Here is a 144179-nt window from a genome sequence, read left to right as displayed (position 1 = left end):
AACAGACATATAGATCAATGGAACAGAATAGAGAATCCAGATATCGACCCAAACCACTACGCTCAATTAATATTTGACAAAAGAGGCATGAACATACAATGGAATCAAGACAGTCTCTTCAATAAATGGTGTTGGGAAAATTGGACACACACATGCAAAAAATGAAACTAGATCACCAACTTACACCATACACAAAAATAAACTCAAAATGGATACAGGACTTAAACATAAGACGGGAAACCATAAAAATACTAGAGGAATCCACAGGCAACAAAATCTCAGACATATGCCAAAATAACTTTTTCACTGACACTGCCCCTAGGGCAATGGAAGCTAAAGAGAAAATTAACAAATGGGACTACATCAAAATAAAAAGCTTTTTTACAGCAAAAGAAACCATCAACAAAACAACAAGAAAGCCCACTGCATGGGAGAACATATTTGCAAATGCTAGCACTGATAAAGGTTTAATCTCCAACATCTACAGGCAGCTTATGCAACTTAATAAAAGGAAGATAAATGATCCAATAAAAAAATGGGCAACGGACCTAAACAGAATATTTTCAAAAGAAGACAGAAGGAAGGCCAAGAGACACATGAAAACATGCTCAAAGTCACTTATTATCCGAGAGATGCAAATCAAAACAACAATGAGGTACCATCTCACACCTGTCAGAATGGCTATCATCAACAAATCAACAAACGACAAGTGTTGGCGAGGATGTGGAGAAAAAGGAACCCTCGTGCACTGCTGGTGGGAATGCAGACTGGTGCAGCCACTGTGGAGAACAGTATGGAGTTGCCTCAAAAAACTGAAAATGGAACTCCCATTTGACCCAGTAATCCCACTCCTGGGAATATATCCGAAGAAACTAAAAACACAAATCAGAAAAGATATATGCACCCCCATGTTCATAGCAGCACAATTTACAATAGCTAAGATTTGGAAACAGCCTAGGTGCCCGTCAGCAGATGACTGGATCAGAAAACTGTGGTACATCTACACAATGGAATACTATGCTGCCATAAAAAAGAAGGAATTCTCATCATTTGCAGCAACCTGGATGGAATTGGAGAATATTATACTAAGTGAAATAAGCCAGTTAATGAAAGAAAAATACCACATGATCTCACTCATTTATGGATAATAAAGAACATTATAAACTGATGAACAAAAAGATAGTTACAGAGACATTAAAGCAACAAATAGACTTTCAAATTACAGGGGGAAAGTTAGGGAGAGGGGGGGGGTAGATAAGAAATCAAACGAAGGACTTGTATGCATGCATATAAGCATAAACAATGGACGCAAAACTCTGGGGGGTGAGGGCATGTGTGGGTGTGGGGTGGAGGGGGTAATGGTAAGATATGTACACATATAATACCTCAATAAAAAAAAATAAATTAAAAAAAAAAAGAATGTATTGAGAACACTATGAAATAAAAATGTTAGTTAGGCTAGGGTTCCAAGTAATGTTTTACTGTGTCTTTAAAAAGCCGGTATGACACCCGTGTTAAAATGAAAAGTCTCATTGCTCAAAACAACAGATCAGGGGAATGGCAGAGTGTCTCTAGAACTCCTGGAATACGTTTTAGAACCCGAACATCTCTACTGAATTTTGAAATACTGAGAATTTGTATCCAAAGCGCTGTGAAAGGTAGGATAGACTGTCAAGTGGTAATAATGTTGAAAGTGCTGGTATATTTGTAAAAAAGGTTGTTTTACCAAATTAGAATTCACAATGAAAAAGCTTGAGGCACTGGAAGACAGAGACTCCAACTCGGGAAATTCACAATGATAACCTAGGTTAATATCTAAGAAAGTGCTTCAAACACTAGGAATACGTGAATAAAGGGCCTTAATATCTATAACACATTGTTTCCTGACAAGGAAATCGTGTTCAAAGAACATAGAACCGAGTTGGATACTGGTTACATTTATTATTCCGGGACAATGAGTTGGCGATTTTGAAAGAAGCCTGTTTAGGCCATTAAACCGGATGTGATGACGTCACCAAGGGGGAGGGGCCACGTGGGCAGGCTTAATTGATCCCAGGTGATAATGATTTGGCCAGGGGACCAGCTGGGAGTGATGACGTCATCGAGATTAGTTCTGGTATTAGGGTTAGAGAATTGGGGCTCTGTTCATGATTAGGGTTAGGATAAGGTTTTGGGCTAGGTGGGGTTCAGGCTCAGGTGTGGGCTAGGTTTAAGGTTTAGGTTAGAGGGTTAGGGACAGGGTTACGGTCACAGTGTAGTAATGTTGGCTATTCACAATGAATGAGCTTCAATCACTGGATAATTTGGTGTGTAGCACTCTGAACTTACTACTCCAGACTAGGGAAATATTTAGAAATGTGCTTCACACAATAGGAATACATATTCCAGTAGACTGAATATCTGAACAGCACAATTTTGTCACTTGGAAATCTTGTTCAAACAGCTGAGAAGCCAGTGTGACACTGTTTACATTTATTATTCCGGTCAAAAGGAGTTGGCGTTTTCGGGAAAAGGATTTGGTGAAACACTGAAAAACTCATTTTCCTAGAGCTATCGAACAGTATGAAAGTATTGAGAACACTATGAAATAAAAATGTTAGTTAGGCTAGGGTTCCCAGTAATGTTTTACTGTGCCTTTAAAAAGCCGGTATGACACCCGTGTTAAAATGAAAAGTCTCATTGCTCAAAACAACAGACCAGGGGAATGGCAGAGTGTCTCTAGAACTCCTGGAATACGTTTTAGAACCCGAACATCTCTACTGAATTTTGAAATACTGAGAATTTGTATCCAAAGCGCTGTGAAAGGTAGGATAGAGGTTCAAGTGGTAATAATGTTGAAAGTGCTGGTATATTTGTAAAAAAGGTTGTTTTACCAAATTAGAATTCACAATGAAAAAGCTTGAGGCACTGGAAGACAGAGACTCCAACTCGGGAAATTCACAATGATAACCTAGGTTAATATCTAAGAATGTGCTTCAAACACTAGGAATACGTGAATAAAGGGCCTTAATATCTGTAACACATTGTTTCCTGACAAGGAAATCGTGTTCAAAGAACATAGAACCGAGTTGGATACTGGTTACATTTATTATTCCGGGACAATGAGTTGGCGATTTTGAAAGAAGCCTGGTTAGGCCATTAAACCGGATGTGAAGACGTCACCAAGGGGGAGGGGCCACGTGGGCAGGCTTAATTGATCCCAGGTGATAATGATTTGGCCAGGGGACCAGCTGGGAGTGATGACGTCATCGAGATTAGTTCTGGTATTAGGGTTAGAGAATTGGGGCTCTGTTCATGGTTAGGGTTAGGATAAGGTTTTGGGCTAGGTGGGGTTCAGGCTCAGGTGTGGGCTAGGTTTAAGGTTTGGGTTAGAGGGTTAGGGACAGGGTTACGGTCACAGTGTAGTAATGTTGGCTATTCACAATGAATGAGCTTCAATCACTGGACAATTTGGTGTGTAGCACTCAGAACTTACTACTCCAGACTAGGGAAATATTTAGAAATGTGCTTCACACAATAGGAATACATATTCCAGTAGACTGAATATCTGAACAGCACAATTTTGTCACTGGGAAATCTTGTTCAAACAGCTGAGAAGCTAGTGTGACACTGTTTACATTTATTTTTCCCGTCAAAAGTAGTTGGCGTTTTCGGGAAAAGGTTTTGGTGAAACACTGAAAAACTCATTTTCCTAGAGCTATCGAACAGTATGAAAGTATTGAGAACACTAAGAAATAAAAATGTTAGTTAGGCTAGGGTGCCAAGTAATGTTTTACTGTGCCTTTAAAAAGCCAGTATGACACCCGTTTTAAAATGAAAAGTCTCATTGCTCAAAACAACAGACCAGGGGAATGGCAGAGTGTCTCTAGAACTCCTGGAATACGTTTTAGAACCCGAACATCTCTACTGAATTTTGAAATACTGAGAATTTGTATCCAAAGCGCTGTGAAAGGTAGGATAGACTTTCAAGTGGTAATAATGTTGAAAGTGCTGGTATATTTGTAAAAAAGGTTGTTTTACCAAATTAGAATTCACAATGAAAAAGCTTGAGGCACTGGAAGACAGAGACTCCAACTCGGGAAATTCACAATGATAACCTAGGTTAATATCTAAGAATGTGCTTCAAACACTAGGAATACGTGAATAAAGGGCCTTAATGTCTGTAACACATTGTTTCCTGACAAGGAAATCGTGTTCAAAGAACATGGAACCGAGTTGGATACTGGTTACATTTATTATTCCGGGACAATGAGTTGGCGATTTTGAAAGAAGCCTGGTTAGGCCATTAAACCGGATGTGATGACGTCACCAAGGGGGAGGGGCCACGTGGGCAGGCTTAATTGATCCCAGGTGATAATGATTTGGCCAGGGGACCAGCTGGGAGTGATGACGTCATCGAGATTAGTTCTGGTATTAGGGTTAGAGAATTGGGGCTCTGTTCATGGTTAGGGTTAGGATAAGGTTTTGGGCTAGGTGGGGTTCAGGCTCAGGTGTGGGCTAGGTTTAAGGTTTGGGTTAGAGGGTTAGGGACAGGGTTACGGTCACAGTGTAGTAATGTTGGCTATTCACAATGAATGAGCTTCAATCACTGGACAATTTGGTGTGTAGCACTCAGAACTTACTACTCCAGACTAGGGAAATATTTAGAAATGTGCTTCACACAATAGGAATACATATTCCAGTAGACTGAATATCTGAACAGCACAATTTTGTCACTGGGAAATCTTGTTCAAACAGCTGAGAAGCTAGTGTGACACTGTTTACATTTATTTTTCCTGTCAAAAGTAGTTGGCGTTTTCGGGAAAAGGTTTTGGTGAAACACTGAAAAACTCATTTTCCTAGAGCTATCGAACAGTATGAAAGTATTGAGAACACTATGAAATAAAAATGTTAGTTAGGCTAGGGTGCCAAGTAATGTTTTACTGTGCCTTTAAAAAGCCAGTATGACACCCGTTTTAAAATGAAAAGTCTCATTGCTCATAACAACAGACCAGGGGAATGGCAGAGTGTCTCTAGAACTCCTGGAATACTTTTTAGAACCCGAACATCTCTACTGAATTTTGAAATACTGAGAATTTGTATCCAAAGCGCTGTGAAAGGTAGGATAGACTTTCAAGTGGTAATAATGTTGAAAGTGCTGGTATATTTGTAAAAAAGGTTGTTTTACCAAATTAGAATTCACAATGAAAAAGCTTGAGGCACTGGAAGACAGAGACTCCAACTCGGGAAATTCACAATGATAACCTAGGTTAATATCTAAGAATGTGCTTCAAACACTAGGAATACGTGAATAAAGGGCCTTAATGTCTGTAACACATTGTTTCCTGACAAGGAAATCGTGTTCAAAGAACATGGAACCGAGTTGGATACTGGTTACATTTATTATTCCGGGACAATGAGTTGGCGATTTTGAAAGAAGCCTGGTTAGGCCATTAAACCGGATGTGATGACGTCACCAAGGGGGAGGGGCCACGTGGGCAGGCTTAATTGATCCCAGGTGATAATGATTTGGCCAGGGGACCAGCTGGGAGTGATGACGTCATCGAGATTAGTTCTGGTATTAGGGTTAGAGAATTGGGGCTCTGTTCATGGTTAGGGTTAGGATAAGGTTTTGGGCTAGGTGGGGTTCAGGCTCAGGTGTGGGCTAGGTTTAGGGTTTGGGTTAGAGCGTTAGGGACAGGGTTACGGTCACAGTGTAGTAATGTTGGCTATTCACAATGAATGAGCTTCAATCACTGGACAATTTGGTGTGTAGCACTCAGAACTTACGACTCCAGACTAGGGAAATATTTAGAAATGTGCTTCTCACAATAGGAATACATATTCCAATAGACTGAATATCTGAACAGCACAATTTTGTCACTGGGAAATCTTGTTCAAACAGCTGAGAAGCGAGTGTGACACTGTTTACATTTATTTTTCCCGTCAAAAGTAGTTGGCGTTTTCGGGAAAAGGTTTTGGTGAAACACTGAAAAACTCATTTTCCTAGAGCTATCGAACAGTATGAAAGTATTGAGAACACTATGAAATAAAAATGTTAGTTAGGCTAGGGTGCCAAGTAATGTTTTACTGTGCCTTTAAAAAGCCGGTATGACACCCGTTTTAAAATGAAAAGTCTCATTGCTCAAAACAACAGACCAGGGGAATGGCAGAGTGTCTCTAGAACTCCTGGAATACGTTTTAGAACCCGAACATCTCTACTGAATTTTGAAATACTGAGAATTTGTATCCAAAGCGCTGTGAAAGGTAGGATAGACTGTCAAGTGGTAATAATGTTGAAAGTGCTGGTATATTTTAAAAAAAGGTTGTTTTACCAAATTAGAATTCACAATGAAAAAGCTTGAGGCACTGGAAGACAGAGACTCCAACTCGGGAAATTCACAATGATAACCTAGGTTAATATCTAAGAATGTGCTTCAAACACTAGGAATACGTGAATAAAGGGCCTTAATGTCTGTAACACATTGTTTCCTGACAAGGAAATCGTGTTCAAAGAACATGGAACCGAGTTGGATACTGGTTACATTTATTATTCCGGGACAATGAGTTGGCGATTTTGAAAGAAGCCTGGTTAGGCCATTAAACCGGATGTGATGACGTCACCAAGGGGGAGGGGCCACGTGGGCAGGCTTAATTGATCCCAGGTGATAATGATTTGGCCAGGGGACCAGCTGGGAGTGATGACGTCATCGAGATTAGTTCTGGTATTAGGGTTAGAGAATTGGGGCTCTGTTCATGGTTAGGGTTAGGATAAGGTTTTGGGCTAGGTGGGGTTCAGGCTCAGGTGTGGGCTAGGTTTAGGGTTTGGGTTAGAGCGTTAGGGACAGGGTTACGGTCACAGTGTAGTCATGTTGGCTATTCACAATGAATGAGCTTCAATCACTGGACAATTTGGTGTGTAGCACTCAGAACTTACGACTCCAGACTAGGGAAATATTTAGAAATGTGCTTCTCACAATAGGAATACATATTCCAATAGACTGAATATCTGAACAGCACAATTTTGTCACTGGGAAATCTTGTTCAAACAGCTGAGAAGCGAGTGTGACACTGTTTACATTTATTTTTCCCGTCAAAAGGAGTTGGCGTTTTCTGGAAAAGGTTTTGGTGAAACACTGAAAAACTCATTTTCCTAGAGCTATCGAACAGTATGAAAGTATTGAGAACACTATGAAATAAAAATGTTAGTTAGGCTAGGGTTCCAAGTAATGTTTACCGTGCCTTTAAAAAGCCGGTATGACACACGTGTTAAAATGAAAAGTCTCATTGCTCAAAACAACAGACCAGGGGAATGGCAGAGTGTCTCTAGAACTCCTGGAATACGTTTTAGAACCCGAACATCTCTACTGAATTTTGAAATACTGAGAATTTGTATCCAAAGCGCTGTGAAAGGTAGGATAGACTTTCAAGTGGTAATAATGTTGAAAGTGCTGGTATATTTGTAAAAAAGGTTGTTTTACCAAATTAGAATTCACAATGAAAAAGCTTGAGGCACTGGAAGACAGAGACTCCAACTCGGGAAATTCACAATGATAACCTAGGTTAATATCTAAGAATGTGCTTCAAACACTAGGAATACGTGAATAAAGGGCCTTAATGTCTGTAACACATTGTTTCCTGACAAGGAAATCGTGTTCAAAGAACATGGAACCGAGTTGGATACTGGTTACATTTATTATTCCGGGACAATGAGTTGGCGATTTTGAAAGAAGCCTGGTTAGGCCATTAAACCGGATGTGATGACGTCACCAAGGGGGAGGGGCCACGTGGGCAGGCTTAATTGATCCCAGGTGATAATGATTTGGCCAGGGGACCAGCTGGGAGTGATGACGTCATCGAGATTAGTTCTGGTATTAGGGTTAGAGAATTGGGGCTCTGTTCATGGTTAGGGTTAGGATAAGGTTTTGGGCTAGGTGGGGTTCAGGCTCAGGTGTGGGCTAGGTTTAGGGTTTGGGTTAGAGCGTTAGGGACAGGGTTACGGTCACAGTGTAGTAATGTTGGCTATTCACAATGAATGAGCTTCAATCACTGGACAATTTGGTGTGTAGCACTCAGAACTTACGACTCCAGACTAGGGAAATATTTAGAAATGTGCTTCTCACAATAGGAATACATATTCCAATAGACTGAATATCTGAACAGCACAATTTTGTCACTGGGAAATCTTGTTCAAACAGCTGAGAAGCGAGTGTGACACTGTTTACATTTATTTTTCCCGTCAAAAGGAGTTGGCGTTTTCTGGAAAAGGTTTTGGTGAAACACTGAAAAACTCATTTTCCTAGAGCTATCGAACAGTATGAAAGTATTGAGAACACTATGAAATAAAAATGTTAGTTAGGCTAGGGTTCCAAGTAATGTTTACCGTGCCTTTAAAAAGCCGGTATGACACCCGTGTTAAAATGAAAAGTCTCATTGCTCAAAACAACAGACCAGGGGAATGGCAGAGTGTCTCTAGAACTCCTGGAATACGTTTTAGAACCCGAACTGCTCTACTGAATTTTGAAATACTGAGAATTTGTATCCAAAGCGCTGTGAAAAGTAGGATAGACTGTCAAGTGGTAATAATGTTGAAAGTGCTGGTATATTTTAAAAAAAGGTTGTTTTACCAAATTAGAATTCACAATGAAAAAGCTTGAGGCACTGCAAGAGAGAGACTCCAACTCGGGAAATTCACAATGATAACCTAGGTTAATATCTAAGAAAGTGCTTCAAACACTAGGAATACGTGAATAAAGGGCCTTAATATCTGTAACACATTGTTTCCTGACAAGGAAATCGTGTTCAAAGAACATAGAACCGAGTTGGATACTGGTTACATTTATTATTCCGGGACAATGAGCTGGCGATTTTGAAAGAAGCCTGGTTAGGCCATTAAACCGGATGTGATGACGTCAACAAGGGGGGAGGGGCCACGTGGGCAGGCTTAATTGATCCCAGTTGATAATGATTTGGCCAGGGGACCAGCTGGGAGTGATGACGTCATCGAGATTAGTTCTGGTATTGGGGTTAGAGAATTGGGGCTCTGTTAATGGTTAGGGTTAGGATAAGGTTTTGGGCTAGGTGGGGTTCAGGCTCAGGTGTGGGCTAGGTTTAGGGTTTGGGTTAGAGGGTTAGGGACAGGGTAACGGTCACAGTGTAGTAATGTTGGCTATTCACAATGAATGAGCTTCAATCACTGGACAATTTGGTGTGTAGCACTCAGAACTTACGACTCCAGACTAGGGAAATATTTAGAAATGTGCTTCACACAATAGGAATACATATTCCAGTAGACTGAATATCTGAACAGCACAATTTTGTCACTGGGAAATCTTGTTCAAACAGCTGAGAAGCGAGTGTGACACTGTTTACATTTATTTTTCCCGTCAAAAGTAGTTGGCGTTTTCGGGAAAAGGTTTTGGTGAAACACTGAAAAACTCATTTTCCTAGAGCTATCGAACAGTATGAAAGTATTGAGAACACTATGAAATAAAAATGTTAGTTAGGCTAGGGTGCCAAGTAATGTTTTACTGTGCCTTTAAAAAGCCGGTATGACACCCGTTTTAAAATGAAAAGTCTCATTGCTCAAAACAACAGACCAGGGGAATGGCAGAGTGTCTCTAGAACTCCTGGAATACGTTTTAGAACCCGAACATCTCTACTGAATTTTGAAATACTGAGAATTTGTATCCAAAGCGCTGTGAAAGGTAGGATAGACTGTCAAGTGGTAATAATGTTGAAAGTGCTGGTATATTTTAAAAAAAGGTTGTTTTACCAAATTAGAATTCACAATGAAAAAGCTTGAGGCACTGGAAGACAGAGACTCCAACTCGGGAAATTCACAATGATAACCTAGGTTAATATCTAAGAATGTGCTTCAAACACTAGGAATACGTGAATAAAGGGCCTTAATGTCTGTAACACATTGTTTCCTGACAAGGAAATCGTGTTCAAAGAACATGGAACCGAGTTGGATACTGGTTACATTTATTATTCCAGGACAATGAGTTGGCGATTTTGAAAGAAGCCTGGTTAGGCCATTAAACCGGATGTGATGACGTCACCAAGGGGGAGGGGCCACGTGGGCAGGCTTAATTGATCCCAGGTGATAATGATTTGGCCAGGGGACCAGCTGGGAGTGATGACGTCATCGAGATTAGTTCTGGTATTAGGGTTAGAGAATTGGGGCTCTGTTCATGGTTAGGGTTAGGATAAGGTTTTGGGCTAGGTGGGGTTCAGGCTCAGGTGTGGGCTAGGTTTAGGGTTTGGGTTAGAGCGTTAGGGACAGGGTTACGGTCACAGTGTAGTCATGTTGGCTATTCACAATGAATGAGCTTCAATCACTGGACAATTTGGTGTGTAGCACTCAGAACTTACGACTCCAGACTAGGGAAATATTTAGAAATGTGCTTCTCACAATAGGAATACATATTCCAATAGACTGAATATCTGAACAGCACAATTTTGTCACTGGGAAATCTTGTTCAAACAGCTGAGAAGCGAGTGTGACACTGTTTACATTTATTTTTCCCGTCAAAAGGAGTTGGCGTTTTCTGGAAAAGGTTTTGGTGAAACACTGAAAAACTCATTTTCCTAGAGCTATCGAACAGTATGAAAGTATTGAGAACACTATGAAATAAAAATGTTAGTTAGGCTAGGGTTCCAAGTAATGTTTACCGTGCCTTTAAAAAGCCGGTATGACACCCGTGTTAAAATGAAAAGTCTCATTGCTCAAAACAACAGACCAGGGGAATGGCAGAGTGTCTCTAGAACTCCTGGAATACGTTTTAGAACCAGAACTGCTCTACTGAATTTTGAAATACTGAGAATTTGTATCCAAAGCGCTGTGAAAGGTAGGATAGTCTGTCAAGTGGTAATAATGTTGAAAGTGCTGGTATATTTTAAAAAAAAGTTGTTTTACCAAATTAGAATTCACAATGAAAAAGCTTGAGGCACTGCAAGAGAGAGACTCCAACTCGGGAAATTCACAATGATAACCAGGGTTAATATCTAAGAAAGTGCTTCAAACACTAGGAATACGGGAATAAAGGGCCTTAATATCTGTAACACATTGTTTCCTGAGAAGGAAATCGTGTTCAAAGAACATAGAACCGAGTTGGATACTGGTTACATTTATTATTCGGGACAATGAGTTGGCGATTTTGAAAGAAGCCTGGTTAGGCCATTAAACCGGATGTGATGGCGTCACCAAGGGGGAGGGGCCACGTGGGCAGGCTTAATTGATCCCAGGTGATAATGATTTGGCCAGGGGACCAGCTGGGAGTGATGACGTCATCGAGATTAGTTCTGGTATTAGGGTTAGAGAATTGGGGCTCTGTTCATGGTTAGGGTTAGGATAAGGTTTTGGGCTAGGTAGGGTTCAGGCTCAGGTATGGGCTAGGTTTAGGGTTTGAGTTAGAGGGTTAGGGACAGGCTGACGGTCACAGTGTAGTAATGTTGGCTATTCACAATGAATGAGCTTCAATCACTGGACAATTTGGTGTGTAGCACTCAGTACTTACGACTCCAGACTAGGGAAATATTTAGAAATGTGCTTCACACAATAGGAATACATATTCCAATAGACTGAATATCTGAACAGAACAATTTTGTCACTGGGAAATCTTGTTCAAACAGCTGAGAAGCCAGTGTGACACTGTTTACATTTATTTTTCCCGTCAAAAGGAGTTGGCGTTTTCGGGAAAAGGTTTTGGTGAAACACTGAAAAACTCATTTTCCTAGAGCTATCGAACAGTATGAAAGTATTGAGAACACTATGAAATAAAAATGTTAGTTAGGCTAGGGTTCCAAGTAATGTTTTACTGTGCCTTTAAAAAGCCGGTATGACACCCGTGTTCAAATGAAAGTTTCATTGCTCAAAACAACAGACCAGGGGAATGGCAGAGTGTCTCTAGAACTCCTGGAATACGTTTTAGAACCCGAACATCTCTACTGAATTTTGAAATACTGAGAATTTGTATCCAAAGCGCTGTGAAAGGTAGGATAGACTGTCAAGTGGTAATAATGTTGAAAGTGCTGGTATATTTGTAAAAAAGTTTGTTTTACCAAATTAGAATTCACAATGAAAAAGCTTGTGGCACTGGAAGAGAGAGAATCCAACTCGGGAAATACACAATGATAACCTAGGTTAATATCTAAGAAAGTGCTTCAAACACTAGGAATACGTGAATAAAGGGCCTTAATATCTGTAACAAATTGTTTCCTGACAAGGAAATCGTGTTCAAAGAACATAGAACCGAGTTGGATACTGGTTACATTTATTATTCCGGGACAATGAGTTGGCGATTTTGAAAGAAGCCTGTTTAGGCCATTAAACCGGATGTGATGACGTCACCAAGGGGGAGGGGCCACGTGGGCAGGCTTAATTGATCCCAGGTGATAATGATTTGGCCAGGGGACCAGCTGGGAGTGATGACGTCATCGAGATTAGTTCTGGTATTAGGGTTAGAGAATTGGGGCTCTGTTTATGGTTAGGGTTAGGATAAGGTTTTGGGCTAGGTGGGGTTCAGGCTCAGGTGTGGGCTAGGTTTAGGGTTTGGGTTAGAGGGTTAGGAACAGGGTTACGGTCACAGTGTAGTAATGTTGGCTATTCACAATGAATGAGCTTCAATCACTGGAGAATTTGGTGTGTAGCACTCAGAACTTACGACTCCAGACTAGGGAAATATTTAGAAATGTGCTTCACACAATAGGAATACATATTCCAATAGACTGAATATTTGAACAGCACAATTTTGTCACTGGGAAATCTTGTTCAAACAGCTGAGAAGCGAGTGTGACACTGTTTACATTTATTTTCCCGTCAAAAGGAGTTGGCGTTTTCTGGAAAAGGTTTTGGTGAAACACTGAAAAACTCATTTTCCTAGAGCTATCGAACAGTATGAAAGTATTGATAACACTATGAAATAAAAATGTTAGTTAGGCTAGGGTTCCAAGTAATGTTTTACTGTGCCTTTAAAAAGCCGGTATGACACCCGTGTTAAAATGAAAAGTCTCATTGCTCAAAACACCAGACCAGGGGAATGGCAGAGTGTCTCTAGAACTCCTGGAATACGTTTTAGAACCCGAACATCTCTACTGAATTTTGAAATCCTGAGAATTTGTATCCAAAGCGCTGTGAAAGGTAGGATAGACTGTCAAGTGGTAATAATGTTGAAAGTGCTGGTATATTTTTAAAAATGTTGTTTTACCAAATTAGAATTCACAATGAAAAAGCTTGAGGCACTGGAAGAGAGAGACTCCAACTCGGGAAATTCACAATGATAACCTAGGTTAATATCTTAGAAAGTGCTTCAAACACTAGGAATACGTGAATAAAGGGCCTTAATATCTGTAACACATTGTTTCCTGACAAGGAAATCGTGTTCAAAGAACATAGAACCAAGTTGGATACTGGTTACATTTATTATTCCGGGACAATGAGTTGGCGATTTTGAAAGAAGCCTAATTAGGCCATTAAACCGGATGTGATGACGTCACCAAGGGGGAGGGGCCACGTGGGCAGGCTTAATTGATCCCAGGTGATAATGATTTGGCCAGGGGACCAGCTGGGAGTGATGACGTCATCGAGATTAGTTCTGGTATTAGGGTTAGAGAATTGGGGCTCTGTTTATGGTTAGGGTTAGGATAAGGTTTTGGGCTAGGTGGGGTTCAGGCTCAGGTGTGGGCTAGGTTTAGGGTTTGGGTTAGAGGGTTAGGAACAGGGTTACGGTCACAGTGTAGTAATGTTGGCTATTCACAATGAATGAGCTTCAATCACTGGACAATTTGGTGTGTAGCACTCAGAACTTACGACTCCAGACTAGGGAAATATTTAGACATGTGCTTCACACAATAGGAATACATATTCCAATAGACTGAATATCTGAACAGCACAATTTTGTCACTGGGAAATCTTGTTCAAACAGCTGAGAAGCGAGTGTGACACTGTTTACATTTATTTTCCCGTCAAAAGGAGTTGGCGTTTTCGGGAAAAGGTTTTGGTGAAACACTGAAAAACTCATTTTCCTAGAGCTATCGAACAGTATGAAAGTATTGAGAACACTATGAAATAAAAATGTTAGTTAGGCTAGGGTTCCAAGTAATGTTTTACTGTGCCTTTAAAAAGCCGGTATGACACCCGTGTTCAAATGAAAGTCTCATTGCTCAAAACAACAGACCAGGGGAATGGCAGAGTGTCTCTAGAACTCCTGGAATACGTTTTAGAACCCGAACATCTCTACTGAATTTTGAAATACTGAGAATTTGTATCCAAAGCGCTGTGAAAGGTAGGATAGACTGTCAAGTAGTAATAATGTTGAAAGTGCTGGTATATTTGTAAAAAAGGTTGTTTTACCAAATTAGAATTCACAATGAAAAAGCTTGAGGCACTGGAAGAGAGAGACTCCAACTCGGGAAATTCACAATGATAACCTAGGTTAATATCTTAGAAAGTGCTTCAAACACTAGGAATACGTGAATAAAGGGCCTTAATATCTGTAACACATTGTTTCCTGACAAGGAAATCGTGTTCAAAGAACATAGAACCAAGTTGGATACTGGTTACATTTATTATTCCGGGACAATGAGTTGGCGATTTTGAAAGAAGCCTGGTTAGGCCATTAAACCGGATGTGATGACGTCACCAAGGGGGAGGGGCCACGTGGGCAGGCTTAATTGATTCCAGGTGATAATGATTTGGCCAGGGGACCAGCTGGGAGTGATGACGTCATCGAGATTAGTTCTGGTATTAGGGTTAGAGAATTGGGGCTCTGTTTATGGTTAGGGTTAGGATAAGGTTTTGGGCTAGGTGGGGTTCAGGCTCAGGTGTGGGCTAGGTTTAGGGTTTGGGTTAGAGGGTTAGGAACAGGGTTACGGTCACAGTGTAGTAATGTTGGCTATTCACAATGAATGAGCTTCAATCACTGGAGAATTTGGTGTGTAGCACTCAGAACTTACGACTCCAGACTAGGGAAATATTTAGAAATGTGCTTCACAAAATAGGAATACATATTCCAATAGACTGAATATCTGAACAGCACAATTTTGTCACTGGGAAATCTTGTTCAAACAGCTGAGAAGCGAGTGTGACACTGTTTACATTTATTTTCCCGTCAAAAGGAGTTGGCGTTTTCGGGAAAAGGTTTTGGTGAAACACTGAAAAACTCATTTTCCTAGAGCTATCGAACAGTATGAAAGTATTGAGAACACTATGAAATAAAAATGTTAGTTAGGCTAGGGTTCCAAGTAATGTTTTACTGTGCCTTTAAAAAGCCGGTATGACACCCGTGTTCAAATGAAAGTCTCATTGCTCAAAACAACAGACCAGGGGAATGGCAGAGTGTCTCTAGAACTCCTGGAATACGTTTTAGAACCCGAACATCTCTACTGAATTTTGAAATACTGAGAATTTGTATCCAAAGCGCTGTGAAAGGTAGGATAGACTGTCAAGTAGTAATAATGTTGAAAGTGCTGGTATATTTGTAAAAAAGGTTGTTTTACCAAATTAGAATTCACAATGAAAAAGCTTGAGGCACTGGAAGAGAGAGACTCCAACTCGGGAAATTCACAATGATAACCTAGGTTAATATCTTAGAAAGTGCTTCAAACACTAGGAATACGTGAATAAAGGGCCTTAATATCTGTAACACATTGTTTCCTGACAAGGAAATCGTGTTCAAAGAACATAGAACCAAGTTGGATACTGGTTACATTTATTATTCCGGGACAATGAGTTGGCGATTTTGAAAGAAGCCTGGTTAGGCCATTAAACCGGATGTGATGACGTCACCAAGGGGGAGGGGCCAAGTGGGCAGGCTTAATTGATCCCAGGTGATAATGATTTAGCCAGGGGACCAGCTGGGAGTGATGACGTCATCGAGATTAGTTCTGGTATTAGGGTTAGAGAATTGGGGCTCTGTTTATGGTTAGGGTTAGGATAAGGTTTTAGCTAGGTGGGGTTCAGGCTCAGGTGTGGGCTAGGTTTAGGGTTTGGGTTAGAGGGTTAGGAACAGGGTTACGGTCACAGTGTAGTAATGTTGGCTATTCACAATGAATGAGCTTCAATCACTGGACAATTTGGTGTGTAGCACTCAGAACTTACGACTCCAGACTAGGGAAATATTTAGAAATGTGCTTCACACAATAGGTATACATATTCCAATAGACTGAATATCTGAACAGCACAATTTTGTCACTGGGAAATCTTGTTCAAACAGCTGAGAAGCGAGTGTGACACTGTTTACATTTATTTTCCCGTCAAAAGGAGTTGGCGTTTTCGGGAAAAGGTTTTGGTGAAACACTGAAAAACTCATTTTCCTAGAGCTATCGAACAGTATGAAAGTATTGAGAACACTATGAAATAAAAATGTTAGTTAGGCTAGGGTTCCAAGTAATGTTTTACTGTGCCTTTAAAAAGCCGGTATGACACCCGTGTTAAAATGAAACGTCTCATTGCTCAAAACACCAGACCAGGGGAATGGCAGAGTGTCTCTAGAACTCCTGGAATACGTTTTAGAACCCGAACATCTCTACTGAATTTTGAAATCCTGAGAATTTGTATCCAAAGCGCTGTGAAAGGTAGGATAGACTGTCAAGTGGTAATAATGTTGAAAGTGCTGGTATATTTTTAAAAATGTTGTTTTACCAAATTAGAATTCACAATGAAAAAGCTTGAGACACTGGAAGAGAGAGACTCCAACTCGGGAAATTCACGATGATAACCTAGGTTAATATCTAAGAAAGTGCTTCAAACACTAGGAATACGTGAATAAAGGGCCTTAATATCTGTAACACATTGTTTCCTGAGAAGGAAATCGTGTTCAAAGAACATAGAACCGAGTTGGATACTGGTTACATTTATTATTCGGGAGAATGAGTTGGCGATTTTGAAAGAAGCCTGGTTAGGCCATTAAACCGGATGTGATGACGTCACCAAGGGGGAGGGGCCACGTGGGCAGGCTTAATTGATCCCAGGTGATAATGATTTGGCCAGGGGACCAGCTGGGAGTGATGACGTCATCGAGATTAGTTCTGGTATTAGGGTTAGAGAATTGGGGCTCTGTTCATTGTTAGAGTTAGGATAAGGTTTTGGGCTAGGTAGGGTTCAGGCTCAGGTATGGGCTAGGTTTAGGGTTTGGGTTAGAGGGTTAGGGACAGGCTGACGGTCACAGTGTAGTAATGTTGGCTATTCACAATGAATGAGCTTCAATCACTGGACAATTTGGTGTGTAGCACTCAGTACTTACGACTCCAGACTAGGGAAATATTTAGAAATGTGCTTCACACAATAGGAATACATATTCCAATAGACTGAATATCTGAACAGAACAATTTTGTCACTGGGAAATCATGTTCAAACAGGTGAGAAGCAAGTGTGACACTGTTTACATTTATTTTTCCCGTCAAAAGGAGTTGGCGTTTTTTGGAAAAGGTTTTGGTGAAACACTGAAAAACTCATTTTCTTAGAGCTATCGAACAGTATGAAAGTATTGAGAACACTATGAAATAAAAATGTTAGTTAGGCTAGGGTTCGAAGTAATGTTTTACTGTGCCTTTAAAAAGCCGGTATGACACCCGTGTTCAAATGAAAGTTTCATTGCTCAAAACAACAGACCAGGGGAATGGCAGAGTGTCTCTAGAACTCCTGGAATACGTTTTAGAACCCGAACATCTCTACTGAATTTTGAAATACTGAGAATTTGTATCCAAAGCGCTGTGAAAGGTAGGATAGACTGTCAAGTGGTAATAATGTTGAAAGTGCTGGTATATTTGTAAAAAAGTTTGTTTTACCAAATTAGAATTCACAATGAAAAAGCTTGTGGCACTGGAAGAGAGAGAATCCAACTCGGGAAATACACAATGATAACCTAGGTTAATATCTAAGAAAGTGCTTCAAACACTAGGAATACGTGAATAAAGGGCCTTAATATCTGTAACAAATTGTTTCCTGACAAGGAAATCGTGTTCAAAGAACATAGAACCGAGTTGGATACTGGTTACATTTATTATTCCGGGACAATGAGTTGGCGATTTTGAAAGAAGCCTGTTTAGGCCATTAAACCGGATGTGATGACGTCACCAAGGGGGAGGGGCCACGTGGGCAGGCTTAATTGATCCCAGGTGATAATGATTTGGCCAGGGGACCAGCTGGGAGTGATGACGTCATCGAGATTAGTTCTGGTATTAGGGTTAGAGAATTGGGGCTCTGTTTATGGTTAGGGTTAGGATAAGGTTTTGGGCTAGGTGGGGTTCAGGCTCAGGTGTGGGCTAGGTTTAGGGTTTGGGTTAGAGGGTTAGGAACAGGGTTACGGTCACAGTGTAGTAATGTTGGCTATTCACAATGAATGAGCTTCAATCACTGGAGAATTTGGTGTGTAGCACTCAGAACTTACGACTCCAGTCTAGGGAAATATTTAGAAATGTGCTTCACACAATAGGAATACATATTCCAATAGACTGAATATCTGAACAGCACAATTTTGTCACTGGGAAATCTTGTTCAAACAGCTGAGAAGCGAGTGTGACACTGTTTACATTTATTTTCCCGTCAAAAGGAGTTGGCGTTTTCGGGAAAAGGTTTTGGTGAAACACTGAAAAACTCATTTTCCTAGAGCTATCGAACAGTATGAAAGTATTGATAACACTATGAAATAAAAATGTTAGTTAGGCTAGGGTTCCAAGTAATGTTTTACTGTGCCTTTAAAAAGCCGGTATGACACCCGTGTTAAAATGAAACGTCTCATTGCTCAAAACACCAGACCAGGGGAATGGCAGAGTGTCTCTAGAACTCCTGGAATACGTTTTAGAACCCGAACATCTCTACTGAATTTTGAAATCCTGAGAATTTGTATCCAAAGCGCTGTGAAAGGTAGGATAGACTGTCAAGTGGTAATAATGTTGAAAGTGCTGGTATATTTTTAAAAATGTTGTTTTACCAAATTAGAATTCACAATGAAAAAGCTTGAGACACTGGAAGAGAGAGACTCCAACTCGGGAAATTCACGATGATAACCTAGGTTAATATCTAAGAAAGTGCTTCAAACACTAGGAATACGTGAATAAAGGGCCTTAATATCTGTAACACATTGTTTCCTGAGAAGGAAATCGTGTTCAAAGAACATAGAACCGAGTTGGATACTGGTTACATTTATTATTCGGGAGAATGAGTTGGCGATTTTGAAAGAAGCCTGGTTAGGCCATTAAACCGGATGTGATGACGTCACCAAGGGGGAGGGGCCACGTGGGCAGGCTTAATTGATCCCAGGTGATAATGATTTGGCCAGGGGACCAGCTGGGAGTGATGACGTCATCGAGATTAGTTCTGGTATTAGGGTTAGAGAATTGGGGCTCTGTTCATTGTTAGGGTTAGGATAAGGTTTTGGGCTAGGTAGGGTTCAGGCTCAGGTATGGGCTAGGTTTAGGGTTTGGGTTAGAGGGTTAGGGACAGGCTGACGGTCACAGTGTAGTAATGTTGGCTATTCACAATGAATGAGCTTCAATCACTGGACAATTTGGTGTGTAGCACTCAGTACTTACGACACCAGACTAGGGAAATATTTAGAAATGTGCTTCACACAATAGGAATACATATTCCAATAGACTGAATATCTGAACAGAACAATTTTGTCACTGGGAAATCATGTTCAAACAGGTGAGAAGCAAGTGTGACACTGTTTACATTTATTTTTCCCGTCAAAAGGAGTTGGCGTTTTTTGGAAAAGGTTTTGGTGAAACACTGAAAAACTCATTTTCTTAGAGCTATCGAACAGTATGAAAGTATTGAGAACACTATGAAATAAAAATGTTAGTTAGGCTAGGGTTCGAAGTAATGTTTTACTGTGCCTTTAAAAAGCCGGTATGACACCCGTGTTCAAATGAAAGTTTCATTGCTCAAAACAACAGACCAGGGGAATGGCAGAGTGTCTCTAGAACTCCTGGAATACGTTTTAGAACCCGAACATCTCTACTGAATTTTGAAATACTGAGAATTTGTATCTAAAGCGCTGTGAAAGGTAGGATAGACTGTCAAGTGGTAATAATGTTGAAAGTGCTGGTATATTTGTAAAAAAGTTTGTTTTACCAAATTAGAATTCACAATGAAAAAGCTTGTGGCACTGGAAGAGAGAGAATCCAACTCGGGAAATACACAATGATAACCTAGGTTAATATCTAAGAAAGTGCTTCAAACACTAGGAATACGTGAATAAAGGGCCTTAATATCTGTAACAAATTGTTTCCTGACAAGGAAATCGTGTTCAAAGAACATAGAACCGAGTTGGATACTGGTTACATTTATTATTCCGGGACAATGAGTTGGCGATTTTGAAAGAAGCCTGTTTAGGCCATTAAACCGGATGTGATGACGTCACCAAGGGGGAGGGGCCACGTGGGCAGGCTTAATTGATCCCAGGTGATAATGATTTGGCCAGGGGACCAGCTGGGAGTGATGACGTCATCGAGATTAGTTCTGGTATTAGGGTTAGAGAATTGGGGCTCTGTTTATGGTTAGGGTTAGGATAAGGTTTTGGGCTAGGTGGGGTTCAGGCTCAGGTGTGGGCTAGGTTTAGGGTTTGGGTTAGAGGGTTAGCAACAGGGTTACGGTCACAGTGTAGTAATGTTGGCTATTCACAATGAATGAGCTTCAATCACTGGAGAATTTGGTGTGTAGCACTCAGAACTTACGACTCCAGACTAGGGAAATATTTAGAAATGTGCTTCACACAATAGGAATACATATTCCAATAGACTGAATATTTGAACAGCACAATTTTGTCACTGGGAAATCTTGTTCAAACAGCTGAGAAGCGAGTGTGACACTGTTTACATTTATTTTCCCGTCAAAAGGAGTTGGCGTTTTCGGGAAAAGGTTTTGGTGAAACACTGAAAAACTCATTTTCCTAGAGCTATCGAACAGTATGAAAGTATTGAGAACACTATGAAATAAAAATGTTAGTTAGGCTAGGGTTCCAAGTAATGTTTTACTGTGCCTTTAAAAAGCCGGTATGACACCCGTGTTAAAATGAAAAGTCTCATTGCTCAAAACACCAGACCAGGGGAATGGCAGAGTGTCTCTAGAACTCCTGGAATACGTTTTAGAACCCGAACATCTCTACTGAATTTTGAAATCCTGAGAATTTGTATCCAAAGCGCTGTGAAAGGTAGGATAGACTGTCAAGTGGTAATAATGTTGAAAGTGCTGGTATATTTTTAAAAATGTTGTTTTACCAAATTAGAATTCACAATGAAAAAGCTTGAGGCACTGGAAGAGAGAGACTCCAACTCGGGAAATTCACAATGATAACCTAGGTTAATATCTTAGAAAGTGCTTCAAACACTAGGAATACGTGAATAAAGGGCCTTAATATCTGTAACACATTGTTTCCTGACAAGGAAATCGTGTTCAAAGAACATAGAACCAAGTTGGATACTGGTTACATTTATTATTCCGGGACAATGAGTTGGCGATTTTGAAAGAAGCCTGGTTAGGCCATTAAACCGGATGTGATGACGTCACCAAGGGGGAGGGGCCACGTGGGCAGGCTTAATTGATCCCAGGTGATAATGATTTGGCCAGGGGACCAGCTGGGAGTGATGACGTCATCGAGATTAGTTCTGGTATTAGGGTTAGAGAATTGGGGCTCTGTTTATGGTTAGGGTTAGGATAAGGTTTTGGGCTAGGTGGGGTTCAGGCTCAGGTGTGGGCTAGGTTTAGGGTTTGGGTTAGAGGGTTAGGAACAGGGTTACGGTCACAGTGTAGTAATGTTGGGTATTCACAATGAATGAGCTTCAATCACTGGACAATTTGGTGTGTAGCACTCAGAACTTACGACTCCAGACTAGGGAAATATTTAGAAATGTGCTTCACACAATAGGAATACATATTCCAATAGACTGAATATCTGAACAGCACAATTTTGTCACTGGGAAATCTTGTTCAAACAGCTGAGAAGCGAGTGTGACACTGTTTACATTTATTTTCCCGTCAAAAGGAGTTGGCGTTTTCGGGAAAAGGTTTTGGTGAAACACTGAAAAACTCATTTTCCTAGAGCTATCGAACAGTATGAAAGTATTGAGAACACTATGAAATAAAAATGTTAGTTAGGCTAGGGTTCCAAGTAATGTATTACTGTGCCTTTAAAAAGCCGGTATGACACCCGTGTTCAAATGAAAGTCTCATTGCTCAAAACAACAGACCAGGGGAATGGCAGAGTGTCTCTAGAACTCCTGGAATACGTTTTAGAACCCGAACATCTCTACTGAATTTTGAAATACTGAGAATTTGTATCCAAAGCGCTGTGAAAGGTAGGATAGACTGTCAAGTAGTAATAATGTTGAAAGTGCTGGTATATTTGTAAAAAAGGTTGTTTTACCAAATTAGAATTCACAATGAAAAAGCTTGAGGCACTGGAAGAGAGAGACTCCAACTCGGGAAATTCACAATGATAACCTAGGTTAATATCTTAGAAAGTGCTTCAAACACTAGGAATACGTGAATAAAGGGCCTTAATATCTGTAACACATTGTTTCCTGACAAGGAAATCGTGTTCAAAGAACATAGAACCAAGTTGGATACTGGTTACATTTATTATTCCGGGACAATGAGTTGGCGATTTTGAAAGAAGCCTGGTTAGGCCATTAAACCGGATGTGATGACGTCACCAAGGGGGAGGGGCCACGTGGGCAGGCTTAATTGATCCCAGGTGATAATGATTTGGCCAGGGGACCAGCTGGGAGTGATGACGTCATCGAGATTAGTTCTGGTATTAGGGTTAGAGAATTGGGGCTCTGTTTATGGTTAGGGTTAGGATAAGGTTTTGGGCTAGGTGGGGTTCAGGCTCAGGTGTGGGCTAGGTTTAGGGTTTGGGTTAGAGGGTTAGGAACAGGGTTACGGTCACAGTGTAGTAATGTTGGCTATTCACAATGAATGAGCTTCAATCATTGGACAATTTGGTGTGTAGCACTCAGAACTTACGACTCCAGACTAGGGAAATATTTAGAAATGTGCTTCACACAATAGGAATACATATTCCAATAGACTGAATATCTGAACAGCACAATTTTGTCACTGGGAAATCTTGTTCAAACAGCTGAGAAGCGAGTGTGACACTGTTTACATTTATTTTCCCGTCAAAAGGAGTTGGCGTTTTCGGGAAAAGGTTTTGGTGAAACACTGAAAAACTCATTTTCCTAGAGCTATCGAACAGTATGAAAGTATTGAGAACACTATGAAATAAAAATGTTAGTTAGGCTAGGGTTCCAAGTAATGTTTTACTGTGCCTTTAAAAAGCCGGTATGACACCCGTGTTCAAATGAAAGTCTCATTGCTCAAAACAACAGACCAGGGGAATGGCAGAGTGTCTCTAGAACTCCTGGAATACGTTTTAGAACCCGAACATCTCTACTGAATTTTGAAATACTGAGAATTTGTATCCAAAGCGCTGTGAAAGGTAGGATAGACTGTCAAGTAGTAATAATGTTGAAAGTGCTGGTATATTTGTAAAAAAGGTTGTTTTACCAAATTAGAATTCACAATGAAAAAGCTTGAGGCACTGGAAGAGAGAGACTCCAACTCGGGAAATTCACAATGATAACCTAGGTTAATATCTTAGAAAGTGCTTCAAACACTAGGAATACGTGAATAAAGGGCCTTAATATCTGTAACACATTGTTTCCTGACAAGGAAATCGTGTTCAAAGAACATAGAACCAAGTTGGATACTGGTTACATTTATTATTCCGGGACAATGAGTTGGCGATTTTGGAAGAAGCCTGGTTAGGCCATTAAACCGGATGTGATGATGTCACCAAGGGGGAGGGGCCAAGTGGGCAGGCTTAATTGATCCCAGGTGATAATGATTTAGCCAGGGGACCAGCTGGGAGTGATGACGTCATCGAGATTAGTTCTGGTATTAGGGTTAGAGAATTGGGGCTCTGTTTATGGTTAGGGTTAGGATAAGGTTTTAGCTAGGTGGGGTTCAGGCTCAGGTGTGGGCTAGGTTTAGGGTTTGGGTTAGAGGGTTAGGAACAGGGTTACGGTCACAGTGTAGTAATGTTGGCTATTCACAATGAATGAGCTTCAATCACTGGACAATTTGGTGTGTAGCACTCAGAACTTACGACTCCAGACTAGGGAAATATTTAGAAATGTGCTTCACACAATAGGTATACATATTCCAATAGACTGAATATCTGAACAGCACAATTTTGTCACTGGGAAATCTTGTTCAAACAGCTGAGAAGCGAGTGTGACACTGTTTACATTTATTTTCCCGTCAAAAGGAGTTGGCGTTTTCGGGAAAAGGTTTTGGTGAAACACTGAAAAACTCATTTTCCTAGAGCTATCGAACAGTATGAAAGTATTGAGAACACTATGAAATAAAAATGTTAGTTAGGCTAGGGTTCCAAGTAATGTTTTACTGTGCCTTTAAAAAGCCGGTATGACACCCGTGTTAAAATGAAACGTCTCATTGCTCAAAACACCAGACCAGGGGAATGGCAGAGTGTCTCTAGAACTCCTGGAATACGTTTTAGAACCCGAACATCTCTACTGAATTTTGAAATCCTGAGAATTTGTATCCAAAGCGCTGTGAAAGGTAGGATAGACTGTCAAGTGGTAATAATGTTGAAAGTGCTGGTATATTTTTAAAAATGTTGTTTTACCAAATTAGAATTCACAATGAAAAAGCTTGAGACACTGGAAGAGAGAGACTCCAACTCGGGAAATTCACAATGATAACCTAGGTTAATATCTAAGAAAGTGCTTCAAACACTAGGAATACGTGAATAAAGGGCCTTAATATCTGTAACACATTGTTTCCTGAGAAGGAAATCGTGTTCAAAGAACATAGAACCGAGTTGGATACTGGTTACATTTATTATTCGGGAGAATGAGTTGGCGATTTTGAAAGAAGCCTGGTTAGGCCATTAAACCGGATGTGATGACGTCACCAAGGGGGAGGGGCCACGTGGGCAGGCTTAATTGATCCCAGGTGATAATGATTTGGCCAGGGGACCAGCTGGGAGTGATGACGTCATCGAGATTAGTTCTGGTATTAGGGTTAGAGAATTGGGGCTCTGTTCATTGTTAGGGTTAGGATAAGGTTTTGGGCTAGGTAGGGTTCAGGCTCAGGTATGGGCTAGGTTTAGGGTTTGGGTTAGAGGGTTAGGGACAGGCTGACGGTCACAGTGTAGTAATGTTGGCTATTCACAATGAATGAGCTTCAATCACTGGACAATTTGGTGTGTAGCACTCAGTACTTACGACTCCAGACTAGGGAAATATTTAGAAATGTGCTTCACACAATAGGAATACATATTCCAATAGACTGAATATCTGAACAGAACAATTTTGTCACTGGGAAATCATGTTCAAACAGGTGAGAAGCAAGTGTGACACTGTTTACATTTATTTTTCCCGTCAAAAGGAGTTGGCGTTTTTTGGAAAAGGTTTTGGTGAAACACTGAAAAACTCATTTTCTTAGAGCTATCGAACAGTATGAAAGTATTGAGAACACTATGAAATAAAAATGTTAGTTAGGCTAGGGTTCGAAGTAATGTTTTACTGTGCCTTTAAAAAGCCGGTATGACACCCGTGTTAAAATGAAAAGTCTCATTGCTCAAAACAACAGACCAGGGGAATGGCAGTGTGTCTCTGGAACTCCTGGAATAATTTTTAGAACCCGAACATCTCTACTGAATTTTGAAATACTGAGAATTTGTATCCAAAGCGCTGTGAAAGGTAAGATAGACTGTCAAGTGGTAATAATGTTGAAAGTGCTGGTATATTTTTAAAAATGTTGTTTTACCAAATTAGAATTCACAATGAAAAAGCTAGAGACACTGGAAGAGAGAGACTCCAACTCGGGAAATTCACAATGATAACCTAGGTTAATATCTAAGAAAGTGCTTCAAACACTAGGAATACGTGAATAAAGGGCCTTAATATCTGTAACACATTGTTTCCTGAGAAGGAAATCGTGTTCAAAGAACATAGAACCGAGTTGGATACTGGTTACATTTATTATTCCGGGACAATGAGTTGGCGATTTTGAAAGAAGCCTGGTTAGGCCATTAAACCGGATGTGATGACGTCACCAAGGGTGAGGGGCCACGTGGGCAGGCTTAATTGATCCCAGGTGATAATGATTTGGCCAGGGGACCAGCTGGGAGTGATGACGTCATCGAGATTAGTTCTGGTATTCGGGTTAGAGAATTGGGGCTCTGTTCATGGTTAGGGTTAGGATAAGGTTTTGGGCTAGGTAGGGTTCAGGCTCAGGTGTGGGCTAGGTTTAGGGTTTGCGTTAGAGGGTTAGGGACAGGGTTACGGTCACAGTGTAGTAATGTTGGCTATTCACAATGAATGAGCTTCAATCACTAGACAATTTGGTGTGTAGCACTCAGAACTTATGACTCCAGACTAGGGAAATATTTAGAAATGTGCTTCATACAATAGGAATATATATTCCAGTAGAATGAATATCTCAACAGCACAATTTTGTCACTGGGAAATCTTGTTCAAACAGCTGAGAAGCCAGTGTGACACTGTTTACATTTATTTTTCCCGTCAAAAGGAGTTGGCGTTTTCGGGAAAAGGTTTTGGTGAAACACTGAAAAACTCATTTTCCTAGAGCTATCGAACAGTATGAAAGTATTGAGAACACTATGAAATAAAAATGTTAGTTAGGCTAGGGTTCCAAGTATTGTTTTACTGTGCCTTTAAAAAGCCGGTATGACACCCGTGTTCAAATGAAAGTCTCATTGCTCAAAACAACAGACCAGGGGAATGATAGAGTGTCTCTAGAACTCCTGGAATACGTTTTAGAACCCGAACATCTCTACTGAATTTTGAAATACTGAGAATTTGTATCCAAAGCGCTGTGAAAGGTAGGATAGACTGTCACGTGGTAATACTGTTGAAAGTGCTGGTATATTTGTAAAAAAGGTTGTTTTACCAAATTAGAATTCACAATGAAAAAGCTTGAGACACTGGAAGAGAGAGACTCCAACTCGGGAAATTCACGATGATAACCTAGGTTGATATATAAGAAAGTGCTTCAAACACTAGGAATACGTGAATAAAGGGCCTTAATATCTGTAACACATTGTTTCCTGACAAGGAAATCGTGTTCAAAGAACATAGAACCGAGTTAGATACTGGTTACATTTATTATTCTGGGACAATGAGTTGGCCATTTTGAAAGAAGCCTGGTTAGGCCATTAAACTGGATGTGATGACGTCACCAAGGGGGAGGGGCCACGTGGGCAGGCTTAATTGATCCCAGGTGATAATGATTTGGCCAGGGGACCAGCTGGGAGTGATGACGTCATCGAGATTAGTTCTGGTATTAGGGTTAGAGAATTGGGGCTCTGTTCATGGTTAGGGTTAGGATAAGGTTTTGGGCTAGGTAGGGTTCAGGCTCAAGTGTGGGCTAGGTTTAGGGTTTGGGTTAGAGGGTTAGGGACAGGGTTAAGGTCACAGTGTAGTAATGTTGGCTATTCACAATGAATGAGCTTCAATCACTGGACAATTTGGTGTGTAGCACTCAGAACTTACGACTCCAGACTAGGGAAATATTTAGAAATGTGCTTCACACAATAGGAATATATATTCCAGTAGACTGAATATCTGAACAGCACAATTTTGTCACTGGGAAATCTTGTTCAAACAGCTGAGAAGCCAGTGTGACACTGTTTACATTTATTTTTCCCGTCAAAAGGAGTTGGCGTTTTCGGGAAAAGGTTTTGGTGAAACACTGAAAAACTCATTTTCCTAGAGCTATCGAACAGTATGAAAGTATTGAGAACACTATGAAATAAAAATGTTAGTTAGGCTAGGGTTCCAAGTAATGTTTTACTGTGCCTTTAAAAAGCCGGTATGCCACCCGTGTTAAAATGAAAAGTCTCATTGCTCAAAACAACAGACCAGGGGAATGGCAGTGTGTCTCTAGAACTCCTGGAATACTTTTTAGAACCCGAACATCTCTACTGAATTTTGAAATACTGAGAATTTGTATCCAAAGCGCTGTGAAAGGTAAGATAGACTGTCAAGTGGTAATAATGTTGAAAGTGCTGGTATATTTGTAAAAAAGGTTGTTTTACCAAATTAGAATTCACAATGAAAAAGCTTGAGACACTGGAATTGAGAGACTCCAACTCGGGAAATTCTCAATGATAACCTAGGTTAATATCTAAGAAAGTGCTTCAAACACTAGGAATACGTGAATAAAGGGCCTTAATATCTGTAACACATTGTTTTCTGACAAGGAAATCGTGTTCAAAGAACATAGAACCGAATTGGATACTGGTTACATTTATTATTCCGGGACAATGTGTTGGCGATTTTGAAAGAAGACTGGTTAGGCCATTAAACCGGATGTGATGACGTCACCAAGGGGGAGGGGCCACGTGGGCAGGCTTAATTGATCCCAGGTGATAATGATTTGGCCAGGGGACCAGCTGGGAGTGATGACGTCATCGAGATTAGTTCTGGTATTAGCGTTAGAGAATTGGGGCTCTGTTCATGGTTAGGGTTAGGATAAGGTTTTGGGCTAGGTAGGGTTCAGGCTCAGTTGTGGGCTAGGTTTAGGGTTTGATTAGAGGGTTAGGGACAGGCTGACGGTCACAGTGTAGTAATGTTGGCTATTCACAATGAATGAGCTTCAATCACTCGACAATTTGGTGTGTAGCACTCAGAACTTACGACTCCAGACTAGGGAAATATTTAGAAATGTGCTTCACACAATAGGAATATATATTCCAGTAGACTGAATATCTGAACAGCACAATTTTGTCTCTGGGAAATCTTGTTCAAACAGCTGAGAAGCCAGTGTGACACTGTTTACATTTATTTTTCCCGTCAAAAGGAGTTGGCGTTTTCGGGAAAAGGTTTTGGTGAAACACTGAAAAACTCATTTTCCTAGAGCTATCGAACAGTATGAAAGTATTGAGAACACTATGAAATAAAAATGTTAGTTAGGCTAGGGTTCCAAGTAATGTTTTACTGTGCCTTTAAAAAGCCGGTATGCCACCCGTGTTAAAATGAAAAGTCTCATTGCTCAAAACAACAGACCAGGGGAATGGCAGAGTGTCTCTAGAACTCCTGGAATACGTTTTAGAACCCGATCATCTCTACTGAATTTTGAAATACTGAGAATTTGTATCCAAAGCGCTGTGAAAGGTAGGATAGACTGTCAAGTGGTAATAATGTTGAAAATGCTGGTATATTTATAAAAAAGGTTGTTTTACCAAATTAGAATTCACAATGAAAAAGCTTGAGACACTGGAAGAGAGAGACTCCAACTCGGGAAATTCACGATGATAACCTAGGTTAATATCTAAGAAAGTGCTTCAAACACTAGGAATACGTGAATAAAGGGCCTTAATATCTGTAACACATTGTTTCCTGACAAGGAAATCGTGTTCAAAGAACATAGAACCGAATTGGATACTGGTTACATTTATTATTCCGGGACAATGAGTTGGCCATTTTGAAAGAAGCCTGGTTAGGCCATTAAACTGGATGTGATGACGTCACCAAGGGGGAGGGGCCACGTGGGCAGGCTTAATTGATCCCAGGTGATAATGATTTGGCCAGGGGACCAGCTGGGAGTGATGACGTCACCGAGATTAGTTCTGGTATTAGGGTTAGAGAATGGGGGCTCTGTTCATGGTTAGGGTTAGGATAAGTTTTTGGGCTAGGTAGGGTTCAAGCTCAGGTGTGGGCTAGGTTTAGGGTTTGGGTTAGAGGGTTAGGGACAGGCTGACGGTCACAGTGTAGTAATGTTGGCTATTCACAATGAATGAGCTTCAATCACTCGACAATTTGGTGTGTAGCACTCAGAACTTACGACTCCAGACTAGGGAAATATTTAGAAATGTGCTTCACACAATAGGAATATATATTCCAGTAGACTGAATATCTGAACAGCACAATTTTGTCACTGGGAAATCTTGTTCAAACAGCTGAGAAGCCAGTGTGACACTGTTTACATTTATTTTTCCCGTCAAAATGAGTTGGCGTTTTCGGGAAAAGGTTTTGGTGAAACACTGAAAAACTCATTTTCCTAGAGCTATCGAACAGTATGAAAGTATTGAGAACACTATGAAATAAAAATGTTAGTTAGGCTAGGGTTCCAAGTAATGTTTTACTGTGCCTTTAAAAAGCCGGTATGCCACCCGTGTTAAAATGAAAAGTCTCATTGCTCAAAACAACAGACCAGGGGAATGGCAGAGTGTCTCTAGAACTCCTGGAATACGTTTTAGAACCCGAACATCTCTACTGAATTTTGAAATACTGAGAATTTGTATCCAAAGCGCTGTGAAAGGTAGGATAGACTGTCAAGTGGTAATAATGTTGAAAATGCTGGTATATTTATAAAAAAGGTTGTTTTACCAAATTAGAATTCACAATGAAAAAGCTTGAGACACTGGAAGAGAGAGACTCCAACTCGGGAAATTCACGATGATAACCTAGGTGAATATCTAAGAAAGTGCTTCAAACACTAGGAATACGTGAATAAAGGGCCTTAATATCTGTAACACATTGTTTCCTGACAAGGAAATCGTGTTCAAAGAGCATAGAACCGAGTTGGATACTGGTTACATTTATTATTCTGGGACAATGAGTTGGCCATTTTGAAAGAAGCCTGGTTAGGCCATTAAACCGGATGTGATGACGTCACCAACTGGAGGGGCCACGTGGGCAGGCTTAATTGATCCCAGGTGATAATGATTTGGCCAGGGGACCAGCTGGGAGTGATGACTTCATGGAGATTAGTTCTGGTATTAGCGTTAGAGAATTGGGGCTCTGTTCATGGTTAGGGTTAGGATAAGGTTTTGGGCTAGGTAGGGTTCAGGCTCAGTTGTGGGCTAGGTTTAGGGTTTGATTAGAGGGTTAGGGACAGGCTGATGGTCACAGTGTAGTAATGTTGGCTATTCACAATGAATGAGCTTCAATCACTCGACAATTTGGTGTGTAGCACTCAGAACTTACGACTCCAGACTAGGGAAATATTTAGAAATGTGCTTCACACAATAGGAATATATATTCCAGTAGACTGAATATCTGAACAGCACAATTTTGTCACTGGGAAATCTTGTTCAAACAGCTGAGAAGCCAGTGTGACACTGTTTACATTTATTTTTCCCGTCAAAAGGAGTTGGCGTTTTCGGGAAAAGGTTTTGGTGAAACACTGAAAAACTCATTTTCCTAGAGCTATCGAACAGTATGAAAGTATTGAGAACACTATGAAATAAAAATGTTAGTTAGGCTAGGGTTCCAAGTAATGTTTTACTGTGCCTTTAAAAAGCCGGTATGCCACCCGTGTTAAAATGAAAAGTCTCATTGCTCAAAACAACAGACCAGGGGAATGGCAGAGTGTCTCTAGAACTCCTGGAATACGTTTTAGAACCCGAACATCTCTACTGAATTTTGAAATACTGAGAATTTGTATCCAAAGCGCTGTGAAAGGTAGGATAGACTGTCAAGTGGTAATAATGTTGAAAATGCTGGTATATTTATAAAAAAGGTTGTTTTACCAAATTAGAATTCACAATGAAAAAGCTTGAGACACTGGAAGAGAGAGACTCCAACTCGGGAAATTCACGATGATAACCTAGGTATATATCTAAGAAAGTGCTTCAAACACTAGGAATACGTGAATAAAGGGCCTTAATATCTGTAACACATTGTTTCCTGACAAGGAAATCGTGTTCAAAGAACATAGAACCGAGTTGGATACTGGTTACATTTATTATTCCGGGACAATGAGTTGGCCATTTTGAAAGAAGCCTGGTTAGGCCATTAAACCGGATGTGATGACGTCACCAAGGGGGAGGGGCCACGTGGGCAGGCTTAATTGATCCCAGGTGATAATGATTTGGCCAGGGGACCAGCTGGGAGTGATGACGTCACCGAGATTAGTTCTGGTATTAGGGTTAGAGAATGGGGGCTCTGTTCATGGTTAGGGTTAGGATAAGTTTTTGGGCTAGGTAGGGTTCAAGCTCAGGTGTGGGCTAGGTTTAGGGTTTGGGTTAGAGGGTTAGGGACAGGCTGACGGTCACAGTGTAGTAATGTTGGCTATTCACAATGAATGAGCTTCAATCACTCGACAATTTGGTGTGTAGCACTCAGAACTTACGACTCCAGACTAGGGAAATATTTAGAAATGTGCTTCACACAATAGGAATATATATTCCAGTAGACTGAATATCTGAACAGCACAATTTTGTCACTGGGAAATCTTGTTCAAACAGCTGAGAAGCCAGTGTGACACTGTTTACATTTATTTTTCCCGTCAAAAGGAGTTGGCGTTTTCGGGAAAAGGTTTTGGTGAAACACTGAAAAACTCATTTTCCTAGAGCTATCGAACAGTATGAAAGTATTGAGAACACTATGAAATAAAAATGTTAGTTAGGCTAGGGTTCCAAGTAATGTTTTACTGTGCCTTTAAAAAGCCGGTATGCCACCCGTGTTAAAATGAAAAGTCTCATTGCTCAAAACAACAGACCAGGGGAATGGCAGAGTGTCTCTAGAACTCCTGGAATACGTTTTAGAACCCGAACATCTCTACTGAATTTTGAAATACTGAGAATTTGTATCCAAAGCGCTGTGAAAGGTAGGATAGACTGTCAAGTGGTAATAATGTTGAAAATGCTGGTATATTTATAAAAAAGGTTGTTTTACCAAATTAGAATTCACAATGAAAAAGCTTGAGACACTGGAAGAGAGAGACTCCAACTCGGGAAATTCACGATGATAACCTAGGTTAATATCTAAGAAAGTGCTTCAAACACTAGGAATACGTGAATAAAGGGCCTTAATATCTGTAACACATTGTTTCCTGACAAGGAAATCGTGTTCAAAGAGCATAGAACCGAGTTGGATACTGGTTACATTTATTATTCCGGGACAATGAGTTGGCCATTTTGAAAGAAGCCTGGTTAGGCCATTAAACCGGATGTGATGACGTCACCAAGCGGGAGGGGCCACGTGGGCAGGCTTAATTGATCCCAGGTGATAATGATTTGGCCAGGGGACCAGCTGGGAGTGATGACGTCATCGAGATTAGTTCTGGTATTAGCATTAGAGAATGGGGGCTCTGTTCATGGTTAGGGTTAGGATAAGGTTTTGGGCTAAGTAGGGTTCAGGCTCAGTTGTGGGCTAGGTTTAGGGTTTGATTAGAGGGTTAGGGACAGGCTGACGGTCACAGTGTAGTAATGTTGGCTATTCACAATGAATGAGCTTCAATCACTGGACAATTTGGTGTGTAGCACTCAGAACTTACGACTCCAGACTAGGGAAATATTTAGAAATGTGCTTCACACAATAGGAATATATATTCCAGTAGACTGAATATCTGAACAGCACAATTTTGTCACTGGGAAATCTTGTTCAAACAGCTGAGAAGCCAGTGTGACACTGTTTACATTTATTTTTCCCATCAAAAGGAGTTGGCGTTTTCGGGAAAAGGTTTTGGTGAAACACTGAAAAACTCATTTTCCTAGAGCTATCGAACAGTATGAAAGTATTGAGAACACTATGAAATAAAAATGTTAGTTAGGCTAGGGTTCCAAGTAATGTTTTACTGTGCCTTTAAAAAGCCGGTATGCCACCCGTGTTAAAATGAAAAGTCTCATTGCTCAAAACAACAGACCAGGGGAATGGCAGAGTGTCTCTAGAACTCCTGGAATACGTTTTAGAACCCGAACATCTCTACTGAATTTTGAAATACTGAGAATTTGTATCCAAAGCGCTGTGAAAGGTAGGATAGACTGTCAAGTGGTAATAATGTTGAAAATGCTGGTATATTTATAAAAAAGGTTGTTTTACCAAATTAGAATTCACAATGAAAAAGCTTGAGACACTGGAAGAGAGAGACTCCAACTCGGGAAATTCACGATGATAACCTAGGTGAATATCTAAGAAAGTGCTTCAAACACTAGGAATACGTGAATAAAGGGCCTTAATATCTGTAACACATTGTTTCCTGACAAGGAAATCGTGTTCAAAGAGCATAGAACCGAGTTGGATACTGGTTACATTTATTATTCTGGGACAATGAGTTGGCCATTTTGAAAGAAGCCTGGTTAGGCCATTAAACTGGATGTGATGACGTCACCAAGGGGGAGGGGCCACGTGGGCAGGCTTAATTGATCCCAGGTGATAATGATTTGGCCAGGGGACCAGCTGGGAGTGATGACGTCATCGAGATTAGTTCTGGTATTAGGGTTAGAGAATGGGGGCTCTGTTCATGGTTAGGGTTAGGATAAGGTTTTGGTCTAGGTAGGGTTCAAGCTCAGGTGTGGGCTAGGTTTAGGGTTTGGGTTAGAGGTTAGGGACAGGCTGAAGGTCACAGTGTAGTAATGTTGGCTATTCACAATGAATGAGCTTCAATCACTCGACAATTTGGTGTGTAGCACTCAGAACTTACGACTCCAGACTAGGGAAATATTTAGAAATGTGCTTCACACAATAGGAATATATATTCCAGTAGACTGAATATCTGAACAGCACAATTTTGTCACTGGGAAATCTTGTTCAAACTGCTGAGAAGCCAGTGTGACACTGTTTACATTTATTTCTCCCGTCAAAAGGAGTTGGCGTTTTCGGGAAAAGGTTTTGGTGAAACACTGAAAAACTCATTTTCCTAGAGCTATCGAACAGTGTGAAAGTATTGAGAACACTATGAAATAAAAATGTTAGTTAGGCTAGGGTTCCAAGTAATGTTTTACTTTGCCTTTAAAAAGCCGGTATGCCACCCGTGTTAAAATGAAAAGTCTCATTGCTCAAAACAACAGACCAGGGGAATGGCAGTGTGTCTCTAGAACTCCTGGAATACTTTTTAGAACCCGAACATCTCTACTGAATTTTGAAATACTGAGAATTTGTATCCAAAGCGCTGTGAAAGGTAAGATAGACTGTCAAGTGGTAATAATGTTGAAAGTGCTGGTATATTTGTAAAAAAGGTTGTTTTACCAAATTAGAATTCACAATGAAAAAGCTTGACACACTGGAAGAGAGAGACTCCAACTCGGGAAATTCTCAATGATAACCTAGGTTAATATCTAAGAAAGTGCTTCAAACACTAGGAATACGTGAATAAAGGGCCTTAATATCTGTAACACATTGTTTTCTGACAAGGAAATCGTGTTCAAAGAACATAGAACCGAGTTGGATACTGGTTACATTTATTATTCTGGGACAATGAGTTGGCCATTTTGAAAGAAGCCTGGTTAGGCCATTAAACTGGATGTGATGACGTCACCAAGGGGGAGGGGCCACGTGGGCAGGCTTAATTGATCCCAGGTGATAATGATTTGGCCAGGGGACCAGCTGGGAGTGATGACGTCATCGAGATTAGTTCTGGTATTAGGGTTAGAGAATGGGGGCTCTGTTCATGGTTAGGGTTAGGATAAGGTTTTGGTCTAGGTAGGGTTCAAGCTCAGGTGTGGGCTAGGTTTAGGGTTTGGGTTAGAGGTTAGGGACAGGCTGAAGGTCACAGTGTAGTAATGTTGGCTATTCACAATGAATGAGCTTCAATCACTCGACAATTTGGTGTGTAGCACTCAGAACTTACGACTCCAGAATAGGGAAATATTTAGAAATGTGCTTCACACAATAGGAATACATATTCCAATAGACTGAATATCTGAACAACACAATTTTGTCACTGGGAAATCTTGTTCAAACAGCTGAGAAGCCAGTGTGACACTGTTTACATTTATTTTTCCCGTCAAAATGAGTTGGCGTTTTCGGGAAAAGGTTTTGGCGAAACACTGAAAAACTCATTTGCCTAGAGCTATCGAACAGTATGAAAGTATTGAGAACACTATGAAATAAAAATGTTAGTTAGGCTAGGGTTCCAAGTAATGTTTTACTGTGCCTTTAAAAAGCCGGTATGACACCCGTGTTAAAATGAAAAGTCTCATTGCTCAAAAGAACAGACCAGGGGAATGGCAGAGTGTCTCTAGAACTCCTGGAATACGTTTTAGAACCCGAACATCTCTACTGAATTTTGAAATACTGAGAATTTGTATCCAAAGCGCTGTGAAAAGTAGGATAGACTGTCAAGTGGTAATAATGTTGAAAATGCTGGTATATTTGTAAAAAAGGTTGTTTTACCAAATTAGAATTCACAATGAAAAAGCTTGAGACACTGGAAGAGAGATTCCAACTCGGGAAATTCACGATGATAACCTAGGTTAATATCTAAGAAAGTGCTTCAAACACTAGGAATACGTGAATAAAGGGCCTTAATATCTGTAACACATTGTTTCCTGACAAGGAAATCGTGTTCAAAGAACATAGAACCGAGTTGGATACTGGTTACATTTATTATTCTGGGACAATGAGTTGGCCATTTTGAAAGAAGCCTGGTTAGGCCATTAAACTGGATGTGATGACGTCAGTAAGGGGGAGGGACCACGTGGGCAGGCTTAATTGATCCCAGGTGATAATGATTTGGCCAGGGGACCAGCTGGGAGTGATGACGTCATCGAGATTAGTTCTGGTATTAGGGTTAGAGAATTGCGGCTCTGTTCATGTTTAGGGTTAGGATAAGGTTTTGGGCTAGGTAGGGTTCAGGCTCAGGTGTGGGCTAGGTTTAGGGTTTGGGTTAGAGGGTTAGGGACAGGCTGACGGTCACAGTGTAATAATGTTGGCTATTCACAATGAATGAGCTTCAATCACTCGACAATTTGGTGTGTAGCACTCAGATCTTATGACTCCAGACTAGGGAAATATTTAGAAATGTGCTTCACACAATAGGAATATATATTCCAGTAGACTGAATATCTGAACAGCACAATTTTGTCACTGGGAAATCTGGTTCAAACAGCTGAGAAGCCAGTGTAACACTGTTTACATTTATTTTTCCCATCAAAAGGAGTTGGCGTTTTCGGGAAAAGGTTTTGGCGAAACACTGAAAAACTCATTTTCCTAGAGCTATCGAACAGTATGAAAGTATTGAGAACACTATGAAATAAAAATGTTAGTTAGGCTAGGGTTCCAAGTAATGTTTTACTGTGCCTTTAAAAAGCCGGTATGACACCCGTGTTAAAATGAAAAGTCTCATTGCTCAAAACAACAGACCAGGGGAATGGCAGAGTGTCTCTAGAACTCCTGGAATACGTTTCAGAACCCGAACATCTCTACTGAATTTTGAAATACTGAGAATTTGTATCGAAAGCGCTGTGAAAGGTAGGATAGACTGTCAAGTGGTAATAATGTTGAAAGTGCTGGTATATTTATAAAAAAGGTTGTTTTACCAAATTAGAATTCACAATGAAAAAGCTTGAGACACTGGAAGAGAGAGACTCCAACTCGGGAAATTCACGATGATAACCTAGGTTAATATCTAAGAAAGTGCTTCAAACACTAGGAATACGTGAATAAAGGGCCTTAATATCTGTAACACATTGTTTCCTGACAAGGAAATCGTGTTCAAAGAACATAGAACCGAGTTGGATACTGGTTACATTTATTATTCCGGGACAATGAGTTGGCGATTTTGAAAGAAGCCTGGTTAGGCCATTAAACCGGATGTGATGACGTCACCAAGGGGGAGGGGCCACGTGGGCAGGCTTAATTGATCCCAGGTGATAATGATTTGGCCAGGGGACCAGCTGGGAGTGATGACGTCATCGAGATTAGTTCTGGTATTAGGGTTAGAGAATTGGGGCTCTGTTCATGGTTAGGGTTAGGATAAGGTTTTGGGCTAGGTAGGGTTCAGGCTCAGTTGTGGGCTAGGTTTAGGGTTTGATTAGAGGGTTAGGGACAGGCTGATGGTCACAGTGTAGTAATGTTGGCTATTCACAATGAATGAGCTTCAATCACTCGACAATTTGGTGTGTAGCACTCAGAACTTACGACTCCAGACTAGGGAAATATTTAGAAATGTGCTTCACACAATAGGAATATATATTCCAGTAGACTGAATATCTGAACAGCACAATTTTGTCACTGGGAAATCTTGTTCAAACAGCTGAGAAGCCAGTGTGACACTGTTTACATTTATTTCTCCCGTCAAAAGGAGTTGGCGTTTTCGGGAAAAGGTTTTGGTGAAACACTGAAAAACTCATTTTCCTAGAGCTATCGAACAGTATGAAAGTATTGAGAACACTATGAAATAAAAATGTTAGTTAGGCTAGGGTTCCAAGTAATGTTTTACTTTGCCTTTAAAAAGCCGGTATGCCACCCGTGTTAAAATGAAAAGTCTCATTGCTCAAAACAACAGACCAGGGGAATGGCAGTGTGTCTCTAGAACTCCTGGAATACTTTTTAGAACCCGAACATCTCTACTGAATTTTGAAATACTGAGAATTTGTATCCAAAGCGCTGTGAAAGGTAAGATAGACTGTCAAGTGGTAATAATGTTGAAAGTGCTGGTATATTTGTAAAAAAGGTTGTTTTACCAAATTAGAATTCACAATGAAAAAGCTTGAGACACTGGAATTGAGAGACTCCAACTCGGGAAATTCTCAATGATAACCTAGGTTAATATCTAAGAAAGTGCTTCAAACACTAGGAATACGTGAATAAAGGGCCTTAATATCTGTAACACATTGTTTTCTGACAAGGAAATCGTGTTCAAAGAACATAGAACCGAATTGGATACTGGTTACATTTATTATTCCGGGACAATGTGTTGGCGATTTTGAAAGAAGACTGGTTAGGCCATTAAACCGGATGTGATGACGTCACCAAGGGGGAGGGGCCACGTGGGCAGGCTTAATTGATCCCAGGTGATAATGATTTGGCCAGAGGGCCAGCTGGGAGTGATGACGTCATCGAGATTAGTTCTGGTATTAGGGTTAGAGAATTGGGGCTCTGTTCATGGTTAGGGTTAGGATAAGGTTTTGGGCTAGGTAGGGTTCAGGCTCAGTTGTAGGCTAGGTTTAGGGTTTGATTAGAGGGTTAGGGACAGGCTGACAGTCACAGTGTAGTAATGTTGGCTATTCACAATGAATGAGCTTCAATCACTCGACAATATGGTGTGTAGCACTCAGAACTTACGACTCCAGAATAGGGAAATATTTAGAAATGTGCTTCACACAATAGGAATACATATTCCAATAGACTGAATATCTGAACAACACAATTTTGTCACTGGGAAATCTTGTTCAAACAGCTGAGAAGCCAGTGTGACACTGTTTACATTTATTTTTCCCGTCAAAATGAGTTGGCGTTTTCGGGAAAAGGTTTTGGCGAAACACTGAAAAACTCATTTGCCTAGAGCTATCGAACAGTATGAAAGTATTGAGAACACTATGAAATAAAAATGTTAGTTAGGCTAGGGTTCCAAGTAATGTTTTACTGTGCCTTTAAAAAGCCGGTATGACACCCGTGTTAAAATGAAAAGTCTCATTGCTCAAAAGAACAGACCAGGGGAATGGCAGAGTGTCTCTAGAACTCCTGGAATACGTTTTAGAACCCGAACATCTCTACTGAATTTTGAAATACTGAGAATTTGTATCCAAAGCGCTGTGAAAAGTAGGATAGACTGTCAAGTGGTAATAATGTTGAAAATGCTGGTATATTTGTAAAAAAGGTTGTTTTACCAAATTAGAATTCACAATGAAAAAGCTTGAGACACTGGAAGAGAGATTCCAACTCGGGAAATTCACGATGATAACCTAGGTTAATATCTAAGAAAGTGCTTCAAACACTAGGAATACGTGAATAAAGGGCCTTAATATCTGTAACACATTGTTTCCTGACAAGGAAATCGTGTTCAAAGAACATAGAACCGAGTTGGATACTGGTTACATTTATTATTCTGGGACAATGAGTTGGCCATTTTGAAAGAAGCCTGGTTAGGCCATTAAACTGGATGTGATGACGTCACTAAGGGGGAGGGACCACGTGGGCAGGCTTAATTGATCCCAGGTGATAATGATTTGGCCAGGGGACCAGCTGGGAGTGATGACGTCATCGAGATTAGTTCTGGTATTAGGGTTAGAGAATTGCGGCTCTGTTCATGTTTAGGGTTAGGATAAGGTTTTGGGCTAGGTAGGGTTCAGGCTCAGGTGTGGGCTAGGTTTAGGGTTTGGGTTAGAGGGTTAGGGACAGGCTGACGGTCACAGTGTAATAATGTTGGCTATTCACAATGAATGAGCTTCAATCACTCGACAATTTGGTGTGTAGCACTCAGATCTTATGACTCCAGACTAGGGAAATATTTAGAAATGTGCTTCACACAATAGGAATATATATTCCAGTAGACTGAATATCTGAACAGCACAATTTTGTCACTGGGAAATCTGGTTCAAACAGCTGAGAAGCCAGTGTAACACTGTTTACATTTATTTTTCCCATCAAAAGGAGTTGGCGTTTTCGGGAAAAGGTTTTGGCGAAACACTGAAAAACTCATTTTCCTAGAGCTATCGAACAGTATGAAAGTATTGAGAACACTATGAAATAAAAATGTTAGTTAGGCTAGGGTTCCAAGTAATGTTTTACTGTGCCTTTAAAAAGCCGGTATGACACCCGTGTTAAAATGAAAAGTCTCATTGCTCAAAACAACAGACCAGGGGAATGGCAGAGTGTCTCTAGAACTCCTGGAATACGTTTCAGAACCCGAACATCTCTACTGAATTTTGAAATACTGAGAATTTGTATCGAAAGCGCTGTGAAAGGTAGGATAGACTGTCAAGTGGTAATAATGTTGAAAGTGCTGGTATATTTATAAAAAAGGTTGTTTTACCAAATTAGAATTCACAATGAAAAAGCTTGAGACACTGGAAGAGAGAGACTCCAACTCGGGAAATTCACGATGATAACCTAGGTGAATATCTAAGAAAGTGCTTCAAACACTAGGAATACGTGAATAAAGGGCCTTAATATCTGTAACACATTGTTTCCTGACAAGGAAATCGTGTTCAAAGAGCATAGAACCGAGTTGGATACTGGTTACATTTATTATTCTGGGACAATGAGTTGGCCATTTTGAAAGAAGCCTGGTTAGGCCATTAAACCGGATGTGATGACGTCACCAAGCGGGAGGGGCCACGTGGGCAGGCTTAATTGATCCCAGGTGATAATGATTTGGCCAGGGGACCAGCTGGGAGTGATGACGTCATGGAGATTAGTTCTGGTATTAGCGTTAGAGAATTGGGGCTCTGTTCATGGTTAGGGTTAGGATAAGGTTTTGGGCTAGGTAGGGTTCAGGCTCAGTTGTGGGCTAGGTTTAGGGTTTGATTAGAGGGTTAGGGACAGGCTGATGGTCACAGTGTAGTAATGTTGGCTATTCACAATGAATGAGCTTCAATCACTCGACAATTTGGTGTGTAGCACTCAGAACTTACGACTCCAGACTAGGGAAATATTTAGAAATGTGCTTCACACAATAGGAATATATATTCCAGTAGACTGAATATCTGAACAGCACAATTTTGTCACTGGGAAATCTTGTTCAAACAGCTGAGAAGCCAGTGTGACACTGTTTACATTTATTTTTCCCGTCAAAAGGAGTTGGCGTTTTCGGGAAAAGGTTTTGGTGAAACACTGAAAAACTCATTTTCTTAGAGCTATCGAACAGTATGAAAGTATTGAGAACACTATGAAATAAAAATGTTAGTTAGGCTAGGGTTCCAAGTAATGTTTTACTGTGCCTTTAAAAAGCCGGTATGACACCCGTGTTAAAATGAAAAGTCTCATTGCTCAAAACAACAGACCAGGGGAATGGCAGTGTGTCTCTGGAACTCCTGGAATACTTTTTAGAACCCGAACATCTCTACTGAATTTTGAAATACTGAAAATTTGTTTCCAAAGCGCTGTGAAAGGTAAGATAGACTGTCAAGTGGTAATAATGTTGAAAGTGCTGGTATATTTGTAAAAAAGGTTGTTTTACCAAATTAGAATTCACAATGAAAAAGCTTGACACACTGGAAGAGAGAGACTCCAACTCGGGAAATTCCCAATGATAACCTAGGTTAATATCTAAGAAAGTGCTTCAAACACTAGGAATACGTGAATAAAGGGCCTTAATATCTGTAACACATTGTTTCCTGACAAGTAAATCGTGTTCAAAGAACATAGAACCGAGTTGGATACTGGTTACATTTATTATTCCGGGACAATGAGTTGGCGATTTTGAAAGAAGCCTGGTTAGGCCATTAAACCGGATGTGATGACGTCACCAAGGGGGAGGGGCCACGTGGGCAGGCTTAATTGATTCCAGGTGATAATGATTTGGCCAGGGGACCAGCTGGGAGTGATGACATCATCGAGATTAGTTCTGGTATTAGGGTTAGAGAATGGGGGCTCTGTTCATGGTTAGGGTTAGGATAAGGTTTTGGGCTAGGTAGGGTTCAGGCTCAGGTGTGGGCTAGGTTTAGGGTTTGGGTTAGAGGGTTAGGGACAGGCTGACGGTCACAGTGTAGTAATGTTGGCTATTCACAATGAATTTCAATCACTCGACAATTTGGTGTGTAGCACTCAGAACTTACGACTCCAGACTAGGGAAATATTTAGAAATGTGCTTCACACAATAGGAATATATATTCCAGTAGACTGAATATCTGAACAGCAAAATTTTGTCACTGGGAAATCTTGTTCAAACAGCTGAGAAGCCAGTGTGACACTGTTTACATTTATTTTTCCCGTCAAAAGGAGTTGGCGTTTTCGGGAAAAGGTTTTGGTGAAACACTGAAAAACTCATTTTCCTAGAGCTATCGAACAGTATGAAAGTATTGAGAACACTATGAAATAAAAATGTTTGTTAGGCTAGGGTTCCAAGTAATGTTTTACTGTGCCTTTAAAAAGCCGGTATGACACCCGTATTAAAATGAAAAGTCTCATTGCTCAAAACAACAGACCAGGGGAATGGCAGTGTGTCTCTAGAACTCCTGGAATACTTTTTAGAACCCAAACATCTCTACTGAATTTTGAAATACTGAGAATTTGTATCCAAAGCGCTGTGAAAGGTAAGATAGACTGTCAAGTGGTAATAATGTTGAAAGTGCTGGTATATTTGTAAAAAAGGTTGTTTTACCAAATTAGAATTCACAATGAAAAAGCTTGAGACACTGGAAGAGAGAGACTCCAACTCGGGAAATTCTCAATGATAACCTAGGTAAATATCTAAGAAAGTGCTTCAAACACTAGGAATACGTGAATAAAGGGCCTTAATATCTGTAACACTTTGTTTCCTGACAAGGAAATCGTGTTCAAAGAACATAGAACCGAGTTGGATACTGGTTACATTTATTATTCCGGGACAATGAGTTGGCGATTTTGAAAAAAGACTGGTTAGGCCATTAAACCGGATGTGATGACGTCACCAAGGGGGGAGGGGCCACGTGGGCAGGCTTAATTGATCCCAGGTGATAATGATTTGGCCAGGGGACCAGCTGGGAGTGATGACGTCATCGAGATTAGTTCTGGTATTAGGGTTAGAGAATTGGGGCTCTGTTCATGGTTAGGGTTAGGATAAGGTTTTGGGCTAGGTAGGGTTCAGGCTCAGTTGTGGGCTAGGTTTAGGGTTTGATTAGAGGGTTAGGGACAGGCTGACGGTCACAGTGTAGTAATGTTGGCTATTCACAATGAATGAGCTTCAATCACTGTACAATTTGATTTGTAGCACTCAGAACTCACGACTCCAGACTAGGGAAATATTTAGAAATGTGCTTCACACAATAGGAATACATATTCCAATAGACTCAATATCTGAACAGCAAAATTTTGTCACTGGGAAATCTTGTTCAAACAGCTGAGAAGCCAGTGTGACACTGTTTACATTTATTTTTCCCGTCAAAATGAGTTGGCGTTTTCGGGAAAAGGTTTTGGTGAAACACTGAAAAACTCATTTTCCTAGAGCTATCGAACAGTATGAAAGTATTGAGAACACTATGAATTAAAAATGTTAGTTAGGCTAGGGTTCCAAGTAATGTTTTACTGTGCCTTTAAAAAGCCGGTATGCCACCCGTGTTAAAATGAAAAGTCTCATTGCTCAAAACAACAGACCAGGGGAATGGCAGAGTGTCTCTAGAACTCCTGGAATACGTTTTAGAACCCGAACATCTCTACTGAATTTTGAAATACTGAGAATTTGTATCCAAAGCGCTGTGAAAGGTAGGATAGACTGTCAAGTGGTAATAATGTTGAAAATGCTGGTATATTTATAAAAAAGGTTGTTTTACCAAATTAGAATTCACAATGAAAAAGCTTGAGACACTGGAAGAGAGAGACTCCAACTCGGGAAATTCACGATGATAACCTAGGTTAATATCTAAGAAAGTGCTTCAAACACTAGGAATACGTGAATAAAGGGCCTTAATATCTGTAACCCATTGTTTCCTGACAAGGAAATCGTGTTCAAAGAGCATAGAACCGAGTTGGATACTGGTTACATTTATTATTCTGGGACAATGAGTTGGCCATTTTGAAAGAAGCCTGGTTAGGCCATTAAACCGGATGTGATGACGTCACCAAGCGGGAGGGGCCACGTGGGCAGGCTTAATTGATCCCAGGTGATAATGATTTGGCCAGGGGACCAGCTGGGAGTGATGACGTCATGGAGATTAGTTCTGGTATTAGGGTTAGAGAATGGGGGCTCTGTTCATGGTTAGGGTTAGTATAAGGTTTTGGGCTAGGTAGGGTTCAGGCTCAGGTGTGGGCTAGGTTTAGGGTTTGGGTTAGAGGGTTAGGGACAGGCTGACGGTCACAGTGTAGTAATGTTGGCTATTCACAATGAATGAGCTTCAATCACTCGACAATTTGGTGTGTAGCACTCAGAACTCACGACTCCAGACTAGGGAAATATTTAGAAATGTGCTTCACACAATAGGAATACATATTCCAATAGACTGAATATCTGAACAGCAAAATTTTGTCACTGGGAAATCTTGTTCAAACAGCTGAGAAGCCAGTGTGACACTGTTTACATTTATTTTTCCCGTCAAAATGAGTTGGCGTTTTCGGGAAAAGGTTTTGGTGAAACACTGAAAAACTCATTTTCCTAGAGCTATCGAACAGTATGAAAGTATTGAGAACACTATGAAATAAAAATGTTAGTTAGGCTAGGGTTCCAAGTAATGTTTTACTGTGCCATTAAAAAGCCGGTATGCCACCCGTGTTAAAATGAAAAGTCTCATTGCTCAAAACAACAGACCAGGGGAATGGCAGAGTGTCTCTAGAACTCCTGGAATACGTTTTAGAACCCGAACATCTCTACTGAATTTTGAAATACTGAGAATTTGTATCCAAAGCGCTGTGAAAGGTAGGATAGACTGTCAAGTGGTAATAATGTTGAAAGTGCTGGTATATTTGTAAAAAAGGTTGTTTTACCAAATTAGAATTCACAATGAAAAAGCTTGAGACACTGGAAGAGAGAGACTCCAACTCGGGAAATTCACGATGATAACCTAGGTTAATATCTAAGAAAGTGCTTCAAACACTAGGAATACGTGAATAAAGGGCCTTAATATCTGTAACACATTGTTTCCTGACAAGGAAATCGTGTTCAAAGAGCATAGAACCGAGTTGGATACTGGTTACATTTATTATTCTGGGACAATGAGTTGGCCATTTTGAAAGAAGCCTGGTTAGGCCATTAAACTGGATGTGATGACGTCACCAAGGGGGAGGGGCCACGTGGGCAGGCTTAATTGATTCCAGGTGATAATGATTTGGCCAGGGGACCAGCTGGGAGTGATGACGTCATCGAGATTAGTTCTGGTATTAGGGTTAGAGAATGGGGGCTCTGTTCATGGTTAGGGTTAGGATAAGGTTTTGGGCTAGGTAGGGTTCAGGCTCAGTTGTGGGCTAGGTTTAGGGTTTGATTAGAGGGTTAGGGACAGGCTGATGGTCACAGTGTAGTAATGTTGGCTATTCACAATGAATGAGCTTCAATCACTCGACAATTTGGTGTGTAGCACTCAGAACTTACGACTCCAGACTAGGGAAATATTTAGAAATGTGCTTCACACAATAGGAATATATATTCCAGTAGACTGAATATCTGAACAGCAAAATTTTGTCACTGGGAAATCTTGTTCAAACAGCTGAGAAGCCAGTGTGACACTGTTTACATTTATTTTTCCCGTCAAAAGGAGTTGGCGTTTTCGGGAAAAGGTTTTGGTGAAACACTGAAAAACTCATTTTCCTAGAGCTATCGAACAGTATGAAAGTATTGAGAACACTATGAAATAAAAATGTTAGTTAGGCTAGGGTTCCAAGTAATGTTTTACTGTGCCTTTAAAAAGCCGGTATGCCACCCGTGTTAAAATGAAAAGTCTCATTGCTCAAAACAACAGACCAGGGGAATGGCAGAGTGTCTCTAGAACTCCTGGAATACGTTTTAGAACCCGAACATCTCTACTGAATTTTGAAATACTGAGAATTTGTATCCAAAGCGCTGGGAAAGGTAGGATAGACTGTCAAGTGGTAATAATGTTGAAAATGCTGGTATATTTATAAAAAAGGTTGTTTTACCAAATTAGAATTCACAATGAAAAAGCTTGAGACACTGGAAGAGAGAGACTCCAACTCGGAAATTCACGATGATAACCTAGGTTAATATCTAAGAAAGTGCTTCAAACACTAGGAATACGTGAATAAAGGGCCTTAATATCTGTAACACATTGTTTCCTGACAAGGAAATCGTGTTCAAAGAGCATAGAACCGAGTTGGATACTGGTTACATTTATTATTCTGGGACAATGAGTTGGCCATTTTGAAAGAAGCCTGGTTAGGCCATTAAACTGGATGTGATGACGTCACCAAGGGGGAGGGGCCACGTGGGCAGGCTTAATTGATTCCAGGTGATAATGATTTGGCCAGGGGACCAGCTGGGAGTGATGACGTCATCGAGATTAGTTCTGGTATTAGGGTTAGAGAATGGGGGCTCTGTTCATGGTTAGGGTTAGGATAAGGTTTTGGGCTAGGTAGGGTTCAGGCTCAGTTGTGGGCTAGGTTTAGGGTTTGATTAGAGGGTTAGGGACAGGCTGATGGTCACAGTGTAGTAATGTTGGCTATTCACAATGAATGAGCTTCAATCACTCGACAATTTGGTGTGTAGCACTCAGAACTTACGACTCCAGACTAGGGAAATATTTAGAAATGTGCTTCACACAATAGGAATATATATTCCAGTAGACTGAATATCTGAACAGCAAAATTTTGTCACTGGGAAATCTTGTTCAAACAGCTGAGAAGCCAGTGTGACACTGTTTACATTTATTTTTCCCGTCAAAAGGAGTTGGCGTTTTCGGGAAAAGGTTTTGGTGAAACACTGAAAAACTCATTTTCCTAGAGCTATCGAACAGTATGAAAGTATTGAGAACACTATGAAATAAAAATGTTAGTTAGGCTAGGGTTCCAAGTAATGTTTTACTGTGCCTTTAAAAAGCCGGTATGCCACCCGTGTTAAAATGAAAAGTCTCATTGCTCAAAACAACAGACCAGGGGAATGGCAGAGTGTCTCTAGAACTCCTGGAATACGTTTTAGAACCCGAACATCTCTACTGAATTTTGAAATACTGAGAATTTGTATCCAAAGCGCTGGGAAAGGTAGGATAGACTGTCAAGTGGTAATAATGTTGAAAATGCTGGTATATTTATAAAAAAGGTTGTTTTACCAAATTAGAATTCACAATGAAAAAGCTTGAGACACTGGAAGAGAGAGACTCCAACTCGGAAATTCACGATGATAACCTAGGTTAATATCTAAGAAAGTGCTTCAAACACTAGGAATACGTGAATAAAGGGCCTTAATATCTGTAACACATTGTTTCCTGACAAGGAAATCGTGTTCAAAGAGCATAGAACCGAGTTGGATACTGGTTACATTTATTATTCTGGGACAATGAGTTGGCCATTTTGAAAGAAGCCTGGTTAGGCCATTAAACTGGATGTGATGACGTCACCAAGGGGGAGGGGCCACGTGGGCAGGCTTAATTGATTCCAGGTGATAATGATTTGGCCAGGGGACCAGCTGGGAGTGATGACGTCATCGAGATTAGTTCTGGTATTAGGGTTAGAGAATGGGGGCTCTGTTCATGGTTAGGGTTAGGATAAGGTTTTGGGCTAGGTAGGGTTCAGGCTCAGGTGTGGGCTAGGTTTAGGGTTTGGGTTAGAGGGTTAGGGACAGGCTGACGGTCACAGTGTAGTAATGTTGGCTATTCACAATGAATTTCAATCACTCGACAATTTGGTGTGTAGCACTCAGAACTTACGACTCCAGACTAGGGAAATATTTAGAAATGTGCTTCACACAATAGGAATATATATTCCAGTAGACTGAATATCTGAACAGCAAAATTTTGTCACTGGGAAATCTTGTTCAAACAGCTGAGAAGCCAGTGTGACACTGTTTACATTTATTTTTCCCGTCAAAAGGAGTTGGCGTTTTCGGGAAAAGGTTTTGGTGAAACACTGAAAAACTCATTTTCCTAGAGCTATCGAACAGTATGAAAGTATTGAGAACACTATGAAATAAAAATGTTAGTTAGGCTAGGGTTCCAAGTAATGTTTTACTGTGCCTTTAAAAAGCCGGTATGACACCCGTATTAAAATGAAAAGTCTCATTGCTCAAAACAACAGACCAGGGGAATGGCAGTGTGTCTCTAGAACTCCTGGAATACTTTTTAGAACCCAAAAATCTCTACTGAATTTTGAAATACTGAGAATTTGTATCCAAAGCGCTGTGAAAGGTAAGATAGACTGTCAAGTGGTAATAATGTTGAAAGTGCTGGTATATTTGTAAAAAAGGTTGTTTTACCAAATTAGAATTCACAATGAAAAAGCTTGAGACACTGGAAGAGAGAGACTCCAACTCGGGAAATTCTCAATGATAACCTAGGTTAATATCTAAGAAAGTGCTTCAAACACTAGGAATACGTGAATAAAGGGCCTTAATATCTGTAACACATTGTTTTCTGACAAGGAAATCGTGTTCAAAGAACATAGAACCGAGTTGGATACTGATTACATTTATTATTCCGGGACAATGAGTTGGCGATTTTGAAAGAAGCCTGGTTAGGCCATTAAACCGGATGTGATGACGTCACCAAGCGGGAGGGGCCACGTGGGCAGGCTTAATTGATCCCAGGTGATAATGATTTGGCCAGGGGACCAGCTGGGAGTGATGACGTCATCGAGATTAGTTCTGGTATTAGCGTTAGAGAATTGGGGCTCTGTTCATGGTTAGGGTTAGGATAAGGTTTTGGGCTAGGTAGGGTTCAGGCTCAGTTGTGGGCTAGGTTTAGGGTTTGATTAGAGGGTTAGGGACAGGCTGATGGTCACAGTGTAGTAATGTTGGCTATTCACAATGAATGAGCTTCAATCACTCGACAATTTGGTGTGTAGCACTCAGAACTTACGACTCCAGACTAGGGAAATATTTAGAAATGTGCTTCACACAATAGGAATATATATTCCAGTAGACTGAATATCTGAACAGCAAAATTTTGTCACTGGGAAATCTTGTTCAAACAGCTGAGAAGCCAGTGTGACACTGTTTACATTTATTTTTCCCGTCAAAAGGAGTTGGCGTTTTCGGGAAAAGGTTTTGGTGAAACACTGAAAAACTCATTTTCCTAGAGCTATCGAACAGTATGAAAGTATTGAGAACACTATGAAATAAAAATGTTAGTTAGGCTAGGGTTCCAAGTAATGTTTTACTGTGCCTTTAAAAAGCCGGTATGACACCCGTATTAAAATGAAAAGTCTCATTGCTCAAAACAACAGACCAGGGGAATGGCAGTGTGTCTCTAGAACTCCTGGAATACTTTTTAGAACCCAAACATCTCTACTGAATTTTGAAATACTGAGAATTTGTATCCAAAGCGCTGTGAAAGGTAAGATAGACTGTCAAGTGGTAATAATGTTGAAAGTGCTGGTATATTTGTAAAAAAGGTTGTTTTACCAAATTAGAATTCACAATGAAAAAGCTTGAGACACTGGAAGAGAGAGACTCCAACTCGGGAAATTCTCAATGATAACCTAGGTTAATATCTAAGAAAGTGCTTCAAACACTAGGAATACGTGAATAAAGGGCCTTAATATCTGTAACACATTGTTTTCTGACAAGGAAATCGTGTTCAAAGAACATAGAACCGAGTTGGATACTGGTTACATTTATTATTCCGGGACAATGAGTTGGCGATTTTGAAAGAAGCCTGGTTAGGCCATTAAACCGGATGTGATGACGTCACCAAGCGGGAGGGGCCACGTGGGCAGGCTTAATTGATCCCAGGTGATAATGATTTGGCCAGGGGACCAGCTGGGAGTGATGACGTCATCGAGATTAGTTCTGGTATTAGCGTTAGAGAATTGGGGCTCTGTTCATGGTTAGGGTTAGGATAAGGTTTTGGGCTAGGTAGGGTTCAGGCTCAGTTGTGGGCTAGGTTTAGGGTTTGATTAGAGGGTTAGGGACAGGCTGATGGTCACAGTGTAGTAATGTTGGCTATTCACAATGAATGAGCTTCAATCACTCGACAATTTGGTGTGTAGCACTCAGAACTTACGACTCCAGACTAGGGAAATATTTAGAAATGTGCTTCACACAATAGGAATATATATTCCAGTAGACTGAATATCTGAACAGCAAAATTTTGTCACTGGGAAATCTTGTTCAAACAGCTGAGAAGCCAGTGTGACACTGTTTACATTTATTTTTCCCGTCAAAAGGATTTGGCGTTTTCGGGAAAAGGTTTTGGTGAAACACTGAAAAACTCATTTTCCTAGAGCTATCGAACAGTATGAAAGTATTGAGAACACTATGAAATAAAAATGTTAGTTAGGCTAGGGTTCCAAGTAATGTTTTACTGTGCCTTTAAAAAGCCGGTATGACACCCGTATTAAAATGAAAAGTCTCATTGCTCAAAACAACAGACCAGGGGAATGGCAGTGTGTCTCTAGAACTCCTGGAATACTTTTTAGAACCCAAACATCTCTACTGAATTTTGAAATACTGAGAATTTGTATCCAAAGCGCTGTGAAAGGTAAGATAGACTGTCAAGTGGTAATAATGTTGAAAGTGCTGGTATATTTGTAAAAAAGGTTGTTTTACCAAATTAGAATTCACAATGAAAAAGCTTGAGACACTGGAAGAGAGAGACTCCAACTCGGGAAATTCTCAATGATAACCTAGGTTAATATCTAAGAAAGTGCTTCAAACACTAGGAATACGTGAATAAAGGGCCTTAATATCTGTAACACATTGTTTTCTGACAAGGAAATCGTGTTCAAAGAACATAGAACCGAGTTGGATACTGGTTACATTTATTATTCCGGGACAATGAGTTGGCGATTTTGAAAGAAGCCTGGTTAGGCCATTAAACTGGATGTGATGACGTCACCAAGCGGGAGGGGCCACGTGGGCAGGCTTAATTGATCCCAGGTGATAATGATTTGGCCAGGGGACCAGCTGGGAGTGATGACGTCATCGAGATTAGTTCTGGTATTAGTGTTAGAGAATTGGGGCTCTGTTCATGGTTAGGGTTAGGATAAGGTTTTGGGCTAGGTAGGGTTCAGGCTCAGTTGTGGGCTAGGTTTAGGGTTTGATTAGAGGGTTAGGGACAGGCTGATGGTCACAGTGTAGTAATGTTGGCTATTCACAATGAATGAGCTTCAATCACTCGACAATTTGGTGTGTAGCACTCAGAACTTACGACTCCAGACTAGGGAAATATTTAGAAATGTGCTTCACACAATAGGAATATATATTCCAGTAGACTGAATATCTGAACAGCAAAATTTTGTCACTGGGAAATCTTGTTCAAACAGCTGAGAAGCCAGTGTGACACTGTTTACATTTATTTTTCCCGTCAAAAGGAGTTGGCGTTTTCGGGAAAAGGTTTTGGTGAAACACTGAAAAACTCATTTTCCTAGAGCTATCGAACAGTATGAAAGTATTGAGAACACTATGAAATAAAAATGTTAGTTAGGCTAGGGTTCCAAGTAATGTTTTACTGTGCCTTTAAAAAGCCGGTATGCCACCCGTGTTAAAATGAAAAGTCTCATTGCTCAAAACAACAGACCAGGGGAATGGCAGAGTGTCTCTAGAACTCCTGGAATACGTTTTAGAACCCGAACATCTCTACTGAATTTTGAAATACTGAGAATTTGTATCCAAAGCGCTGGGAAAGGTAGGATAGACTGTCAAGTGGTAATAATGTTGAAAATGCTGGTATATTTATAAAAAAGTTTGTTTTACCAAATTAGAATTCACAATGAAAAAGCTTGAGACACTGGAAGAGAGATACTCCAACTCGGAAATTCACGATGATAACCTAGGTTAATATCTAAGAAAGTGCTTCAAACACTAGGAATACGTGAATAAAGGGCCTTAATATCTGTAACACATTGTTTCCTGACAAGGAAATCGTGTTCAAAGAGCATAGAACCGAGTTGGATACTGGTTACATTTATTATTCTGGGACAATGAGTTGGCCATTTTGAAAGAAGCCTGGTTAGGCCATTAAACTGGATGTGATGACGTCACCAAGGGGGAGGGGCCACGTGGGCAGGCTTAATTGACCCCAGGTGGTAATGATTTGGCCAGGGGACCAGCTGGGAGTGATGACGTCATCGAGATTAGTTCTGGTATTAGGGTTAGAGAATGGGGGCTCTGTTCATGGTTAGGGTTAGTATAAGGTTTTGGGCTAGGTAGGGTTCAGGCTCAGGTGTGGGCTAGGTTTAGGGTTTGGGTTAGAGGGTTAGGGACAGGCTGATGGTCACAGTGTAGTAATGTTGGCTATTCACAATGAATTTCAATCACTCGACAATTTGGTGTGTAGCACTCAGAACTTACGACTCCAGACTAGGGAAATATTTAGAAATGTGCTTCACACAATAGGAATATATATTCCAGTAGACTGAATATCTGAACAGCAAAATTTTGTCACTGGGAAATCTTGTTCAAACAGCTGAGAAGCCAGTGTGACACTGTTTACATTTATTTTTCCCGTCAAAAGGAGTTGGCGTTTTCGGGAAAAGGTTTTGGTGAAACACTGAAAAACTCATTTTCCTAGAGCTATCGAACAGTATGAAAGTATTGAGAACACTATGAAATAAAAATGTTAGTTAGGCTAGGGTTCCAAGTAATGTTTTACTGTGCCTTTAAAAAGCCGGTATGACACCCGTATTAAAATGAAAAGTCTCATTGCTCAAAACAACAGACCAGGGGAATGGCAGTGTGTCTCTAGAACTCCTGGAATACTTTTTAGAACCCAAACATCTCTACTGAATTTTGAAATACTGAGAATTTGTATCCAAAGCGCTGTGAAAGGTAAGATAGACTGTCAAGTGGTAATAATGTTGAAAGTGCTGGTATATTTGTAAAAAAGGTTGTTTTACCAAATTAGAATTCACAATGAAAAAGCTTGAGACACTGGAAGAGAGAGACTCCAACTCGGGAAATTCTCAATGATAACCTAGGTTAATATCTAAGAAAGTGCTTCAAACACTAGGAATACGTGAATAAAGGGCCTTAATATCTGTAACACATTGTTTTCTGACAAGGAAATCGTGTTCAAAGAACATAGAACCGAGTTGGATACTGGTTACATTTATTATTCCGGGACAATGAGTTGGCGATTTTGAAAGAAGCCTGGTTAGGCCATTAAACCGGATGTGATGACGTCACCAAGCGGGAGGGGCCACGTGGGCAGGCTTAATTGATCCCAGGTGATAATGATTTGGCCAGGGGACCAGCTGGGAGTGATGACGTCATCGAGATTAGTTCTGGTATTAGCGTTAGAGAATTGGGGCTCTGTTCATGGTTAGGGTTAGGATAAGGTTTTGGGCTAGGTAGGGTTCAGGCTCAGTTGTGGGCTAGGTTTAGGGTTTGGGTTAGAGGTTAGGGACAGGCTGATGGTCACAGTGTAGTAATGTTGGCTATTCACAATGAATGAGCTTCAATCACTCGACAATTTGGTGTGTAGCACTCAGAACTTACGACTCCAGACTAGGGAAATATTTAGAAATGTGCTTCACACAATAGGAATATATATTCCAGTAGACTGAATATCTGAACAGCAAAATTTTGTCACTGGGAAATCTTGTTCAAACAGCTGAGAAGCCAGTGTGACACTGTTTACATTTATTTTTCCCGTCAAAAGGAGTTGGCGTTTTCGGGAAAAGGTTTTGGTGAAACACTGAAAAACTCATTTTCCTAGAGCTATCGAACAGTATGAAAGTATTGAGAACACTATGAAATAAAAATGTTAGTTAGGCTAGGGTTCCAAGTAATGTTTTACTGTGCCTTTAAAAAGCCGGTATGCCACCCGTGTTAAAATGAAAAGTCTCATTGCTCAAAACAACAGACCAGGGGAATGGCAGAGTGTCTCTAGAACTCCTGGAATACGTTTTAGAACCCGAACATCTCTACTGAATTTTGAAATACTGAGAATTTGTATCCAAAGCGCTGGGAAAGGTAGGATAGACTGTCAAGTGGTAATAATGTTGAAAATGCTGGTATATTTATAAAAAAGGTTGTTTTACCAAATTAGAATTCACAATGAAAAAGCTTGAGACACTGGAAGAGAGAGACTCCAACTCGGAAATTCACGATGATAACCTAGGTTAATATCTAAGAAAGTGCTTCAAACACTAGGAATACGTGAATAAAGGGCCTTAATATCTGTAACACATTGTTTCCTGACAAGGAAATCGTGTTCAAAGAGCATAGAACCGAGTTGGATACTGGTTACATTTATTATTCTGGGACAATGAGTTGGCCATTTTGAAAGAAGCCTGGTTAGGCCATTAAACTGGATGTGATGACGTCACCAAGGGGGAGGGGCCACGTGGGCAGGCTTAATTGATTCCAGGTGATAATGATTTGGCCAGGGGACCAGCTGGGAGTGATGACGTCATCGAGATTAGTTCTGGTATTAGGGTTAGAGAATGGGGGCTCTGTTCATGGTTAGGGTTAGGATAAGGTTTTGGGCTAGGTAGGGTTCAGGCTCAGGTGTGGGCTAGGTTTAGGGTTTGGGTTAGAGGGTTAGGGACAGGCTGACGGTCACAGTGTAGTAATGTTGGCTATTCACAATGAATTTCAATCACTCGACAATTTGGTGTGTAGCACTCAGAACTTACGACTCCAGACTAGGGAAATATTTAGAAATGTGCTTCACACAATAGGAATATATATTCCAGTAGACTGAATATCTGAACAGCAAAATTTTGTCACTGGGAAATCTTGTTCAAACAGCTGAGAAGCCAGTGTGACACTGTTTACATTTATTTTTCCCGTCAAAAGGAGTTGGCGTTTTCGGGAAAAGGTTTTGGTGAAACACTGAAAAACTCATTTTCCTAGAGCTATCGAACAGTATGAAAGTATTGAGAACACTATGAAATAAAAATGTTAGTTAGGCTAGGGTTCCAAGTAATGTTTTACTGTGCCTTTAAAAAGCCGGTATGACACCCGTGTTAAAATGAAAAGTCACATTGCTCAAAACAACAGACCAGGGGAATGGCAGTGTGTCTCTAGAACTCCTGGAATACTTTTTAGAACCCAAACATCTCTACTGAGTTTTGAAATACTGAGAATTTGTATCCAAAGCGCTGTGAAAGGTAAGATAGACTGTCAAGTGGTAATAATGTTGAAAGTGCTGGTCTATTTGTAAAAAAGGTTGTTTTACCAAATTAGAATTCACAATGAAAAAGCTTGAGACACTGGAAGAGAGAGACTCCAACTCGGGAAATTCTCAATGATTACCTAGGTTAATATCTAGGAAAGTGCTTCAAACACTAGGAATACGTGAATAAAGGGCCTTAATATCTGTAACACATTGTTTTCTGAAAAGGAAATCGTGTTCAAAGAACATAGAACTGAGTTGGATACTGGTTACATTTATTATTCCGGGACAATGAGTTGGCGATTTTGAAAGAAGCCTGGTTAGGCCATTAAACCGGATGTGATGACGTCACCAAGGGGGAGGGGCCACGTGGGCAGGCTTAATTGATCCCAGGTGATAATGATTTGGCCAGGGGACCAGCTGGGAGTGATGACGTCATCGAGATTAGTTCTGGTATTAGGGTTAGAGAATTGGGGCTCTGTTCATGGTTAGGGTTAGGATAAGGTTTTGGGCTAGGTAGGGTTCAGGCTCAGTTGTGGGCTAGGTTTAGGGTTTGATTAGAGGGTTAGGGACAGGCTGACAATCACAGTGTAGTAATGTTGGCTATTCACAATGAATGAGCTTCAATCACTCGACAATTTGGTGTGTAGCACTCAGAACTTACGACTCCAGACTAGGGAAATATTTAGAAATGTGCTTCACACAATAGGAATACATATTCCAATAGACTGAATATCTGAACAACACAATTTTGTCACTGGGAAATCTTGTTCAAACAGCTGAGAAGCCAGTGTGACACTGTTTACATTTATTTTTCCCGTCAAAATGAGTTGGCGTTTTCGGGAAAAGGTTTTGGCGAAACACTGAAAAACTCATTTGCCTAGAGCTATCGAACAGTATGAAAGTATTGAGAACACTATGAAATAAAAATGTTAGTTAGGCTAGGGTTCCAAGTAATGTTTTACTGTGCCTTTAAAAAGCCGGTATGACACCCGTGTTAAAATGAAAAGTCTCATTGCTCAAAACAACAGACCAGGGGAATGGCAGTGTGTCTCTAGAACTCCTGGAATACTTTTTAGAACCCGAACATCTCTACTGAATTTTGAAATACTGAGAATTTGTATCCAAAGCGCTGTGAAAGGTAAGATAGACTGTCAAGTGGTAATAATGTTGAAAGTGCTGGTATATTTGTAAAAAAGGTTGTTTTACCAAATTAGAATTCACAATGAAAAAGCTTGCGACACTGGAAGAGAGAGACTCCAACTCGGGAAATTCTCAATGATAACCTAGGTAAATATCTAAGAAAGTGCTTCAAACACTAGGAATACGTGAATAAAGGGCCTTAATATCTGTAACACTTTGTTTCCTGACAAGGAAATCGTGTTCAAAGAACATAGAACCGAGTTGGATACTGGTTACATTTATTATTCCGGGACAATGAGTTGGCGATTTTGAAAGAAGACTGGTTAGGCCATTAAACCGGATGTGATGACGTCACCAAGGGGGAGGGGCCACGTGGGCAGGCTTAATTGATCCCAGGTGATAATGATTTGGCCAGGGGACCAGCTGGGAGTGATGACGTCATCGAGATTAGTTCTGGTATTAGGGTTAGAGGATTGGGGCTCTGTTCATGGTTAGGGTTAGGATAAGGTTTTGGGCTAGGTAGGGTTCAGGCTCAGTTGTGGGCTAGGTTTAGGGTTTGATTAGAGGGTTAGGGACAGGCTGACGGTCACAGTGTAGTAATGTTGGCTATTCACAATGAATGAGCTTCAATCACTCGACAATTTGGTGTGTAGCACTCAGAACTCACGACTCCAGACTAGGGAAATATTTAGAAATGTGCTTCACACAATAGGAATATATATTCCAGTAGACTGAATATCTGAACAGCAAAATTTTGTCACTGGGAAATCTTGTTCAAACAGCTGAGAAGCCAGTGTGACACTGTTTACATTTATTTTTCCCGTCAAAAGGAGTTGGCGTTTTCGGGAAAAGGTTTTGGTGAAACACTGAAAAACTCATTTTCCTAGAGCTATCGAACAGTATGAAAGTATTGAGAACACTATGAAATAAAAATGTTAGTTAGGCTAGGGTTCCAAGTAATGTTTTACTGTGCCTTTAAAAAGCCGGTATGACACCCGTATTAAAATGAAAAGTCTCATTGCTCAAAACAACAGACCAGGGGAATGGCAGTGTGTCTCTAGAACTCCTGGAATACTTTTTAGAACCCAAACATCTCTACTGAATTTTGAAATACTGAGAATTTGTATCCAAAGCGCTGTGAAAGGTAAGATAGACTGTCAAGTGGTAATAATGTTGAAAGTGCTGGTATATTTGTAAAAAAGGTTGTTTTACCAAATTAGAATTCACAATGAAAAACCTTGAGACACTGGAAGAGAGAGACTCCAACTCGGGAAATTCACAATGATAACCTAGGTTAATATCTAAGAAAGTGCTTCAAACACTAGGAATACGTGAATAAAGGGCCTTAATATCTGTAACACATTGTTTCCTGACAAGGAAATCGTGTTCAAAGAACATAGAACCGAGTTGGATACTGGTTACATTTATTATTCCGGGACAATGAGTTGGCGATTTTGAAAGAAGCCTGGTTAGGCCATTAAACCGGATGTGATGACGTCACCAAGGGGGAGGGGCCACGTGGGCAGGCTTAATTGATCCCAGGTGATAATGATTTGGCCAGGGCACCAGCTGGGAGAGATGACGTCATCGAGATTAATTCTGGTATTAGGGTTAGAGAATGGGGGCTCTGTTCATGGTTAGGGTTAGGATAAGGTTTTGGGCTAGGTGGGGTTCAGGCTCAGGTGTGGGCTAGGTTTAGGGTTTGGGTTAGAGGGTTAGGGACAGGCTGACGGTCACAGTGTAATAATGTTGGCTATTCACAATGAATGAGCTTCAATCACTCGACAATTTGGTGTGTAGCACTCAGATCTTACGACTCCAGACTAGGGAAATATTTAGAAATGTGCTTCACACAATAGGAATATATATTCCAGTAGACTGAATATCTGAACAGCACAATTTTGTCACTGGGAAATCTTGTTCAAACAGCTGAGAAGGCAGTGTGACACTGTTTACATTTATTTTTCCCGTCAAAAGGAGTTGGCGTTTTCGGGAAAAGGTTTTGGTGAAACACTGAAAAACTCATTTTCCTAGAGCTATCGAACAGTATGAAAGTATTGAGAACACTATGAAATAAAAATGTTAGTTAGGCTAGGGTTCCAAGTGATGTTTTACTGTGCCTTTAAAAAGCCGGTATGACACCCGTGTTAAAATGAAAAGTCTCATTGCTCAAAACAACAGACCAGGGGAATGGCAGTGTGTCTCTAGAACTCCTGGAATACTTTTTAGAACCCAAACATCTCTACTGAGTTTTGAAATACTGAGAATTTGTATCCAAAGCGCTGTGAAAGGTAAGATAGACTGTCAAGTGGTAATAATGTTGAAAGTGCTGGTATATTTGTAAAAAAGGTTGTTTTACCAAATTAGAATTCACAATGAAAAAGCTTGAGACACTGGAAGAGAGAGACTCCAACTCGGGAAATTCTCAATGATAACCTAGGTTAATATCTAGGAAAGTGCTTCAAACACTAGGAATACGTGAATAAAGGGCCTTAATATCTGTAACACATTGTTTTCTGACAAGGAAATCGTGTTCAAAGAACATAGAACTGAGTTGGATACTGGTTACATTTATTATTCCGGGACAATGAGTTGGCGATTTTGAAAGAAGCCTGGTTAGGCCATGAAACCGGATGTGATGACGTCACCAAGGGGGAGGGGCCACGTGGGCAGGCTTAATTGATCCCAGGTGATAATGATTTGGCCAGGGGACCAGCTGGGAGTGATGACGTCATCGAGATTAGTTCTGGTATTAGGGTTAGAGAATTGGTGCTCTGTTCATGGTTAGGGTTAGGATAAGGTTTTGGGCTAGGTAGGGTTCAGGCTCAGTTGTGGGCTAGGTTTAGGGTTTGATTAGAGGGTTAGGGACAGGCTGACGGTCACAGTGTAGTAATGTTGGCTATTCACAATGAATGAGCTTCAATCACTCGACAATTTGGTGTGTAGCACTCAGAACTCACGACTCCAGACTAGGGAAATATTTAGAAATGTGCTTCACACAATAGGAATATATATTCCAGTAGACTGAATATCTGAACAGCAAAATTTTGTCACTGGGAAATCTTGTTCAAACAGCTGAGAAGCCAGTGTGACACTGTTTACATTTATTTTTCCCGTCAAAAGGAGTTGGCGTTTTCGGGAAAAGGTTTTGGTGAAACACTGAAAAACTCATTTTCCTAGAGCTATCGAACAGTATGAAAGTATTGAGAACACTATGAAATAAAAATGTTAGTTAGGCTAGGGTTCCAAGTAATGTTTTACTGTGCCTTTAAAAAGCCGGTATGACACCCGTATTAAAATGAAAAGTCTCATTGCTCAAAACAACAGACCAGGGGAATGGCAGTGTGTCTCTAGAACTCCTGGAATACTTTTTAGAACCCGAACATCTCTACTGAATTTTGAAATACTGAGAATTTGTATCCAAAGCGCTGTGAAAGGTAAGATAGACTGTCAAGTGGTAATAATGTTGAAAGTGCTGGTATATTTGTAAAAAAGGTTGTTTTACCAAATTAGAATTCACAATGAAAAAGCTTGAGACACTGGAAGAGAGAGACTCCAACTCGGGAAATTCTCAATGATAACCTAGGTTAATATCTAAGAAAGTGCTTCAAACACTAGGAATATGTGAATAAAGGGCCTTAATATCTGTAACACATTGTTTTCTGACAAGGAAATCGTGTTCAAAGAACATAGAACCGAGTTGGATACTGGTTACATTTATTATTCCGGGACAATGAGTTGGCGATTTTGAAAGAAGCCTGGTTAGGCCATTAAACCGGATGTGATGACGTCACCAAGCGGGAGGGGCCACGTGGGCAGGCTTAATTGATCCCAGGTGATAATGATTTGGCCAGGGGACCAGCTGGGAGTGATGACGTCATCGAGATTAGTTCTGGTATTAGCGTTAGAGAATTGGGGCTCTGTTCATGGTTAGGGTTAGGATAAGGTTTTGGGCTAGGTAGGGTTCAGGCTCAGTTGTGGGCTAGGTTTAGGGTTTGATTAGAGGGTTAGGGACAGGCTGATGGTCACAGTGTAGTAATGTTGGCTATTCACAATGAATGAGCTTCAATCACTCGACAATTTGGTGTGTAGCACTCAGAACTTAAGACTCCAGACTAGGGAAATATTTAGAAATGTGCTTCACACAATAGGAATATATATTCCAGTAGACTGAATATCTGAACAGCACAATTTTGTCACTGAGAAATCTTGTTCAAACAGCTGAGAAGCCAGTGTGACACTGTTTACATTTATTTTTCCCATCAAAAGGAGTTGGCGTTTTCGGGAAAAGGTTTTGGTGAAACACTGAAAAACTCATTTTCCTAGAGCTATCGAACAGTATGAAAGTATTTGGAACACTATGAAATAAAAATGTTTGTTAGGCCAGGGTTCCAAGTAATGTTTTAATGTGCCTTTAAAATGCCGGTATGACACCCGTGCTAAAATGAAAAGTCTCATAGCTCAAAACAACAGACCAGGGGAATGGCAGAGTGTCTCTAGAACTCCTGGAATACGTTTTAGAACCCGAACATCTCTACTGAATTTTGAAATACTGAGAATTTGTATCCAAAGCGCTGTGAAAGGTAGGATACACTTTCAAGTGGTAATAATTTTGAAAGTGCTAATATATTTGTAAAAAAAGGTTGTTTTACCAAATTAGAACTCACAATGAAAAACCGTGAGACACTGGAAGAGAGAGACTCCAACTCGCGAAATTCACAATGATAACCTAGGTTAATATGTAAGAAAGTGCTTGAAACACTAGGAATACGTTAATAAAGGGCCTTAATATCTGTAGGACATTGTTTCCTGACAAGGAAATCATGTTCAAAGAACATAGAACCGAGTTGGATACTGGTTACATTTATTAATCCGGGACAATGAGTTGGCGATTTTGAAAGAAGCCTGGTTAGGCCATTAAACCGGAGGTGATGACGTCAACAAGGGGAGGGGCCACGTGGGCAGGCTTAATTGATCCCAGGTGATAATGATTTGGCCAGGGGACCAGCTGGGAGCGATGACGTCATCGAGATTAGTTCTGGTATTAGGGTTAGAGAATTGGGGCTCTGTTCAGGGTTAGGGTTAGGATAAGGTTTTGGGCTAGGTAGGGTTTAGGTTCAGGTTAGGGCTAGGTTTAGGGTTTGGGTTGGAGGGTTAGGGACAGGGTTATGGTCACAGTGTAGTAATGTTGGCTGTTCACAATGAATGACCTTCAATCACTGGACAATTTGATGTGTAGCACTCAGAACTTACGACTCCAGACTAGGGAAATATTTAGAAATGTGCTTCACACAATAGGAATACATATTCCAATAGACTAAATATCTGAACAGCACAATTTTGTCACTGGGAAATCTTGTTCAAACAGCTGAGAACCCAGTGTGACACTGTTTACATTTATTTTTCCCATGAAAAGAGTTGGCGTTTTCAGGAAAAGGTTTTGGTGAAACACTGAAAAACTCATTTCCCTAGAGCTATAGAATAGTATGAAAGTATTGAGAACACTATGAAATAAAAATGTTACTTAGGCTAGGGTTCCAAGTAATGTTTTAATATGCCTTTAAAAAACCGGTATGGCACCCATTTTAAAATGAAAAGTCTCATAGCTCAAAACAACAGAACAGGGGAATGTCAGAGTGCCTCTAGAACTCCTGGAATACGTTTCAGAACCCGAACGTCTCTACTGAATTTTGAAATACTGAGAATTTGTATCCAAAGCGCTTTGAAAGGTAGGATAGACTTTCAAGTGGTAATAATGTTGTAAGTGCTGGTATATTTGTAAAAAAGGTTGTTATACCAAATTAGAATTCGCAATGAAAGAGCTTGAGACACTGGAAGAGAGAGACTCCTACTCGGGAAATTCACAATGATAACCTAGGTTAATATCTAAGACAGTGCTTCAAACACTAAGAATACGTGAATAAAGGGCCTTAATATCTGTAACACATTGTTTCCTGACCAGGAAATCGTGTTCAAAGAACATAGAACCGAGTTGGATACTGGTTACATTTATTATTCAGGGACAATGAGTTGGCGATTTTGAAAGAAGCCTGGTTAGGCCATTAAACCGGAAATGATGACGTCACCAAGAGGGAGAGGCCATGTGGGCAGGCTTAATTGATCCCAGGTGATAATGATTTGGCCAGGGGACCAGTTGCGAGTGATGATGTCATCGAGATTAGTTCTGATATTAGGGTTAGAGAATTGGGGCTCTGTTCATGGTTAGTGTTAGGATAAGGTTTTGGGCTAGGTAGGGTTTAGGTTCAGGTTAGGGCTAGGTTTAGGGTTTGGGTTGGAGGGTTAGGGACAGGGTTATGGTCACAGTGTAGTAATGTTGGCTGTTCACAATGAATGACCTTCAATCACTGGACAATTTGATGTGTAGCACTCAGAACTTACGACTCCAGACTAGGGAAATATTTAGAAATGTGCTTCACACAATAGGAATACATATTCCAATAGACTAAATATCTGAACAGCACAATTTTGTCACTGGGAAATCTTGTTCAAACAGCTGAGAACCGAGTGAGACACTGTTTACATTTATTTTTCCCGTGAAAAGGAGTTGGCGTTTTCGGGAAAAGGTTTTGGTGAAACACTGAAAAACTCATTTCCCTAGAGCTATAGAATAGTATGAAAGTATTGAGAACACTATGAAATAAAAATGTTACTTAGGCTAGGGTTCCAAGTAATTTTTTAATGTGCCTTTAAAAAGCCGGTATGACACCTATGTTAAAATGAAAAGTCTCATAGCTCAAACAACAGACCAGGGGAATGGCAGAGTGTCTCTAGAACTCCTGGAATACGTTTTGGAACCCGAACATCTCTATTGAATTTTGAAATACTGAGAATTTGTATCCAAAGCGCTTTGAAAGGTAGGATAGACTTTCAAGTGGTAATAATGTTGAAAGTGCTGGTATATTTGTAAAAAAGGTTGTTTTACCAAATTAGAATTCACAATGAAAAAGCTTGAGACACTGGAAGAGAGAGTCCTACTCGGGAAATTCACAATGATAACCTAGGTTAATATCTAAGACAGTGCTTCAAACACTAGGAATACGTGAATAAAGGGCCTTATTCAAACACTAGGAATACCTGAATAAAGGGGGTAAAGGGGGAGATAAAACAAAGGACTTGCGTGCAGGCATATGAGCCTAACCAGCGGTTAAGGACAACAGGGGGGTGGGGGAATGTGTGGGGAGGGGTGTGGGATGGTAATGGGGGGACGAGGGCAAATATGTGATACCTTAATCAATAAAGAAATTTAAAAAAAGAAAGAATTGGGGCTCTGTTCAGGGTTAGGGTTAGGATAAGTTTTCGGGCTAGGTAGGGTTCAGCTCAGGTTAGGGCTAGGTTTACGGTTAGGGTTAGAGGGTTAGGGACAGGGTTTCGGTCACCATGTAGTAACCTTGGCTATTCTCAATGAATGAGATTCAATCACTAATGATTTCTAGCTGTGTCTTATAATGGGCCATCTGCTCTATTTGTGGGACTTCACCACATGTACAAACAACTTTATATACTCTTCTCTGAACTGGAGAAGCTATATAAACTTGTCTTTCAACTGTTTTACAGTTATATACTACTTTTCAGTGAATTAAGGTGGATTCAAACACTGGTTTCATGTGAACTAACTCTATTTCAAGGATTTCTGCAGTGTACGACATCCTTTATATTCTAGACACTTACATTTTGATGGTTTTCCAGTTGTTCTAACACAATTCTATGATATTTATTAGTATTTGCTCTGAATTACTATGCTTTCTTGCAGTGTCCTTTAATTGGCCTTCAGCTCTACTTGTGGGACTTCACCACTTGTAGCAACATCTTTATACATTCTTTTCTGAACTTGAGAAGCTATATACACTTGTTTCCCAACTCTTTTACATTTGAATACTACTTTTCAGTGAATTCTGGTGTTTCAAACACTGGTTTCATGTGATCTAACTCTATTTCAAGGATTTCTGCAGTGTACAACATCCTTTCTAGATGAGACACTTACATTTTGATGGTTTTCTACTTGTTCTTACACAATTAAATGATATTCATTAATATTTGCTTTGTGTTACTACAGATTTCTAGCTGTGTCCTATAATGGCACTTCTGCTCTACTTGTGGGACTTCACCACATGTAAAAACAACTTCATACACTCTTCTCTGAATTTGACAAACTATACACACTTGTCTCTCAAGTGTTGTACTGTTGAATGCTACTTTTCAGTGAATTCTAGTGGGTTGAATCACTGGTTTCTTGTGAACTAACTCTATTTCAAAGATTTCTGCAGTGTACAACATCCTTTCTAGACTAGACACTTACATTTTGATGGTTTTCTACTTGTTATCACACAATTCCAAGCTATTCATTAATATTTGCTCTGAATTACTAGTGATTTCTAGCTGTGTCTTATACTGGGCCTGCTGCTCAATTTGTGGGACTTCACCAAATGTACAAACAATTTTATACACTCTTCTCTGAACTAGAGAAGCTATATACACTTGTCTTTCAATAGTTTTACAGTTGAATGCTAATTTTCAGTGAATTCTGGTGGTTTCAAAAACTGGTTTCATGTGAACTAACTCTATTTCAAGGATTTCCGCAGTGTACAACATCCTTTCTAGACTAGACACTTACATTTTGATGGTTTTCTACTTGTTATCACACAATTCCAAGCTATTCATTAGTATTTGCTCTGAATTACTGCTGATTTCTAGCTGTGTCCTATAATGGGACTTCTGCTCTACTTGGGGGACTTCACCACATGTAAAAACAACTTCATACACTCTTATCTGAACTTGGGAAGCAATATATACTTGTCTTTCAACGGTTTTACAGTTGAATGCTAATTTTCATTGTATTCTAGGGGTTTCAAACACTGGTTTCATGTAAACTAACTCTATTTCCACGATTTCTGCAGTGTACAACATCCTTTCTAGACTAGACACTTACATTTTGATGTCTTTTCCACTTGGTCTCTCACAATTCTGTGATACTCATTAGTATTTGCTCTGAATTACTACTGCTTTCTTGCAGTGTCATATAATGGGCCTTCTGCTCTACTTGTTGGACTTCTCCACAAGTACAAACAACATTATACACTCTTCTCTGAGATTGAGAATCTATATACACTTGTCTTTCAACTGTTTTACAGTTGAATACTATTATTCAGTGAATTCTGATGGTTTCAAACACTGGTTTCATGTGAACTAACTCTATTTCAAGGATTTCCGCAGTGTACAACATCCTTTCTACATTAGACACTTACATTTTGATGGTTTTCTACTTGTTCTCACACAATTCCATGCTATTCTTTAATATATGCTCTGAATTACTACAGATTTCTAGCTGTGTCCTATAATAGCCCTTCTGCTCTACTTGTGGGAAGTCACCACATGTGAAAACAAAGTCATACACTCTTCTCTGAACTTGAGAAGCTATATACACTTGTCTTTCAACAGTTTTACAGTTGAATGGTAATTTTCATTGTATTCTAGGGGTTTCAAACACTGTTTTCATGTGAATTAACTCTATTTCCAGGATTTCTGCAGTGTACAACATCCTTTCTAGACTAGACACTTACATTTTGATGTCTTTTTCACCTGGTCTCTCACAATTCTGTGATACTCATTAGTATTTGCTCTGAATTACTACTGCTTTCTTGCAGTGTCCTATAATGGACCTTCTGCTCTACTTGTGGGACTTCACCACTTGTAGAAACAACTTTATACACTCTTCTCTGAACTTGAGAAGCTATATATACTTGTTTCCCAACTGTTTTTCAGTTGAATACTACTTTTCAGTGAATTCTGATGGTTTCAAACACTGGTTTCATGTGAACTAACTCTATTTCAAGGATTTCCGCAGTGTACAACATCCTTTCTACACTAGACACTTACATTTTGATGGTTTTCTACTTGTTCTCACACAATTCCATGCTATTCATTAATATATGCTCTGAATTACTACAGATTTCTAGCTGTGTCCTGTAATGGGCCCTCTGCTCTACTTATAGGATATCACCACATGTAGAAACAACTTCATACACTCTTCTCTGACCTTGAGAAGCTATATACACTTGTCTTTCAACAGTTTTGCAGTTGAATGCTAATTTTCATTGTATTCTAGGGGTTTCAAGCACTAGTTTCATGTGAACTAACTCTATTTCCAGGATTTGTGCAGTGTACAAAATCCTTTCTAGACTAGACACTTACATTTTGATGTCTTTTCCACCTGGTCTCTCACAATTCTGTGATACTCATTAGTATTTGCTCTGAATTACTACTGCTTTCTTGCAGTGTCCTATAATGGACCTTCTGCTCTACTTGTGGGACTTCACCACTTGTAGAAACAACTTTATACATTCTTATTTGAATTAGAGAAGCTATATACACTTGTCCTTCAACTGTTTTCCTGTTGAATACTACTTTTCAGTGAATTCTGATGGTTTCAAACACTGGTTTCATGTGAACTAACTCTATTTCAAGGATTTCTGCAGTGTACAACATCCTTTCTAGACTAGACACTTACATTTTGATGTCTTTTCCACTTGGTCTCTCCCAATTCTGTGATACTCATTACTATTTGCTCTAAATTACTACTACTTACATGCAGTGTCCTATAATAGCCCTTCTGCTCTACTTGTGGGACATCACCACATGTAGAAACAACTTCAAACACTCTTCTCCGAACTTGAGAAGCTATATACACTTGTCTTTCAACTGTTTTACAGTTGAAAACTACTTTTCAGTGACTTCTGGTGGTTTCAAACACTGGTTTCATGTGAACTAACTCTATTTCAAGGATTTCTGCAGTGTACAACATCCCTTCTAGACTAGACACTTCCATTTTGATTGTTTTCCACTTGTACTCACACAATTCTATGATATTCATTAGTATTTGCTCTGAATTACTACTGATTTCTAGCTGTGTCCTATAATGGGACTTCTGCTCTACTTGTGGGACTTCACCACATGTAAAAACAACTTCATACACTCTTATCTGAACTTGAGAAGCAATATATACTTGTCTTTCAACAGTTTTACAGTTGAATGGTAATTTTCATTGTATTCTAGGGGTTTCAAACACTGTTTTCATGTGAACTAACTCTATTTCCAGGATTTCTGCAGTGTACAACATCCCTTCTAGACTAGACACTTACATTTTCATGTTTTTCCACTTGTTCTCACACAATTCTATGATATTCATTAGTATTTGCTCTGAATTAATACTGATTTCCAGCTGTGTCCTATAATAGCTCTTCTGCTCTACTTGTGGGACTTCACCACATGTAGAAACAACTTCATACACTCTACTCTGAACTTGAGAAGCTATATACACTTGTCTTTCAACTGTTTTACAGTTGAAAACTACTTTTCAGTGACTTCTGGTGGTTTCAAACACTGGTTTCATGTGGACTACCTCTATTTCAAGGATTTCTGCAGTGTACAACATCCCTTCTAGACTAAACACTTCCATTTTGATGGTTTTACACTTGTTCTCACACAATTCTATGATATTCATTAGTATTTGCTCTGAATTACTGCTGATTTTTAGCTGTGTCCTATAATGGGACTTCTGCTCTACATGTGGGACTTCACCACATGTAAAAACAACTTCATACACTCTTCTCTGAACTTGAGAAGCTATATACACTTGTCTTACAACAGTTTTACAGTTGAATGGTAATTTTCATTGTATTCTAGGGGTTTCAAACACTGTTTTCATGTGAATTAACTCTATTTCCAGGATTTCTGCAGTGTACAACATCCCTTCTAGACTAGACACTTACATTTTGATGGTTTTCCACTTTTTCTCACACAATTCCATGATATTCATTAGTATTTGCTCTGAATTACTACAGCTTTCTTGCTGTGTCCTTTAATGGGCCTTCTGCTCTACTTGTGGGACTTCACCACTTGTAGAAACAACTTTATACATTCTTCTCTGAATTAGAGAAGCTATATACACTTGTCTTTCAACTGTTTTACTGTTGAATACTACTTTTCAGTGAATTCTGATGGTTTCAGACACTGGTTTCATGTGAACTAACTCTATTTCAAGGATTTCTGCAGTGTACAACATCCTTTCTAGACTAGACACTTACATTTTGATGTCCTTTTTACTTGGTCTCTCACAATTCTGTGATACTCATTAGTATTTGCTCTGAATTACTACTGCTTTCATGCAGTGCCCTATAATAGCCCTTCTGCTCTACTTGTGGGACTTCACCACATGTAGAAACTACTTCATACACTCTTCTCTGAACTTGAGAAGCTATATACACTTATTTTTCAACTGTTTTACAGTTGAAAACTACTTTTCAGTGACTTCTGGTGGTTTCAAACACTGGTTTCATGTGAACTAACTCTATTTCAAGGACTTCTGTAGTGTACAACATCCCTTCTAGACTAGACACTTACATTTTTATAGTTTTCCACTTGTTCTCACACAATTCTATGATAGTCATTAGTATTTGCTCTGAGTTACTACTGATTTCTAGCTGTGTCCTATAATGGGACTTCTGCTCTACTTGTGGAACTTCACCACATGTAAAAACAACTTCATACAATCTTATCTGAACTTGAGAAGCTATATACATTTGTCTCTCAACTGTTTTACAGTTGAATACTACTTTTCAGTGGATTCTAGTCGGTTAATACACTGGTTTCTTGTGAACTAACTCTATTTCAAGGATTTCAGCAGTGTACAACATGCTTTCTAGACTAGAGACTTACATTTTGATGTCTTTTACACTTGTTCTCTCAATATTCTGTGATATTCATTAGTATTTGCTCTGAATTACTACTGATTTCTAGCTGTGTCCTCTAATGGGCCTTCTGCTCTACTTGTGGGACTTCACCACATGAAGAAACAACTTTATACACTCTTCTCTGAACTTTAGAAGCTATATACACTTCTCTTTCTACTGTTTTACAGTTGAATACTACTTTTCAGTGAATTCTGTTGTTTTCAAACACTGGTTTCATGTGAACTAACTCTATTTCAAGGATTTCCGCAGTGTACAACATCCTTTATAAACTAGACACTTACATTTTGATGGTTTTCCACTTGTTCTCACACAATTCTATGATATTCATTAGTATGTGCTCTGAAATACTACTGCTTTCTAGCTGTATCTTATAATCGGCCTTCTGCTCTATATGTGGGACTTCACCACATGTACAAACAACTTTATACACTGTTCTCTGAACTTGAGAAGCTATATACACTTGTCTTACAACAGTTTTACAGTTGAATGGTAATTTTCATTGTATTCTAGGGGTTTCAAACAATGTTTTCATGTGAATTAACTCTATTTCCAGGATTTCTGCAGTGTACAACATCCCTTCTAGACTAGACACTTACATTTTGATGTTTTTCCACTTGTTCTCAAACAATTCTATGATATTCATTAGTATTTGCTATGAATTACTACTGATTTCTAGCTGTGTCCTCTAATGGGCCTTCTGCTCTACTTGTGGGACTTCACCACATGTAGAAACAACTTTATACACTCTTCTCTGAACTGGAGAAGCTATATACACCTGTCTTTCAACTGTTATACAGTTGAATACTACTTTTCAGTGAATTCTGTTGGTTTCAAACACTGCTTTCATGTGATCTAACTCTATTTCCAGGATTTCTGCAGTGTACAACATCCTTTCTAGACTAGACACTTACATTTTGATGTCTTTTCCACTTGGTCTCACACAGTTCTGTGATACTCATTAGTATTTTCTCTGAATTACTACTGATTTCTAGCTGTGTCCTATAATGGGACTTCTGCTCTACTTGTGGGACTTCACCACATGTAGAAACAACTTTATACATTTTTCTCTGAATTAGAGAAGCTATATACACTTGTCTTTCAACTGTTTTACTGTTCAATACTACTTTTCAGTGAATTCTGATGGCTTCAAACACTGGTTTCATGTGAACTAACTCTATTTCAAGTATTTCTGCAGTGTACAACATCCTTTCTAGACTAGACATATTTTGATTTTTTTCCCCTTGTTCTCACACAATTCTATGATATTCATTAGTATTTGCTCTGAATTACTACTGATTTCTAGCTGTGTCCTCTAATGGGCCTTCTGCTCTACTTGTGGGACTTCACCACTTGTAGAAACATCTTTATACACTCTTCTCTGAACTTGAGAAGCTATATACACTTGTCTTTCTACTGTTTTACAGTTGAATACTACTTTTCAGTGAATTCTGTTGTTTTCAAACACTGGTTTCATGTGAACTAACTCTATTTCAAGGATTTCTGCAGTGTACAACATCATTTTAGACTAGACACTTACATTTTGATGTCTTTTTTACTTGGTCTCTCACAATTCTGTGATACTCATTAGTATTTGCTCTTAATTACTACTGCTTTCATGCATTGCCCTATAATAGCCCTTCTGCTCTACTTGTGGGACTTCACCACATGTAGAAACAACTTCATACACTCTTCTCTGAACTTGAGAAGCTATATACACTTGTCTTTCAACTGTTTTACAGTTGAATACTAGTTTTCAGTGACTTCTGGTGGTTTCAAACACTGGTTTCATGTGAAGTAACTATATTTCAAGGATTTCTGCAGTGTACAACATCCCTTCTAGACTAGACACTTACATTTTGATGGTTTTCCACTTTTTCTCACACAATTCCATGATATTCATTAGTATTTGCTCTGAATTACTACAGCTTTCTTGCTGTGTCCTTTAATGGGCCTTCTGCTCTACTTGTGGGACTTCACCACTTGTAGAAACAACTTTATACATTCTTCTCTGAATTAGAGAAGCTATATACACTTGTCTTTCAACTGTTTTACTGTTGAATACTACTTTTCAGTGAATTCTGATGGTTTCAGACACTGGTTTCATGTGAACTAACTCTATTTCAAGGATTTCTGCAGTGTACAACATCCTTTCTAGACTAGACACTTACATTTTGATGTCCTTTTTACTTGGTCTCTCACAATTCTGTGATACTCATTAGTATTTGCTCTGAATTACTACTGCTTTCATGTAGTGCCCTATAATAGCCCTTCTGCTCTACTTGTGGGACTTCACCACATGTAGAAACTACTTCATACACTCTTCTCTGAACTTGAGAAGCTATATACACTTATTTTTCAACTGTTTTACAGTTGAAAACTACTTTTCAGTGACTTCTGGTGGTTTCAAACACTGGTTTCATGTGAACTAACTCTATTTCAAGGACTTCTGTAGTGTACAACATCCCTTCTAGACTAGACACTTACATTTTTATAGTTTTCCACTTGTTCTCACACAATTCTATGATAGTCATTAGTATTTGCTCTGAGTTACTACTGATTTCTAGCTGTGTCCTATAATGGGACTTCTGCTCTACTTGTGGAACTTCACCACATGTAAAAACAACTTCATACAATCTTATCTGAACTTGAGAAGCTATATACATTTGTCTCTCAACTGTTTTACAGTTGAATACTACTTTTCAGTGGATTCTAGTCGGTTAATACACTGGTTTCTTGTGAACTAACTCTATTTCAAGGATTTCAGCAGTGTACAACATGCTTTCTAGACTAGAGACTTACATTTTGATGTCTTTTACACTTGTTCTCTCAATATTCTGTGATATTCATTAGTATTTGCTCTGAATTACTACTGATTTCTAGCTGTGTCCTCTAATGGGCCTTCTGCTCTACTTGTGGGACTTCACCACATGAAGAAACAACTTTATACACTCTTCTCTGAACTTTAGAAGCTATATACACTTGTCTTTCTACTGTTTTACAGTTGAATACTACTTTTCAGTGAATTCTGTTGTTTTCAAACACTGGTTTCATGTGAACTAACTCTATTTCAAGGATTTCCGCAGTGTACAACATCCTTTATAAACTAGACACTTACATTTTGATGGTTTTCCACTTGTTCTCACACAATTCTATGATATTCATTAGTATGTGCTCTGAAATACTACTGCTTTCTAGCTGTATCTTATAATCGGCCTTCTGCTCTATATGTGGGACTTCACCACATGTACAAAAAACTTTATACACTGTTCTCTGAACTTGAGAAGCTATATACACTTGTTTCCCAACTGTTTTACAGTTGAATGGTAATTTTCATTGTATTCTAGGGGTTTCAAACACTGTTTTCATGTGAACTAACTCTATTTCCAGGATTTCTGCAGTGTACAACATCCCTTCTAGACTAGACACTTACATTTTGATGTTTTTCCACTTGTTCTCAAACAATTCTATGATATTCATTAGTATTTGCTCTGAATTTCTACTGATTTCTAGCTGTGTCCTCTAATGGGCCTTCTGCTCTACTTGTGGGACTTCACCACATGTAGAAACAACTTTATACACTCTTCTCTGAACTTGAGAAGGTATATACACTTGTCTTTCAACTGTTTTACAGTTGAAAACTACTTTTCAGTGACTTCTGGTGGTTTCAAACACTGGTTTCATGTGAACTAACTCTATTTCAAGAATTTCCTCAGTGTACAACATCCTTTCTAGACAAGACACACTTACATTTTGATTGTTTTCCACTTGTTCTCACACAATTCTATGATATTTATTAGTATTTGCTCTGAATTACTACTGATTTCTAGCTGTGTCCTATTTTGGGCTTTCTACTCTACTTGTTGGACTTCTCCACAAGTACAAACTACATTATACACTCTTCTCTGAGCTTGAGAATCTATATACACTTGTCTTGCAACTGTTTTACAGTTGAATACTATTATTCAGTGAATTCTGGTTGTTTCAAACACTGGTTTCATGTGAACTAACTCTATTTCAAGGATTTCTGCAGTGTACAACATCCTTTCTAGACTAGACACTTACATTTTGATGTCTTTTTTACTTGGTCTCTCACAAATCTGTGATACTCATTAGTATTTGCTCTGAATTACTACTGCTTTCATGCAGTGCCCTATAATAGCCCTTCTGCTCTACTTGTGGGACTTCACCACATGTAGAAACAACTTCATACACTCTTCTCTGAACTTGAGAAGCTATATACACTTGTCTTTCAACTGTTTTACAGTTGAAAACTACTTTTCAGTGACTTCTGGTGGTTTCAAACACTGGTTTCATGTGAACTAACTCTATTTGAAGGATTTCTGCAGTGTACAACATCCCTTCTAGACTAGACACTTACATTTTGATGGTTTTCACTTGTTCTCACACAATTCTATGATATTCATTAGTATTTGCTCTGAATTACTACTGATTTCTAGCTGTGTCCTACTTTGGGCTTTCTACTCTACTTGTTGATCTTCTCCACAAGTACAAACTATATTATACACTCTTCTCTGAGCTTGAGAATCTATATACACTTGTCTTTCAACTGTTTTCCTGTGGAATACTACTTTTCAGTTAATTCTGATGGTTTCAAACACTGGTTTCATGTGAACTAACTCTATTTCAAGGATTTCTGCAGTGCACAACATCCTTTCTAGACTAGACACATTTTGATTATTTTCCACTAGTTCTCTCACAATTTTCTGATATTCATTAGTATTTTTCTGAATTACTACTGATTTCTAACTGTATCCTATAATGGGCCTTCTGCTCTACCTGTGGGACTTCACCACATGTAGAAACAACTTTAAACAGTCTTCTCTGAACTTGAGAAGCTATATTAACTTGTGTTTCAACTGTTTTACAGTTGAATACTACTTTTCAGTGACTTCTGGTGGTTTCAAACACTGGTTTCATGTGAACTAACTCTATTTCAAGGATTTCCTCAGTGTACAACATCCTTTCTAGACTAGACACACTTACATTTTGATTGTTTTCCACTTGTTCTCACACAATTCTATGATATTTATTAGTATTTGCTCTGAATTACTACTGATTTCTAGCTGTGTCCTATTTTGGGCTTTCTACTCTACTTGTTGGACTTCTCCACAAGTACAAACTACATTATACACTCTTCTCTGAGCTTGAGAATGTATACACACTTGTCTTTCAACTGTTTTACAGTTGAATACTATTATTCAGTGAATTCTGGTTGTTTCAAACACTGGTTTCATGTGAACTAACTCTATTTCAAGGATTTCTGCAGTGTACAACATACTTTCTAGACTAGACACTTACATTTTATGGTTTTCCACTTGTTCTCACACAATTCTATGACATTCATTAGTATTTGCTCTGAATTACTACTGCTTTCTAGCTGTTTCCTATAATGGACTTCTGCTCTACTTGTAGGACTTCACCACTTGTAGAAACAACTTTATACATTCTTCTCTGAATTAGAGAAGCTATATACACTTGTCTTTCAACTGTTTTATTGTTGAATACTACTTTACAGTGAATTCTGATGGTTTCAAACACTGGTTTCATGTGAACTAACTCTATTTCAAGGATTTCTGCAGTGAACAACATCCTTTCTATACTAGACACTTACATTTTGATGTCCTTTTTACTTGGTCTCTCACAATTCTGTGATACTCATTAGTATTTGCTCTAAATTACTACTGCTTTCATGCAGTTGCCCTATAATAGCCCTTCTGCTCTACTTGTGGGACTTCACCACATGTAGAAACAACTTCATACACTCTTCTCTGAACTTGAGAAGCTATATACACTTGTCTTTCAACTGTTTTACAGTTGAAAACTACTTTTCAGTGACTTCTGGTGGTTTCAAACACTGGTTTCATGTGAACTAACTCTATTTGAAGGATTTCTGCAGTGTACAACATCCCTTCTAGACTAGACACTTCCATTTTGATGGTTTTCCACTTGTTCTCACACAATTCTATGATATTCATTAGTATTTGCTCTGAATTACTACTGATTTCTAGCTGTGTCCTATTTTGGGCTTTCTACTCTACTTGTTGATCTTCTCCACAAGTACAAACTATATTATACACTCTTCTCTGAGCTTGAGAATCTATATACACTTGTCTTTCAACTGTTTTACTGTTGAATACTACTTTTCAGTGAATTCTGATGGTTTCAAACACTGGTTTCATATGAACTAACTCTATTTCAAGGATTTCTGCAGTGTACAACATCCTTTCTAGACTAGACACACTTACATTTTGATTGTTTTCCACTTGTTCTCACACAATTCTATGATATTTATTTGTATTTGCTCTGAATTACTACTGATTTCTAGCTGTGTCCTATTTTGGGCTTTCTACTCTACTTGTTGGACTTCTCCACAAGTACAAACTACATTATACACTCTTCTCTGAGCTTGAGAATGTATACACACTTGTCTTTCAACTGTTTTACAGTTGAATACTATTATTCAGTGAATTCTGGTTGTTTCAAACACTGGTTTCATGTGAACTAACTCTATTTCAAGGATTTCTGCAGTGTACAACATACTTTCTAGACTAGACACTTACATTTTATGGTTTTCCACTTGTTCTCACACAATTCTATGACATTCATTAGTATTTGCTCTGAATTACTACTGCTTTCTAGCTGTTTCCTATAATGGACTTCTGCTCTACTTGTGGGACTTCACCACGTGTAAAAACAACTTTATACATTCTTCTCTGAATTATAGAAGCTATATACACTTGTCTTTCAACTGTTTTATTGTTGAATACTACTTTTCAGTGAATTCTGATGGTTTCAAACACTGGTTTCATGTGAACTAACTCTATTTCAAGGATTTCTGCAGAGTACAACATCCTTTCTAGAGTAGACACATTTTGATTTTTTTCCACTTGTTCTCACACAATTCTATGACATTCATTAGTATTTGCTCTGAATTACTACAGATTTCTAGCTGTGTCCTGTATTGGGCCCTCTGCTCTACTTGTGGGACTTCACCACATGTAAAAACAACTTCATACACTCTTCTCTGAACTTGAGAAGCTATATACACTTGTCCTTCAACAGTTTTACAGTTGAATGCTAATTTTCATTGTATTCTAGGGGTTTCAAACACTGTTTTCATGTGAACTAACTCTATATCCAGGATTTCTGCCGTGTACTACATCCTTTCTAGACCAGACACTTACATTTTGATGTCTTTTCCACCTGGTCTCTCACAATTCTGTGATACTCATTAGTATTTGCTCTGAATTACAACTGCTTTCTTGCAGTGTCCTATAATGGACCTTCTGCTCTACTTGTGGGACTTCACCACTTGTAGAAACAACTTTATACATTCTTATCTGAATTAGAGAAGCTTTATACACTTGTCCTTCAACTGTTTTCCTGTTGAATACTACTTTTCAGTTAATTCTGATGGTTTCAAACACTGGTTTCATGTGAACTAACTCTATTTCAAGGATTTCTGCAGTGTACAACATCCTTTCTAGACTAGACACTTAAATTTTGATGTCTTTTTTACTTGATCTCTCACTAATCTGTGATACTCATTAGTATTTGCTCTGAATTACTACTGCTTTCATGCAGTGCCCTATAATAGCCCTTCTGCTCTACTTGTGGGACTTCACCACATGTAGAAACAACTTCATACACTCTTCTCTGAACTTGAGAAGCTATATACACTTGTCTTTCAAGTGTTTTACAGTTGAAAACTACTTTTCAGTGACTTCTGGTGGTTTCAAACACTGGTTTCATGTGAACTAACTCTATTTGAAGGATTTCTGCAGTGTACAACATCCCTTCTAGACTAGACACTTACATTTAGATGGTTTTCCACTTGTTCTCACACAATTCTATGATATTCATTAGTATTTGCTCTGAATTACTACTGATTTCTAGCTGTGTCCTACTTTGGGCTTTCTACTCTACTTGTTGATCTTCTCCACAAGTACAAACTATATTATACACTCTTCTCTGAGCTTGAGAATCTATATACACTTGTCTTTCAACTGTTTTACAGTTGAATACTACTTTTCAGTGACTTCTGGTGGTTTCAAACACTGGTTTCATGTGAAGTAACTCTATTTCAAGGATTTCTGCAGTGTACAACATCCCTTCTAGACTAGACACTTACATTTTGATGGTTTTCCACTTGTTCTCACACAATTCTATGATATTCATTAGTATTTGCTCTGAATTACTACTGCTTTCATGCAGTACCCTATAATAGCCCTTCTGCTCTACTTGTGGGACTTCATCACATGTAGAAACTACTTCATACACTCTTCTTTGAACTTGAGAAGCTATATACACTTGTCTTTCAACTGTTTTACATTTGAATACTACTTTTCAGTGACTTCTGGTGGTTTCAAACACTGGTTTCATGTGAAGTAACTATATTTCAAAGATTTCTGCAGTGTACAACATCCCTTGTAGTCTAGACACTTACATTTTGATGGTTTTCCACTTGTTCTCACACAATTCTATGATATTCTTTAGTATTTGCTCCGAATTACTACTGCTTTCTTGCAGTGTCCATTAATTGGCCTTCTGCTCTACTTGTGGGACTTCACCACTTGTAGAAACAATTTTACACATTCTTCTCTGAATTATAGAAGCTATATACACTTGTCTTTCAACTGTTTTTCTGTTGAATACCACTTTTCAGTGAATTCTGATGGTTTCAAACACTGGTTTCATGTGAACTAACTCTATTTCAAGGATTTCTACAGTGTACAACATCCTTTCTAGACTAGACACATTTTGATTTTTTTCCACTTGTTCTCACACAATTCTATGATATTCATTAGTATTTGCTCTGAATTACTACTGCTTTCATGCAGTACCCTATAATAGCCCTTCTGCTCTACTTTTGGGACTTAACCACATGTAGAAACTACTTCATACACTCTTCTCTGAACTTGAGAAGTTATATACACTTGTCTTTCAACAGTTTTACAGTTGAATGTTAATTTTTTTTTTATTCTAGGGGTTTCAAACACTGATTTCATGTGAACTAACTCTATTTCCAAGATTTCTGCAGTGTATAACATCCTTTATAGACTAGACACTTACATTTTGATGTCTTTTCCACCTGGTCTCTCACAATTCTGTGATACTCATTAGTCTTTGCTCTGAATTACTACTGCTTTCTTGCAGTGTCCTTTACTGGGCCTTCTGCTCTACTTGTGGGACTTCACCACTTGTAGAAACAACTTTACACATTCTTCTCTGAATTATATAAGCTATATACACTTGTCTTTCAACTGTTTTCCTGTTGAATACTACTTTTCAGTGAATTCTGATGGTTTCAAACACTGGTTTCATGTGAACTAACTCTATTTCAAGGATTTCTGCAGTGTACAACATCCTTTCTAGACTAGACACATTTTGATTTTTTTCCCCTTGTTCTCACACAATTCTATGATATTCATTAGTATTTGCTCTGAATTACTACTGATTTCTAGCTGTGTCCTCTAATGGGCCTTCTCCTCTACTTGTGGGACTTCACCACATGTAGAAACAACTTTATACACTCTTCTCTGAACTTGAGAAGCTATATACACTTGTCTTTCTACTGTTTTACAGTTGAATACTACTTTTCAGTGAATTCTTTTGTTTTCAAACACTGGTTTCATGTGAACTAACTCTATTTCAAGGATTTCTGCAGTGTACAACATCCTTTCTAGACTAGACACTTACATTTTGATGTCTTTTTTACTTGGTCTCTCGCAATTCTGTGATACTCATTAGTATTTGCTCTGAATTACTACTGCTTTCATGCAGTGCCCTATAATAGCCCTTCTGCTCTACTTGTGGGACTTCACCACATGTAAAAACAACTTCATACACTCTTATCTGAACTTGAGAAGCTATATGCACTTGTCTTTCAACAGTTTTACAGTTGTATGCGAAATTTCATTGTATTCTAGGGGTTTCAAACACGGGTTTCATGTGAACTAACTCAATTTCCAGGATTTCTGCCGTGTACTACATCCTTTCTAGACTAGACACTTACATTTTGATGTCTTTTTTACTTGGTCTCTCGCAATTCTGTGATACTCATTAGTATTTACTCTTAATTACTACTGCTTTTTTGCACTGTCCTGTAATGGGCCTTCTACTCTACTTGTGGGACTTCACCACTTGTAGAAACAACTTTACACATTCTTCTCTGAATTATAGAAGCTATATACACTTGTCTTTCAACTGTTTTACAGTTGAATACTACTTTTCAGTGAATTCTGATGGTTTCAAACACTGGTTTCATGTGAACTAACTCTATTTCCAGGATTTCTGCCGTGTACTACATCCTTTCTAGACTAGACACTTATATTTTGATGGTTTTCCACTTGTTCGCACATAATTCTATGATATTCATTAGTATTTGCTCTGAATTACTACAGCTTTCTTGCAGTGTCCTTTAATTGGCCTTCTGCTCTACTGGTGGGACTTCACCACATGTAGAAACTACTTCATACACTCTTCTCTGAACTTGAGAAGCTATATACACTTGTCGTTCAACTGTTTTACAGTTGAAAACTACTTTTCAGTGACTTCTGGTGGTTTCAAACACTGGTTTCATGTGAACTAACTCTATTTCAAGGATTTCTGCAGTGTACAACATCCTTTCTAGACTAGACACATTTTGATTTTTTTCCACTTGTTCTCACACAATTCTATGATATTCATTAGTATTTCCTCTGAATTACTACTGATTTCTAGCTGTGTCCTCTAATGGGCCTTCTGCTCTACTTGTGGGACTTCACCACATGTAGAAACAACTTTTTACACTCTTCTCTGAACTTGAGAAGCTATATACACTTGACTTTCTACTGTTTTACAGTTGAATACTACTTTTCAGTGAATTCTGTTGTTTTCAAACAATGGTTTCATGTGAACTAACTCTATTTCAAGGATTTCTGCAGTATACAACATCCATTCTAGACTAGACACTTACATTTTGATGTCTTTTTTACTTGGTCTCTCTCACAATTCTGTGATACTCATTAGTATTTGCTCTGAATTACTACTGCTTTCATGCAGTGCCCTATAATAGCCCTTCTGCTCTACTTGTGGGACTTCACCACATGTAGAACCTACTTCATACACTCTTCTCTGAACTTGAGAAGCTATATACTCTTGTCTTTCCACTGTTTTACAGTTGAAAACTACTTTTCAGTGACTTCTGGTGGTTTCAAACACTGGTTTCATGTGAACTAACTCTATTTCAAGGATTTCTGCAGTGTACAACATCCCTTCTAGACTAGACACTTACATTTTGATGGTTTTCCACTTGTTCTCACACAATTCTATGATATTCATTAGTATTTGCTCTGAATTACTACTGCTTTCTTGCAGTGTCCTTTAATGGGCCTTCTGCTCTACTTGTGGGAGTTCACCACTTGTAGAAACAACTTTATACATTCTTCTCTGAATTAGAGAAGCTATATACACTTGTTTTTCAACTGTTTTACTGTTGAATACTACTTTTCAGTGAATTCTGATGGTTTCAAACACTGGTTTCATGTGAACTAACTCTATTTCAAGGATTTCTGCAGTGTACAACATCCTTTCTAGACTAGACACATTTTGATTTTTTTCCACTTGTTCTCACACAATTCTATGATATTCATTAGTATTTGCTCTGAATTACTACTGATTTCTAGCTGTGTCCTCTAATGGGCCTTCTGCTCTACTTGTAGGACGTCACCACATATAGAAACAACTTTATACACTCTTCTCTGAACTTGAGAAGCTATATACACTTGTCTTTCTACTGTTTTACAGTTGAATACTACTTTTCAGTGAATTCTGTTGTTTTCAAACACTGGTTTCATGTGAACTAACTCTATTTCAAGGATTTCTGCAGTATACAACATCCTTTCTAGACTAGACACTTACATTTTGATGTCTTTTTTACTTGGTCTCTCACAATTCTGTGATACTCATTAGTATTTGCTCTGAATTACTACTGCTTTCTTGCAGTGTCCTATAATGGACCTTCTGCTCTACTTGTGGGACTTCACCACTTGTAGAAACAACTTTATACATTCTTATCTGAATTAGAGAAGCTTTATACACTTGTCCTTCAACTGTTTTCCTGTTGAATACTACTTTTCTGTGAATTCTGATGGTTTCAAACACTGGTTTCATGTGAACTAACTCTATTTCAAGGATTTCTGCAGTGTACAACATCCTTTCTAGACTAGACACTTACATTTTGATGTCTTTTCCACTTGGTCTCTCACAATCCTGTGATACTCATTAGTATTTGCTCTGAATTACTACTGCTTTCATGCAGTGCCCTGTAATAGCCCTTCTGCTCTACTTGTGGGACTTCACCACATGTAGAAACTACTTCATACACTCTTCGCTGAACTTGAGAAGCTATATACACATGTCTTTCAACAGTTTTACAGTTGAATGCTAATTTTTTTGTATTCTAGGGGTTTCAAACACTGGTTTCATGTGAACTAACTCTATTTCCAAGATTTCTGCAGTGTATAACATCATTTATAGACTAGACACTTACATTTTGATGTCTCTTCCCCCTGGTCTCTCACAATTCTGTGATACTCATTAGTATTTGCTCTGAATTACTACTGCTTTCTTGCAGTGTCCTTTAATGGGCCTTCTGCTCTACTTGTGGGACTTCACCACTTGTAGAAACAACTTTACACATTCTTCTCTGAATTATAGAAGCTATATACACTTGTCTTTCAACTGTTTTACAGTTGAATACTACTTTTCAGTGACTTCTGGTGGTTTCAAACACTGGTTTCATGTGAAGTAACTCTATTTCAAGGATTTCTGCAGTGTACAACATCCCTTCTAGACTAGACACTTACATTTTGATGGTTTTCCACTTGTTCTCACACAATTCTATGATATTCATTAGTATTTGCTCTGAATTACTACTGCTTTCATGCAGTACCCTATAAGAGCCCTTCTGCTCTACTTGTGGGACTTCACCACATGTAGAAACTACTTCATACACTCTTCTTTGAACTTGAGAAGCTATATACACTTGTCTTTCAACTGTTTTACATTTGAATACTACTTTTCAGTGACTTCTGGTGGTTTCAAACACTGGTTTCATGTGAAGTAACTATATTTCAAAGATTTCTGCAGTGTACAACATCCCTTCTAGACTAGACACTTACATTTTGATGGTTTTCCACTCGTTCTCACACAATTCTATGATATTCATTAGTATTTGCTCCGAATTACTACTGCTTTCTTGCAGTGTCCTTTAATTGGCCTTCTGCTCTACTTGTGGGACTTCACCACATGTAGAAACTACTTCATACACTCTTCTCTGAACTTGAGAAGCTATATACACTTGTCTTTCAACTGTTTTACAGTTGAAAACTACTTTTCAGTGACTTCTGGTGGTTTCAAACACTGGTTTCATGTGAACTAACTCTATTTCAAGGATTTCTGCAGTGTACAACATCCTTTCTAGACTAGACACATTTTGATTTTTTTCCACTTGTTCTCACACAATTCTATGATATTCATTAGTATTTGCTCTGAATTACTACTGATTTCTAGCTGTGTCCTCTAATGGGCCTTCTGCTCTACTTGTAGGACTTCACCACATATAGAAATAACTATATACACTCTTCTCTGAACTTGAGAAGCTATATACACTTGTCTTTCTACTGTTTTACAGTTGAATACTACTTTTCAGTGAATTATGTTGTTTTCAAACACTGGTTTCATGTGAACTAACTCTATTTCAAGGATTTCTGCAGTGTACGACATCCTTTCTAGACTAGACACATTTTGATTTTTTTCCACTTGTTCTCACACAATTCTATGATATTCATTAGTATTTGCTCTGAATTACTACTGATTTCTAGCTGTGTCCTCTAATGGGCCTTCTGCTCTACTTGTAGGACGTCACCACATATAGAAACAACTTTATACACTCTTCTCTGAACTTGAGAAGCTATATACTCTTGTCTTTCCACTGTTTTACAGTTGAAAACTACTTTTCAGTGACTTCTGGTGGTTTCAAACACTGGTTTCATGTGAACTAACTCTATTTCAAGGATTTCTGCAGTGTACAACATCCCTTCTAGACTAGACACTTACATTTTGATGGTTTTCCACTTGTTCTCACACAATTCTATGATATTCATTAGTATTTGCTCTGAATTACTACTGCTTTCTTGCAGTGTCCTTTAATGGGCCTTCTGCTCTACTTGTGGGAGTTCACCACTTGTAGAAACAACTTTATACATTCTTCTCTGAATTAGAGAAGCTATATACACTTGTTTTTCAACTGTTTTACTGTTGAATACTACTTTTCAGTGAATTCTGATGGTTTCAAACACTGGTTTCATGTGAACTAACTCTATTTCAAGGATTTCTGCAGTGTACAACATCCTTTCTAGACTAGACACATTTTGATTTTTTTCCACTTGTTCTCACACAATTCTATGATATTCATTAGTATTTGCTCTGAATTACTACTGATTGCTAGCTGTGTCCTCTAATGGGCCTTCTGCTCTACTTGTAGGACGTCACCACATATAGAAACAACTTTATACACTCTTCTCTGAACTTGAGAAGCTATATACACTTGTCTTTCTACTGTTTTACAGTTGAATACTACTTTTCAGTGAATTCTGTTGTTTTCAAACACTGGTTTCATGTGAACTAACTCTATTTCAAGGATTTCTGCAGTATACAACATCCTTTCTAGACTAGACACTTACATTTTGATGTCTTTTTTACTTGGTCTCTCACAATTCTGTGATACTCATTAGTATTTGCTCTGAATTACTACTGCTTTCTTGCAGTGTCCTATAATGGACCTTCTGCTCTACTTGTGGGACTTCACCACTTGTAGAAACAACTTTATACATTCTTATCTGAATTAGAGAAGCTTTATACACTTGTCCTTCAACTGTTTTCCTGTTGAATACTACTTTTCTGTGAATTCTGATGGTTTCAAACACTGGTTTCATGTGAACTAACTCTATTTCAAGGATTTCTGCAGTGTACAACATCCTTTCTAGACTAGACACTTACATTTTGATGTCTTTTCCACTTGGTCTCTCACAATCCTGTGATACTCATTAGTATTTGCTCTGAATTACTACTGCTTTCATGCAGTGCCCTGTAATAGCCCTTCTGCTCTACTTGTGGGACTTCACCACATGTAGAAACTACTTCATACACTCTTCGCTGAACTTGAGAAGCTATATACACATGTCTTTCAACAGTTTTACAGTTGAATGCTAATTTTTTTGTATTCTAGGGGTTTCAAACACTGGTTTCATGTGAACTAACTCTATTTCCAAGATTTCTGCAGTGTATAACATCATTTATAGACTAGACACTTACATTTTGATGTCTCTTCCCCCTGGTCTCTCACAATTCTGTGATACTCATTAGTATTTGCTCTGAATTACTACTGCTTTCTTGCAGTGTCCTTTAATGGGCCTTCTGCTCTACTTGTGGGACTTCACCACTTGTAGAAACAACTTTACACATTCTTCTCTGAATTATAGAAGCTATATACACTTGTCTTTCAACTGTTTTACAGTTGAATACTACTTTTCAGTGACTTCTGGTGGTTTCAAACACTGGTTTCATGTGAAGTAACTCTATTTCAAGGATTTCTGCAGTGTACAACATCCCTTCTAGACTAGACACTTACATTTTGATGGTTTTCCACTTGTTCTCACACAATTCTATGATATTCATTAGTATTTGCTCTGAATTACTACTGCTTTCATGCAGTACCCTATAAGAGCCCTTCTGCTCTACTTGTGGGACTTCACCACATGTAGAAACTACTTCATACACTCTTCTTTGAACTTGAGAAGCTATATACACTTGTCTTTCAACTGTTTTACATTTGAATACTACTTTTCAGTGACTTCTGGTGGTTTCAAACACTGGTTTCATGTGAAGTAACTATATTTCAAAGATTTCTGCAGTGTACAACATCCCTTCTAGACTAGACACTTACATTTTGATGGTTTTCCACTCGTTCTCACACAATTCTATGATATTCATTAGTATTTGCTCCGAATTACTACTGCTTTCTTGCAGTGTCCTTTAATTGGCCTTCTGCTCTACTTGTGGGACTTCACCACATGTAGAAACTACTTCATACACTCTTCTCTGAACTTGAGAAGCTATATACACTTGTCTTTCAACTGTTTTACAGTTGAAAACTACTTTTCAGTGACTTCTGGTGGTTTCAAACACTGGTTTCATGTGAACTAACTCTATTTCAAGGATTTCTGCAGTGTACAACATCCTTTCTAGACTAGACACATTTTGATTTTTTTCCACTTGTTCTCACACAATTCTATGATATTCATTAGTATTTGCTCTGAATTATTACTGATTTCTAGCTGTGTCCTCTAATGGGCCTTCTGCTCTACTTGTAGGACTTCACCACATATAGAAATAACTATATACACTCTTCTCTGAACTTGAGAAGCTATATACACTTGTCTTTCTACTGTTTTACAGTTGAATACTACTTTTCAGTGAATTATGTTGTTTTCAAACACTGGTTTCATGTGAACTAACTCTATTTCAAGGATTTCTGCAGTGTACGACATCCTTTCTAGACTAGACACATTTTGATTTTTTTCCACTTGTTCTCACACAATTCTATGATATTCATTAGTATTTGCTCTGAATTACTACTGATTTCTAGCTGTGTCCTCTAATGGGCCTTCTGCTCTACTTGTAGGACGTCACCACATATAGAAACAACTTTATACACTCTTCTCTGAACTTGAGAAGCTATATACACTTGTCTTTCTACTGTTTTACAGTTGAATACTACTTTTCAGTGAATTCTGTTGTTTTCAAACACTGGTTTCATGTGAACTAACTCTATTTCAAGGATTTCTGCAGTATACAACATCCTTTCTAGACTAGACACTTACATTTTGATGTCTTTTTTACTTGGTCTCTCACAATTCTGTGATACTCATTAGTATTTGCTCTGAATTACTACTGCTTTCTTGCAGTGTCCTATAATGGACCTTCTGCTCTACTTGTGGGACTTCACCACTTGTAGAAACAACTTTATACATTCTTATCTGAATTAGAGAAGCTTTATACACTTGTCCTTCAACTGTTTTCCTGTTGAATACTACTTTTCTGTGAATTCTGATGGTTTCAAACACTGGTTTCATGTGAACTAACTCTATTTCAAGGATTTCTGCAGTGTACAACATCCTTTCTAGACTAGACACATTTTGATTATTTTCCACTGGTTCTCACACAATTTTATGATATTCATTAGTATTTGCTCTGAATTACTACTGCTTTCATGCAGTGCCCTATAATAGCCCTTCTGCTCTACTTGTGGGACTTCACCACATGTAGAAACTACTTCATATACTCTTCTCTGAACTTGAGAAGCTATATACACTTGTCTTTCAACAGTTTTACAGTTGAATGCTAATTTTTTTTTTGTATTCTAGGGGTTTCAAACACGGGTTTCATGTGAACTAACTCAATTTCCAAGATTTCTGCAGTGTATAACATCCTTTATAGACTAGACACTTACATTTTGATGTCTTTTCCACCTGGTCTCTCACAATTCTGTGATACTCATTAGTATTTGCTCTGAATTACTACTGCTTTCATGCAGTGCCCTATAATAGCCCTTCTGCTCTACTTGTGGGACTTCACCACATGTAGAAACAACTTCATACACTCTTCTCTGAACTTGAGAAGCTATATACATTGGTCTTTCAACTGTTTTACAGTTGAAAACTACTTTTCAGTGACTTCTGGTGGTTTCAAACACTGGTTTCATGTGAACTAACTCTATTTGAAGGATTCCTGCAGTTTACAACATCCCTTCTAGACTAGACACTTACATTTTATGGTTTTCCACTTGTTCTCACACAATTCTATGATATTCATTAGTATTTGCTCTGAATTACTACTGATTTCTAGCTGTGTCCTATTTTGGGCTTTCTACTCTACTTGTTGATCTTCTCCACAAGTACAAACTATATTATACACTCTTCTCTGAGCTTGAGAATCTATATACACTTGTCTTTCAACTGTTTCACAGTATAATACTACTTTTCAGTGAATTCTGGTTGTTTCAAACTGGTTTCATGTGAACTAACTCTATTTCAAGGATTTCTGCAGTGAACAACATACTTTCTAGACTAGACACTTACATTTTATGGTTTTCCACTTGTTCTCAAACAATTCTATGATATTCATTAGTATTAGCTCTGAATTACTACTGCTTTCTTTCAGTGTCCTATAATAGCCCTTCTGCTCTACTTGTGGGACTTCACCACAGGTAGAAACAACTTTATACACTCTTCTCTGAAATTGAGTAGCTATATAAACTTGTCTTTCATCTGTTTTACAGTAGAATACTACTTTTCATTGAATTCTGTTGTTTTCAGACACTGGTTTCATGTGAACTAACTCTATTTCAAGGATTTCTGCAGTGTACAACATCCTTTATGAACTAGACACTTACATTTTGATGGTTTTCCACTTGTTCTCACCCAATTCTATGATATTCATTAGCATTTGCTCTGAATTACTACTGATTTCTAGCTGTGTCCTCTAATGGGCCTTCTGCTCTACTTGCGGGACTTCAGCACATGTAGAAACAACTTTATACACTCTTCTCTGAACTTGAGAAGCTATATACACCTGTTTTTCAAATGATTTACAGTTGAATATTACTTTTCAGTGAATTCTGTTGTTTTCAAACACTGGTTTCATGTGAACTAACTCTATTCCCAGGATTTCTGCAGTGTACAACATCCTTTCTAGACTAGACACTTACATTTTGATGGTTTTCCACTTGTTCTCACACAATTCTATGATATTCATTAATATTTGCTCTGAAATACTACTGATTTCTAGCTGTGTCTTATAATAGGCCTTCTGCTCTATTTGTGGGACTTCACCACATGTAGAAATAACTTTATACACTCTTCTCTGAACTTGAGAAGCTATATACACTTGTTTCCCAACTGTTTTACAGTTGAATGCTAATTTTCATTGTATTCTAGGGGTTTCAAACACTGGTTTCATGTGAACTAACTCTATTTCAAGGATTTCTGCAGTGTACAACATCCTTTCTAGACTAGACACTTACATTTTGATGTCTTTTCCACTTGGTCTCTCACAATTCTGTGATACTCATTAGTATTTGCTCTGAATTACTACTGCTTTCTTGCAGTGTCCTATAATGGGCCTTCTGCTCTACTTGTGGGACGTCACCACTTGTAGAAACAACTTTATACATTCTTATCTGAATTATAGAAGCTATATACACTTGTCCTTCAACTGCTTTCCGGTTGAATACTACTTTTCAGTGAATTCTGATGGTTCTAACACTGGTTTCATGTGAACTAACTCTATTTCAAGGATTTCTAAAGTGTACAACATCCCTTCTAGACTAGACACTTACATTTTGATGGTATTCTACTTGTTCTCACACAATTCCATGATATTCATTAATATTTGCTCTGAATTACTACTGATTTATAGCTGTGTCCTGTAATGGGCCTTCTGCTGTACTTGTGGGACTTCTCCACAAGTAAAAACAATATTATACACTCTTTTCTGAACTTGAGAAGCTATATACACTTGTCTTTCAACTGTTTTACAGTTGAAAACTACTTTTCAGTGACTTCTGGTGGTTTCAAACACTGGTTTCATGTGAGCTAACTCTATTTCAAGGATTTCCGCAGTGTAAAACATGCTTTCTACACTAGACACTTACATTTTGATGTCTTTTCCACTTGGTCTCTCACAATTCTGTGATACTCATTAGTATTTGCTCTGAATTTCTACTGCTTTCTTGCAGTGTCCTATAATAGCCCTTCTGCTCTACTTGTGGGACTTCACCACATGTAAAAACAACTTCATACACTCTTCTCAGAACTTGAGAAGGTATATACACTTGTCTTTCAACTGTTTTACAGTTGAATACTACTTTTCAGTGACTTCTGGTGGTTTCAAACACTGGTTTCCTGTGAAGTAACTCTATTTCAAGGATTTCTGCAGTGTACAATATCCCTTCTAGACTAGACACTTACATTTTGATGTCTTTTCCACCTGGTCTCTCACAATTCTGTGATACTCATTAATATTTGCTCTGAATTACTACTGCTTTCTTGCAGTGTCCTATAATGGACCTTCTGCTCTACTTGTGGGACTTTACCACTTGTAGAAACAACTTTATACATTCTTATCTGAATTAGAGAAGCTATATACACTTGTCCTTCAACTGTTTTCCTGTTGAATACTACTTTTCTGTGAATTCTGATGGTTTCAAACACTGGTTTCATGTGAACTAACTCTATTTCAAGGATTTCTGCAGTGTACAACATCCTTTCTAGACTAGACACATTTTGATTATTTTCCACTGGTTCTCACACAATTTTATGATATTCATTAGTATTTGCTCTGAATTACTACTGCTTTCATGCAGTGCCCTATAATAGCCCTTCTGCTCTACTTGTGGGACTTCACCACATGTAGAAACAACTTTAAACACTCTTCTCTGAACTTGAGAAGCTATATTAACTTGTGTTTCAACTGTTTTACAGTTGAATACTACTTTTCAGTGAATTCTGGTGGTTTCAAACACTGGTTTCATGTGAACTAACTCTATTTCAAGGATTTCCTCAGTGTACAACATCCTTTCTAGACTAGACACACTTACATTTTGATTGTTTTCCACTTGTTCTCACACAATTCTATGATATTTATTAGTATTTGCTCTGAATTACTACTGATTTCTAGCTGTGTCCTATTTTGGGCTTTCTACTGTACTTGTTGGACTTCTCCACAAGTACAAACTACATTATACACTCTTCTCTGAGCTTGAGAATCTATATACACTTGTCTTTCAACTGTTTTACAGTTGAATACTATTATTCAGTGATTTCTGGTTGTTTCAAACACTGGTTTCATGTGAACTAACTCTATTTTAAGGATTTCTGCATTGTACAACATACTTTCTAGACTAGACACTTACATTTTATGGTTTTCCACTTGTTCTCTCACTATTCTATGATATTCATTAGTGTTTGCTCTGAATTACTACTGCTTTCTTGCAGTGTCCTATAATAGCCCTTCTGCTCTATTGTGGGACTTCACCACATGTAGAAACAACTTTATACACTCTTCTCTGAACTTGAGTAGCTATATAAACTTGCCTTTCAACTGTTTTACAGTAGAATACTACTTTTCATTGAATTCTGTTGTTTTCAAACACTGGTTTCATGTGAACTAACTCTATTTCAAGGATTTCTGCAGTGTACAACATCCTTTATGAACTAGACACTTACATTTTGATGGTTTTCCACTTGTTCTCACACAATTCTATGATATTCATTAGTATTTGCTCTCAATTACTGCTAATTTCTATCTGTGTCCTCTAATGGGCCTTCTGCTCTACTTGTGGGACTTCTCCACAAGTACAAACAACATTATACACTCTTCTCTGAACTTGAGAAGCTATATAGACTTGTCTTTCAACTGTTTTACAGTTGAAAACTTTCTTTTCTGTTACTTCTGGTGGTTTTAAACACTGGTTTCATGAGAACTAACTCTATTTCAAGGATTTCTGCAGTGTACAACATCCCTTCTAGATTAGACACATTTTGATGGTTTTCCACTTGTTCTCACACAATTCTGTGATACTCATTAGTATTTGCTCTGAATTAATACTGCTTTCTTTTTTTAAAAAATTCTTTATTGATTAAGGTGTCACATATTTGTCCTCATCCCCCGATTCCCATCCCACACCCCTCCCCATGGATGCCCCAACCCCCTGTTGAACTTAACCATTGGTTAGGCTCATATGCATGCACACAAGACCTTTGGTTGATCTCTCCCCCCTCCCCCCACCCTCCCCTATCCTCCCTCTGAGGCCCGATAGTCCGATCGATGCCTCCTTGTTTCTGGTTCTTTTCTTGTTCATCAGTCTATGTTGTTCATAATTTCCCCTAGATGAGCGAAATCATGTGTCACTAGAGATATACTTATAAGAATTGAATGTGAGACGAGCAATAATAGTTATGCTGACAGGCAAATGAATCAGTCTGTAGTGAGTTTCTTTCTGGACCAATAGTTCTTTTGAGACCCAATATCAATGTCCACCAGTTCCTTATGAGTACATGTCGGCACTGACCCGTCAGCTCTGGATGGTGGAGAAATGGTGGTAATGCAGGTCCGACTTCCTCTGGTTTGGTCTCGGCCGGACCCAGGGGCACGGCTTCACCCGGATCCAGGGGCCCACGACCTCACCCAGACCCGGGACCCTGTCTCACCCGGATCCAGGTGCACACGGCCTCGCCCAAACCCAGGATTCAGCTTCACCTGGACCCAGGGGCGCATGGCCTCACCCGGAACCAGGGGCGCGTGGCTTCTCCCAGACCCAGGGTCGCGTGGCCTCACCCGGATCCAGGGGCCCACGGCCTCACGCGGACCTGGGACCCAGGCTCACCCGGATGCAGGGGCCCACGGCTTTACCCAGACCCGGGACCCAGCCTCACCCGGATCCAGGGGCCCACGGCCTCGCCCAGACCCAGGATTCAGTTTAACCTAGGTTAATATCTAAGAAAGTGTTTCAAACACTAGAAATACGTGAAAAAAGGGCCTTAATATCTGTCACACATTGTTTCCTGACAAGCAAATCGTGTTCAAAGAACATAGAACCGAATTGGATGCTGTTTACATTTATAATTAAGAGACAATGAGTTGGCGTTTTTGAAAGAGGCCTGGTTAGGCCATTAAACAGGAAGTGATGATGTCACCGAGGGGGAGGGGCCACGAGGGCAGGTTTAATTGTTACCAGGAGATAATGATTTAGCCGGGGGCCCAGCTGGGTGTGATGACGACATTGAAGTTAGTTCTGGTGTTAGGGTTAGAGAATTGGGGTTCTGGCTAGGGTTAGGGTTAGGATAAGGGTTCGGGCTAGGTAGGGTTCAGGCTCAGGATAGGGCTAGGTTTAGGCTTAGGGTTAGAGGGTTAGGGACAGGGTTATGGTCACAGTGTAGTAAGGTTTGGTATTCACGATGAATGAGCTTCAACCACTGGACAAATTGGAGTGTAGCACTGAGAATTTACAACTCCAGACTAGGGAAATATTTAGAAATGTGCTTCACACACTAGGAATACATATTCCAATAGACTGAAAATCTGAACAGCAAAATTTTGTCATTGGGAAATCTTGTTCAAACCGCTGAGAACCGAGTGTGACACTGTTTACATTTATTTTTCCCGTCAAAAGGAGTTGGCGTTTTCGGGAAAAGGAGTTGGTGAAACACTGAAAAATTCATTTTCCTAGAGCTATAGAATAGTATGAAAGTATTGAGAACACTATGAAATCAAAATATTAGTTAGGCTAGGGTTCCAAGTAGTGTTTTAAAGTACCTTTAAAAAGCCGGTATGACACCAGTGTTAAAATGAAAACTCTCAGAGCTCAAAACAACAGAACAGGGGGATGTCTCAGAGTGTCTCTAGAACTCTTTGAATACGTTTTAGAAAACGAACATCTCTACTGAATTTTGAAATACTGAGAATTTGTATCCAAAGCGCTATGAAAAGTAGGGTAGACTTTCAAGTGGTAATAATGGTTAAAGTATGGTATATTTGTAAAAAACGCTGTGTCACCAAATTGGAATTCACAATGAAGGAGCTTGAGACACTGGAAGAGAGAGACTCCAACTCGGGCAATTCACAATGAAAACCTAGGTTAATATCTAAAACAGTGTTTCAAACACTAGAAATACGTGAATAAAGGGCCTTAAAATCTGTCACACATTGTTTCCTGACAAGCAAATCGTGTTCAAGGAACATAGAACCGAGTTGGATGCTATTTACATTGGTAATTAAGCGACAATGAGTTGGCGTTTTGAAACAGGCCTGGTTAAGCCATTAAACAGGAAGTGATGATGTCACCAAGGGGGAGGGGCCATGAGGGCAGGTTTAATTGATCCCAGGAGATAATGATTTAGCAGGGGGCCCAGCTAGGAGTGATGATGTCATCAAGGTTAGTTCTGGTGTTAGGGTTAGAGAATTGGGGTTCTGGCTAGGGTTAGGGTTAGTATAAGGGTTCGGGCTAGGTAGGGTTCAGGCTCAGGTTAGGGCTAGGTTTAGCGTTAGGGTTAGAGCGTTAGGGACAGGGTTAAGGTCACGGTGCAGTAAGGTTAGGTATTCACAATGAATGAGCTTCAACCACTGGACAAATTGGAGTGTAGCACTGTTATAGTAATAGTGATAAGAATAATATAGAATAAGTATCAAATTGTGGAATTATAGTGTGATATTAAAATATGATGTTAAAAAATATTGAATGTAATGTAAAAAGGTTGATTAAACACCCCTGAGTGGCCTGTATGTAGAAAAAAAAAAAGTAAAGTGATCTGTTCCCCATATGTAAAACCAGATATGCAAGGCTCCTGGGATCCGCTGATAAGACACACTGAAGATGCCCATCTAGGCACATAAAAAGAGGAAGCACCAGAGGAAGATTAGAGAGGCCTGATCTGCTCCTCCACAGACGGTCACTCTCCACCTCCCTTTCTGCATCTGCCCAAGCTCTGCCTTGGACCGTGAGTCCAAACAGTGAGCCGGAAAGTGAGGCCTCAAGCAAGCCGCCGAGCCGCAGCTGCAATGTCCAAAGTCCAGTGTGTGTGTCTGTGGGCGCGGATCCCCGGGTGGCCTGCCGAGGTCTGGAAACCACCAGGACTCTGGTAAATAAACCGTGTGTGATTCGTGCATTGCATGTCTGTCTCCTGTGTAATTTATGCTAGGTCAATATTAAGTAAGTACCTTGGGTTGTACGTGTCAGTTTAGAGACTGGCTGAGGCACCCTTGGTCACCTGTGCTTACGTCCCTGAAGGAGAAATTGGGACAATTGGCGTAGTCGGCAGTTGCTAAATTAAAATTGGACATTAAGGGGGTAAGTGAAACCAAATTTCCTAAATTAATTTTTCTAAATTGCTCCGGGCACAGCGGAGATCAATTTGAATAAGAGAGAAAAGGGGAAGCTTCTAGCCAAATCTGACGTCAAGTTTTGGGCCTGCTAAGAGCAGATAATGTCGTCCACCCAAACCCGAAAGTAATCAGGCATAGAGAACCGATCGGTGTCACTTCTGAAAAACCTTGAGCTTGCTTCAAACTAAAAGTTGTCCACCGTAAGGGCACGCCCAGGAGAGGCTGACTCCCAAAGGCAAACGCCGGAGGGTCCTAGCAGTTTCTCTGCCCAAGCGGAGCCGTGCAGAAGGTTTATATCTGCCAACCGTTTACGCAAACAAGGGGCTGTGGAGGCAGCCAAGAGGAAGGACACGCTAAAGGGGAAACTAGGCTTGAGAAATCGGTGGAGGGACCCAAGTTGGCGGATTATACCAACCGACAGCTTACGTAGGCAGCACAACCGTGGCATAAACGGGACGGAGGAATTGTGGCTGGAAGGAATAATTCTCTCATTGCAAATTACGGAAAGAAAGAGGAATATATATATAAATATAGATTTTATAAATGAATGGCAGAGCATAAATTACAAAACAGGATCCTGAATTTCTTAAGAAAGGCTCACAATTATCTCTTTCTTTGCAATATATACCTGACTGAAGTCCAGAGGGAAACTTCCCCTTGTGCCATCTATCCCTTTGGGAGAGCAGGTCCTAAAATAATAATTTGTCCGGACTGCCTTCAAGATAGGAAGGAAGATTAAAATGGAATAACTCAGAAGCTTCTAGCAGAAACTAAGGAGGAATAAAGAACGACTAACTAACATACCGGCCGAAAGTAAATGGTGCACCCTAGAGGACAGCCTCAGGGAGAAATGCAAGGTCAGATACACTCCCAGATTGGGAGAGAAAGTAATCAATAACCCTGATACATTAATACCAGTAATTCAAAGGGCTTCACCTGAAGAGGTGATCCCAATACTTCTACATACAATTCATAATCTTCAGGAAGATAATGATAAAGGCAAAAGATTAGCACAAAAGGTGATAGGACAATATTCTAGCAAGCCAGCCATAGTAAGAAAAAAGGTGGTGAGGAAGGAAGGAACAGAAGGTGAAGGAGAGACAGTAGAATTTTCCTCCTTCACCACACAAGAAATGAATTAACTTAGAGGCCTATTAATAAAGGGAGAACTGACAGACATTGATTGGTTGCTACATCTGTATGAGAAGAGAGGCCACACCGTTATGATCAGTGCAGATGAATTATCACAAGTAATTGATGCAATAGAACACCCAAAACTAAGAGAACAACTACTAAAAGACATAGAACAGCAAGGAAGACAGGCACTGGCGTCTATATGGCACTGGGTGTCTAAGGCTTGGAAAAAGTCTTTTCCCCATATAGATTTCTCCTCATCACAATTTTCAAAACCATGGAATAATATAGGCCAGCTCCAACATCAATTGAGGAAATTAACTATCCTTAATGGAATATACCATGGAGATAATCCCTGGGAAGCCACTAATGTGGATGGCATCATAAGCTGTCTAATTAAAAATGCACCCGAGGGATATAAAATACAAATGCAAAATTTATTAGCAGGGTCAAGAACCCCAAATGAGATTAAGGAAAAAATCACCCTCCATCAGGACATGATTACAGATAAAAAAATTCACCTTTGTAGCAAAGGAGGAGAGAACACAAAATTACTCTTTAAAAAAAAAAAAAAAATAAATAAATAATAAAATAAAATAAAATAAGGAAGGAAATAAGGGGACCCCAGAATATGTATAGAAATAATAATAATTTACAGAACAAGGGAAGAAATTGGACACAACCAAAGCCATGCCTAGCACAGCAAAAACCTTACTGGAAGGTGAATAACCCTTTCTTTAAAAGGGGACCCCCACAAAACCCATTTACAAAAAATCAATCTGGAAATTCATTCAATAAAACCCAATCCAGAAACCCCTTCCCTACTTACCAATCTAAGAATAACCCATTTCAACAACAACCCAGAAATAATCCATTCAGACAACAGGGAAACTACCAAGGCCCCCGCCCCCAATGGAAGGGCAACCAAGGGGGCATAAGAAGAAACTAACCTCTCTTGCTCTAGCAGACGAGTTTTATAGGGAAAATGATAAGAGGCCATATATTACTTTGAATATAAAACCCCAAGATGATTTAATCTTACCTAAAACATTTTTAATATACACTGGATCCCAAATCTCTTTAATGGCCATAGATAATATACCCACAAAATCCTGTGAAAACACAGGATTTCTATTGAAAGAATCACAGGAAATATTATTAAGGCAAATCCAATACACTGTAAAATACTGTACAGAAATAGACAGATTAAAGAATACATTGGGATTCTACAGGAAGAACAGTACCAAATAAGGTCATCAATAAATTAGACTCACTTAAAAGCCCCACATCAAAAAAGGAAGCACAACAAGTTGTGGGATTATTTATGTTTTGGAAACAACACATACCATACCTGTCAGACATAGCAAAACCTATATACAAAGTAACTAGAAAAGCAGTAAACTTCCAATGGAATAAAGAACAGAAAGAAGCTTTCCAACAATTAAAACACTACATCCACCTCTTTTCTCAACTACAAAATATACAACCAGGTGACAAGGTAGTTCTAGATATTGCTTTTATATCAGAACATGGTAATTGGGGACTATATAAAAAAGGGAAAGATGACCATAAGCTAATGCCAGTAGGATTCTGGTCCAAGAAATTTCCATACTCTCATTTTAAATACTCATATTTTGAGAAATTGATTTGGACTTTATATGCAGCACTGCTACACACAGAACCTCTGACAGGACAACAGCCAATAACAGTCAGGAGCACCCTGCCTCTTAAGGCATGGTTAAATATGTCAGCGGAAGAGTTGGCAGGTAACCAAATTGAAGAAAAGGTACTCGCGTGGAAGTGGTACATAAACACGCGTTGTATCAGCGGCTCCGGAGAACCAGCCCTCCTCACCGAGGAGGTAAACAAACTTGAGGTGGAGCCACCCACCTGTGCCAACAAGTTTGAACCTATAGAGACATCTATAGGTGTACAGGGGCCAAAATACACCCCTGTCTTTAAAAATGCCTGGTTTACAGACGGATCAGCCCCCGTATCCGGTGACCGCAACACCTGGAGGGCAGCAGCCTTCATTCCCGCGACACAACAAGCTCTGACTGTGTCTGGTGAGTCCAATTCTGCACAACATGCAGAACTTATAGCCGCATATATGGCTATACAGGAAGCAGTGCGGACACAAAAACAAAATATATATATTTACAGACTCTTGGGCAGTATATAATGGCATTATATTATGGTCAGGAAAATGGAAACAAACTAATTGGCAAATTAATGGCAAAGATTTATGGTCTAGAGAATATTGGGAAGAGATATATATTTTATCACAAAAGATAAAAATATATGTAACACATGTCAATGCACATGCTAGTGACAGCTCTAAAACAACACTATACAACAAAATAGTAGATCAACTAGCAAAAGGACTAACACCAGGAAATAACCTCACTATCACTGACAAATCTAAATCTTTAGCAATAACATTAGCATTAAAAAAGGAAGATAACAATTCTTACTCCTTGCCACCAATTCCATCAATTAAATTAAAAAAGGAAGATGGAAAATACAAAATACAACCTCCAGAATTAGAAATGAAATTGACCATACCATTTATCACACAAATACATCAAACATTAGGACACATAGGACAATCAGCACTTATAAACTGGTTTCTAAAAAGAAACATAAAAGCCCCAATCAGAGACATTAAATCAGCCATAAATGCATGCACTGTTTGCAAAGGAACACACATGTTCCGCACACTTCAGCCACCTAGAATGAATAAACCATATATACCCAACCAACTCTTACAGATAGATTTTATTGGACCTTTAAAAGTACCATATTCACAAAAATATGCATGCACATTAGTGGATATAAATACAGGAATCCTTGCTGCCACAGCATCGTCACATCCAGATGCAAATACAACATTACGCTCCCTAAATACCTGGATGATGCATTTTGGCCCGCCACAAATCATAGATCAAGGATCACACTTTACTGCCACATCTGTACAAAAGTTGGCAGCAGAATATGACATAGATTGGAACTTTCACTTATCATACAACCCAACAGCAGCAGGAACAATTGAAAGGCACAATGGACTCCTCAAACATAAAATGCAAACATTATTGATGGATAATAAATATCCATCTTTACAAGTTCTTTTAAATGAAGCATGCCTTTTATTGAATTCTAGACCTAGACAGAACAGACCCTCCCCCCTAGAACAACTATATCTTCCACACATTGAAAATATCAATGAATACCAATTCATCCCTCCACCTAGAACAAATAGGAAAATTCTTTACAAAATCTTAACAAAAAACTCTAAAGATAACTCCTTGTCCTTGCAGGAAATCATAGCTGACAGCGGAGCCTCACTTTACTGGACAGTAAATGATAAGGGAGAACTACAACAAACCAAAATCCAAAACACACAACCAAGATTTTAAATGAACATTATATTATTTATTTATTGTCTTATCTCAGCCATAATCACTCTTACACTCCTCCTGCCACTCATATCATACATTGAACAGAATGTACACAAGAATATTTGCCAGGAGAAACAGCTGTACGTTTTCATGCTCTACTCAGAGACTATATTGCCATAGGAGAACAAGCAATCTATTCTGCTTACAGATACCCAAGCTCACTTCCACCATTAACAACCCCAAATGAATTATTCAATATAATTTGCATATGAGACTTAAATGCAGAATATTTGACACCACCTTGGAACTATATCCCTGCAATCTCTCAGAGAGAACTTGAAGACAGAGAAAGATGGGAACATATGATGGAACTAGATGGCCCAGAGGAATTTTCCACTGGACATTGATTTTACTCTTTACTAATATTCTTGTTAATGATGTTATTTCTAGTGCTTCTAGCACTACAACTACTTTTAGTACTTCTACTAATGCTGATATTACTCCTGAAGTGCCTGCTACTGCTTTACCTATTACTACTTTTCCTACTACTATTACTACTACTAATACTGGCAAGCCAGATACCATAAAACCAGCTATAGCCCATAAATTATCCATACAACTAACTAAACCAAACAAACATTATGTTTTCCACCACCCAGTCACACTTACAGCAAATAACTCAATCTTTTCACTAACTATAGGTGATTTTTCTTTCAATACTTCTTTACAATATTACTCCACATACAAGATGTGTCCATCATATTACCACCCAGATTTTTGCCAACTTAAAATATTGAATTATGTACAAAATTCTATGAGAACATATGGTCACACTCAATTGAAAGAATGCATTTCCCAACAATGGTTTCAGGACTCTCTGTCTCTGAGATCAGTTTCCATTATAGATGTCCAATCAAGAGATCCTCCCACAACAACTTATCATATAACTACTGATACCCTTATAACTCTCAATTCCAAATTTATAAACATAGTTCAAAATGTAGATCCATATTTAAATATAGAAAATAATTCATGCATTCAGAGAGCACTAATTAATGTAGTTCCATTTCAAGAACATCTCATGCATTTTTGGTATACAGGAGAACTAGGAGATGAATTTGAGGATTATGATGAATATGATAAATATGAGGAGATGATGAACACAACAGAGGCATCCATACCTACACTCACAACAGAAACACCCATATCAACCTATTTTAACAGACAACCATTCTTTTCACCACCCACCACAAACCCAACCCTACCAGAAGGCTTTCCTATCTCACCATATTATAACATGACACACATTGTAAAAGAAAATGACATAACTTATTATCAATATTATTTAACAGGCTTTCCAAATTTTCCAACATTTGGCAACTTTTGTGTAGGCATTAAATGTCACATGTCAAAGTCTGAATATGGCCCTGTGATGATAACCTTTTTAACTGATGCCATCACACCAGAAGAATATTTAGCTCATGATAACAACTACTGGCCATTTAGACACATAACCTCAGATGATGATAGACCTCATTAGTCCTGTCAATTTTGACTCTGGTGAAACTATGCATAAACTTTGGAATTCACCTATGTTTGGCACCATATATCAAATTTGCTTTCCAGCAGCTATATCTAATAATTCCCTTCATATTAATACCACTGGGACAAACTTTACTCATTTTTATACCAAACTAGAACCAGCTATATATTGTGTTGACCCCAACAAGAAATTGGCCAAATCTGTTCTAAATCTATTACAAAGACTAACCCCCAATATGCTATATCCAAATTCTTACAAACTAAGATCACAGCAATTTCTAGGATTCTGGAATATAAATTATACCACCCTTTACTACCCAGATATAACTACACATACCTTTACAGAAATCCCACAAGGAGAACAATTTGTCATGAATTCAACCCACATTTGTTCTAATACCATAGCCATTGGTAAAATTAACCCATCAATTATGCCCTCCTATAACTGCTCTATATTATCCACAAAAAATGACAATGTCTATAACGGATTGGTTGCAGTCTAAAAGATACATACTAGAACAAGCTAATTCCTTAGCAAATTTAACTATGTTTTTCTCTAACTACACACAGAAATTTTTTCCTTTATTCATGTTTAATTCCTCTACAACATCATATCTATTAGATTGCTCCCCAAGTGTCACAGAAATGCTCACCTATGCAATTATTCCTAAACATGATCAACAAGCACGACAACCTACATTTTTAAACCACCCATACTCATATGGACCATTCCCCATTATAAGCTATAGAAATTTTACTTTTAGCTACACCTCTACAAACATTCTTTCCAATCTTACCACAGGCCAACAACACCAAACAACCTATACAGTTCTTTATCCCAACTCAACATTAAGACCTACGCCTATACCACTAAATCACTCACATTTTGCTTGCAGAGGATATGACCCACTCATTAGTTTACATTATAATATTTCTTATGGACTAAAACCTACTTCTTGGTTTACAACCTTTGGAGCCTATATTAATCCCTCAAAAGCAAAACGTATAGCTGGATCCTTCACTACTGGTTTTCAATCATATATGCTACATTACTTAGACGGCGGATGGAAAAAATTATTCCTCCACCACCATTCACCCATGACTAATCATTCTCTTCTACTCTTCACTGATTTCTACTATATACCTAATATTGCTGATAAATGTTATAATAACCTATTAGAACCATGCAAAGAGGTTGCTACAATTCTACGACATGCTTAAGAACCTTACATTTCTCACCTGTCTATTCTTATGGCATTACAAAACCTGCACCTAAACTTCTTGAGGCCCAATCAGTAATTACACAAATCAATAACCCAGGTAGACTAATTTTCCAACCACAGATTCAGAGAACTACCATATACTTCTCACCAGATGATTTTCTAGCCTCCTCATTAGTCAAAGCTTGTGCAGATGTAGAACCCCCAATTCCAATCAGAAATGCACCATTCCCTCAAAAATTTAGACAACATTCAGGAAGGAAACTCTTACAACTAGACGCAGCTTCCTTTGCATTGGCATCAATCGCAGCATCTGTATCTATAGCAAATTCAGTTAAAATTAATCAATTAACTAATGCTTTAAATAAATACTTCCACCATACAACCGAATTTGAAACTAAAACATTAGAACTCATCTCTAAATCGTTTGACAGTGCCTATCAACTGGCAGCACAAACCCATCAGCAAGTTATGCTCTTATCAGACATAGTTAAGGAACAGGATCACTATATGCACACATTACATCAAGACATAGAGGACATTAATCAAAGATTCCAAAAATACCAATTTAGACAACAATGTCAACTTATACAAAATTCCCTAACACAAGCCCAACGAGACCTTTTGTCTCTCATTGTCAGGGGACAAGGACTGAACCCATTGTGGAATGATGCAATAGCTGCAATTGACTTTACAAAACCTATAGGATGCTCCTACTCAGACTGTGAACTTTCAATACTCACAGCAGTAGGAGGAGAAAACTTAGTGGCATATCCTACATTGAATATACCAATACACATGAACAATAATGAATATGCAATGCCTAATGGAGACATGCTATATGTGGAACCTTATTTCTTCTTAAAATCTTCACTAATACAATTCACTCCAAATATCTTCATTGCATTCCAACCACTATCTGTAGATACATTTCCTGTATCACTTCTTCCACATGACCCAAGACCACACATGTATAATATAGGCAGACACAACTTTGTCGCCTGCTTTACAAATATCTCTGTATATGATCACACAATAAGGAAGAACGTGAACAACTCCTTCCCTAATTCTTGTCACTTAATCACTAATGCTATGAACATCACCTTTAATAATAAAATATATTATTCATTCTTTGACACTAAAACCTCTCTATACTTCTCACCCTCTTTACCCTTATACCAACGCTTGCAAGAAAAACATTATACTGCACCTCCTACTCTTAATGAATCTTTTAACAAGCTTAGCTCTTTAGAACCCCTTGTAAAAGATACTATGAAGACCTTGAAGTCACAAGCTGAACAACTACATCACTTAGCCTACATCCCAAACGCCGAAACCATCACAACCTTGGAAGACTTGAAAAAACTACACCGTAATTGCAAGACAGCGGACACTCTCCTATCCTTATGGAGGACAGTCCCCTGCACTCCTGATTGGAATTTCATCAACCCCATCGCATGGATTCAGCATGGACTCTCTTCATTTGAAGCTACATGGACTTTAATTAAGGAGATATTATTTGCATTGGCTATTATTTTCCTCTTTTGTTTATTTGTTAAAATTGCTAAAATCATTATATGCCTTATCCCCAATAAAATAAAAAATAATTTATTCCCTTGGGGTAAACCCTTCAGGAATCACCGGGTGGAATGTTATAGTAATAGTGATAAGAATAATATAGAATAAGTATCAAAATGTGGAATTACAGTGTGATATTAAAATATGATGTTAAAAAGTATTGAATGTAATGAAAACAGGTTGATTAAACACCTCTGAGTGGCCTGTATGTAGAAAAAAAAGTAAAGTGATCTGTTCCCCATATGTAAAACCAGATATGCAAGGCTCCTGGCACCCGCTGATAAGACAAACACTGAAGACACCCATCTAGGCACATAAAAAGAGGAAGCACCAGAGGAAGATCAGAGAGGCCTGCTCTGCTCCTCCACAGACGGTCACTCTCCACCCCCCTTTCTGCATCTGCCCAAGCTCTGCCGTGGACCATGAGTACAAACAATGAGCCGGAAAGTGAGGCCTCAAGCAAGACTCTGAGCCGCAGCTGCAATGTCCAAAGTCCAGTGTGTGTGTCTGTGGGCGCGGATCCCCGGGTGGCCTGCCGAGGTCTGGAAACCACCAGGACTCTGGTAAATAAACCGTGTGTGATTCGTGCATTGCATGTCTGTCTCCTGTGTAATTTATGCTCGGTCAATATTAAGTAAGTACCTTGGGTCGTACATGGCAGTTTAGAGACTGGCTGAGGCACCCTTGGTCACCTGTGCTTACATCCCTGAAGGAGAAATTGGGACAAGCACTGAGAATTTACAACTCCAGACTAGGGAAATATTTAGAAATGTGCTTCACACACTAGGAATACATATTCCAATAGACTGAATATCTGAACAGCACAATTTTGTCACTGGGAAATCTTGTTCAAACAGCTGAGAAGCGAGTGTGACACTGTTTACATTCATTTTTCCCGTCAAAAGGAGTTGGCATTTTCGGGAAAAGGTTTTGGTGAAACACTGAAAAACTCATTTTCCTAGAGCTATCGAACAGTATGAAAGTATTGAGAACACTATGAAATCAATATGTTAGTTAGGCTAGGGTTCCAAGTAGTGTTTTAAAGTACCTTTAAAAAGCCGGAATGACACCCGTGTTAAAATGAAAACTCTCAGAGCTCAAAACAACAGAACAGGGGGATGGCAGAGTGTGTCTAGAACTCCTGGAATACGTTTTAGAACCCGAACATCACTACTGAATTTTGAAATACTGAGAATTTGTATCCAAAGCGCTGTGAAAGGTAGGATAGACTGTCAAGTGGTAATAATGTTGAAAGTCCTCGTATATTTGTAAAAAAGGTTGTTTTACCAAATTAGAATTCACAATGAAAAAGCTTGAGACACTGAAAGACACAGACTCCAACTTGGGAAATTCACAATGATAACCTAAGTTAATATCTAAGAAAGTGCTTCAAACACTAGGAATACGTGAATAAAGGTCCCTAATATCTGTAACACATTGTTTCCTGACAAGGAAATCGTGTTCAAAGAACATAGAACCGAGTTGGATTCTGGTTACATTTATTATTCCCGGACAATGAGTTGGCGATTTTGAAAGAAGCCTGGTTTGGCCATTAAACCGGATGTGGTGACGTCACCAAGGGGGAGGGGCCACGTGGGCAGGCTTAATTGATCCCAGGTGATAATGAATTGGCCAGGGGACCAGCTGGGAGTGATGACGTCATCGAGATTAGTTCTGGTATTAGGGTTAGAGAATTGGGGCTCTGTTCATGGTTAGGGTTAGGATAAGGTTTTGGGCTAGGTAGGGTTCAGGCTCAGGTGTGGGCTAGGTTTAGGGTTTGGGTTAGAGGGTTAGGGACAGGCTGATGGTCACAGTGTAGTAATGTTGGCTATTCACAATGAACGAGCTTCAATCACTGGGCAATTTGGTGTGTAGCACTCAGAACTTACAACTCCAGACTAGGGAAATATTTAGAAATGTGCTTCACACAATAGGAATACATATTCCAATAGACTGAATATCTGAATGCACAATTTTGTCACTGGGAAATCTTGTTCAAACAGCTGAGAAGCGAGTGTGACACTGTTTACATTTATTTTTCCCGTCAAAAGGAGTTGGCGTTTTCGGGAAAAGGTTTTAGTGAAACACTGAAAAACTCATTTTCCTAGAGCTATCGAACAGTATGAAAGTATTGAGAACACTATGAAATAAAAATGTTAGTTACACTAGGGTTCCAAGTAATGTTTTACTGTGCCTTTAAAAAGCCGGCATGACACCCCTGTTTAAATGAAAAGTCTCATTGCTCAAAACATCAAACCAGGGGAATGGCAGAGTGTCTCTAGAACTCCTGGAATACGTTTCAGAACCCGAACATCTCTACTGAATTTTGAAATATTGAGAATTTGTATCCAAAGCGCTGTGAAAGGTAGGATAGACTGTCAAGTGGTAATAATGTTGAAAGTGCTGGTATATTTGTAAAAAAGGTTGTTTTACCAAATTAGAATTTACAATGAAAAAGCTTGAGACACTGGAAGAGAGAGACTCCAACTCGGGAAATTCACAATGATAACCTAGGTTAATATCTAAGAAAGTGCTTCAAACACTAGGAATACGTGAATAAAGGGCCTTAATATCTGTAACACATTGTTTCCTGACAAGGAAATCGTGTTCAAAGAACATAGAACCGAGTTGGATACTGGTTACATTTATTATTCCCGGACAATGAGTTGGCGATTTTGAAAGAAGCCTGGTTTAGCCATTAAACCGGATGTGGTGACGTCACCAAGGGAGAGGGGCCACGTGGGCAGGCTTAATTGATCCCAGGTGATAATGATTTGGCCAGGGGACCAGCTGGGAGTGATGACGTCATCGAGATTAGTTCTGGTGTTAGGGTTAGAGAATTGGGGCTCTGTTCATGGTTAGGGTTAGGATAAGGTTTTGGGCTAGGTAGCGTTCAGGCTCAGGTGTGGGCTAGGTTTAGGGTGTGGGTTAGAGTGATAGGGACAGGGTTACGATCACAGTGTAGTAATATTGGCTATTCACAATGAATGAGCTTCAATCACTGGAAAATTTGGTGTGTAGCACTCAGAACTTACGACTCCAGACTAGGGAAATATTTAGAAATGTGCTGCACACAATAGGAATACATATTCCAATAGACTGAATATCTGAACAGCACTATTTTGTCACTGGGAAATCTTGTTCAAACAGCTGAGAAGCGAGTGTGACACTGTTTACATTTATTTTTCCCGTCAAAAGGAGTTGGCGTTTTCGGGAAAAGGTTTTGGTGAAACACTGAAAAACTCATTTTCCTAGAGCTATCGAACAGTATGAAAGTATTGAGAACACTATGAAATAAAAATGTTAGTTAGGCTAGGGTTCCAATTAATGATTTACTGTGCCTTTAAAAAGCCGGTATGACACCCGTGTTAAAATGAAAAGTCTCATTGCTCAAAACAACAGACCAGGGGAATGGCAGAGTGTCTCTAGAACTCATGGAATACGTTTTAGAACCCAAACATCTCTACTGAATTTTGAAATACTGAGAATGTGTATCCAAAGTGCTGTGAAAGGTAGGATAGCCTGTCAAGAGGTAATAATGTTGAAAGTGATGGTATATTTGTAAAAAAGGTTGTTTTCCCATATTAGAATTCACAATGAAAAAGCTTGAGACACTGGAAGAGAGAGACTCCAACTCGGGAAATTTACAATGATAACCTAGCTTAGTATCTAAGAAAGTGCTTCAAACACTAGGAATACGTGAATAAAGGGCCTTAATATCTGTAACACATTGTTTCCTAACAAGGAAATCGTGTTCAAAGAACATAGAACCGAGTTGGATACTGGTTACATTTATTATTCCGGGACAATGAGTTGGCGATTTTGAAAGAAGCCTGGTTAGGCCATTAAACCGGATGTGATGACGTCACCAAGGGGGAGGGGCCACGTGGGCAGGCTTAATTGATCCCAGGTGATAATGATTTGGCCAGGGGACCAGCTGGGAATGATGACGTCATTGAGATTAGTTCTGGTATTGGGGTTAGAGAATTGGGGCTCTGTTCATGGTTAGGGTTAGGATAAGGTTTTGGGCTAGGTAGGGTTCAGGCTCAGGTGTGGGCTAGGTTTAGGGTTTGGGTTAGAGGGTTAGGGACAGGCTGATGGTCACAGTGTAGTAATGTTGGCTATTCACAATGAATGAGCTTCAATCACTGGACAATTTGGTGTGTAGCACTCAGAACTTACGACTCCAGACTAGGGAAATATTTAGAAATGTGCTTCACACAATAGGAATACATATTCCAATAGACTGAATATCTGAACAGCACTATTTTGTCACTGGGAAATCTTCTTCAAACACCTGAGAAGCGAGTGTGACACTGTTTACATTTATTTTTCCCGTCAAAAGGAGTTGGCGTTTTCCGGAAAAGGTTTTGGTGAAACACTGAAAAACTCATTTTCCTAGAGCTATCGAACAGTAGGAAAGTATTGAGAACACTATGAAATAAAAATGTTAGTTAGGCTAGGGTTCCAATTAATGATTTACTGTGCCTTTAAAAAGCCGGTATGACACCCGTGTTAAAATGAAAAGTCTCATTGCTCAAAACAACAGACCAGGGGAATGGCAGAGTGTCTCTAGAACTCATGGAATACGTTTTAGAACCCAAACATCTCTACTGAATTTTGAAATACTGAGAATGTGTATCCAAAGCGCTGTGAAAGGTAGGATAGCCTGTCAAGTGGTAATAATGTTGAAAGTGCTGGTATATTTGTAAAAAAGGTTGTTTTCCCAAATTAGAATTCACAATGAAAAAGCTTGAGACACTGTAAGAGAGAGACTCCAACTCGGGAAATTTACAATGATAACCTAGCTTAGTATCTAAGAAAGTGCTTCAAACACTAGGAATACGTGAATAAAGGGCCTTAATATCTGTAACACATTGTTTCCTGACAAGGAAATCGTGTTCAAAGAACATAGAACCGAGTTGGATACTGGTTACATTTATTATTCCGGGACAATGAGTTGGCGATTTTGAAAGAAGCCTGGTTAGGCCATTAAACCGGATGTGATGACGTCACCAAGGGGGAGGGGCCACGTGGGCAGGCTTAATTGATCCCAGGTGATAATGATTTGGCCAGGGGACCAGCTGGGAGTGATGACGTCATCGAGATTAGTTCTGGTATTGGGGTTAGAGAATTGGGGCTCTGTTCATGGTAAGGGTTAGGATAAGGTTTTGGGCTAGGTAGGGTTCAGGCTCAGGTGTGGGCTTGGTTTAGGGTTTAGGTTAGAGGGTTAGGGACCGGGTTATGGTCACAGTGTAGTAATGTTGGCTATTCACAATGAATGAGCTTCAATCACTGGACAATTTGGTGTATAGCACTCAGAACATACGACTCCAGACTAGGGAAATATTTAGAAATGTGCTTCACACAATAGGAATACATATTCCAATAGACTGAATATCTGAACAGCACAATTTTGTCACTGGGAAATCTTGTTCAAACAGCTGAGAAGCGAGTGTGACACTGTTTACATTTATTTTTCCCTTCAAAAGGAGTTGGCGTTTTCGGGAAAAGGTTTTGGTGAAACACTGAAAAACTCATTTTCCTACAGCTATCGAACAGTATGAAAGTATTGAGAACACTATGAAATAAAAATGTTAGTTAGGCTAGGGTTCCAAGTAATGTTTTACTGTGCCTTTAAAAAGCCGGTATGACACCCGTGTTAAAATGAAAAGTCTCATAGCTCAAAACAAGAGACCAGGGGAATGGCAGATTGTCTGTAGAACTCCTGGAATACGTTTCAGAACCCGAACATCTCTACTGAATTTTAAAATACTGAGAATTTGTAACCAAAGCGCTGTGAAAGGTAGGATAGACTGTCAAGTGGTAATAATGTTGAAAGTGCTGGTATATTTGTAAAAAAGGTTGTTTTACCAAATTAGAATTCACAGTGAAAAAGCTTGAGACACTGGAAGACACAGACTCCAACTTGGGAAATTCACAATGATAACCTAGGTTAATATCTAAGAAAGTGCTTCAAACACTAGGAATACGTGAATAAAGGGCCTTAATATCTGTAACACATTGTTTCCTGACAAGGAAATCGTGTTCAAAGAACATAGAACCGAGTTGGATACTGGTTACATTTATTATTCCCGGACAATGAGTTGGCGATTTTGAAAGAAGCCTGGTTTGGCCATTAAACCGGATGTGGTGACGTCACCAAGGGGGAGGGGCCACGTGGGCAGGCTTAATTGATCCCAGGTGATAATGATTTGGCCAGGGGACCAGCTGGGAGTGATGACGTCATCGAGATTAGTTCTGGTGTTAGGGTTAGAGAATTGGGGCTCTGTTCATGGTTAGGGTTGGGTTAAGGTTTTGGGCTAGGTAGCGTTCAGGCTCAGGTGTGGGCTAGGTTTAGGGTTTGGGTTAGAGTGATAGGGACAGGGTTACGATCACAGTGTAGTAATATTGGCTATTCACAATGAATGAGCTTCAATCACTGGACAATTTGGTGTGTAGCACTCAGAACTTACGACTCCAGACTAGGGAAATATTTAGAAATGTGCTGCACACAATAGGAATACATATTCCAATAGACTGAATATCTGAACAGCACTATTTTGTCACTGGGCAATCTTGTTCAAACAGCTAGGAAGCGAGTGTGACACTGTTTACATTTATTTTTCCCGTCAAAAGGAGTTGGCGTTTTCGGGAAAAGGTTTTGGTGAAACACTGAAAAACTCATTTTCCTAGAGCTATCGAACAGTATGAAAGTATTGAGAACACTATGAAATAAAAATGTTAGTTAGGCTAGGGTTCCAATTAATGATTTACTGTGCCTTTAAAAAGCCGGTATGACACCCGTGTTAAAATGAAAAGTCTCATTGCTCAAAACAACAGACCAGGGGAATGGCAGAGTGTCTCTAGAACTCATGGAATACGTTTTAGAACCCAAACATCTCTACTGAATTTTGAAATACTGAGAATGTGTATCCAAAGTGCTGTGAAAGGTAGGATAGCCTGTCAAGAGGTAATAATGTTGAAAGTGATGGTATATTTGTAAAAAAGGTTGTTTTCCCATATTAGAATTCACAATGAAAAAGCTTGAGACACTGGAAGAGAGAGACTCCAACTCGGGAAATTTACAATGATAACCTAGCTTAGTATCTAAGAAAGTGCTTCAAACACTAGGAATACGTGAATAAAGGGCCTTAATATCTGTAACACATTGTTTCCTGACAAGGAAATCGTGTTCAAAGAACATAGAAGCGAGTTGGATACTGGTTACATTTATTATTCCGGGACAATGAGTTGGCGATTTTGAAAGAAGCCTGGTTAGGCCATTAAACCGGATGTGATGACGTCACCAAGGGGGAGGGGCCACGTGGGCAGGCTTAATTGATCCCAGGTGATAATGATTTGGCCAGGGGACCAGCTGGGAGTGATGACGTCATGGAGATAAGTTCTGGTATTACGGTTAGAGAATTGGGGCTCTGTTCATGGTTAGGGTTAGGATAAGGATTTGGGCTAGGTAGGGTTCAGGATCAGGTGTGGGCTAGGTTTAGGGTTTGGGTTAGAGGGTTAGGGACAGGCTGATGGTCACAGTGTAGTAATGTTGGCTATTCACAATGAATGAGCTTCAATCACTGGACAATTTGGTGTGTAGCACTCAGAACTTACGACTCCAGACTAGGGAAATATTTAGAAATGTGCTTCACACAATAGGAATACATATTCCAATAGACTGAATATCTGAACAGCACTATTTTGTCACTGGGAAATCAGGATCAAACAGCTGAGAACCGAGTGTGACACTGTTTACATTTATTTTTCCCGTCAAAAGGAGTTGGCGTTTTCGGGAAAAGGTTTTGGTGAAACACTGAAAAACTCATTTTCCTAGAGCTATCGAACAGTATGAAAGTATTCAGAACACTATGATATAAAAATGTTAGTTAGGCTATGGTTCCAAGTAATGTTTTACTGTGCCTTTAAAATGCCGGTATGACACCCATGTTAAAATGAAGAGTCTCATAGCTCAAAACAGCAGACCAGGGGAATGGCAGAGTGTCTCTAGAACTCCTGGAATACGTTTTAGAACCCGATCATCTCTACTGAATTTTGAAATACTGAGAATTTGTATCCAAAGCGCTGTGAAAGGTAGGATAGACTTTCAAGTGGTAATAATGTTGAAAGTGCTGGTATATTTGTAAAAAAGGTTGTTTTACCAAATTAGAATTCACAATGAAAAAGCTTGAGACACTGGAAGAGAGAGACTCCAACTCGGGAAATTCACAATGATAACCTAGGTTAATATCTAAGAAAGTGCTTCAAACACTAGGAATACGTGAGTAAAGGGCCTTAATATCTGTAACACATTGTTTCCTGACAAGGAAATCGTGTTCAAAGACCATAGAACCGAGTTGGATACTGGTTACATTTATTATTCTGGGACAATGAGTTGTAGATTTTGAAAGAAGCCTGCTTAGGCCATTAAACCGGATGTGTTGACGTCACCAAGGGGGAGGGGCCACGTGGGCAGGCTTAATTGATCCCAGGTGATAATGATTTGGCCAGGGGACCAGCTGGGAGTGATGACGTCATGGAGATAAGTTCTGGTATTACGGTTAGAGAATTGGGGCTCTGTTCATGGTTAGGGTTAGGATAAGGATTTGGGCTAGGTAGGGTTCAGGCTCAGTTATGGGCTAGGTTTAGGGTTTGGGTTAGAGAGCTAGGGACAGGGTTACGGTCACAGTGTAGGAATGTTGGCTATTCACAATGAATGAGCTTCAATCACTGGACAATTTGGTGTGTAGCACTCAGAACTTTCGACTCCAGACTAGGGAAATATTTAGAAATGTGCTTCACACAATAGGAATACATATTCCAATAGACTGAATATCTGAACAGCACAATTTTGTCACAGGGAAATCTTGTTCAAACAGCTGAGAACCGAGTGTGACACTGTTTACATTTATTTTTCCCTTCAAAAGTAGTTGGCGTTTTCGGGAAAAGGTTTTGGTGAAACACTGAAAAACTCATTTTCCTAGAGCTATAGAACAGTATGAAAGTATTGAGAACACTATGAAATAAAAATGTTAGTTAGGCTAGGGTTCCAAGTAATGTTTTACTGTGCCTTTAAAAAGCCGGTATGACACCCGTGTTAAAATGAAAAGTCTCATAGCTCTAAACAACAGACCAGGGGAATGGCAGAGTGTCTCTAGAACTCCTGGAATACGTTTTAGAACCCGAACATCTCTACTGAATTTTAAAATACTGAGAATTTGTATCCAAAGCGCTGTGAAAGGTAGGATACACTTTCAAGTGGTAATAATGTTGAAAGTGCTGGTATATTTGTAAAAAAGGTTGTTTTACCAAATTAGAATTCACAATGAAAAAGCTTGAGACACTGGAAGAGAGAGACTCCAACTCGGGAAATTCACAATGATAACCTAGGTTAATATCTAAGAAAGTACTTCAAACACTAGGAATACGTGAATAAAGGGCCTTAATATCTGTAACACATTGTTTCCTGACAAGGAAATCGTGTTCAAAGAAAATAGAACCGAGTTGGATACTGGTTACATTTATTAGTCCAGGACAATGAGTTGGCGATTTTAAAGAAGCCTGGTTAGGCCATTAAACCGGAAGTGATGACGTCACCAAGGGGGGAGGGGCCACGTGGGCAGGCTTAATTGATGCCAGGTGATAATGATTTGGCCAGGGGACCAGCTGGGAGTGATGACGTCATCGACATTAGTTCTGGTAATAGGGTTAGAGAATTGGGTATCTGTTCATGGTTAGGGTTAGGATAAGTATTTGGGCTAGGTAGGGTTCAGGCTCAGGTTAGGGCTTGGTTTAGGGTTTGGGTTAGAAGGGTAGGGGTAGGTTTACGGTCACAGTGTGGTAATATTGGCTATTCACAATGAATGAGCTTCAATCACTGGACAATTTGGTGTGTAGCACTCAGAACTTACGACTCCAGACTAGGGAAATATTTATAAATGTGCTTCACACAATAGGAATACATATTCCAATAGACTGAATATCTGAACAGCACAATTTTGTCACTGGGAAATCTTGTTCAAACAGCTGAGAACCGAGTGTGACACTGTTTACATTTATTTTTCCCGTCAAAAGGAGTTGGCGTTTTCGGGAAAAGGTTTTGGTGAAACACGGAAAAACTCATTTTCCTAGAGCTATCGAACAATATGAAAGTATTGAGAACACTATGAAATAGAAATGTTAGTTAGGCTAGGGTTCCAAGTAATATGTTAATGTGCCTTTAAAAAGCCGCTATGACACCCGTGTTAAAATGAAAACTCTCATAGCTCAAAACAACAGACCAGGGGAATGGCAGAGTGTCTCTAGAACTCCTGGAATACGTTTTAGAACCCGAACATCTCTACTGAATTTTAAAATACTGAGAATTTGTATCCAAAGCGCTGTGAAAGGTAGGATAGATTTTCAAGTGGTAATAATGTTGAAAGTGCTGGTATATTTGTAAAAAAGGTTGTTTTACCAAATTAGAATTCACAATGAAAAAGCTTGAGACACGGGAAGAGAGAGACTCCAACTCGGGAAATTCACAATGATAACCTAGCTTAATATCTAAGAAAGTGCTTGAAACACTAGGAATACGTGAATAAAGGGCCTTAATATCTGTAACACATTGTTTCCTGACAAGGAAATCGTGTTCAAAGAATATAGAACCGAGTTGGATACTGGTTACATTTATTATTCCAGGAAAATGAGTTGGCGATTTTGAAAGAAGCCTGCTTAGGCCATTAAACTGGAAGTGATGACGTCACCAAGGGGGAGGGGCTACGTGGGCAGACTTAATTGTTCCCAGGTGTAATGATTTGGCCAGGGGACCAGTTGCGAGTGATGACGTCATCGAGATTAGTTCTGGTATTAGGGTTAGAGAATTGGGGCTCTGTTCAGGGTTAGGGTTAGGATAAGGTTTCGGGCTAGGTAGGGTTCAGGCTCAGGTGTGGGCTAGGTTTAGGGTTTGGGTTAGAGGGCTAGGGACAAGGTTAGGGTAACAGTGTAGTAATGTTGGCTATTCATAATGAATGAGCTTCAATCACTGGACAATTTGGTGTGTAGCACTCAGAACTTACGACTCCAGACTAGGGAAATATTTAGAAATGTGCTTCACACAATAGGAATACATATTCCAATAGAATATGAGAAGCTATATACACTTGTCTTTCAACAGTTTTACAGTTGAATGCTAATTTTCATTGTATTCTAGGGGTTTCAAACACTGGTTTCATGTGAACTAAATATTTCAAGAATTTCTACAGTGTACAACATCCCATCTAGACTAGACACTTACATTTTGATGTCTTTTCCACCTGGTCTCTCACAATTCTGTGATACTCATTAGTATTTCCTCTGAATTACTACTGCTTTCTTGCAGTGTCCTTTAATGGGCCTTCTGCTCTACTTGTGGGACTTCACCACTTGTAAAAACAACTTTATACATTCTTCTCTGAATTATAGAAGCTATATACACTTGTCTTTCAACTGTTTTGCTGTTGAATACTACTTTTCAGTGAATTCTGATGGTTTCAAACACTGGTTTCATGTGAACTAACTCTATTTCAAGGATTTCTGCAGTGTACAACATCCTTTCTAGACTAGACACATTTTGATTTTTTTCCACTTTTTCTCACAGAACTCTATGATACTCATTAGTATTTGCTCTGAATTACTACTGATTTCTAGCTGTGTCCTCTAATGGGCCTTCTGCTCTACTTGTGGGACTTCACCACATGTAGAAACAACTTTATACACTCTTCTCTGAACTTGAGAAGCTATATACACTTGTCTTTCTACTGTTTTACAGTTGAATACTACTTTTCAGTGACTTCTGGTGGTTTCAAACACTGGTTTCATGTGAACTAACTCTATTTCAAGGATTTCCTCAGTGTACAACATCCTTTCTAGACTAGACACAATTACATTTTGATTGTTTTCCACTTGTTCTCACACAATTCTATGATATTCATTAGTATTTGCTCTGAATTACTACTGATTTCTAGCTGTGTCCTATTTTGGGCTTTCTACTCTACTTGTTGATCTTCTCCACAAGTACAAACTATATTATACACTCTTCTCTGAGCTTGAGAATCTATATACACTTGTCTTTCAACTGTTTTACAGTTGAATACTATTATTCAGTGAATTCTGGTTATTTCAAACACTGGTTTCATGTGAACTAACTCTATTTCAAGGATTTCTGCAGTGTACAACATCCTTTCTAGACTAGACACTTCCATTTTATGGTTTTCCTCTTGTTCTCACACAATTCTATGATATTCATTAGTATTTGCTCTGTATTACTACTGCTTTCTTGCAGTGTCCTATAATAGCCCTTCTGCTCTACTTGTGGGACCTCACCACATGTAGAAACAACTTTATACACTCTACTCTGAACTTGAGTAGCTATATAAACTTTTCTTTCAACTGTTTTACAGTAGAATACTACTTTAAATTGAATTCTGTTGTTTTCAAACACTGGTTTCATGTGAACTAACTCTATTTCAAGGATTTCTGCAGTGTACAACATCCTTTCTAGACTATACACTTACATTTTGATGGTTTTCCACTTGTTCTCACACAATTCTATGATATTCATTAATATTTGCTCTGAAATCCTACTGATTTCTAGCTGTGTCTTATAATAGGCCTTCTGCTCTATTTGTGGGACTTCACCACATGTAGAAACAACTTTATACACTCTTCTCTGAACTTGAGAAGCTATATACACTTGTTTCCCAACTGTTTTACAGTTGAATGCTAATTTTCATTGTATTCTAGGGGTTTCAAACACTGGTTTCATATAAACTAACTCTATTTCCACGATTTCTGCAGTGTACAACATCCTTTCTAGACTAGACACTTACATTTTGATTTCTTTTCCACTTGGTCTCTCACAATTCTGTGATACTCATTAATATTTGCTCTGAATTACTACTGCTTTCTTGCAGTGTGCTATAATTGGCCTTCTGCTCTACTTGTGGGACTTCACCACTTGTAGAAACAACTTTATACATTCTTATCTGAATTAGAGAAGCTATATACACTTGTCCTTCAACTGTTTTCCTGTTAAATACTACTTTTCAGTGAATTCTGATGGTTTCAAACACTGGTTTCATGTGAACTAACTCTATTTCAAGGATTTCTGCAGTGTACAACATCCTTTCTAGACTAGACACTTACATTTTGATGGTTTTCCACTTGTTCTCACACAATTCTATGATATTCATTAATATTTGCTCTGAAATCCTACTGATTTCTAGCTGTGTCTTATAATAGGCCTTCTGCTCTATTTGTGGGACTTCACCACATGTAGAAACAACTTTATACACTCTTCTCTGAACTTGAGAAGCTATATACACTTATTTCCCAACTGTTTTACAGTTGAATCCTAATTTTCATTGTATTCTAGGGGTTTCAAACACTGGTTTCATATAAACTAACTCTATTTCCACGATTTCTGCAGTGTACAACATCCTTTCTAGACTAGACACTTACATTTTGATGTCTTTTCCACTTGGTCTCTCACAATTCTGTGATACTCATTAGTATTTGCTCTGAATTACTACTGCTTTCTTGCAGTGTGCTATAATGGGCCTTCTGCTCTACTTGTGGGACTTCACCACTTGTAGAAACAACTTTATACATTCTTATATGAATTAGAGAAGCTATATACACTTGTCCTTCAACTGTTTTCCTGTTAAATACTACTTTTCAGTGAATTCTGATGGTTTCAAACACTGGTTTCATGTGAACTAACTCTATTTCAAGGATTTCTACAGTGTACAACATCCCTTCTATACTAGACACTTACATTTTGATGGTTTTCTACTTGTTCTCACACAATCCCATGATATTCATTAATATTTGCTCTGAATTTCTACTGATTTCTAGCTGTGTCCTGTAATGGGCCTTCTGCTCTACTTGTGGGACTTCTCCACAAGTACAAACAATATTATACACTTTTTTCTGAACTTGAGGAGCTATATACACTTGTCTTTCAACTGTTTAAAAGTTGAAAACTACTTTTCAGTGACTTCTGGTGGTTTCAAACACTGGTTTCATGTGAGCTAACTCTATTTCAAGGATTTCCGCAGTGTACAATATCCCTTCTAGACTAGACACTTACATTTTGATGTCTTTTCCACCTGGTCTCTCACAATTCTGTGATACTCATTAGTATTTGCTCTGAATTACTACTGCTTTCTTGCAGTGTCCTATAATGGACCTTCTGCTCTACTTGTGGGACTTCACCAATTGTATAAACAAATTTATACATTCTTATCTGAATTAGAGAAGTTATATACACTTGTCCTTCAACTGTTTTACTGTTGAATACTACTTTTCAGTGAATTCTGATGGTTTCAAACACTGGTTTCATGTGAACTAACTCTATTTCAAGGATTTCTGCAGTGTACAACATCCTTTCTAGACTAGACACATTTTGATTATTTTCCACTGGTTCTCACACAATTTTATGATATTCATTAGTATTTGCTCTGAATTACTACTGATTTCTAACTGTATCCTATAATGGGCCTTCTACTCTGCTTGTGGGACTTCAACACATGTAGAAACAACTTTAAACACTCTTCTCTGATCTTGAGAAGCTATATTAACTTGTGTTTCAACTGTTTTACAGTTGAATACTACTTTTCAGTGACTTCTGGTGGTTTCAAACACTGGTTTCATGTGAACTAACTCTATTTCAAGGATTTCCGCAGTGTACAACATCCCTTCTAGACTAGACACTTACATTTTGATGGTTTTCCACTTGTTCTCACACAATTCTATGATATTTATTAGTATTTGCTCTGAATTACTACTGATTTCTAGCTGTGTCCTATTTTGGGCTTTCTACTCTACTTGTTGGACTTCTCCAAAAGTACAAACTACATTATACACTCTTCTCTGAGCTTGAGAATCTATATACACTTGTCTTTCAACTGTTTTACAGGTGAATACTATTATTCAGTCAATTCTGGTTGTTTCAAACACTGGTTTCATGTGAACTAACTCTATTTCAAGGATTTCTGCAGTGTACAACATCCCTTCTAGACTAGACACTTACATTTTATGGTTTTCCACTTGTTCTCACACAATTCTATGATATTCATTAGTATTCGCTCTGAATTACTACTGCTTTCTTGCAGTGTCCTATAATAGCCCTTCTGCTCTATTGTGAGACTTCACCACATGTAGAAACAACTTTATACACTCTTCTCTGAACTTGAGTAGCTATATAAACTTGTCTTTCAACTGTTTTACAGTAGAATACTACTTTTCATTGAATTCTGTTGTTTTCAAACAATGGTCTCATGTGAACTATCTCTATTTCAAGGATTTCTGCAGTGTACAACATCCTTTATGAACTAGACACTTACATTTTGATGGTTTTCCACTTGTTCTCACACAATTCTATGATATTCATTAGTATTTGCTCTCAATTACTGCTAATTTCTATCTGTGTCCTCTAATGGGCCTTCTGCTCTACTTGTGGGACTTCTCCACAAGTACAAACAACATTACACACTCTTCTCTGAACTTGGTAAGCTATATAGACTTGTCTTTCAACTGTTTTACAGTTGAAAACTTTCTTTTCTGTGACTTCTGGTGGTTTTAAATCTGGTTTCATGTGAACTAACTCTATTTCAAGGATTTCTGCAGTGTACAACATCCCTTCTAGATTAGACACTTACATTTTGATGGTTTTCCACTTGTTCTCACACAATTCTGTGATACTCATTAGTATTTGCTCCGAATTAATACTGCTTTTTTTTTTAAATTCTTTATTGATTAAGGTGTCACATATTTGTCCTCATCCCCCCATTCCCATCCCACACCCCTCCCCATGGATGCCCCAACCCCCTGTTGAACTTAACCATTGGTTAGGCTCATATGCATGCACACAAGACCTTTGGTTGATCTCTCCCCCCTCCCCCCACCCTCCCCTATCCTCCCTCTGAGGCCCGATAGTCCGATCGATGCCTCCTTGTTTCTGGTTCTTTTCTTGTTCATCAGTCTATGTTGTTCATCTTTTCCCCTAGATGAGCGAAATCATGTGTCACTAGAGATATACTTATAAGAATTGAATTTGAGATGAGCAATAATAGTTATGCTGACAGGCAAATGAATCAGCCTGTAGTGAGTTTCTTTCTGGACCAATAGTTCTTTTGAGACCCAATATCAATGTCCACCAGTTCCTTATGAGTACATGTCGGCACTTACCCCTCAGCTCTGGATGGTGGAGAAATGGTGGTAATGCAGGTCCGACTCCCTCTGGTTTGGTCTCGGCCAGACCCAGGGGCACGCCTTCACCCGGATCCAGGGGCCCACGGCCTCACCCGGACCCGGGACCCAGTCTCACCCGGATCCAGGTGCACATGGCCTCGCCAAGACCCAGGATTCAGCTTCACCTGGACCCAGGGGCGCATGGCCTCACCCGGACCCAGGGGCGCGTGGCTTCTCCCCGGCCCGGGACTCAGCCTCACCCGGATCCAGGGGCACACGGCCTTGCCCAGACCCAGGATTCAGTTTAACCTAGGTTAATATCTAAGAAAGTGTTTCAAACACTAGAAATACGTGAAAAAAGGGCCTTAATATCTGTCACACATTGTTTCCTGACAAGCAAATCGTGTTAAAAGAACATAGAACCCAGTTGGATGCTGTTTACATTTATAATTAAGAGACAATGAGTTGGCGTTTTTGAAAGAGGCCTGGTTAGGCCATTAAACAGGAAGTGATGACGTCACCAAGAGGGAGGGGCCATGAGGGCAGGTTTAATTGATCCCAGGAGATAATGATTTAGCCTGGGGCCCAGCTGGGTTTGATGACATCATTCAGGTTAGTTCTGGTGTTAGGGTTAGAGAATTGGGGTTCTGGGTAGGGTTATGGTTAGGATAAGGGTTCGGGCTAGGTAGGGTTCAGGCTCAGGTTAGGGCTAGGTTTAGGGTTAGGGTTAGAGGGTTAGGGACAGGGTTAAGGTCACGGTGTAGTAAGGTTGTGTATTCACAATGAATGAGCTTCAACCACTGGACAAATTGGAGTGTAGCACTGAGAATTTACAACTCCAGACTAGGGAAATATTTAGAAATGTGCTTCACACACTAGGAATACATATTCCAATAGACTGAATATCTGAACAGCACAATTTTGTCACTGGGAAATCTTGTTCAAACCGCTGAGAACCCAGTGTGACACTGTTAACATTTATTTTTCCCGTTAAAAGGAGTTGGCGTTTTCGGTAAAAGGAGTTGGTGAAACACTGAAAAATACATTTTCCTAGAACTATAGAATAGTATGAAAGTATTGAGAACACTATGAAATCAAAATGTTAGTTAGGCTAGGGTTCCAAGTAGTGTTTTCAAGTACCTTTAAAAAGCCGGTATGACACCCGTGTTAAAATGAAAACTGTCAGATCTCAAAACAACAGAACAGGGGGATGTCTCAGAGTGTCTCTAGAACTCTTGGAATACATTTTAGAACACGAACATCTCTACTGAATTTTGAAATACTGAGAATTTGTATCCAAAGCACTGTGAAAAGTAGGGTACACTATCAAGTGGTAATAATGGTTAAAGTACTGGTATATTTGTAAAAAACGCTATTTCAGCAAATTGGAACTCACAATGAAGGAGCTTGAGACACTGGAAGAGAGAGACTCCAACTCGGACAATTCACAATGAAAACCCAGGTTAATATCTAAGACAGTGTTTCAAACACTAGAAATACGTGAATAAAGGGCCTTAATATCTGTCACACATTGTTTCCTGACAAGCAAATCGTGTTCAAAGAACATAGAACCGAGTTGGAAGCTGTTTACATTTATAATTAAGAGACAATGAGTTGGCCTTTTTGAAAGAGGCCTGGTTAGGCCATTAAACAGGAAGTGATGAGTTCACCAAAGCGGAGGGGCCACAAGGGCAGGTTTAATTGATCCCAGGAGATAATGATTTAGCAGGGGGCCCAGCTGGGAGTGATGACGTCATTGAGGTTAGTTCTGGTGTTAGGGTTAGAGAATTGGCGTTCTGGCTCTGGTTAGGGTTAGGATAAGGGTTCGGGCTAGGTAGGGTTCAGGCTCAGGTTATGGCTAGGTTTAGCGTTAGGGTTAGAGGGTTAGGGACAGGGTTAAGGTAAAGGTGCAGTAAGGTTGGGTATTCACAATGAATGAGCTTCAACCACTGGACAAATTGGAGTGTAGCACTGTTATAGTAATAGTGATAAGAATAATATAGAATAAGTATCAAAATGTGGAATTACAGTGTGATATTAAAATATGATGTTAAAAAATATTGAATGTAATGTAAACAGGTTGATTAAACACCCCTGAGTGGCCTGTATGTAGGAAAAAAAAAAGTAAAGTGATCTGTTCCCCATATGTAAAACCAGATATGCAAGGCTCCTGGGACCCGCTGATAAGACACACTGAAGACGCCCATCTAGGCACATAAAAAGAGGAAGCACCAGAGGAAGAATAGAGAGGCCTGCTCTGCTCCTCCACAGACGGTCACTCTCCACCACCCCTTTCTGCATCTGCCCAAGCTCTGCCGTGGACCGTGAGTCCAAACAGTGAGCCGGAAAGTGAGGCCTCAAGCAAGCCGCCGAGCCGCAGCTGCAATGTCCAAAGTCCAGTGTGTGTGTCTGTGGGCGCGGATCCCCGTGTGGCCTGCCGAGGTCTGGAAACCACCAGGACTCTGGTAAATAAACCGTGTGTGATTCGTGCATTGCATGTCTGTCTCCTGTGTAATTTATGCTAGGTCAATATTAAGTAAGTACCTTGGGTTGTACGTGTCAGTTTAGAGACTGGCTGAGGCACCCTTGGTCACCTGTGCTTACGTCCCTGAAGGAGAAATTGGGACAATTGGCGTAGTCGGCAGTTGCTAAATTAAAATTGGACATTAAGGGGGTAAGTGAAACCAAATTTCCTAAATTAATTTTTCTAAATTGCTCCGGGCACAGCGGAGATCAATTTGAATAAGAGAGAAAAGGGGAAGCTTCTAGCCAAATCTGACGTCAAGTGTTGGGCCTGCTAAGAGCAGATAATGTCGTCCACCCAAACCCGAAAGTAATCAGGCATAGAGAACCGATCGGTGTCACTTCTGAAAAACCTTGAGCTTGCTTCAAACTAAAAGTTGTCCACCGTAAGGGCACGCCCAGGAGAGGCTGACTCCCAAAGGCAAACGCCGGAGGGTCCTAGCAGTTTCTCTGCCCAAGCGGAGCCGTGCAGAAGGTTTATATCTGCCAACCGTTTACGCAAACAAGGGGCTGTGGAGGCAGCCAAGAGGAAGGACACGCTAAAGGGGAAACTAGGCTTGAGAAATCGGTGGAGGGACCCAAGTTGGCGGATTATACCAACCGACAGCTTACGTAGGCAGCACAACCGTGGCATAAACGGGACGGAGGAATTGTGGCTGGAAGGAATAATTCTCTCATTGCAAATTACGGAAAGAAAGAGGAATATATATATAAATATAGATTTTATAAATGAATGGCAGAGCATAAATTACAAAACAGGATCCTGAATTTCTTAAGAAAGGCTCACAATTATCTCTTTCTTTGCAATATATACCTGACTGAAGTCCAGAGGGAAACTTCCCCTTGTGCCATCTATCCCTTTGGGAGAGCAGGTCCTAAAATAATAATTTGTCCGGACTGCCTTCAAGATAGGAAGGAAGATTAAAATGGAATAACTCAGAAGCTTCTAGCAGAAACTAAGGAGGAATAAAGAACGACTAACTAACATACCGGCCGAAAGTAAATGGTGCACCCTAGAGGACAGCCTCAGGGAGAAATGCAAGGTCAGATACACTCCCAGATTGGGAGAGAAAGTAATCAATAACCCTGATACATTAATACCAGTAATTCAAAGGGCTTCACCTGAAGAGGTGATCCCAATACTTCTACATACAATTCATAATCTTCAGGAAGATAATGATAAAGGCAAAAGATTAGCACAAAAGGTGATAGGACAATATTCTAGCAAGCCAGCCATAGTAAGAAAAAAGGTGGTGAGGAAGGAAGGAACAGAAGGTGAAGGAGAGACAGTAGAATTTTCCTCCTTCACCACACAAGAAATGAATTAACTTAGAGGCCTATTAATAAAGGGAGAACTGACAGACATTGATTGGTTGCTACATCTGTATGAGAAGAGAGGCCACACCGTTATGATCAGTGCAGATGAATTATCACAAGTAATTGATGCAATAGAACACCCAAAACTAAGAGAACAACTACTAAAAGACATAGAACAGCAAGGAAGACAGGCACTGGCGTCTATATGGCACTGGGTGTCTAAGGCTTGGAAAAAGTCTTTTCCCCATATAGATTTCTCCTCATCACAATTTTCAAAACCATGGAATAATATAGGCCAGCTCCAACATCAATTGAGGAAATTAACTATCCTTAATGGAATATACCATGGAGATAATCCCTGGGAAGCCACTAATGTGGATGGCATCATAAGCTGTCTAATTAAAAATGCACCCGAGGGATATAAAATACAAATGCAAAATTTATTAGCAGGGTCAAGAACCCCAAATGAGATTAAGGAAAAAATCACCCTCCATCAGGACATGATTACAGATAAAAAAATTCACCTTTGTAGCAAAGGAGGAGAGAACACAAAATTACTCTTTAAAAAAAAAAAATAAATAAATAAATAATAAAATAAAATAAAATAAGGAAGGAAATAAGGGGACCCCAGAATATGTATAGAAATAATAATAATTTACAGAACAAGGGAAGAAATTGGACACAACCAAAGCCATGCCTAGCACAGCAAAAACCTTACTGGAAGGTGAATAACCCTTTCTTTAAAAGGGGACCCCCACAAAACCCATTTACAAAAAATCAATCTGGAAATTCATTCAATAAAACCCAATCCAGAAACCCCTTCCCTACTTACCAATCTAAGAATAACCCATTTCAACAACAACCCAGAAATAATCCATTCAGACAACAGGGAAACTACCAAGGCCCCCGCCCCCAATGGAAGGGCAACCAAGGGGGCATAAGAAGAAACTAACCTCTCTTGCTCTAGCAGACGAGTTTTATAGGGAAAATGATAAGAGGCCATATATTACTTTGAATATAAAACCCCAAGATGATTTAATCTTACCTAAAACATTTTTAATATACACTGGATCCCAAATCTCTTTAATGGCCATAGATAATATACCCACAAAATCCTGTGAAAACACAGGATTTCTATTGAAAGAATCACAGGAAATATTATTAAGGCAAATCCAATACACTGTAAAATACTGTACAGAAATAGACAGATTAAAGAATACATTGGGATTCTACAGGAAGAACAGTACCAAATAAGGTCATCAATAAATTAGACTCACTTAAAAGCCCCACATCAAAAAAGGAAGCACAACAAGTTGTGGGATTATTTATGTTTTGGAAACAACACATACCATACCTGTCAGACATAGCAAAACCTATATACAAAGTAACTAGAAAAGCAGTAAACTTCCAATGGAATAAAGAACAGAAAGAAGCTTTCCAACAATTAAAACACTACATCCACCTCTTTTCTCAACTACAAAATATACAACCAGGTGACAAGGTAGTTCTAGATATTGCTTTTATATCAGAACATGGTAATTGGGGACTATATAAAAAAGGGAAAGATGACCATAAGCTAATGCCAGTAGGATTCTGGTCCAAGAAATTTCCATACTCTCATTTTAAATACTCATATTTTGAGAAATTGATTTGGACTTTATATGCAGCACTGCTACACACAGAACCTCTGACAGGACAACAGCCAATAACAGTCAGGAGCACCCTGCCTCTTAAGGCATGGTTAAATATGTCAGCGGAAGAGTTGGCAGGTAACCAAATTGAAGAAAAGGTACTCGCGTGGAAGTGGTACATAAACACGCGTTGTATCAGCGGCTCCGGAGAACCAGCCCTCCTCACCGAGGAGGTAAACAAACTTGAGGTGGAGCCACCCACCTGTGCCAACAAGTTTGAACCTATAGAGACATCTATAGGTGTACAGGGGCCAAAATACACCCCTGTCTTTAAAAATGCCTGGTTTACAGACGGATCAGCCCCCGTATCCGGTGACCGCAACACCTGGAGGGCAGCAGCCTTCATTCCCGCGACACAACAAGCTCTGACTGTGTCTGGTGAGTCCAATTCTGCACAACATGCAGAACTTATAGCCGCATATATGGCTATACAGGAAGCAGTGCGGACACAAAAACAAAATATATGTATTTACAGACTCTTGGGCAGTATATAATGGCATTATATTATGGTCAGGAAAATGGAAACAAACTAATTGGCAAATTAATGGCAAAGATTTATGGTCTAGAGAATATTGGGAAGAGATATATATTTTATCACAAAAGATAAAAATATATGTAACACATGTCAATGCACATGCTAGTGACAGCTCTAAAACAACACTATACAACAAAATAGTAGATCAACTAGCAAAAGGACTAACACCAGGAAATAACCTCACTATCACTGACAAATCTAAATCTTTAGCAATAACATTAGCATTAAAAAAGGAAGATAACAATTCTTACTCCTTGCCACCAATTCCATCAATTAAATTAAAAAAGGAAGATGGAAAATACAAAATACAACCTCCAGAATTAGAAATGAAATTGACCATACCATTTATCACACAAATACATCAAACATTAGGACACATAGGACAATCAGCACTTATAAACTGGTTTCTAAAAAGAAACATAAAAGCCCCAATCAGAGACATTAAATCAGCCATAAATGCATGCACTGTTTGCAAAGGAACACACATGTTCCGCACACTTCAGCCACCTAGAATGAATAAACCATATATACCCAACCAACTCTTACAGATAGATTTTATTGGACCTTTAAAAGTACCATATTCACAAAAATATGCATGCACATTAGTGGATGTAAATACAGGAATCCTTGCTGCCACAGCATCGTCACATCCAGATGCAAATACAACATTACGCTCCCTAAATACCTGGATGATGCATTTTGGCCCGCCACAAATCATAGATCAAGGATCACACTTTACTGCCACATCTGTACAAAAGTTGGCAGCAGAATATGACATAGATTGGAACTTTCACTTATCATACAACCCAACAGCAGCAGGAACAATTGAAAGGCACAATGGACTCCTCAAACATAAAATGCAAACATTATTGATGGATAATAAATATCCATCTTTACAAGTTCTTTTAAATGAAGCATGCCTTTTATTGAATTCTAGACCTAGACAGAACAGACCCTCCCCCCTAGAACAACTATATCTTCCACACATTGAAAATATCAATGAATACCAATTCATCCCTCCACCTAGAACAAATAGGAAAATTCTTTACAAAATCTTAACAAAAAACTCTAAAGATAACTCCTTGTCCTTGCAGGAAATCATAGCTGACAGCGGAGCCTCACTTTACTGGACAGTAAATGATAAGGGAGAACTACAACAAACCAAAATCCAAAACACACAACCAAGATTTTAAATGAACATTATATTATTTATTTATTGTCTTATCTCAGCCATAATCACTCTTACACTCCTCCTGCCACTCATATCATACATTGAACAGAATGTACACAAGAATATTTGCCAGGAGAAACAGCTGTACGTTTTCATGCTCTACTCAGAGACTATATTGCCATAGGAGAACAAGCAATCTATTCTGCTTACAGATACCCAAGCTCACTTCCACCATTAACAACCCCAAATGAATTATTCAATATAATTTGCATATGAGACTTAAATGCAGAATATTTGACACCACCTTGGAACTATATCCCTGCAATCTCTCAGAGAGAACTTGAAGACAGAGAAAGATGGGAACATATGATGGAACTAGATGGCCCAGAGGAATTTTCCACTGGACATTGATTTTACTCTTTACTAATATTCTTGTTAATGATGTTATTTCTAGTGCTTCTAGCACTACAACTACTTTTAGTACTTCTACTAATGCTGATATTACTCCTGAAGTGCCTGCTACTGCTTTACCTATTACTACTTTTCCTACTACTATTACTACTACTAATACTGGCAAGCCAGATACCATAAAACCAGCTATAGCCCATAAATTATCCATACAACTAACTAAACCAAACAAACATTATGTTTTCCACCACCCAGTCACACTTACAGCAAATAACTCAATCTTTTCACTAACTATAGGTGATTTTTCTTTCAATACTTCTTTACAATATTACTCCACATACAAGATGTGTCCATCATATTACCACCCAGATTTTTGCCAACTTAAAATATTGAATTATGTACAAAATTCTATGAGAACATATGGTCACACTCAATTGAAAGAATGCATTTCCCAACAATGGTTTCAGGACTCTCTGTCTCTGAGATCAGTTTCCATTATAGATGTCCAATCAAGAGATCCTCCCACAACAACTTATCATATAACTACTGATACCCTTATAACTCTCAATTCCAAATTTATAAACATAGTTCAAAATGTAGATCCATATTTAAATATAGAAAATAATTCATGCATTCAGAGAGCACTAATTAATGTAGTTCCATTTCAAGAACATCTCATGCATTTTTGGTATACAGGAGAACTAGGAGATGAATTTGAGGATTATGATGAATATGATAAATATGAGGAGATGATGAACACAACAGAGGCATCCATACCTACACTCACAACAGAAACACCCATATCAACCTATTTTAACAGACAACCATTCTTTTCACCACCCACCACAAACCCAACCCTACCAGAAGGCTTTCCTATCTCACCATATTATAACATGACACACATTGTAAAAGAAAATGACATAACTTATTATCAATATTATTTAACAGGCTTTCCAAATTTTCCAACATTTGGCAACTTTTGTGTAGGCATTAAATGTCACATGTCAAAGTCTGAATATGGCCCTGTGATGATAACCTTTTTAACTGATGCCATCACACCAGAAGAATATTTAGCTCATGATAACAACTACTGGCCATTTAGACACATACCTCAGATGATGATAGACCTCATTAGTCCTGTCAATTTTGACTCTGGTGAAACTATGCATAAACTTTGGAATTCACCTATGTTTGGCACCATATATCAAATTTGCTTTCCAGCAGCTATATCTAATAATTCCCTTCATATTAATACCACTGGGACAAACTTTACTCATTTTTATACCAAACTAGAACCAGCTATATATTGTGTTGACCCCAACAAGAAATTGGCCAAATCTGTTCTAAATCTATTACAAAGACTAACCCCCAATATGCTATATCCAAATTCTTACAAACTAAGATCACAGCAATTTCTAGGATTCTGGAATATAAATTATACCACCCTTTACTACCCAGATATAACTACACATACCTTTACAGAAATCCCACAAGGAGAACAATTTGTCATGAATTCAACCCACATTTGTTCTAATACCATAGCCATTGGTAAAATTAACCCATCAATTATGCCCTCCTATAACTGCTCTATATTATCCACAAAAAATGACAATGTCTATAACGGATTGGTTGCAGTCTAAAAGATACATACTAGAACAAGCTAATTCCTTAGCAAATTTAACTATGTTTTTCTCTAACTACACACAGAAATTTTTTCCTTTATTCATGTTTAATTCCTCTACAACATCATATCTATTAGATTGCTCCCCAAGTGTCACAGAAATGCTCACCTATGCAATTATTCCTAAACATGATCAACAAGCACGACAACCTACATTTTTAAACCACCCATACTCATATGGACCATTCCCCATTATAAGCTATAGAAATTTTACTTTTAGCTACACCTCTACAAACATTCTTTCCAATCTTACCACAGGCCAACAACACCAAACAACCTATACAGTTCTTTATCCCAACTCAACATTAAGACCTACGCCTATACCACTAAATCACTCACATTTTGCTTGCAGAGGATATGACCCACTCATTAGTTTACATTATAATATTTCTTATGGACTAAAACCTACTTCTTGGTTTACAACCTTTGGAGCCTATATTAATCCCTCAAAAGCAAAACGTATAGCTGGATCCTTCACTACTGGTTTTCAATCATATATGCTACATTACTTAGACGGCGGATGGAAAAAATTATTCCTCCACCACCATTCACCCATGACTAATCATTCTCTTCTACTCTTCACTGATTTCTACTATATACCTAATATTGCTGATAAATGTTATAATAACCTATTAGAACCATGCAAAGAGGTTGCTACAATTCTACGACATGCTTAAGAACCTTACATTTCTCACCTGTCTATTCTTATGGCATTACAAAACCTGCACCTAAACTTCTTGAGGCCCAATCAGTAATTACACAAATCAATAACCCAGGTAGACTAATTTTCCAACCACAGATTCAGAGAACTACCATATACTTCTCACCAGATGATTTTCTAGCCTCCTCATTAGTCAAAGCTTGTGCAGATGTAGAACCCCCAATTCCAATCAGAAATGCACCATTCCCTCAAAAATTTAGACAACATTCAGGAAGGAAACTCTTACAACTAGATGCAGCTTCCTTTGCATTGGCATCAATCGCAGCATCTGTATCTATAGCAAATTCAGTTAAAATTAATCAATTAACTAATGCTTTAAATAAATACTTCCACCATACAACCGAATTTGAAACTAAAACATTGGAACTCATCTCTAAATCATTTGACAGTGCCTATCAACTGGCAGCACAAACCCATCAGCAAGTTATGCTCTTATCAGACATAGTTAAGGAACAGGATCACTATATGCACACATTACATCAAGACATAGAGGACATTAATCAAAGATTCCAAAAATACCAATTTAGACAACAATGTCAACTTATACAAAATTCCCTAACACAAGCCCAACGAGACCTTTTGTCTCTCATTGTCAGGGGACAAGGACTGAACCCATTGTGGAATGATGCAATAGCTGCAATTGACTTTACAAAACCTATAGGATGCTCCTACTCAGACTGTGAACTTTCAATACTCACAGCAGTAGGAGGAGAAAACTTAGTGGCATATCCTACATTGAATATACCAATACACATGAACAATAATGAATATGCAATGCCTAATGGAGACATGCTATATGTGGAACCTTATTTCTTCTTAAAATCTTCACTAATACAATTCACTCCAAATATCTTCATTGCATTCCAACCACTATCTGTAGATACATTTCCTGTATCACTTCTTCCACATGACCCAAGACCACTCATGTATAATATAGGCAGACACAACTTTGTCGCCTGCTTTACAAATATCTCTGTATATGATCACACAATAAGGAAGAACGTGAACAACTCCTTCCCTAATTCTTGTCACTTAATCACTAATGCTATGAACATCACCTTTAATAATAAAATATATTATTCATTCTTTGACACCAAAACCTCTCTATACTTCTCACCCTCTTTACCCTTATACCAACGCTTGCAAGAAAAACATTATACTGCACCTCCTACTCTTAATGAATCTTTTAACAAGCTTAGCTCTTTAGAACCCCTTGTAAAAGATACTATGAAGACCTTGAAGTCACAAGCTGAACAACTACATCACTTAGCCTACATCCCAAACGCCGAAACCATCACAACCTTGGAAGACTTGAAAAAACTACACCGTAATTGCAAGACAGCGGACACTCTACTATCCTTATGGAGGACCGTCCCCTGCACTCCTGATTGGAATTTCATCAACCCCATCGCATGGATTCAGCATGGACTCTCTTCATTTGAAGCTACATGGACTTTAATTAAGGAGATATTATTTGCATTGGCTATTATTTTCCTCTTTTGTTTATTTGTAATGATTGCTAAAATCATTATATGCCTTATCCCCAATAAAATAAAAAATAATTGATTCCCTTGGGGTAAACCCTTCAGGAATCACCGGGTGGAATGTTATAGTAATAGTGATAAGAATAATATAGAATAAGTATCAAAATGTGGAATTACAGTGTGATATTAAAATATGATGTTAAAAAGAATTGAATGTAATGAAAACAGGTTGATTAAACACCCCTGAGTGGCCTGTATGTAGAAAAAAAAGTAAAGTGATCTGTTCCCCATATGTAAAACCAGATATGCAAGGCTCCTGGCACCCGCTGATAAGACAAACACTGAAGACGCCCATCTAGGCACATAAAAAGAGGAAGCACCAGAGGAAGATCAGAGAGGCCTGCTCTGCTCCTCCACAGACGGTCACTCTCCACCCCACTTTCTGCATCTGCCCAAGCTCTGCCGTGGACCATGAGTCCAAACAATGAGCCGGAAAGTGAGGCCACAAGCAAGACTCTGAGCCACAGCTGCAACGTCCAACGTCCAGTGTGTGTGTCTGTCGGCGCGGATCCCCAGGTGGCCTGCCGAGGTCTGGAAACCACCAGGACTCTGGTAAATAAACCGTGTGTGATTCGTGCATTGTATGTCTGTCTCCTGTGTAATTTATGCTCGGTCAATATTAAGTAAGTACCTTGGGTCGTACACGTCAGTTTAGAGACTGGCTGAGGCACCCTTGGTCACCTGTGCTTACATCCCTGAAGGAGAAATTGGGAGAAGCACTGAGAATTTACAACTCCAGACTAGGGAAATATTTAGAAATGTGCTTCACACACTAGGAATACATATTCCAATAGACTGAATATCTGAACAGCACAATTTTGTCACTGGGAAATCTTGCTCAAACCGCTGAGAACCGAGTGTGACACTGTTTACATTTATTTTTCCCATCAAAAGGACTTGGCGTTTTCGGGAAAAGGAGTTGGTGAAACACTGAAAAATTCATTTTCCTAGAACTATAGAATAGTATGAAAGTATTGAGAACACTATGAAATAAAAATGTTAGTTAGGCTAGGGTTCCAAGTATTGTTTTAAAGTACCTTTAAATAGCCGGTATGACACCCGTGTTAAAATGAAAACTCTCAGAGCTCAAAACAACAGAACAGGGGGATGTCTCAGAGTGTCTCTAGAACTCTTGGAATACGTTTTAGAACACGAACATCTCTACTGAATTTTGAAATACTGAGAATTTGTATCTAAAGCGCTGTGAAAAGTAGGGTAGACTTTCAAGTGGTAATAATGGTTAAAGTACTGGTATATTTGTAAAAAACTCTGTTTCAGCAAATTGGAATTCACAATGAAGGAGCTTGAGACACTGGAAGAGAGAGACTCCAACTCGGGCAATTCAAAATGAAAACCTAGGTTAATATCTAAGAAAGTGTTTCAAACACTAGAAATACGTGAATAAAGGGCCTTAATATCTGTCACACATTGTTTCCTGACAAGTAAATCGTGTTCAAAGAACATAGAACCGAGTTGGATGCTATTTACATTGATAATTAAGAGACAATGAGTTGGCGTTTTTGAAAGAGGCCTAGTTAGGCCATTAAACAGGAGGTGATGATGTCACCAAGAGGGAGGGGCCATGTGGGCAGGTTTAATTGATATCAGGAGATAATGATTTAGCCTGGGGCCCAGCTGGGAGTGATGACGTCATCGAGGTTAGTTCTGGTGTTAGGGTTAGAGAATTGGGGTTCTGGCTAGGGTTAGGGATAGGATAAGGGTTCGGGCTAGGTAGGGTTCAGGCTCAGGTTAGGGCTAGGTTTAGGGTTAGGGTTAGAGGGTTAGGGACAGGGTTAAGGTCACAGTGCTGTAAGGTTGGGTATTCACAATGAATGAGCTTCAACCACTGGACAAATTGGAGTGTAGCACTGAGAATTTACAATTCCAGACTAGGGAAATAATTAGAAATGTGCTTCACACACTAGGAATACATATTCCAATAGACTGAATCTCTGAACAGCACAATTTTGTCACTGGGAAATCTTGTTCAAACCACTGAGAACCGAGTGTGACACTGTTTACATTTATTTTTCCCCTCAAAAGGAGTTGGCGTTTTCGGGAAAAGCAGTTGGTGAAACACTGAAAAATTCATTTTCCTAGAACTATAGAATAGTATGAAAGTATTGAGAACACTATGAAATCAAAATGTTAGTTAGGCTAGGGCTCCAAGTAGTGTTTTAAAGTACCTTTAAAAAGCCGGTATGACACAGGTGTTAAAATGAAAACTCTCAGAGCTCAAAACAACAGAACAGGGGGATGTCTCAGAGTGTCTCTAGAACTCTTGGAATACGTTTTAGAAAACGAACATCTCTACTGAATTTTGAAATACTGAGAATTTGTATCCAAAGCGCTGTGAAAAGTAGGGTAGACTATCAAGTTGTAATAATGGTTAAAGTACTGGTATATTTGAAAAAAACGCTGTTTCAGCCAATTGGAACTCACAATGAAGGAGCTTGAGACACTGGAAGAGACAGACTCCAACTCCGGCAATTCACAATGAAAATCTAGGTTAATATCTAAGACAGTGTTTCAAACACTAGAAATACGTGAATAAAGGGCCTTAATATCTGTCACACATTGTTTCCTGACAAGCAAATCCTGTTCAAAGAAGATAGAACCGAGTTGGAAGCTGTTTACTTTTATAATTAAGAGACAATGAGTTGGCGTTTTTGAAAGAGGCCTTGTTAGGCCATTAAACAGGAAGTGATGATGTCACCAAGGGGGAGGGGCCAAGAGGGCAGGTTTAATTGATACCAGGAGATAATGATTTAGCCTGGGGCCCAGCAGGGAGTGATGATGTCATCGAGGTTAGTAATGGTGTTAGGGTTAGAGAATTGGTGTTCTGGCTAGGGTTAGGGATAAGATAAGGGTTCGGGCTAGATACGTTTCAGGCTCAGGTTAGGGCTAGGTTTAGAGTTAGGGTTAGAGGGTTAGGGACAGGGTTATGGACACAGTGCTGTAAGGTTGGGTATTCACAATGAATGAGCTTCAACCACTGGACAAATTGGAGTGTAGCACTGAGAATTTACAACTCCAGACTAGGGAAATATTTAGAAATGTGCTTCACACACTAGGAATACATATTCCAATAGACTGAATATCTGAACAGCACAATTTTGTCACTGGGAAATCTTGTTCAAACCGCTGAGAACCGAGTGTGACACTGTTTACATTTATTTTTCCCGTCAAAAGGAGTTGGCGTTTTCCGGAAAAGGAGTTGGTGAAACACTGAAAAATTCATTTTCCTAGAACTATAGAATAGTATGAAAGTATTGAGAACACTATGAAATCAAAATGTTAGTTAGGCTAGGGTTCCAAGTAGTGTTTTAAAGTACCTTAAAAAGCCGGTATGACACCCGTGTTAAAATGAAAACTCTCAGAGCTCAAAACAACAGAACAGGGGGATGTCTCAGAGTGTCTCTAGAACTCTTGGAATACGTTTTAGTAAACGAACATCTCTACGGAATTTTGAAATACTGAGAATTTGTATCCAAAGCGCTGTGAAAAGTAGGGTAGACTATCAAGTGGTAATAATGGTTAAAGTACTGGTATATTTGTAAAAAACGCTGTTTCAGCAAATTGGAACTCACAATGAAGGAGCTTGAGACACTGGAAGAGAGAGACTCCATCTCGGACAATTCACAATGAAAACCCAGGTTAATATCTAAGACAGTGTTTCAAACACTAGAAATACGTGAATAAAGGGCCTTAATATCTGTCACACATTGTTTCCTGACAAGCAAATTGTGTTCAAAGAACATAGAACCGAGTTGGAAGCTGTTTACATTTATAATTAAGAGACAATGTGTTGGCCTTTTTCAAAGAGGCCTGGTTAGGCCATTAAACAGGAAGTGATGACGTCACCAAGGGGGAGGGGCCAAGAGGGCAGGTTTAATTGATACCAGGAGATAATGATTTAGCCTGGGACCCAGCTGGGAGTGATGATGTCATCGAGGTTAGTTCTGGTGTTAGGGTTAGAGAATAGGGGTCTGGATAGGGTTAGGGATAGGATAAGGGTTCGGGTTAGGTAGGGTTCAAGCTCAGGTTAGGGCTAGGTTTAGGGTTAGGGTTAGAGGGTTAGGGACAGGGTTAAGGTCACGGTGCTGTAAGGTTGGGTATTCACAATGAATGAGCTTCAACCACTGGACAAATTGGAGTGTAGCACTGAGAATTTACAACTCCAGACTAGGGAAATATTTAGAAATGTGCTTCACACCCTAGGAATACATATTCCAATAGACTGAATATCTGAACAGCACAATTTTGTCACTGGGAAACTTGTTCAAACCACTGAGAACCGAGTGTGACACTGTTTACATTTATTTTTCCCGTCAAAACGAGTTGGCGTTTTCCGGAAAAGGAGTTGGTGAAACACTGAAAAATTCATTTTCCTAGAACTATAGAATAGTATGAAAGTATTGAGAACACTATGAAATCAAAATGTTAGTTAGGCTAGGGTTCCAAGTAGTGTTTTAAAGTACCTTTAAAAAGCCGGTATGACACCGGTGTTAAAATGAAAACTCTCAGAGCTCAAAACAACAGAACAGAGGGATGTCTCAGAGTGTCTCTAGAACTCTTTGAATACGTTTTAGAAAACGAACATCTCTACTGAATTTTGAAATACTGAGAATTTGTATCCAAAGCGCTGTGAAAAGTAGGGTAGACTATCAAGTGGTAATAATGGTTAAAGTACTGGATTATTTGTAAAAAACGCTGTTTCAGCAAATTGGAACTCACATTGAAGGAGCTTGAGACACTGGAAGAGACAGAGTCCAACTCGGGCAATTCACAATGAAAACCTAGGTTAATATCTAAGACAGTGTTTCAAACACTAGAAATACGTGAATAAAGGGCCTTAATATCTGTCACACATTGTTTCCTGACAAGCAAATCCTGTTCAAAGAAGATAGAACCGAGTTGGAAGCTGTTTACATTTATAATTAAGAGACAATGAGTTGGCATTTTTGAAAGAGGCCTGGTTAAGCCATTAAACAGGAAGTGATGACGTCACCAAGGGGGAGGGGCCACGAGGGCAGGTTTAATTGATACCAGGAGATAATGATTTAGACTGGGGCCCAGCTGGGAGTGATGATGTCATTGAGGTTAGTTCTGGTGTTAGGGTTAGAGAATTGGGGTCTGGATAGGGTTAGGGATAGGATAAGGGTTCGGGCTAGGTAGGGTTCAGGCTCAGGTGTGCCCTAGGTTTAGGGTTTGGGTTAGAGGGTTAGGGACAGGGTTACGGTCTCAGTGTAGTAATGTTGGCTATTCAGAATGATTGAGCTTCAATCACTGGACAATTTGGTGTGTAGCACTCAGAACTTACGACTCCAGACTAGGGAAATATTTAGAAATGTGCTTCACACAATAGGAATACATATTCCAATAGACTGAATATCTGAACAGCACAATTTTGTCACTGGGAAATCTTGTTCAAACAGCACAGAACCGAGTGTGACACTGTTTACATTTATTTTTCCCGTCAAAAGGAGTTGGCGTTTTCGGGAAAAGGTTTTGGTGAAACACTGAAAAACTCATTTTCCTAGAGTTATCGAACAGTATGAAAGTATTGAGAACACTATGAAATAAAAATGTTAGTTAGGCTAGGGTTCCAAGTAATGTTTTACTGTGCCTTTAAAATGCCGGTATGACACCCATGTTAAAATGAAAAGTCTCATTGCTCAAAACAACAGACCAGGGGAATGGCAGAGTGTCTCTAGAACTCCTGGAATACGTTTTAGAACCCGAACATCTCGACTGAATTTTGAAATACTGAGAATTTGTATCCAAAGCGCTGTGAAAGTTAGGATAGACTTTCAAGTGGTAATAATGTTGAAAGTGCTGGTATATTTGTAAAAAAGTTTGTTTTACCAAATTAGAATTAACAATGAAAAAGCTGGAGACACTGGAAGAGAGGGACTCCAACTCGGGAAATTCACAATGATAACCTAGGTTAATATCTAAGAAAGTGCTTCAAACACTAGGAATACGTGAATAAAGGGCCTTAATATCTGTAACACATTGTTTCCTGACAAGGAAATCGTGTTCAAAGAACATAGAACCGAGTTGGATACTGGTTACATTTATTATTCCAGGACAATGAGTTGGCGATTTTGAAAGAAACCTGGTTAGGCCATTAAACTGGATATGGTGACGTCACCAAGGGGGAGGGGACACATGGGCAGGCTTAATTGATCCCAGGTGATAATGATTTGGCCAGGGAACCAGCTGGGAGTGATGACGTCATCAAGATTAGTTCTGGTATTAGGGTTAGAGAATTGGGGCTCTGTTCATGGTTAGGGTTAGGATAAGGTTTTTGGCTAGGTATGGTTCAGGGTTCAGGCTCAGGTATGGGCTAGGTTTAGGGTTTGGGTTAGAGGGTTAGGGACAGGGTTACGGTCTCAGTGTAGCAATGTTGGCTATCAGAATGAATGAGCTTCAATCACTGTACAATTTGGTGTGTAGCACTCAGAACTTACGACTCCAGACTAGGGAAATATTTAGAAATGTGCTTCACACAATAGGAATACATATTCCAATAGACTGAATATCTGAACAGCACAATTTTGTCACTGGGAAATCTTGTTCAAACAGCTCAGAACCGAGTGTGACACTGTTTACATTTATTTTTCCCGTCAAAAGGAGTTGGCGTTTTCGGGAAAAGGTTTTGGTGAAACACTGAAAAACTCATTTTCCTAGAGTTAGCGAACAGTATGAAAGTATTGAGAACACTATGAAATAAAAATGTTAGTTAGGATAGGGTTCCAAGTAATGTTTTACTGTGCCTTTAAAAAGCCAGTATGACACCCGTGTTAAAATGAAAAGTCTCATTGCTCAAAACAAGAGACCAAGGGAATGGCAGAGTGTCTCTAGAACTCCTGGAATACCTTTCAGAACCCGAACATCTCTACTGAATTTTGAAATACTGAGAATTTGTATACAAAGCGCTGTGAAAGGAAGGATAGACTGTCAAGTGGTAATAATGTTGAAAGTGCTGGTATATTTGTAAAAAAGGTTGTTTTACCAAATTAGAATTCACAATGAAAAAGCTTGAGGCACTGGAAGAGAGAGACTCCAACTCGGGAAATTCACAATGATAACCTAGGTTAATATCTAAGAAAGTGCTTCAAACACTAGGAATACGTGAATAAAGGGCCTTAATATCTGTAACACATTGTTTCCTGAGAAGGAAATCGTGTTCAAAGAACATAGAACCGAGTTGGATACTGGTTACATTTATTATTCCAGGACAATGAGTTGGCGATTTTGAAAGAAGCCTGGTTAGGCCATTAAACCGGATGTGATGACATCACCAAGGGGGAGGGGCCACGTGGGCAGGCTTAATTGATCCCAGGTGATAATGATTTGGCCAGGGGACCAGCTGGGTGTGATGACGTCATCGAGATTAGTTCTGGTATTAGGGTTAGAGAATTGGGGCTCTGTTCATGGTTAGGGTTAGGATAAGGTTTTGGGCTAGGTAGGGTTCAGGGTTCAGGCTCAGGTGTGGGCTAGGTTTAGGGTTTGGGTTAGAGGGTTAGGGACAGGTTTACAGTGTCAGTGTAGTAATGTTGTCTATTCACAATGAATGAGCTTCAATCACTGGACAATTTGGTGTGTAGCACTCAGAACTTACGGCTCCAGACTAGGTAAATATTTAGAAATGTGCTTCACACAATAGGAATACATATTCCAATAGACTGAATATCTGAACAGCACAATTTGTCACTGGGAAATCTTGTTCAAAGAGCTGAGAACCGAGTGTGACACTGTTTACATTTATTTTTCCCGTCAAAAGGAGTTGGCGTTTTCGGGAAAAGGTTTTGGTGAAACACTGAAAAACTCATTTTCCTAGAGCTATCGAACAGTATGAAAGTATTGAGAACACTATGAAATAAAAATGTTAGTTAGGCTAGGGTTCCAAGTAATGTTTTACTGGGCCTTTAAAAAGCCGGTATGACACCCGTGTTAAAATGAAAAGTCTCATTGATCAAAACAACAGACCAGGGGAATGGCAGTGTGTCTCTAGAACTCCTGGAATACGTTTTAGAACCCGAACATCTCTACTGAATTTTGAAATACTGAGAATTTTTATACAAAGCGCTGTGAAAGGTCGGATAGACTTTCAAGTGGTAATAATGTTGAAAGTGCTGGTATATTTGTAAAAAAGGTTGTTTTACCAAATTAGAATTCACAATGAAAAAGCTTGAGACACTGGAAGAGAGAGACTCCAACTCGGGAAATTCAAAATGATAACCTTGGTTAATATCTAAGAAAGTGCTTCAAACACTAGGAATACAGGAATAAAGGGTCTTAATATCTGTAACACATTGTTTCCTGACAAGGAAATCGTGTTCAAAGAACATAGAAGCGAGTTGGATACTGGTTACATTTATTATTCCGGGACAATGAGTTGGCGATTTTGAAAGAAGCCTGGTTAGGCCATTAAACCGGATGTGATGACGTCACCAAGGGGGAGGGGCCACGTGGGCAGGCTTAATTGATCCCAGGTGATAATGATTTGGTCAGGGGACCAGCCGGGTGTGATGACGTCATCGAGATGAGTTCTGGTATTAGGGTTAGAGAATTGGGGCTCTGTTCATGGTTAGGGTTAGGATAAGGTTTTGGGCTAGATGGGGTTCAGGCTCAGGTGTGGGCTAGGTTTAGGGTTTGGGTTAGCGGATTAGGGACAGGGTTACGGTCACAGAGTAGTAATGTTGGCTATTCACAATGAATGAGCTTCAATCACTGGACAATTTGGTGTGTAGCACTCAGAACTTACGACTCCAGACTAGGGAAATATTTAGAAATGTGCTTCACACAATAGGAATACATATTCCAATAGACTGAATATCTGAACAGCACAATTTTGTCACTGGGAAATCTTGTTCAAACAGCTGAGAACCGAGTGTGACACTGTTTACATTTATTTTTCCCGTCAAAAGGAGTTGGCGTTTTCGGGAAAAGGTTTTGGTGAAACACTGAAAAACTCATTTTCCTAGAGCTATCGATCAGTATGAAAGTATTGAGAACACTATGAAATAAAAATGTTAGTTAGGCTACGGTTCCAAGTAATGTTTTACTGTGCCTTTAAAAAGCCCATATGACACCCGTGTTAAAACGAAAAGTCTCATTGCTCAAAACAACAGACCAGGGGAATGGCAGAGTGTCTCTAGAACTCCTGGAATACGTTTTAGAACCAGAACATCTCTACTGAATTTTGAAATACTGAGAATTTGTATCCAAAGCGCTGTGAAAGGTAGGATAGACTGTCAAGTGGTAATAATGTTGAAAGTGCTGGTATATTTGTAAAAAAGGTTGTTTTACCAAATTAGAATTCACAATGAAAAAGCTTGAGGCACTGGAAGAGAGAGACTCCAACTCGGGAAATTCACAATGATAACCTAGGTTAATATCTAAGAAAGTGCTTCAAACACTAGGAATACGTGAATAAAGGGCCTTAATATCTGTAACACATTGTTTCCTGACAAGGAAATCGTGTTCAAAGAACATAGAAGCGAGTTGGAGACTGGTTACATTTATTATTCCGGGACAATGAGTTGGCGATTTTGAAAGAAGTCTGGTTAGGCCATTAAACTGGATGTGATGACGTCACCAAGGGGGAGGGGCCACGTGGGCAGACTTAATTGATCCCAGGTGATAATGATTTGGCCAGGGGACCAGCTGGGAATTTTGATGTCATCGAGATTAGTTCTGGTATTACGGTTAGAGAATTGGGGCTCTGTTCATGGTTAGGGTTATGATAAGGTTTTGGGATGGATGGGGTTCAGGCTCAGGTGTGGGCTAGGTTTAGGGTTTGGGTTAGAGGGTTAGGGACAGGGTTACGGTCACAGTGTAGTAAAGTTGGCTATTCACAATGAATGAGCTTCAATCACTGGACAGTTTGGTGTGTAGCACTCAGAACTTACGACTCCAGACTAGGGAAATATTTAGAAATGTGCTTCACACAATAGGAATACATATTCCAATAGACTGAATATCTGAACAGCACAATTTTGTCACTGGGAAATCTTGTTCAAACAGCGGAGAAGCGAGTGTGACACTGTTTACATTTATTTTTCCCGTCAAAAGGAGTTGGAGTTTTCGGGAAAAGGTTTTGCTGAAACACTGAAAAACTCATTTTCCTAGAGCTATCGATCAGTATGAAAGTATTGAGAACACTATGAAATAAAAATGTTAGTTAGGCTAGGGTTCCAAGTAATGTTTTACTGTGCCTTTAAAAAGCCGGTATGACACCCGTGTTAAAACGAAAAGTCTCATTGCTCAAAACAACAGACCAGGGGAATGGCAGATTGTCTCTAGAACTCCTGGAATACGTTTTAGAACCCGAACATCTCTACTGAATTTTGAAATACTGAGAATTTTTATACAAAGCGCTGTGAAAGGTCGGATAGACTTTCAAGTGGTAATAATGTTGAAAGTGCTGGTATATTTGTAAAAAAGGTTGTTTTACCAAATTAGAATTCACAATGAAAAAGCTTGAGACACTGGAAGAGAGAGACTCCAACTCGGGAAATTCAAAATGATAACCTTGGTTAATATCTAAGAAAGTGCTTCAAACACTAGGAATACAGGAATAAAGGGTCTTAATATCTGTAACACATTGTTTCCTGACAAGGAAATCGTGTTCAAAGAACATAGAAGCGAGTTGGATACTGGTTACATTTATTATTCCGGGACAATGAGTTGGCGATTTTGAAAGAAGCCTGGTTAGGCCATTAAACCGGATGTGATGACGTCACCAATGGGGAGGGGCCACGTGGGCAGGCTTAATTGATCCCAGGTGATAATGATTTGGTCAGGGGACCAGCCGGGTGTGATGACGTCATCGAGATGAGTTCTGGTATTAGGGTTAGAGAATTGGGGCTCTGTTCATGGTTAGGGTTAGGATAAGGTTTTGGGCTAGATGGGGTTCAGGCTCAGGTGTGGGCTAGGTTTAGGGTTTGGGTTAGCGGGTTAGGGACAGGGTTACGGTCACAGAGTAGTAATGTTGGCTATTCACAATGAATGAGCTTCAATCACTGGACAATTTGGTGTGTAGCACTCAGAACTTACGACTCCAGACTAGGGAAATATTTAGAAATGTGCTTCACACAATAGGAATACATATTCCAATAGACTGAATATCTGAACAGCACAATTTTGTCACTGGGAAATCTTGTTCAAACAGCTGAGAACCGAGTGTGACACTGTTTACATTTATTTTTCCCGTCAAAAGGAGTTGGCGTTTTCGGGAAAAGGTTTTGGTGAAACACTGAAAAACTCATTTTCCTAGAGCTATCGATCAGTATGAAAGTATTGAGAACACTATGAAATAAAAATGTTAGTTAGGCTACGGTTCCAAGTAATGTTTTACTGTGCCTTTAAAAAGCCCATATGACACCCGTGTTAAAACGAAAAGTCTCATTGCTCAAAACAACAGACCAGGGGAATGGCAGAGTGTCTCTAGAACTCCTGGAATACGTTTTAGAACCAGAACATCTCTACTGAATTTTGAAATACTGAGAATTTGTATCCAAAGCGCTGTGAAAGGTAGGATAGACTGTCAAGTGGTAATAATGTTGAAAGTGCTGGTATATTTGTAAAAAAGGTTGTTTTACCAAATTAGAATTCACAATGAAAAAGCTTGAGGCACTGGAAGAGAGAGACTCCAACTCGGGAAATTCACAATGATAACCTAGGTTAATATCTAAGAAAGTGCTTCAAACACTAGGAATACGTGAATAAAGGGCCTTAATATCTGTAACACATTGTTTCCTGACAAGGAAATCGTGTTCAAAGAACATAGAAGCGAGTTGGAGACTGGTTACATTTATTATTCCGGGACAATGAGTTGGCGATTTTGAAAGAAGTCTGGTTAGGCCATTAAACTGGATGTGATGACGTCACCAAGGGGGAGGGGCCACGTGGGCAGACTTAATTGATCCCAGGTGATAATGATTTGGCCAGGGGACCAGCTGGGAATTTTGATGTCATCGAGATTAGTTCTGGTATTACGGTTAGAGAATTGGGGCTCTGTTCATGGTTAGGGTTATGATAAGGTTTTGGGATGGATGGGGTTCAGGCTCAGGTGTGGGCTAGGTTTAGGGTTTGGGTTAGAGGGTTAGGGACATGGTTACGGTCACAGTGTAGTAAAGTTGGCTATTCACAATGAATGAGCTTCAATCACTGGACAGTTTGGTGTGTAGCACTCAGAACTTACGACTCCAGACTAGGGAAATATTTAGAAATGTGCTTCACACAATAGGAATACATATTCCAATAGACTGAATATCTGAACAGCACAATTTTGTCACTGGGAAATCTTGTTCAAACAGCGGAGAAGCGAGTGTGACACTGTTTACATTTATTTTTCCCGTCAAAAGGAGTTGGAGTTTTCGGGAAAAGGTTTTGCTGAAACACTGAAAAACTCATTTTCCTAGAGCTATCGATCAGTATGAAAGTATTGAGAACACTATGAAATAAAAATGTTAGTTAGGCTAGGGTTCCAAGTAATGTTTTACTGTGCCTTTAAAAAGCCGGTATGACACCCGTGTTAAAACGAAAAGTCTCATTGCTCAAAACAACAGACCAGGGGAATGGCAGATTGTCTCTAGAACTCCTGGAATACGTTTTAGAACCCGAACATCTCTACTGAATTTTGAAATACTGAGAATTTGTATCCAAAGTGCTGTGAAAGGTAGGATAGACTGTCATGTGGTAATAATGTTGAAAGTGCTGGTATATTTGTAAAAAAGGTTGTTTTACCAAATTAGAATTCACAATGAAAAAGCTTGAGGCACTGGAAGAGAGAGACTCCAACTCGGGAAATTCACAATGATAACCTAGGTTAATATCTAAGAAAGTGCTTCAAACACTAGGAATACGTGAATAAAGGGCCTTAATATCTGTAACACATTGTTTCCTGACAAGGAAATCGTGTTCAAAGAACATAGAAGCGAGTTGGATACTGGTTACATTTATTATTCCGGGACAATGAGTTGGCGATTTTGAAAGAAGCCTGGTTAGGCCATTAAACCGGATGTGATGACGTCACCAAGGGGGAGGGGCCACGTGGGCAGGCTTA

Source organism: Cnephaeus nilssonii (genome assembly GCF_951640355.1).
Source record: "Cnephaeus nilssonii genome assembly, chromosome: 20".
In the NCBI taxonomy this organism is placed as follows: Eukaryota; Metazoa; Chordata; class Mammalia; order Chiroptera; family Vespertilionidae; genus Cnephaeus; species Cnephaeus nilssonii.
Note: the sequence above shows the minus strand (reverse complement) of the source record.